This window comes from Lichenostomus cassidix, chromosome 3 (genome assembly GCF_008360975.1).
Source record: "Lichenostomus cassidix isolate B80296 chromosome 3, HeHo_3.0, whole genome shotgun sequence".
NCBI lineage: Eukaryota > Metazoa > Chordata > Aves > Passeriformes > Meliphagidae > Lichenostomus > Lichenostomus cassidix.
In genome coordinates, this window is record NC_139483.1 from 58,246,087 (window position 1) to 58,390,265 (window position 144,179).

A 144,179-nucleotide genomic window follows, 5' to 3' on the forward strand; every position below is an offset into this window, starting at 1 on the left:
CTACATACAGTGTTTTTCTTTGAAAATTAAATCAGGCATTTCCTGTGAGAGCTTTTCCTCTCCATGTCCTAGGAAAACTTTCTTATGTAAAATTAAATCTGAAGGATGTCCTTTTGAAGGGATGGGTAGATTCATTTCCTTCTCTTTTTCTCTTTGTGTGCCACCTTTCTCCATGGCAGACCTGCATGGACAGAACTGGAGTTCTGTACTTCTCACTATGCTCACCTGGATCACCAGGCTATTCCATCCCTGACCCCTGATACCTGCCCATCATTTGTCTGCTGTGCACCCAGTAGTCTGGGCACACCCAGATATTCCTGTGGGGTGGCTTCCCATTGTCCCCCCTCAGGGTGAGCAGAGCCCAGCTGTGTTGAGTGGGTGCTTGGTGCTTCCCCTGCACGTCTGCAAGCAGCAGCTGGCTGACGCAGATCAGAGCAGCTTTTGCTGGGTGGAGGTGTTGCTCACTTACCCACCGACTCTGAGCAGGCAGAAAAGTGTTAAAGACACACATCTGCTCATTTGCAATCTGCCTGTCTTCCTTAGAGCTTGGATGGATGTCCAGCTGTCTCAAGCAGACACAGCTAAATCTCACTTCACTCTCCATTCCTGTTGAAGGCGCTACATATATACTAGGAATATATACATATACGTATGCATAAATTTATCTCTTCCCAAATTACTGCTCCTTGGTCACTTTCTTTTTCTCTTTTGTCAACATATTATATTGTTTTTTCAAGATGGTGTTTGTCTGAACAGAAATTTGACCTCAGCTTGCATACCTCACAGCAAGCAAGTAGGTGTTTTCTGATAATTAACTTTCTTCTTGCTTGCTGAAGGACCCTCACTTCTGTTGCTCATCTCTCTGACCCATAATTGGCAGCCTCAGAGCAGAAACCAGCAAGTGCAGTGAACTGCCATGCAAAACTCACCAAGTCTCTTCAGTCTGGGCAGACTTTAAAATGAGGAGCAAGTACAAGTCTCAGCTTCTTTCTGTAGCTACATTATCTACCCAAATTCTTTTGGATTACTGTTTTGCATCAGCATATCCAGGCTTTCGCCTTTGTCAACTTTAATTAACATTTTGAAGAGCTTAGTGTAGCTCTCTTTGAGGTTGTAGTGCTGAAGTAGGAGGACTTAAGAGATGACTCCTGCTGCAACAGGCAGCTTTAGGAACAGTGCTGACTAGCTGTCCTGGCAAACTGACTGAAAAGAGAAGCTATTTGAGAGCAAAAGAAGAAGAGACAAAAAATTGTAAATGTCCTTCCTGTGTGCACATTGACCTTGTATTTCCCACCTAAGAGCAGAAGATTAGAAACATATACTTAACTTGTCTTTCTATGGATTTCATTTTCAAGTGTGACAGCAAACAGAAAACAAGTGATCATCTGGCTTCTGTAGTAGATACTTCAAAGCAGCTCTCTTTTTTTCTTTTCCTTGAAACACACTGAAACAAAGCTTCCAGAAGCAATATCAAGATATGAAGTTTGTGCACCATAATCAGTGTGCTGACAGAGTGATGTGAACTCCTCCTGTACTAGTGGAATTATTAAAAATGTATCACTTTAGATGGACAACAAAAGGGACATCAAAGGAGAAATGCAATTTGTGAAGTGTCCCACACTAGCTCTAAGATTTTTTTTATATTGCTAAGTCCAGACCTGTGTTTAATATCAAGCCTTTCAAACCATTTATATCTGGATTATGCACAAATCCTGAAACACTAGCTAGAGCATGATGGCTGTGGAGTTCCTGTATATGGCAAAAGTTGCTCATCTTCCTTGTGTGGGAAAGTCCATAATTAGTAAAAATGTATAGTTTACCAAGCCCACTGTTTCCTTTGGCCCTATGTGTAACTGGAAAACATGGGCAGCTCAGTTTATGATTTGCAGAATATATGAAAAAAATATTCATAATTGAAAGAAAAGTGATAATAAAAAATATTCAGCTCCAGCTCCCTCTCACTGACCCAGCCTTATATTTTTTTATGTAGGAAAACAGGATGCTATAACATGATTAGCTGTATTTTTAGCACCTAACATACTGTGTTCAGAGCATGGAGATGGAGAACTCTTTTTCATACATTTCCCAATGTGCCATTTACTCTGTCAGTCCTGAAAGCTGAAAAGGCCAAGAGCAGCAATGACTTTAACAACATCAGTGTATAGAAATCAGTGAGCACTGACAAAAATAGACTTGAACGTTATCACATCTGAAAGTATCTCATGGCATTAGAAAGTTGGATTAACCACAGGACATATAGTCAATAGATAGGCAGGTGCATAACATTAGTTTTAAATCTTCAGTAACTTTCTTAAAAAATGCCTTGTTGTTTTGTTACTATTAGATTCTTCCAATTTCAGAAGTTTCCTCTTGCTCTCTTTACTAAGGCATGTAGTCTTTGAAGTCTTCAACAGGAGGAAAATATTTTTGGTTGTGAGACAGAGACAAAATTATATCTCTGTTCTTCTACCAGGATAATGGGAAGTAGCATCCTTCAAAGCCAACTCAGTTTAAAGGAGGATATGACTTTGGGTTTGATTTTAGTGCAAAACATACTCCAGAAGAACCTATAGGTAGGGGGTAATGATTATCCTCACACTTTTGTCATGAATTAGCAGAGAGTTAATAAAGCTTTAAAGAGGCATATCTAACGATCTTTAACAACAGGTGGTAAAACTCACTTACCCAGTTTACCCAATACTAGCTATAAATGAGGGTCCCTTAGGAGAACCAGCCACAGAATGCCTCTCTTCTTTTAATAATACCAACCTCTGTTTCTATGGAAACAGCACATCGTGTTTGCTGCTAGCAAAGCATGCGTTTAGACACTTTTAAAATAAACTGTTTTCTCTTTGCATTGTTTTTATGTCTGAAAAAAAACACCCAGCTTCCAACACCCCAAATTATTAATGTCTCTCTTTCCCCTCTAATTAAAAAAAGAAAACAACTTTGGATGTATGGTCTGTAGCTCCTAATTATTTTGACAAGTAGTGGCCTTTTTCTAGCTCACCATTTCTATGAAGAATGGATATCTCACTGCTTTATGGCAGGGCATTGGAAATTTTGGAATTGTGGCTAAAAACAGATGTTATCTTCCTAAAGATGGTAACTGGTTGGCTCCATTAAGCACATACTCCCTGGCATGCTTTTCCATATGTTAGAGTTTGGTGATTTGCAGCAATGCACTTTGGAAGTGCTTGCTCTTCGTTTCTCTAGATACTTAAGGATGCTAAAAGGGCATCTGTCAAATACCCAGTGTGCCTCACACCAGTGTCTGCAATGACCTCTTCTTGTATTGGGCCAGCAGTTTTTCAGCTTGAGTCACTGCAGAAATTAATGGGGCTTTCCTCCCCAGTCGTAGATATGAAACAGCACTGGGTAATTAGATTGCAAATAAAACAAGATGTTAAAAGCTGCAACTTATCTGCTTCATTGATGGGTGCTTAGGTCATACTGAAACAATTTTATAAGCTGATGAGTTTACCGTGGAAGCTGGTTTTATAGCTTTCCATATCTTGAGCAATGAAAATAGACTGGTCCATTTCAAGCTGTGATGGAATGAAGATTTACAGAGCTTGGAGAGTCTAAAGGATGGCATTTATAGGGTTGTCAGAGTAACAGGCCTTGGGAATCTGCACTGTTTATGTTTAAAGGGAGAAGTCAGCTGGAGGCAGACATCTGAGACATGTTGGATTGATTTGCAGCTTAAAAGCAGATTGTGTTTGGGGAGAGAAGAATGGATCTCTGGTTTGCATCTGTCTTTCAGATTGTATAACAAAAAGATGTTTTCTTTAAAAATGGTGTGAACACAGCCCTGCTTCAGCAGTAGCAGCAGTTTGAAACACCTAGTGAAGCACTGCCCCACCTTTGCAGTAGGTCGTTAAGAGAGACGGTTGGTGTCATGAAAGAAATGAAAGGAATCCAGTCTAATCAAGTTAAAAATTTAAAAATAAAAGAGATATTTGAGGTCTAAAGCAAGCTATATTTTATACACCACTTCATATGATATCTGAATACCACTTCTTGAAAAATGGAAGAGATTCGTTCCTACATTTTTCACTCAGCAAGGTACTCTTGTTGACTGGGGCTTTCTTCAATGCTCATGAGCCAAGCATAAAAGGGTAATTTGTGTATTAAATGTCAAAAATAGCATTTTGGTCAATACAGGTTGGGATGAGAGAAAAAAACTTCAGATGCTACAGAGCATTGCCAAGACCAAATTAAGAATCTATAAATTAACTGTCTTGATTCACAACACAAAAATGGCTGATAGAAAACTAAATGTCTCTGTCTTTCCTTTGTGGAAAATAGAAGTTTTACTGTGCTAGGAAGCTTTTGATACTTCTGTTTCTCCAGTACTTCTCAGCTATTCTTTGTAATTCATTACTGCAATGGAATTCCTTGCCTGTTAGTTAAATAATACAGCTCTTTAGCCAATTTGTGAAGATCTGCAATTTCCTGTCCACCCCTATTGTATTAAATTGTACTTTGTCTCTTATTATTGTAGCATTTCCAATTGCCTGTTGATCAATACAGTGCACTGTCGTTTAAAGAGAATATTTCCACTGGAGTTGAAAAGGTTTTGTACAAGACACACAGTAATTTTCTTTTGAAGTGAATCATCTTTTCCTCTGCTATGTTCTACCTTATTTCTCTGGGTCTTCAGTTTATAAAGAACTTTCTTAATATCAGCATTTAAAGATATGTCAGACCTATCTCTATTACAGCTGAAACTGATTAAATGGTTAGAGATGCAACAAACTTTTTTAGTCAATTCCTTATTGCTATTTTAACCCTCAATTCCATATAATCCAAGATACTTCTAGAATAAATTTTTGTCTATAATAGCTTTTTAGTCTATAATAATAGGGTCTTTAGGGCTCTGCATTTTCAGTTTCTGTTTGAATAAAGTATTTTCTGTAATCATTTAGTCATTTGTATGTAATTCTGAACTGGGGACTACAGACCATCAAATACCTCTTTTGATCTGCCCTGCTCTCTTCTTATAATTTATGTCCCAGCTTTTTTTTGTCATAGAATGCTGAGAAAGTTGTGTGACTTTTCTGACATAGCTACAGCTGTCTAAATGTTGTTTCCAAATTTTAATGAACTGATGGTTTCTCTGCTGGCACCCAGGGTGTCAAAGAGCACTCTCCCTCTTGCTCTTCCCTCTCAGCATATGTTTAAAAAGTCAGGACTGGATGCTGAAGGGGAAAATGCAATTAAAAATGCTTTTCTTTTGTCAACAAGAGTTTGAGTAAAATTCTTGGCTCCAGTTGTTGAAAAATGTAAACTTCTGAATGAACGTTTTTTTTGGACAAAAGAGGAAATATGGTTTTAGGAATATCATGGAGAATTATTTTAGACTGTAGTTGTTAAGTTATTTCTTCCAGTTTGTTGATCCTTAACAAATTTTAAAAGGCTGTTATGTGGATTCTGATATACATTCAAAACTCCTTGAAGTTTCAAAAAGTCATTGCTTTTAATGCTAAGAAATACTATGATTATGTTGATTTTCTGTTTAGGTAAACCAGAAAGATGCATCTCTTAAATATAAATTCATGCTGAAACCATCAGGTCTGTCCATTTGACTTCCTCAATCTTTCTTCCATGATTAAAATCAGTATTACTTATTCACTGCCGAGCAGTGCAAGTATTTATTTTCATATTTAAGATCCTCTTTATTTTCTTAAATGTCTACAATTTGTATGATATGATACAATGGTGTTTGGTTATACTCAGACTTGTTTTTTTATTCATTTATTTTTGCACCAGTAATTGTAATAATAGATGTTTGTCCCATCCATAGCCTGTGGCACAGCTGAAAACCTGTAATGTGAGTTTAGGAACTGGAATCCTCAGTGATCAAATGTGATACAATACATAGTTTAGCAAGACAAAGGATGTTTCTCTGTCCATGTTGACCAAAGAAAATAGGGGAAAAGGGTCTTTTTATTACTTTCAGCATTAAAATGTGATGAATGATGCACCCCAAAATATAAAGGGCAATTTTATATCCCATGCACACTGGGGAATATGTCTATGGGTGTGTATCTACTAAACCTTCTTATCAGAGGCTCTGACACTTTGAGTTTCCATCCTCTGCATCCCTGTTTCCAGGGTAGATAGAATGGAAGCATAACTGTAGGTATTTGTGCAGGGAGGTGTAGAATTTTTTTACATTGAAATTCAACTGCTGACATTTTCCTGTGAATCAGTCTGAAATCTAAATTCACAAGCAAGAAATTGTAGATGATGTGCTCTTACTGCTTATTCAAACACTCACTCATTATATTTGTCCTCTGATTTGTCTAGCTTACCTCTTTCAAATCTCTGGTTTCATCCTGACAAGATTTTAAAATGTATTTTCTTCTTCTACTGACCTGTGCAAATACTCGTAAAAGTACAATGACTCCAGAATGCCAATTCTGTCAGAACACCCTCTTAGGAAGAGACTGAAACAAACCATTCTGGTTTTCTTTTAAGCTGTTTCACTGATGTTAGCAACCAGATCTCTGTTGTGACCCTAATTATTATTCTCTACCAGTGTTCATCAGCATAATTGCATCAATCTTCCTTTCTCAGCCTATGCAAAAAGAATATTGGAAAATAAGAAATTTTTATCATCACGTCCACATCCCAGGCTTGCCAGAGACTAGACTTTGCAGTAAGGGGTTGAGACTATGCTTGTTAAGTGATTGCTAGGATAAATTGGCAGAATCTCTGTTTTTAAAGACAGGATACTCATATTCTAGTACCAGAGACTGGTAATACCCGGGGATAAGTGAGAACCAAGGTATGCTCCCCGATGCACAGAAAATACTGCTTTGCAGAGTTGGCTCTGCTGTGCCTTTTGACATCCCAAAAGAACTGCAGAAAATGCTCCTTTTACAGGGAGGATTTCATCCTTGCAGCTTTCTCTAAATGCATAATTTCAAAACTGTGGATTTATTCCAGAGTAGATTTCCTGTGGGAATACAAAGCTGGAACAGACCTGATTCATTGAGGTCATCCTCTGCTTTGTCTGCCATCTCAGGCAGTCACATCACACACTCTTTTAACAACTGTTTTAATGCCACTTTAAAGCTACATACACTTAGATATTTTGTGCATTAAGAGAATCTCCCAAAATGGCTCTCGCGATAAAACCTCAGAATTTCTTAGTCTAACAAAGCAGAAGCATTTGTAACTGGATAATTGCTTTCATTACCCTGTAGGCTGCAGACTTTAGGAGTTCCCTGAGACTTAAAATTTTTCAGTCCTTTTTCCACCTCAGGCTGGGACATTCTCATTCTTCTTATTCATCCAGCCTTTCTCCTGGTGTCCCAGTTTTCATATTGGTTCTTTCCTCTGTCCCATAATCTCTTTCTCTGTTCTCAGATGTTCTTATGTGAGATGAGTTAAATATTTTCTGTAAATATTTTTCCTTTTTGATGTGACTGAACTTTCAGATAGGCAATGGCTAAATCTCTCACTACAAACATTTGCTTTCAAACCCTCAACACTCCAGACTCTTTCAAAAACTTGGATTCACCACCACTGGCTTTGCCTCCATTCCACTCTCATGATTGCTCCCAGGACTTGTAGTTCAGTCAGACAGGGCAAGAGTGTTTGAGCACATCAGGGCATAAGGTGTGAAGATGTTTAATATGAGGTGGAATAAAAATGCCCTAGATAAACACACAGAAATCGTCAGCAACAAGAACAATAGAGAGTGGGCCAGAAGACTGGGCCAGATTTTTCTCTTTGTGTCCTTGTGACTCAGTTTTTACATTGGTTTACTCCAGGGAAGTGAATAAGGAGGGCTGGCAAGAGGTCACACAAGAGTCTGCTCAGTACAACCCACATCTGCTTTCAAAACCAGAAATATTCTGACTGAGGTGATGGCAGCTGGTGAGGAAGTAGCTGGGAAAAGGTAGAAGACGTAAATCCAAAGCACATCAAATGGTGCACAAATCCAACACAAGTTCTGAAATGCTCCTGCTGTTGGTCCCACAGTGCCTGCAGAGCCTCACACAGCCTGCAGACCTCCAGCATGGAGTCACTTCTTCACCACCTTCTCTTATAATAGCCTCTTTCTCTTAACCACAGCAGCAGCAACTGTGTTTGGCATACACTTGGAGCTGCGTGAGACAATTGTGTAACTAAAGAAATTGAAAATATATTTTTCTTTCAAATAAGCTGTGAAAAGACAGAGCTGTGTAGGAGATGAATGAATGCTAGGGAGGCTTTGCCTTTTTGCATACTTAATAGCATAGCAATCTGTGGGGGTCATGTTTTTCATCAGCTGAAGGAAATTGTGTACATCTAACGCACACCATCTAGCTGAAGGCATAGTTACAATAGATGATCCTTTGTAAGGCATCTATGTATTCTTTAAATGTTCAATTATTTTGAATGTTTATGGTAATTGCATGTCTCGGGCTCAGTTCTGCAAGATGAAATACACTACAGTGCATGATTCAGTTTCTTAGAGTACATTGCTCTAATATTTGAACACAGGGAAATGAGTTGCTGATTACTTTTCAGTCATTATGATTGATTTTTTGGTTTTCTATGTTTAATCATATTCCATTTATTTAAATACTCAAAATTACCTTGTGATTTAAAACATGCAGCCTGTTATGCTGGTTAGTGTTTAATACAGTGAACAAATCACTGTTTTTACATGTTACAGTTTTTGTGATGCTTTACATCATGGGTAATATAAATAACATAATTTTCCCTCAGTACTTTTCATTTTGAAGAGCTGTAAAACCTTATCAAAAGAACAATAATAATTTTATATCACCTTCATTTTACAATAGTAAAACAATGTGAAATCTCTTGCATCATTCCAAGTTATTTTTCCAGTATATGCATGCCAATGAATATTTTATTCTTCCAACATTGATTTTTTCTGCCTTTAATTACTGTAGGAATGACACTATAAGTAGAAAACATATCCCACCCATATAATTGTTTCTCTATTATTATTAGATATCTACTATCTAATGTCAGTTAAACTACAGAAATCTTCTGTTAGAGTCCTAAATTCTCCTAAACAAGTGTTCTGCTGAGAACTACCAATACAGATTTAAGTTCGAGAGATTCTTCTAGTATTGAGCCTTCCATACAAATGTAGTAGTTATAGGTTATAGTAGTTCCAACTGGGACAGATTGAGTTTGGAATTTTTTTTTATCATGTGTTTCATAAAATGAGGAAGAAAGCAATAACTCTGTATGTGCCTTATTATGTTGTGCCCTGTTAATTCTTTTAAATTTTGTTTGTTTGTTTGTTTTCAGCTGAGCACAGTAAAATCATGGAATCATAGAATGGTTTGGGTAGGAAGGGACCTTAAAGATAATCTAATTCCAATCCCTCTGCCACGTGCAGGGATGCCATTGACTAGATTGGGTTATTCAAGGCTCCATCCAACCTGGCTTTGAACACTTCAAGGGCTGGGGCATCCACAATTTCTCTGGGTGACATGTTCCAGCTCCTCACCATCCTCACAGTAAAGAATTTCTTCCTAATATCTGGGAAGAGCAGATGACCTGAAGTTCTCAAGCTGTGAGCCACCACTACTGACATACTCTGCTGCCAACCGTCATTGAAAAGTTCTGTTCAAGAGGCAGCTCTATTGCAGTATAATGCACAGATTCCTGCAGCCACTGGAAAGATCGGGTGACCACAAAAACCTCTGCTTGGTACATAGCATGTATACATTTTCTCTGTGTTTTGAAGAGGAAGGATGGTGACTTGGTGAGTGCCACCCACACGAAGACTTTGGGGAAGGACCCTGTTTTTAAATCATTGGAAATGGAACAAGCAAGTAGCACCACCAGTTACCCTGGATTCTTAGGGAGGGCCCATATTTTGCTAAGTGGCAGTATGGATGATATCTTCAGGAACAGCAGCAGGGATTTGTCTGCTTGCAGCCCATGGGAATAGTCAGGCTTACCTGAACTGAGGGAGTGAACAGCAATTTCATGAAATGATTGTGTTAGCAATGTGCTTCTGCTGTATACCTTGTATATCTTGTCCATTGATTCTAAAAGTGATTCACTTCAGAAAATGAGTGAAATTACAGCATTAAACTATTTGACTGCTCCATGCTGTAATTACATGACACCAAGGCATGCTGAACATTGCATGTAATGACTGCCACATTAGTGCTGTAATTCTCTTTTGAAGCCTGGTGCTGTGACATCCTACTGCATCAATGTCTATTTCTTCTGCAGGAAAGAGAGCCCCCAGCAAGTGACCTGTGGTTTTTATCATGAGACAAGCTAACCTCACCAATAAGCAATCTGTGTCTCAAGATACTTACCAACAGGACACACTGCACTGTACCTGCTCCACAGGTGAGCAGTACAAGTGGCTGCTCAGATGGTAAACTCTTCCACCCCCAAATACTCCCAGTCTTGGAGTATGGCAATGGGACTGAAATCAGCAAAACATAATCTGAGCCCTGCCTGATCCATGTGAAACCTGGACATCCTTGCAGCCAGGTGACTTTCCTGTGGGGATACAAAGGACATACTTGCAGCACTGCTAGCATCTCATCATTCAAAGAACTGGGCAATCCATGGAAAAGGCAGTCCATGCAATAACTCAGTCTCAAATTAAATGCCTGCCAATGAATATAAATGACAACCTACACAGGAAATCTGTCCAGCTCTTCACACTCCTTTCTCTCTTTATCATCTGCTGTTTTTCAGAAGGCCAACCTGTCTCTGTGACAAAAACCGCTTTGGATCACCATGCTTCATTAATATTACTGTTCTCAACAAAGTTACACCATTTCCTTTTGATGAGTTTCTAAACAGATTCACCAGGAAGTTCCCCACCTAAAATGACTTGGGAGGCTTGTAGCTCCTGCCTGTAGGGATCCCAGCTGTCTGATGAGCCCCTCAGAGGGAGCACTCCTCCAGGAGTCATCAATATTTGCCAACAAAACGCTACTGGGGAAATATGAGACCACATAACACAAATTTCTGATAGAGAACATATGGTAAAGTATGATCAACACAGCGAACCTGGAAGAATCTGGTCTTCTCCACTGCAATAGTTAACAGAGATAGCAGAGAGCTGTGCTGCAGACAGAGGTGAGCCTACCCTGTTATGAGGAAATGAGACAGAGGAACACTGGACTTGTCTTGCCAGTATCTGATGAGACTGAGAAAGAAGAATGAGAATGAGAATGAGAAGATGTGAAGACTAAAACACTTATGTCAATGTAAGAAACTGTTTCCAGGTATTATGGCAGAAAACGTTTTGAAAAATGTAGTTGTTACAGCCTGGCAAAATATGAAACAAACAGATGCAAATGTTTCAAAGCAAAATAGAAGTGTAAAAGTTGATATCTCAATCAAAAATTAAACTTCACTTCATGAAGCAGAATTTTTTATTGTAGGTCCTGAAGTAAATATATGGCTCTATGATTTTGTGCATAAGTAAAATAGAAAGGTATACTTGATGTATTCTTTTGAACTAGAAATTTTCTGGGAATAGGCTTTTCAAAATAATGCTGTGTTGCTTTTTCCTACCTCTTCTGCAGAGTATCTGTAGTTGTGGATTTATTGCTAGCTACATACTGGGGAGCAGGCAGAGTCCCATAAGCATGAAATCCATTCCTATGTCCAGTCATAAATCTCAAAAGCACTATCTTTATCAGCAAGAAAAATAAGGGAAGACTCATTTTGACTTTGTGTATTTGTACATCATCTTGTTTTCTTCTTGTTTTTTTTTCTCCCCTACATATATTCTCATCAGAGGGTTAGAGCAATGTCTCTACCTATTTTTATTCTCTAAATGCCACCAAATGTTTAGAGGAAGGATGAAAGCTTTGTGCTTAGCACAGACTAAGATAAGTTTGTTAGCTAGTCAGCTAGTGACAGGTATTGACATGATTCCCAGTAAAATGCTGAGATGCAGGCACAGAAGATCAGGTGGGGAGTCTGGGGATTTCGTGGAGGAGAGCATAGCTTCCCACATGCTGTGTAGCTTGTGCCCCACATACACCCCCAGTGAGATACAGGAAAGGCTGCTGAGGGAAAATGGCAGTCAGGAGCAAGGTGCTACAGCTGCCAGAGGAATTCCTGCTGCCTGGAGCTGAATGTCTGAAGGAGGCAGTAGGACAGGGGGCCAGTGGGCCAGATGATTCATCTTCTCAAAGGCTGGACTGAATCACAGACTGTGGGCTGAGTGTTCCTCATCTTGGGGTGCTGGTTCGATTTCACCACAGGCCGCTGAAGGCTGGATCAGTTTCAGCTTAAAAGAGAGAGGCCAAAATGGATATTTATGAAGTCAAAAGCATTGGTGTTTTTGCATGAGTCACCTGCTTGGAGATGGCAAGGGTGATTTTGGTAATGCTTCCTCACTAATGTAGAGAGGATTCAAGCCAAGCTGGGCACATCCCTGAGGTCTGTTTATGTCTGCATTTTCAGTGCCTTTCTATACCTGCTCTGAACTCACATTTGCCATGTGTGTCTCCAAATTTTTACCTGAAATTGTTTATCACTCAGCATATTTCGCCTTTTTGTGTTAATTTAATAGAACACTACTCAATTAACATTTTTAGAAAGAATAAACTTTTCAATTGTTAACTGAGCCAAGTACAAAACACATTTCATATTAGAGTGACGGATAACGGAAGTGAACAGGCCAGGAGTGAGCACTGCAGTGGGCAACTCTCTACACTGTACTTGTAGATTTTTTTTCTTGCTGTCTTTCTGTTGACCTTATGCTTTTCTAAATTCATTGCCCACTGATCTTTGTTAATGTACAAATCATGATATCATAAAATAATTTACATTGGAAATTATCATTGCAGGTATATCATATTGCATTCTCCTTGAACTAAAAAATATAGTGACATTCTCAAATGTCATGAGTATAATTAGAGTGTTTGTTTTCCCTTCCTCTATGCACAGGGAAAGGTTTCATCAGAACAAACTGTTTCTTAATGATTGCAATTGAGGTCAGTAAATCACATCACATGCTTACTAGGACGATCCCATTAATTGCCGGCACAACAACGCCTAACATTAGTATCAGTTGCACTATATTTGCTTGACTGCATTTGGAACAAGAATCCAGCTTTTGTGCCACTTTACAAGACTGGCTAAATAAAACTAAGTTCTATACGGTAACACAAAGAAGAAATACCTGGTCTTGCTAAAGCAGCTCTTTGCCCTCGTACATAACACTGTGAAATCTGCAACAGAAGTTATGTAAATACTTTGATTCACAGTAGTTGTACATCAGAGTTTGAAATCATAGTTTTAGTTCAAGGCTTCACCAAAGCCACGGTGTTTTCCTGAAGATGTTGCCCTCATAACTCGCTAGGCCTCAAAACACCCACACCACCAACAGCTGTGGCAGAGACAGAAGGAGACTTTCCTCAAAGAGATGTCCCAGTGACCCTCTGGTTGGTGTGTTTGCCTGCTGCTTTATCCAGAGATGAATGCTTCACCAAGAGCTGGAGGGTGTGCACGTGATCAAGGATTTTGAGAACACGGGGACTGTCAATAGGTTCATGATATGGGGCAGAGAGTTGAGCAGCCCCAAAATGATGATGATTAGGATGACATGCGGGAGTCACCAGAGGTGCAGTGAGCCCTGACACTTAACTTTCTTATAAACAAGTGAGATACCAGAAGAATTGTATCTATTTGACTGCTTGCATAAAATCTTATCAGAGAAAATTTTCCTCAGATTTATCTAAAAGGTCTGTGGGAGAAAGTGGATGTAGTGTGACATTGGAAAATATGGTTTCAGCCCAATACCCAACCCACTTTGCATGTGGCTACTGCTCAAATAAGAAGAAAATGAGTGTCATGAGCCAGCTGGACACATCTTTTGCCCATCTGTTCCATATTTATTTATTTTTTCAACATTTGATTTACTGTTTAATGTTTATATTTCTCTTATTTGGTACTCAGTGGAGAACTACAAAAAGTCATCAATGACTCCTTCTGTTCCAGTCTTCCTGGAATTCCCACAGTCAAATATGGCTGAAAAAACAAGTGCAAGCTTTGTCACCAAGCAGACTCACATTTTATTTATGTTCTTATAACACCTTCAATAACTGTATATTTCCCAGCTATCTTTAGGCACTCATTACAACAGTAGCAGAATATTAGGATGTCTAATTTTACTTGGGAACATTCTCTTTTTCTTTCAAAGAATAAATAAATTTCTAAAAGATGAACAAATAGTCATACTTGTAAATCTAGCATGGGAGCAATCCTAAATCCTCAAACCCTTTCTTCATTTCCTGCTTCAAAAGACAAGAAACAAAATGTGTTTATTCTTGGAGAATTTAAAGAACTGGAGGGAAATGAATCCTAGTGCTGAATGTGTCTCATAGGATGTACCTTTCAGTTCCGATTTAAGTCAGTCATTGCGTCTCTGGGAATTTTCAAGGCAGCTAACCTGCTTTGGAAAACAATTTCACTGATACCGTTTCAATAAATTAGTTTAGTTTTGTTCTTAAAATACTGTCTCTTCATACTTGTTAGTATTTGTATTGTAGCTCTGCTGCTGGAGGGATACAAGAAAAGACAACTGGGAGGGGAAAAGAATTACCAAGTGGCCATAACCTTAGTAAGCATTTAATGAATCAAGACTACCCCTTACAACCACCACTCCTGGCAGCACAGAGATCAACTTGTTCTTACTTGGAACAGCTAAATCCTAAGCACTCCCAAACATTTCAGACCAAGCAGCCCTAGGAAGTCTACATGGAGGAACTGGAATTTGAAGGGGCTGCAGGCCATGATAAGGTGGTTTTTTATCAGTTTTACTGCAGCTCAGCAGTGAGCACTATCACAAGCTCTATGACTTTTGCTAGGTCAGGAATATGATCTGAAGTTACCAGTTTTACCAGCACTGCAGGGAAATATAAATTCTCCTGGAAGGACCAATCACTTGAAATGTTATCCTGCACATCTGAGTTTGGCCATGTCTCCCAAGCAAACATTTCATTAATTTCAGATACTATTTTTTTGAAGAACACAGCTACTCAGCTCTTACCTGCTGCCTCAATTCCTCATCTAGTATGGGTAAGAAACTGCCTATGCACAAAGCAGTAGGAAACAACCCACTTCTCACCTGCAGTCTTACTGTCACGCTCATGACACCAGCTCTGGTTTTGCAATTTTGCTTGGGACTGTAACATTTCTTGGGAAACTGCAACAATCATCCCAACAGGACAAGAATGACAATGGAATTCACACCAACCATGAACACAGAGCAGGAGGTAGCCAGAAAAGCAGGTGTTCCTGCTATCACCATATACTGCCTGAGTAGCATGAATTCATAACTACCAGTAGTATAGATTTCCTTTTAGTCATTTGGTTATTTTGTTATTTAAAGCATAGTTAGTGAAATCATAATATGCAGTTAATTTTGCTATGAAGAACATAGGGCTACAGAACAATCCAGGTTTCCTGTTTTTCATATTGTGCAAAACTAAGTATATATTGTACTGTATTCCTGCTGTTTGCCTGATTTCCAAAATTTAGATTCATGATCATGTTCAGTACCAGGGCTAAGTCACATGGCTGTAAACAGTGGTCACAGTATAATGAATTTTGGATTGAGCACCTCTCACTTAAAAACATCTGTTTCCCTGTGTTTCCCAAAAGTTTGTACAGTGTCTATTTAATTACCTCTCTTCTGTTTAGTGCTTTCTATTTTTTTGGACTTCAATATCTTTCTTTCAGAAAAAGAAGACAGAGAGTGGAACTGTCTAGGAAAAAAGTCGAGATAGCCTTTTTAGTAACAAACTCAGTGCTCCTGAGGTGCATGGGAGCAGCAGGATATGTACAGCCAGGAGAGAGGGCAGCCTGGAGAACTCCAGCAAGACTGAGCTGCCCTGCTGGATATGCCAGTATCAAGGAGCTGAAAATGCTCATGTCAGATAACTGGCTAGGAGGAGCAGAGCTAAGCCAATTCCTAACCACTGAATTGCTGCAGAGCCTGATGATAAGAGATTACAGCTGGAGGAGCTGAGCGGGACAGAAATGAATATAGGGCATGTGTATAGTCCTGAAGATCTTGAGAATACTCTGAAAAGGTTTAGATATTTTTGGCAAGTGCTTATAGCAGCGTCAGGCCCACTCTCATTTATGTCAGCTGCCTGGCAATTGCACACAACGTGTGGGCGACATAAGGTTGGGTTCTCTAGGACCCTACTGGTGCAGCCAGAGAGGTGAGCTCCACTGATGCAGCTTTCTGCAAGAGGAGAGGAAGTTTTCAAAGTTCTAGTTTTTCTCCATCTGATTTCATGACACAAAGTTACAAGTTATAGTCAAGGATCTGTTGGGAATAGATGAATTATTTTTGAAGTAAACATTGTTATTGGTACTGTGCCAACATTATCTTTATTTGTATATCTGTATGGCCCAGGAGTTAATAACATTATATTTAATCAGCAGAAAGCACTTTTGCAATTAACTTCATTTGGAACAGTGTCTGGCTTTATAACATTGATTTTACACTTCATTGGTTTGATTGTTACATTGCTATAAAAGGACCACAGCACTTTATGTACGGTTGTTGTTAAAGTCAAAGCAGAGTTAAAAGACTTATCCCCTGTTATAGCAGATAGAGGTAACTAAGAGGAACTACAAATAGCTGCAAGAAGGGACCTTTAAAGCTACCTAGACCAACCAGGGACCAAGATGTCCCTGCTCACTGTAGTGAGTAGGAACGTCTTCAAGTAGATCAGATTGCTCAGGGCCCCATAGAAGCTGACCTTGAACACTTCCAGGAATGGGGCATCCACAGCTTCTCTGGTCAATGCCTGTTCCAATGCCTCATTATAAAAGTTGTCTTCCTTATATCTAGTCAGAAATCCCCTTCTTCTTCTTAAATCACTTCCTCTATATCCACCCCAACTTTCCTGCTGATCTCTGTGACCCTTGTCATGAACACAAGCACAATTGATATGATTTGATGCAGAGGGTTGGTGTTTTCTTGACTCTGTATTTGGATAGAGCACCAGTGCCAAAGGATGAAAGAGATAAAACAAAACACCTGGGAAAACTGGCAAGAATAAATAGTTCTTTTGTACAAAGCCAGTGCCTTTGCTTTCCTCCCCAAATCTCCCTCACAGACCAGCCCAAGAAAGGCTAATGTATAGTATCAGTGAATCAGTGCTGCTTGCCCTGAGCACAGTGCTAGAGTTTAATGTATCTGATGATAGCTAAATCTCCTGCACCCACTTTAGCCAACTCCTGTAGGAGATATGAATGTAGGTGCAGGGAGAAAAAGCATCAGATTTTACTCCATGCATTGTTCTTTATATTGTTGAGGGGGAAATGTTCTGTGTTTTGTTTTAGCACATTTGTTAAAGTACACAAATACACCCATGGAAGAACAGAAACAGTGGTTAGAGAGGGTAAAATGACAGAATCACTATAACAAAAAAAAGCCTAATTTATTAATACCTTTAAAATATCCTAGCTAATGCTCTACCAGGCATTGTTACCAATTTAGTAATTTCCGTCCCAGGCTGTGTTTACTCATGTATAGGAGCATTTTTGGGATCAGATTCTTTTGGCAGCAATCTATGCTATGTGAGTACACAAATAAATAAGAGCCAGTCTGTCTCTTCAGTCAAAAATCAGTGTAATAGGATATGGGGGGAAATTGTGAACTTGGAGACACTATTGTTGAAGAGAGACAAGCCCCTGTCTTCTCCAGAAGGTGAGGATGCCACATCCTTGAGATTAGAACAGCAGGTTGTGTGGTGGCTGAGAACTCCAGGACTTAATCTCATGTCTCTCCTGCTTCCTTTTCTGTCTGCCAAGAGCTATTAGCCACACACACACAAACAAACCAGGAATAGTTGCACGTGCTTTTGAAAACTTTGTGCTTGAATTGCTGCTTAAAAAAGCATATTTATATAGTCAACAAAGCCAACTATATCCCCCAGCCAGTCAGTTGCACTCTATTTCTTGTAAAACACAGCCTAAACTCTCCCCAGCCAGCCCTCCCTCCCCACAGTGGAGAGTTGCTGGTGGCAGCTCCTTGTCCTTGCAGTCTCTGCTTTGGGCTCTATTCAGGCAATATTGGAAATGCCATGCTCCATCTTGTCACTGGGTTGATCTCTCAACACAAGTAATGGCATTCCTCTGTCATGCAGCACGAAGCCATGCTCAGTGCTGGGGGATGGGGAAAACAAAGTTTCAGGTACAATAATTTCCCGTATAAATCCACTTGCACACCCAGTGCAGTAGAGCTCACTGTGGCTGTATCCTGCAGAGTGCTTTGTGCTGAAGAGCATTCTTGTGGGGTCTCCTGTGCTTCTGAAACATCTGCTGCACTTTGATGTTTAAAATCCTTTGCTGGGAAGTAATTTAAAAGTAAAGAATTCATAGGCAGGAAAACACTGAGCAGTTTTCAGGACACAAGAGAATCACAGCAGGAATTGACTAAAAGTTTGATTAGGCTCATTAGTCTATAGATGTTGAAACTCACTAATTAATACTGAGGGGTGATATAGATTATTTAATTAGCAGTCTCCAATGAACAGCAGCTGTTGAATTTTGTACTGGAATTGTTTCCAACAAAAGAACATTGCCTTTCTTTCTTACCTTTTAGGAACAGAGTTAAGAAAAACTAGAGTTTAGTGCAAAGTTGCAGAATAGCAATTCCAGGGAAACAAGTCCTCTAATTATGGAAAGCACTACAGTGCAAACTATCTCAATTGCCATGACAATGTGTCTAACACTGCCATGGAGAAACCCAGCACAAGATGTTGAGTGGGTGTTTCATGCTCCTTGTTTATTAAAACCTTGGACTCTGCTCAAACTTCCACAAGGTGTCCCAATTAGTGCCAGTTGTGGTGATGGTTTTGACCATATGGATGCTTTTCCTCCAGGAAATGAAGTGGGGCCCCATTGCAGCTTTGAAAGAAGAACTTATAAAAAATGTATAATGAAGAAAACAATGATAAATAACAATGCCTAAATATATTCTGGTCTTTAGGACAGCAGTAAAAATTACTTTTCAGAAAATAGAGGCAAGCAGTGATAGGGAATAGTTAATATCAGTGGCAGGCTGCAAATGTGAGATAATTTTCCTCAAAGACACACCTATCACAAAGTATTACTTAAATTACTTGTCTGTGTTCTAGAAATCATTTGGACCCACCATAACTGACTCTTAAAGCATATCAGTATCTGTTATTATTAAAATAAATCAATCCTCCAAAGACGTTGTTGAAAGAACTTTTTGCATTTCAAAGAGGCTTTGAGCAGTGTTACTTTGGTTACTTCTGAAATTAAGACATGTAAGTGATGAGCATTTTCATGGAGACAGAATAACTTGGGGTCAATGCAATTTTGTCTCCATCAGGATTCATTAGACACGTTGGGAAGTGTAAAAAAAGGAAGACTGCGAACCTTCAGAGGATGTATAAAGGGTTAGAAGCTTTTGACATGGCATCATTAGCAAATTCTTACTCATACAAATTGAACAGAAGGAAAACACAGAAACAGACTGGAAGAAAACTCCTGCATACATGCATACTGATGTGAGTTGCAGAAAGCAGGAGTGGCAGCAGTGGAGACACAGCTCAGAGAAAGTCTGAGTGGTTCATAAGCAACCCCCAGGGTGAGAGTGAGACCAGACCAGAGAGTAGTGAAAAGTAAGTTTACTCCTGCTACCCAATTGTGCTGGTTTTGATGCTTCTTCCTTGAAGTTTCAGACCTCTAAGCGTCGACTGGGAGGTGGTATTCCTGGTGGACAAGGAGGGATTTTTTTCTTTTTAGGGCAAAATCTTTAGTGAAATATTATCAACATCTGGCCAGATGTTCTGAGAAAGGCAACAGGAAGGCTCAGCTATGCAAGTACAAATTGCTTGAAATACGATTCTCAAAACAAATTTATTCATCCCTGGATCTCCCTTGCCCTCTTAATCCAGGAGTCTCATAGCAAAATTATTCTTGTAAACCACAAATTTCATCCAAGAAGTAGCTACTCTGATTAAGAGTAGTCATCACTTGGATCTATAGGCCAAAGACAAAGGGCCTCCATATTTCCTACTTAAGCTTGAAAACAGGATGTCCTGTTTATTGAAGCAGTTGGAACATCAGTAATGGCAGGAGGAAGGTGTGACTTACGCCAACACAAAGGGAGAAATGCTAAACTTCTCCTCTTCTCTTGTCTTGCTCTCTTTTGAAACAGGAATTGCTCTGGAAACAGGGTAGTTTAATGAAACTGGATCTTCTCATGTTCACATCACATACTCCCTCTGCATTTGAACTAAATTTGGCTCAGGTAATTTTTCAGATTGTCTATGCAACTAGTCAAAAACAGCTGAAAGGGAAAAATGAGCAGACATTCGTTCTGCAATAGCTGGTACTATGGAAGGATGATTCAAAGCCCCTATAATACTTTTTTTTTAAAAGTATTGATGGATACCAGACATTTTCAGCTTTTGAAACATTTTCATTCAGTATTTTTCTGTTGGTTTCATGGTTTGTTTGATTTTTTCCTCACAGGTTGTTCTGAAAAAAGTTGTGTGATTTGCGCTGCTTTAGAAAATCTAAAATCTATCAGATAAAAGGAAAATTGACATTTCCACAAATCCATTAAATGAACTGGTTGGGTGGATTTATGCTCTGTTAGCAGAGAAATTGGAAGTTCTGTTTTCATTCATTGCATACAAACTTCTGCTCTACTAGGATGGCTGGTTCTTCACACAGACACAGGTTTACAGTTCAGTCTGTACCTGAGTAAAACATACATTTGTTTTTTGGGGGAGAGAAATACATGTTCAGTCCTTTTCCTATATTTTACCAACTTCTTTGGATCAAACTACCAAGCAGATTTTTGTCATTTTGTTTTTCTTCCAGGTACAGCCATCACATTGGGAAAATTCTGTCACATATCAGCACTCCTGCACTTCTGCCTACACTAGATGTTCACAAAGAGGCACGCTCAAGCTACTACTCCTAACCAGAAAGAGATCTCTTCCCATCTCACCACACAGAGACCTCATCTGGTTATTTATGCTTTTGTCCCCACCAGATCCCTTCATTGAACTAAGGCCTAAAAATCTCTGTCTTCAGATAAATGTGAGAAGCCAGGGCTGCTACTTGCTCTGGTATGTGGATTTTGATGGGATGGAGTCAAGTTCAGGATGTTAGGAAAAAGCTGGGAACATGCAATAGTGCTACATTTAGGCCTAGTATCCTTCTACTAATCAGTAAACAGAAGCTTTCTGAGGTGCCCTGAGTTGCCCTTCTGTAGATTGTACTGTTTCCTTTGCCCATGTGGGTATGTAGGGAGCTAAACTGGGTTTTGCACATGATTAAACAAATACATGGGAGTGAAATCATTGATTCTACTAGACTCAAAGACATCATCTCTGACTGAGCTGCAAATTATCAAACACTGGGAGAGGGTTTCAGGAAAGTAACTTTGGCCTGTTTTTTCACTCTTCTTGAGGCATTTCTGTTGGTTAATTCTGAGTACTCTACATTTACTTGTATCCATGGTGTGCAACAGCCTGAACGCAGAGAAGCTGAAAATCTTCACCTGCCCAAGAAGATAAATTATAGACATCAGTTTGGTTATAGTGTGCAGTTTGATTCTCCCAACACACCAGAATTTTCCACAGTGGTAAACCTTGCCTACAGAGCTTCTGAAGATCTGACTCACAGATACCTCTCCCTCCTTAATCGTTAAACAATCTGAGCACCAAACCTATGGCTTGAATTATGTCTAGGTGCTGACGTACTTTAGTGTTCACAGTGTTGAGACTGAAGATGCAGTTTTGTCTTCATCTCAGAAAGGCAGAGATCAGATCCCTGAAAAAGGGACATTGTAGGTATCTTGATCAACAAAATCTGAACTAAGCAGCCTGCAAGAAAAGAGACTGGAGGTCTAAGACTAAAAAGGATTCACACTCTGGAGCAGACAAGAACACATGGCATTTTACTATGTTTAGGACAAAGGATGTGCTGAGCATGTGTTTCAGATACTTAATACACAGTAACAAACTATTTTAAGGAAAAATATTGCAGCTATTTTCTATACTTAGAACCTAGTCAGAGTGCACTGAAGATAAAGAAAAAATGTTCATGAACTTTGGAGGCCTTTGGATCATGCTCTTTCAGGACAGCAAACATCAAAACCAACAGGTCATGTTGTGCTTTAACTGTTCCCAGTGCCAAGGACTGCTTCCTTTCTAAGACTTTTGGTTTTTTAACTTTGAAAACACCATTAAATTCAAATCTATTTTCTCTCCATTGTGACATAAATGCATACCCATGTATGAGAAAGTATATCCCATAGCAAGACATTTATAGGAAAGTCAACTAGACATATTGTGCTGCATCACCAATAATTCCAGTGAAAACAAAATAAAAATCAAGTTCACTTCTATGTTTTGCCTGTGTCCAGCTATTGCCTGAGTTGGACAGAATGACAGTTTGTAGCACTTATTAAATCCACACTTTACTTGATGTCAAAAAGAATTGCTTTATGCAACAAGAAAGTTTCAGGAAAATCTTGACAATTTTATTTAGGAAAAAAAATGAAGCCTCTTGCATCCATCCTCACCCTGAAAACACATATCTGTAGCTTGTTATGATGATAGTGACTAAAATAGAAAATTAAATATTAAATCAGAATAAATTTGGCCTGAAATGACTCAGTTATGCTTGCAGCAAGCAGCTTAGATCTCATACGGTTTCAGGTTTTGCTAGGTGACTGTATAGGCACTTTTTATGCTTTACATGCGCTGCATCTATTGTCTCTGGGAGTCAAAAATAATGTTTCAAGTCACTTGGTTACCTGTGGGAGACTTTTTCTTGAGAAGTTAGCCATGTACTTATGGTCAGTTTATAACAGTGAGGGAAAACATAGATATAATTTAGTTGGCAAATCAGGAAAGAAAAAGCCTTGGACAAAACAGTTCTGTCTACTCAGTGTAAATTAAGAAACATAGTTAATTTAGTATATGACATAACACAGCATGCATCACTTCTAGCTTGGTGCTGGTGAAACATTTTTACTAATTGGAAAAATCACACTTTCCAATTACAACTAACGCAAATAAAATGTACACATATCACTTTGCAAAAGCAAAACATCCTGGATAAAATTCTGAAGAATTCTGAACAGAAATTGTTCTTAGTGTGATTCTGTTTATGAAGCCTTGATTTACCAACTTAACTACATGAAGAGCACATTTGACCAGGAATTGAATTGTTTCTTCCATGAACATGACATTAAATCTGAAAGGTTTCACCTGGTTTAAAAAAAAATTCCAAGTAGGACACAATTACATTGCAAGATCTTGCTGTTCATCAGGCAGGAGAGGAAACAAGTCACTAAAGTCATCCCATGAGAAACAGGACATGGTTTGACACAAGTAATGCAACAGATCATTTGAATTGCAAAGATTTAATGTTTAAGTCTCTCAATTAAAAGCATACTGATACTGATAGCATTAGAGCTTCTTTTTAAGGATGGTGTAACTTTTTCTGTTAGTAACAGAATTAATATTAATATTAATATTATTAATATTACTATTAATAGAGTGTTTGTAAGTTCTTATTCAGGACCAGCGCTTTGTTACATCAGATGGTACAAACATACACACAGTGATAGTGGTCCCTCAGTTCAAATCAGACTTTTTCTACCCTTTATTTATATTATTTTTCTTGTAAGTCATCCTGCTCTTCAAGACGGAAATAATTTGATTTTTAAGAGATCAGGGTTGAATGCTTATCTGAAGATGTGTCTGTAAAAGTTTTTCTCACATTAATGCTGGTTAATATCTATTTAAGACCAGATCTACCACACCATAAAACCCACTAATGAGAATCTTTATTTTAGACTGGATTAATGCCAGAAATTGCATAATACTAGCTTATACTTAACATTTTTGCTAACTATACGTCTTAGTTGTTTCATTAGGTAAGTTATTAACCAAACTTCATAATTAGTTTTTATCATTCTTTTCCTGATTTCACTCTGTCTATAAGAATAAACCACTTGAATATTCGAAAAATATTACTGCAGTTTTGGTTAGTAAGTTTGTATAAAAGCAAGACCAAAGCATAATTGTTGCTGGGAAAGTAAATGCTGTGTCTTATTCCTAGTATAAACAGAGAAAATGAGCTAAGTTTTATATTCTTTAGAACTAAAAAGAAAAATGTATACTTCTTTCCATTCTTTTCCAAGAAATGTGAATATTTTCATTCCCCCACAGAGGCAAGTGCATGCATGGAGAAGCTGGTACTTGCAGCTGGAATACCTATGTGCCTAAAGATGTCACTGCCTGACCAACAGGCTTTTTTCTCAGATAGCCATAAGAAGATGGAGCAGATTTGATCCTTACACCCACTGCTGGCTAACTCCCAGCATAATTAAAAAGCTCAGATTAAAGCCTTTTACTTTTAAAATTAAATGGCTGCAGGATCAATAATTATGAAAATGGGACGAATCTGGCACGGTGTATGGAAAATGCAAATGAATCAGAAAGTGGCCTTCAGGTAGCTGAATTATTTTGGAATGCCTGTTGTAATAACCACTACAGCTGGGAGGAGGCTGCAAGCACTCAGGTCTGCCAGAACTGTTTTCTGAGCTTCATGGAACCAGTAAGGAGAACAGGAACAGAAGAAGGAACCAAGAGAGGAGGTAGAGCTGGAAGTTATGCAGGAAGGCTGTATATATCTGCCACCTTCTCAGATGCCCTTCAGACAGCAGTCCACAGGAGGCAGCTGCCTTCTAAGCCTTGCAAACCATTTAGAAACAGCTTTCACTGGAACCCTGCTTCTCTTTTCTTTGCGCACTTTAACTACACTCAGCTGAAAAAGTAAATGGCTTCAAATAATGGCCTGGAGTTGGCTAAAGTTCTAGAAAAAATGTTGGTAAAATATTACTGTGATAATCAGTGCTGAACAAATGTTTAAACACAGAAGCACAAAATCAGGAAATGCTGTTTGTAGTCAACATTTCAAAATCCACTTAGTATGGTTGTTGTGGTAAGGCAAACTTTGGTGTCTAAGAAGACAGTAATGAAAGCTAAAATTTTACATACTAACTAATTAGCCAACATGGGAGTAATAAATTTCAGAGTTTCATAGACTTTCATAATGAGCTAAGGCTTAGACACGTTTTGTTCTATTGTATGATCAATAGAAGCACAAGCACTGTTTCAGAAATCACACAGTGTTTAGTTACTCTGAATTCTCTTTGTCAAAATTTCAAAAGGAACTAATTCTGCAGTAATGAGCAAAAAACCTGAAAGGTTTCTTGTAAATTAGGTTTGGTTTAATCTGGAGGAGTTCAAAGAAAGCAGCTATGACTATTGAGGATGCAATGTAGTTAATGGTGGTTTAAGGATTTAAATGACAAAAATATTTGCTTACTTCCAGGTCCAGATTTTGGGAAACATTCCAGCAGCAACTTCCTACAACCATAAGAGAAAATCTCAAGGATGGAATCTGCCTCCCTAGGCCAAGTTAAGTAAAAAGCTAACACATTAATTCTGAGCACAGGCTGTGGTTCTGCAGTGTTCAAGAGCCCTCGTGAAGGGAAGAAGATGATACCATTGGGTCAAATGCTTTGAAAATGCATAAAAATTATTGTTCTTGACCTGTGACAACTAGGATTCAAGTATGGGGGAATATACAGATCATATGAGAAAATATTATTTACCATAGAAGAGAATGGTTTCAGTACACCAGCAATTGAAACACTGGTGATACCATCAGAGTTGTGAATGAAAACTGCTGTGTCCCACTCTGTTCAAGCAGATTTTTATAATATTTACTAAAAGAATCAAGGCATGGAAGCCAAAGGGAGACATATGAGGACCAGGACAGCAGTGCACAGGACAGCCAAGGAGTTGCTACATAAAATGGAGAAGAGCAGAAGTATCTGAGGGGAGAAACAGACTTAAGAGTCAGTTTTAGCAAGGTTTGACTTGTGAGCAAAAAGTGTTCAAAGAAAACCATTTAAAGGGGAGCTGAAAATAACTTGTTCATGTGAAGAAGAGCTGAGAAAAGGAAAGCAGCCCAGAAATCTCCATCCCTGTGTATGTCAGAAAGCGAGAGAACAGAGTTTTGGGAAGTCAGCAAAAGGATTAGACAAGGGGAAGGACAGGTACTCTGTCAACTTTCTCTTTGAGGAAAGCTACAAAATCCCATGCAGTCAGAGAGACGGAAATAGAAAAGAAGGATGTAAAAGAAGTGAAACAAACATAGGAAAAAACCAACAGTTTTCTGCTAAGATGGCTGAGACTGAGGCTGCCCACAGCTGCCCTCATCCTGCCCCTCTCCCTGACTGGGGGCCAAGCAGGGCACTGTCAGGGACAAATCCACCACTTCCTGCCCACCTGACCTGGTCACTAGACAGCCTTGGTTTTGCTAATCTTGCCAGAGGTGAGAGGGACTTAAGGACTTCCTGAAGTTCGTTCTCCTTCAAACTTCTCTGAAGTCTGCACTCTCTCCAGTGAGGAATGCAGTGACTCTGAGTCTCTCACACACTGCCTGACATAACATGTTCACCCCTGTGATCCTCCTGATGCTAATGAGGCCAAAGAGCCCTGAGGCCAAAAAAGGAAGGAGTTACTATTGCCATGATTTCAGTAGTGTGTCTCAATTTCATCAGCTTCTGGGTTTCATGGTCTAAGTACTTTAAAATATATCTGTTTAAAGCCCCAGATATGCCCTGCAGTGGCAGCCTAAACTAGTTGAAGTGCATCAAATAAAATCCCACTCCCTGAAGACATTCAGCCAAAGGTCCTATGCCACTAGTTATGAAAAATATAGCTGATTGACCATTATCAAATAATTTCAATTGGTCTTAGCTATATTTGGAGATTTAAAATGTGCCCTTTTATCAGAATCAGAATCAGAATATATGTTGATTTAAAAAAGTAGGAAAAGAGTATTAAAGTGTGTTCTGGAAGTCTGTTACAAAGTTTGGAAGCAGAATAGACTAACTCATGGGCACTGTATTGTATTACTACTTCCAGGATTATTATCCTAGAAAAAATTACATTTCTCCCATGAAAGAGTAAGACAAAATCCAGCACCTTTCCTTATCAAAACTGTAGGGGCCTCCATTACTCCTTGAGTAACCACTCCTTAGTCAAAGACCTGCAAATAAAAACAACAGTTACAATGGGGTGAGTGGAGATGAATTTTCACTTTACCCATTGCAGTTCTGAGGTGGGACTGTATGGAGAACATGAACCCAGACCTAGATTACCACTTTGTTTTACACTATTGATAAGCCCTTGGGTAAAGATGTGTCAAGTAACTTTTGCCTAAAAAATACTTAAAATGCAAAGTCAATCCAATTCTGATCAGGTATTTTTCTTAAACAGTTCTTAAAGGATACAATTCTTTAAGTGTGTCCTGTGAAGTACTGAGCACTGTTAGTTTTCACAGTCATCAATTATTTCTTGCAGTAAAGAAATTCAGGACACTTTCCTCTCTAAGGACCATTGAGGTCAATGAGCAGCAGGAGATGGGTGAAGAGAGAGACAAATACACACAAAAGTGCCACTGCTGATCTGGGGAGCCTAACTACTAAAGTAGTCATTGTTAAGAAACCTGCTGTATTATCCCTTTCTTATAACATCAGTGTCAAAGCTTTGGGAAAATATATGGATTTCACTTGACACTGCTAACCCTATGACTGCTGTGTAAAATATTTAACCATCTATTAGAGCCTCCAAGGCTTCCACAGTCAGCTGAGGACTTCAGTGCTTTCCATTCATAGTGTATGAATAATGCATATAGCTTTAACATCTCCAAAATATTTATTTATAGCCCCATCCTATAATGGGGCTTCTTGTTATCAGCACCAAAGTTTCCATGAGGTTTTATGTGTGATGGAAGTAGCAATGCAGTGTGAAGCACACACCTCCCTTCTAAATTGATAACCACTCAAACTTTTCAAGTGAGGTCTGTACATATAGAAGGAGAAGAATCTTCCAGCCAGTTTAGAGAATGCCTAGCTCAACAGCTGTGCAATTACAAGAAATGGCCATTTTTCTTCATCTTTTCACTTCTAAAAATGCTTTCACTGAAAAATTCATGTTAGTCCACACAATGATTATTGCAAATCTAGTGCTCAGAATGTGTTGTTGGGTTTTAAGCAGCAAAAGGTACCATCACGTGTCTCCAGAAGAAGGAATAAGGGATCACAGCCCTGGCCTGAAGCTGGATTGTATGTACATAGAAATGGATCAGTAAGATACCCAGTGTATTTTTATGTTCTGTCCTAAACTAGAGGTCAAATGTGAGCAAATCAGGATGCCAGAGAGAGGAGTACTGGGTTCTGCTTTCTGCTGTGGCACTGACTCACAGTGGAATACCATCAGATATGCCTGACACCATATCCAGCCATTTCTTCTGCAAAACAGGTCTTTAGCCCCTCAAACATATCCTTTTATTCTACACCTGGGCAGGTATTATAGGCATGACAATATTTTCTTACTTGACAGTGGCTTCATGAAGATTTGTTGAAGTTCAATGCTGGCATGGATGAAATTTACCCTAGGAAAATAAAATAGTGTTTAAATTTCAGCCAGTTGAATGCACACATTTAGACATGCTCAACTAATTACTTCTAGTCCTTGTCAGCTCTATCTGTGAATCAAAAATATTCTGTAAGACAGTGTCAGACCACAAAAGAATGAAAGGTACTGCAAGAAAAAAATTTCATCAAGAAAAGAAAATACAAACAAATTCTTTCTGCATCCAAGTGATATGTTGATAAAACATTATCGTGTAGAAACCATGGTTTGAGCACTGGCATCTGCCTAAGTACAGCTTACCTTTATTAAAGTCAATGAGGCTTCTCATGGGTGGAGCACAGAACCTATTTAGATCCCCTTGAAAGCAGCTGAGGACTGCTCTTTGGAGCATTCAAAGCATCTGCTGATGGTATTCTTGGAACAGAGAAGATTCATTCAACATTCAGTTTATAAATCATACTTACATGAAAAAAGTTTATCAGGCTTCAGAATACATTCTCATATTGACATATGGTTGTATTTCTTTGAGCAGTTTTCCTCCTATTTTTCAAAATAATGCACAGAATGCAACAAATTACTTCCTGTTATATATTTGTCACTGATATGAGTCTAGGATGGAATTAGGAAACACAGAACATTGCACAAAGCCTTGATTTATCTTTAATATATTATGTGTCCATTAGTTATATAATTTGAATTACTATCAATATAGTATTATACCATTACTCAACAAGGGAGCTGTCAGGAACATATGAGCAGATTGCTGAATTTTTCTATGGCATTTCCAGTATTTAGCATAATTATTCACAAAAATACTACAGAAGACAAGCAAATAGATTCATGTCACTTGAGGCAGGGAGAAAATAGAGAAAATTCTTCTCTAGTAATACATTCAAGGACAGATATATGAACACAAGCCTTCGAAGCATTGACACTATATATATATGCACCAACTTCCCCAAAATTGGTCTCTGTGGGAGATCAATGGCAGAGGTTCGTGATAGGAATTTTGTTGATATAATGTTTGGAGTACTCCAGTTTTGATCTGGTTTAATCTCCATTGAATAAACTATAAAATTGTTTGTGTTTCAACACTTTGCATGCAAATTATGACCAAAATTTTGTTATTTCTTGCTTTGCCAAAGTGAGTCATGTCACCGTTAGATGCTTAGAAAAGCCAGTGTTTGCTGTACAGGCACCATTGAGAAGAGCATTATTTGTAGCAAGCTTAGAAATGTTTATTCATGTGCTTAATTTTCTGCCACAAGTAGCCCCACTGAGGCCAATGAAACTATTCTCATCTGCAAAATTAAACATGCACAAAAATGTAAGCAGTAAGAGGTATCAAGGCTGCAGTTAGATTCAGACAAGAACTGGAGGGGGCTTGGGATGAGTTTAGGACACAGGTGTCTAAAGGTATTATGCTCTCTAGTCAGAAATAGTTTTGGAATTGCATTTCTGAATTTTGGCTCAGAAATGTATTTGCAACACTGAGCACTTCCTTTGTGCTGTCTCTACATCCTCAAGGAAAGCATTTAGCAAGGCTGTTATGGAGATAAATAACATGATTTTTAAAAACACAGAGGGGAATGTGAAGGGAGTGTTACTTCCATCATACAAAAGGGAAGAAGAATTTCTAAAGCATTCTCAGTGTTGGAGATAGACTTGGCCTGATTTGGATAGGGAGGAGAAGATGTTTTGGCTTTCATAAATCTAGAATATCTGTGACTTGCCCTAGTGAAAGCTGAAAGAAGAGCAGCCTCTTGTGTAAAAGACCTCTGACGCCACACCTACAACAAACCATTGTAGTGCATTCATGCCTCAGTGTGCCATCCTACCTATTACATAGCTAAGAAAATGTGAGGCACATGAAGAATAAATTGCAAGCTTTAATTATGCATAGAGTCCTTAAATTAACAAAACTTAAATATAACTCTAGATATGGAACACACAGCTGGTTCATCATTCCAGCTCACATTGGAACAAATCCACTAAAATAAATCAGTAAGACCAGTGCATATAAAAAGGCAATCAAAAGTGATCTTCCCCCCCCTTCTCCCATGCCCACCTGCAAAATTAGATCAAGAGTTGTATTAGTGGAAAATATCTAGGTAGATGCAACTGTTATTATTCATAATAATATGTAGGCATTCACCAAAAAATTCACAATAGATACTTTATTGTCTTGAAAAAAACCTGATCTTCATTCTTGCCATAAAATATTTTGGTAGTTGAAAGTCTTGGCAAAATCAAGGGTACCTGAATAAAATTGAATTTAAGAACTTGGAAAACTTTTTAGTACAGGAAGAAGCCAGTCTTATTCTCCTCCCAGGAATTCAGCATTTTCATATAGAATTACATTTTAAAATTGATGGGCAGAAGAAAGAGACAAATCAGGGACTTACAGCCCTTCCTAAGATAAGTGTTTACTTATTCATCGGTGAGCTTTCCAGTTTAATGGAGAACTAGATCCACCAGTTCATCTTGTTCACATGGAACTACAGAAAAATAGAGGTGGAAAAGATTTTTGGTGGCAATGTCATCTGTCCTCCTGCTCTGCAGTACAAACAGGTACACCATTCATGACATAAATTAAATATCCTTTTCTTAAAATCACCATCTGCTGAAAACCTTTGAGCAGTATCCCTTGGATAAAGTGGCAGGAAGGAAAGTGGCATGAAAAGACATCAAGACGACCACAAAGAAGTGAGCAGCAGCATTTTTTTCACCTGCAAGTGAGGGCAGGTTGTGACCCCTGGCTGTGACCTCTCATGAGAAGAAAGGAGCTAACAATGAACATTATGGTAATTCTTCATGGCAAGGAATGAACATTTTCAATGCAAAGCATCACAAGACAGAAAATGATCCAGAAAGAATTCAAATTTCCAAAAACTTGGAGGAGGACTGGTTTTGGATATCTATTTTCTATGTAGATTTCTAACCATTCTTTTCCTCTTAATTAAATAAAAATACAAAGCATACTTGCTTCAGTTTAACCTTGTTGCTTTTTATTCCATCCATGCATTCAGTCTTTTCTGATGAGGATTCTCACTGCTGGGTTCATTTTAATTGCTCTTCATGTTTCACAACCACAGACATGCAGCATACACTTGCTCCTGTTTTCTTGTATAACTGTCTATTAATTTCAGTGAGCATAAATTTTCTTGGATGGGTTGTATGAGCATGTAATGAAACCATTTCAGTACATACAAGACAAGACATCTATTACTTTTCTCCCACTCAGAAAGCATATTTTCTTGTCCTAGCAGTCCGATGTGATGTGTTCTTGAAAAATCTTCTTTTTGTCATTATCTGCTAATTCTCACATATGCTTTGCTTATTTATTCCAGAATTTTCAAGATCCAGATATTTCGTTGACCAGAGCAAAGACTCTGGCTCTTCTTTTTCCTCTTTTAATAGAGAATAGAATGCCTAGATTTCTCCCTCCTTTCACAAACTTACCCAAGATCCACAGTCCTTCATATCATCACTCTCTGTCCTGAAATAGCCTTCACTGGCTCTCAGGCTCATATAGCTCACCTGAGAACTGCTAAACAATTTTAAAACATCTTAGAGAAACTAACTCAAGGACCAGAATTTTTTATCCAGAATCTAGCCTGGCTTTGTACTCTTAACTATCACACTGTTTAGAGAAGTTGACTGTTTATAGTTAGTCTTTCAAAAAGATATCAACCACCTCAGACGTCTTTCCTTTACCCATTAATATAATTTGTCCATTGTTGAACAGCTACAAAAAGTATTTTGTTTTTCTGTTAAGACTTCAGATACTTTTAAATTAATTATTTTTAGCTTTTCTTAGCCTTTTTTATTTGCATACCCTTTCAAATAATTTCTTTTTTCCTCTATCTGCAACAACTACTTGCCTTTTAAATTCAACTTTCAAATCTGATGTTGCTTCTGATTCATCTGCACTTTCTCTTTTTCCCTGCGAGGCCATTGCAGAGCTGTTGGTACAGTTAGATTAGTTTTCTATTAGTTTGCCATTGCTACTCTCATTGGGACAGTTAACATTTGCAGTTCTGGTGTTACTACTTCCTGGAACAATCAGTTTCCCAGAATCTGGTCTATCCAGCAGCTTCACTCATGAAGAAGACAAGCTGAAAGCCATCATAGTTATTTTGATATTTTAATACTTTTCCATCCTCTTCTGACTTGACTTTATAAGACCACATCCAGAAGTGGAGGAAAACCAAGGCTGTTTTACTTCTGATTCTGGATGGGGAACTGTTCCCTAAGTGTATTCACAAATGGGGGGTAATATTTTAGTTCTTTTCAAGATGCTAAAAACGTGGCATATTTAATATGGCATATAACAGATAAGCACGGAAGCATTTTCAACATTAAAAGAATGAATAAATCACATTGTAAATATTTGCCTAAAACTATTGAAGTTTCAGGACTGAAAATTCATATTATTTCAACTAAATTGAGTATTCCTGTCATTAATAATGTTTTATGAAAATATGACATAAGAGCTCATTTTGGTAAACGTGCCATCTCTCACAAATCACTCTTAATTTTTAAACTTTTCATGTATCAGAAATGTGCATGAAAAATTGAACTTCAAGAACACATGGAAGGAAAACTGAATTTTATGCTAGTTCAATGATTATGGTAGAAGTTCTTCTTACAGATCTAGCACTTTTAGGAGATTTGTCTTTTAGAAAAACATGTTGACATACAAGATTTGATATTTACTTTTTATTCATTGAGAGACAGAGACTGAATGACACCACAAGTGTTAGATGTGGTGACTGAAGCACAAAGTTTCTACTTTATTCATAGAATACCTAGATTCTCTGATGACAATGCTAAAAAGATCTACTTTTTTTGACAATTTTTTTTCACAGACTCTTGTGAAATTAACATTTTATTTTTGCCTACACTGTAAAACTTCTGAATAGTATTCTATTCACAAAGCTCCATTTTTTTTATGGATTGTAAAAATTCTCCTAGCACCAGCTGATGTACTCCACTTAAGTATGAAAACTTTTGGTAGTTTCTATTTCTCAGAGTACAGCAGATATGAGCAATACATGATTTTACAAGATTACAAACAAACAAATGAAAACAAAAATAAAAGAAGTTTTTAAATGTTCCAAATAGTCTTCAGTACATCAGTTTATGTTCCAGTGTGACACGCATGACTCTGGAATGTGTGCTATATGGTTTTCTGTTTTCTCTTAATAGCAAAGAGACAAAATAAAATAGTATCCTTCTTAGACTTCCATTAAGGGGTAGGAGGAAGAATTTAAGAAATAGAGAGTTATTTTTCTTCAGAGATGCTCAGCTATATTACACCAGGTCATAATTAAATCAGCAGAGAGTGATATCTCTGGAACACCCATTTTAAGTCAGACTGGTATTAATCATCTCCAAGGTGATCCCAGTTTCTATGGGAACTATGATATTTGTTTGTGTTCCTAGCACTGGCTGGTCGCCCAACTTTGGCAGCCTTCTTATAGTAATCCAGCAGATTAGAATGTTAAGTCTCCATCATGAATTTTTCATTACTGCTGTCAGCATGACACTGTCCTTTATAGAAATAATTACTAATTAATGAATCCTGCTCTGTGTTCAGATGGGAAAGGTTGCCTATGCTAAACCTGCCCTTTTGTAACCAAGCTGTTTAAACCCTTTTTGATTTTGTCAAGCAAAGAAAGCATCGTTTTTTCACTCACTAGGGTCTTTCAAAAATGTGCAAACTCCTTGCCATTTGTTTTTTTTTCCTATGACTTTTGGAAATATTTTCCTGTTTCAGTTGGTATCTTTCCTATGTGCAGATGCCATGTTTTGATTCCCTTTTCATTTTGAGAGGAGGGAAGTGAACAGAACTTATAAAGTCAGTTCCACTTGATTCATGCAGAAAATCTGATATCCCTTCACTATGAAGCAATAGAAATTCTCAAAGACACCTTCACTGTCATGGCAAAGTACAGAGGTATCCCAGTAGCTGGTGTTCTTATACTTTTTTTCCTACAAAGACATGCTTATCATGAAGAAGATGCAGCTTCTCTTTTTATTGTTATTTCTCTTTTTTCCTTTAAAGGGCCTGTTTTAGCATGCATACCTAAAGCTTGCTCAAGCCTTTCTTTTGATCTAATACAAGAACAGAAGCTCTTCACTATGAAGACTTCTTGCAGAAATGGGCTCTTAGTGGTAATACTGGAGAGTAGTTCTGACCTCTAACAAGATGGCAAAAGGAATAAGAGAGCAATGTACAGACGCCAGGGAGGACAAGCTACAAGGCAGAGTTTGGGATGTTCTAGAAGAGAGCACTTCTAGGCTAAGTGGAAATTTTTATCTGAACTCTGTTGCTGATGTTTTGTTTTAGCCAAACAAGTTCCTCAGCAGCACTGACTTGTGCTAAGGAATTTGTGTCTCCACTTTAAATAGTGCTGGTCTTCCAAAATGTAGTCTGAACACAAGATGTGAGAATTCTTAGCAAGAACCAGTAAACTGTTTTGAGCCAACTGAAAGAAAATTTTGAAGTTTGAAAGTTTGAAAAGCTGTATTAGCCCACAGGAATCCAAGAAATACGGTTTTAGAAAGTGTGGATTAATTCCATTGTGCAGGAAATGCTTCAAAGTATGAGCATTACACTATGAATACAGGAATGTAGAAAGTTTGCCACAACATAATGAAAATGGATTTACTCTGTAAAAATGAAGACAATTTCATTCAAAAACAAGACACAAAAAACCCTAATTCCTATTTCACTATTTCTGTGAATACTTTTATAACGATTCTGTGAACAGTTTTATAACTATTCTGTAGAAATAATATAATAGAAATTAAAAACTAGAATCTTTTCATGCACAATGAACTTTTCAGGTTCTTAACAAAGGATAAATTTTACAAAGCATCAGATATTAAATATACAGGACAAAAAATCTCTCCATTCTGACACACCTTTCTGTATATTTTAATGCTAAAATATGTAAAGTGGCATTGTCATAATGGAGGGCTTTAAGACTGCTTAAAGAATCACCAGCAAAGTTATCGGTGATACAAGTCTAATACATAAGCAACAGCACAGCAAAACTTGTTGGCAAGGTTCACTCTAATACTTACTAGATGATTAAGGCACACCGAGGAAAAGTAACAAACAAAAATCCAGACTCAATCAATCCAAACTGAAGTAAACCCAAAACTACCTATGTGGAGTAAGGAGAGGATGGGAAGGGAGGGCGGAAGGGAGGAGAGGAGAAATGAAAAAGTAGGAAGGGCAAAGACAAAAATCAATATGGCCCAAGGGCCAGCAGCACTTAAACTTAACAGCATTTAACTTAACCTGTAACTTAAGTTTAAAAAATTAGCAAAGGATTCATATAGGATTTACTATACCACAACAGTAACTTATTTACAGGCCTAATTTACTTAAAAATTTAAAGCACTTACAAACCCAGAAGCACAGCATTTCTCCCACATTTGCTCTATCATATGCATGCACACAGACAAGAACAGTCTGCACAAGGTACCTGTGAAAAATTCCCCTTGAAGGTAGTGAAATACTCACTTCAGATACCTTTGCATCTTCTCAACGGGTAAAGGGTCAAGCCTTAAGGAGTGGGGGTATCAGCCCAGGATCCAGTGTCATTGTTCATCAATCCTCAAGTACAGAAAACTTCAGAGTTCACCAACTCTGAGGGGCTCCACTCAGAGAGAGGTTGCTGCTCACAGCCTGCTGTGGGCCAGGAGGGCTCCAAGGGTTTCATTTTGGACCACTGTTTATAAGGCCTCGAGAGAGGGAATTTAGTCATTACAGTGTTTCAAGCTGGCCGTACTTTGGGTTTCAGGCTTCCCTTGAAAATCTGAGAATGAAAATATCCTCCCACTTCTGCTGTTATTGAGGCAAAAAAAAGTTTCCAAGGCTGTTCAAAAAAAAAAAAAAATCAAACAACTAACCAGGAGCTTGATAGACAGCACAAGTTCCAGACATTCAGTAAGAATAGCTGCAAATGTTTACATCAACTTTGTTGCATCACAGGAAAAAGCCCGTGATAGTTTACAATTTCAGAGACACAAGGGAAGTAGCTGATTGAAATATTGGTCACAAAGTTTTTGCATCTTTTGTAAAACCCAATAAATGAACACAGATTTCTGAGAATATTGTTCCTTTGCATATCACAGGCAACCGACATAAATCATCATCAAAACCTCGGATTTATCAGCAAGGTTTCTTATCTAATCCAATAGCTAATCTAATGTTATGATGTACTGCACCTTCCTTAAATATAATAAGTTAGAATTTTTGACATTCTTAATTTGGAAAGGAAAGGCATCCTCATAGTCACAATTCACAGAACTCTGTGCTAGCAACAGCTCAGCCCTTAATTGCATGTACCAAAGAAATGCCAAAGGTTTATATCAAAGTCATCTCAACATCAGTACTTCAGTCCAGTCATAGCTGCTCTAAACTTAGATACAGAATGTGAGTCAGACATGTAGATATGACCAAGCTAGAATTAATTAAGATCTGTTGTGGTTTAACCCCAGACAGCAACTAAGTACCACTCAGCCGCTCTCTGTGTGATCCTTAGTAACACTGAGCATGCCATAAATCAAAGCCAATGTTAAAAAGAAAAACAAACTTGTTTTCCAGCTTCTCTCAGTGCGTGTCACACTATACAAATTAGGAATTTGGGTTACTCTCTGCTCAGCCTACCATATTTTATGCATGTGTTCAGTAAAATACTCACAGTTTCAAAACTCATTTAAGAGGATATCCTTCGTCATGAAAAATGGAAAAGCCTATTACATGAATAACGATGAGACTGAAATTAACTCTTGTTCCTTAGAGGAACACCAGCTCTGTCTAGTTTAGAGGGACTTAGGGAAAAAAGGCGATCCAGGTGTCACAACTGTTTTAAAATTCATGTTGTCCGTGGGCTGTGACCACTCTCTGCTCATCACTCATACAAAGCACCCTCATGAAAACAACTTTTTCCTGCCACCTCTTCAGGGAAAGAAGCAGCTGTGAAGGGGATGATACCTAAGCTGCTTAATCCTTTCATAATGAATTTACTTTGTGCAGAATGTATCAGATGAAAAGGTCTTCAGAATTCTCTACCAGCCTCATAGGTATGGCCAAACTCCTGTACAAGGACCTGGCAGTGTGCCTTTCTTCTCAGAACAAGCACCTTTAAAGACAACAGGGCAGTTCAGACTCTCCATGAAGCCCCACTTTTTTTCTTCTGCCATCAACAGAGGTTGTCAAACTGCCTTTGTGCAGCTCACAAAGTGGACACAGCAGCTTCCAGTTTCACATCCACAGCAAAACTAGGACTGTGTGAGAGCTATGAACTTTAGTATAGACATATGAAATCTGGTCTCATGGCTAATGTAGCAATACAAGGCAAAATATTTGTAAAAACTAGGTTTTGGATGCATAAATGCATAAATGTTTCAGAGTGACTCTTCTTCATAAATACCAGTATCTCCACATACAGAAAACCTCATGTGTATAAAACAGATTATTCAATATTTGTTTTTCATTGCTCTTCTGCTTGAAAGCTTCTATCACCTAGGCAGTCGACAAAGGAAATCTTATGAAATGTAGGGTTTCTAAAGGCATCTCAGCAGTTAATGGTTTAACTGACATGGGAATCTGCAAACTCTCATGAACTCTATTAAGAATGCCAGCTCAGAAAAGCATTCAAATGTCAAAACTATTGCACAATAACCAGCGATGCAAAGGAAAGCCAGGTTTGAAACTCCCCTTTGGGGCTAAACACATAGGTACAAACAGAATTTAATTTGGATTAGCCTACTTTTAGATTAATAATGGCTAACCAGGTGAATATCTGCCTTCCATAAGATTGAGTATTTCTTCGTGTATTTCTTTTCCAAATCAATGTTTTAGAGTTAAATCATACATTATGAAACAGCTAATATACCTCATTGTAGTAAAGAGATTTTAAAGATAAAAACTGAAAAATAGGGAAAAGAAGGTGGAATTTTATTTTAAAACTAGCAGGAAGCCTGTAAGAAGTGTTTGTTTGAGTACAGGACTTTTGGCAGGAGGAGAAGGAGGAGTTAAGGTTTAGTTATGATTTATTTCTGTTCATGACAGAAAACTAATTTAAGATTTACTTTTTTTATGGTACTTTTATCACCCAGGAACTGAAAAGATAGATGGATATGTCATTTCACTTCTTTAAGGGGTACTGTGCCAAAAAAGTACTAGATGGAAAATTAAACTCACCATAAGCAGCCATGCTGGCAATAAAAATAAAAACATTAAATGCTCTGCATATGCAGTAAGACAGCTCAGATATCAGTCTTCTGTTTTCTTTCCTCCACAGGGATCATTTATTGTTCTCAGCAAAGACCAGCATTACATTACAATGAATGTCAGTTTGATAAAGCAGAAGAATTAAACTGAAGACAGCCTGGTGAATTCAGCTGCCTGCTTCACCTGAGGCAAGGTGCTCACCCTGGGATGTGCCTAACAGGGCCCCAGCTCTTCATGCAACCTCCTAGACAGCCATGTTTACATTAATTAATAAATATACACATTACATAACAATATGAAGCTGCAAGAGATTTGCAATCTGTGAAGTTCCTCTGCAGGTGAACGGGTCATGTTTTAACAGCAGCAAGTTTAAAGATTTACTTGAACTAAGGCAAAATATGAAGTTGTATCTATGTTCTACATCCTTGCCTTTTGCGAGAAGGGGGCTGATCAAATTCCTCGTGGAAAACCTTGTGCAAGGCTTACCTTCCAGAACTGATTTTTAGAACAGTAATATGCTGCAGTTGGAGGAAAGAACTCCAAGAATTGGCCACATAAAGTTGTCAAAATGAATTGCATTACGGAATTTAGTGTACAGTTTTAAGGCAAATGTTGGCCTTACAGATACTGGCATATAGCTTAAGGTTGTACCCTAATAATCAAACACACATAGCTAATTGATTTTGCACTTCTTTTTCAGTAAAGGTGTAAATAGATGTGGCAATGGAAGACGCAGGTCACAGCTGAAGAAAGTGCTTCCACTGTCACCATAGCAGTGTAGGTCACTCTAAGTTCTAGTAAAATAATGCAGTGCTATGACCTATATGAAGTATATCACTGCTCTTATAGACGGATAAAGCCAATGTGCTAGGTGGGCAGAACTCTTGCCCCAAGTGCTATTCTCAATGGTTAGATTATCACATTTGTTCTGGCTTGTAATTAGTTTTAAATTTCTGCACTGCCTAATTAAGGAGAGTAATTTCCCATGGTTCCCTTCCTTATCAGCAGAGAGAAATAGGCTCCCCGAGAAGGTTAGATGTGTTTTAGGTGTGCTGGTTTCCTTACTATAGAGATTCCTTTTTCATTGAATTATTACATGTGAAGAGGCATTGGGAAACTTAAATCTCACTTTCAAGTTTGTTTCAAGCATAGCTAATATATATCTGTATGTTTATGTGGAAGGGAAAGGAAAAGGTTTCACACTCTATTGCACAACTAAATCCAAGTAGTTTTGTACGAGCATGTGCTAACCAAGTTCTGCAACCATCAGTAGAAGCTATTGATTCAAGAGGAAATGACAAATTTGTGAATGTTTGCCAAGAAAAGTAACCCCCAAATCTGTCTTTTCTTAACCCCTTTGAATCATTTGCAAAAAGATGAACAGAAATATTGGTCGTTTGGGATCCAAGTATTACTTTCATCATTATAGTATGACTTATTCCCACATTTCAGCATTCTTATGACAGTTATGATAGAATAAAAAAAATCAGGCTGAATGCTGCTAATAAGGGAATGCTGTCAGTGTTAACAAAACAGTAATGGCACAGATCTTTGAGAGAAATAAATAATACAATGGTTTGCTTTTTCTTTTAATTGTTTTTCCTTTTACTGAAAGATTGAGGGTCTGCTTTCCATTCAAATCTTTTCCCAAATAATTAGTGAGTGCACATTTCTGTCAGAAGTTAATATTTTCCTATAGCCCCCAAACCAAAGTAGGCAACAGAACATTAGGTCTGGCATCTCTAATTAGAACTCTAATTATATAAAACCTTTTTTCCCAAAACAGCAAGAAACAGTTCCTACTGCTTAATGGCAGTGGCATTCCCACCAATCAACATTCTGGTACAGTGTTCATTTATGTGAAAAGCCAATTGCTGCACACTACCCACCACCTACTGTTACCCACATGTAACCTGAGTGGCAAAAATCCATCCAGCACTTTATGATCCTTCCAGCTTTCTTTAAAATTCTGCCTCAGCATGGTGCTTTTCATTTTTTAATAAGTATGTTATCAACAATAAACTAATATTGGAAGCAATAGGGAACCTCAGCTGCAAGCCAGCAAATTTCAGTGTTCTTTGTACTACCAAATAGACTCATAGAATCATTTAGGTTGGAAAAGGCCTTTAAGGTCATCAAGCCAAACCATTAAACCAGCACTGCCAATTCCATCCCTGAACCATGTCCCCAAGTGCCCCATCTTTTAAATTCCTTCAGGACTGGGGACTCCACCAGTTCCCTGGGTAGCCTGTTCCAATTCTTGACAAGCCTCTCAGTGAAGAAATTTTTCTTAGTATTCAGTCTAAACTTTCTCTGGCACAGCTTGAAACCATTTCCTCTTGTCCGAGAATCATGGAACAACAGAATATGCTGAGTTGGAAGGGACCCACCAGGATCATAAAGCCCAACTCCTGGACCTGCACAGGACACCCCAAGAGTCACACCATGTTCCTGAGAGCATTGTCCAAATGCTTCTTGAACTCTGCCAGGCTTGGTGTTGTCACCACTTCCCTGTGGAGTCTGTTCCAGTACTTGACCACCCTCTGGGTGAAAAATCTTTTCCTGATATCCAACATAAACCTCCCCTGGCTCATCTTCATGCTGTTTCCTTGAGTCCTGTTGCTTTTCACCAGAGAGAAGAGATCAGTTCTTCCTCTGTTACACCTTTAGTGTGTTCATTTTCCTTGCCTCTTTATACTTCTTATTTCCCTAGTAAACTCATTTAAAAAGTTGTCTTTACCTCACTCTCTCAGTTTGGTATTATTTCATTACTATTTGTGGATTTTATAGCCTGAGATGCCACTGGCAGCTGATATTACTCACAGGTAAATAATATATAGTTTTACTCACCAATGTAAAATATTTCACCCAGAAGAAAGAAAGAGGAATGGAACAAAATTAAACAAATACCCAAAACACAAAACCAGAATGCCCTAAAAAGGAATAGCTTGTGCTGTATGGGCCAGAGGCAGAGTAAGGGAGGTGTCTCATGATGCTTCCTTCTGCACATTGAATTTTGCCTCCTCTAATGACCAGAAGAAACAACATAGCCCTACATGGAAGAAAGACATTGGCAAACAGCAACAGAAACAGTGTTTTCTCCACTTTCTCTGTTTCTTTAATCAGACATAAGAGAATTTTTTTAATTCATATGTATAAAAGACAAAAAGAGAAAAAAAACTTTTCTTAGCAAAAGGCAGCCTTCTGCCTTTGGGAAATTTCACAGAGCTGGGCAGGAAAGAAACATATCTTCCCAGCACAGTAGGCCCTGTAGCAACCAGCAAAGATGTGTGACAATTTTCTGTTCTTCATGCACAATGGTTGAATGTATCTGAACTGCACCAAGTTCATGCTACCTCTTAAGTGAGCATAAAGACATAAGACCACACTCTTGTTTAGGTGGCTGCACGCACCTGTAATTTTGGTCAGGAATAGACCTAACAAATTCTTGCAGAATTTGAGAGCAGAAGTATCATTAATTCTGCTTTACTATTCACAGGTACCCTGGCTAAAGAGTCAATCTTCCCAACTGCTCTTGCAGAGCTTATGTTCAAATTCCACAGCACAGTTTAAAAAGTAAAATTTGACCAAGACCTAATTTTTTAAAGGTATTTAGGTGACTGTCTCTCCTTGCTGCCTTAAAAAAACTAGAGTGAACCATGCAAATTTGGCTTCACCCATATACAGGCAATTTTGTTTATATGACATCAGATCTGTAAGCACATTTCCAGTGGTATGTCTGTAAATTCCAGCTATGTTCCCAGAGGTTCAGTAATGTAGAAAAACTTCTGATAAATAGTGCTGATAAAATGGAAAATATGCCATTGCAGTTTTGCTGTAGCACTTGCACATCAAACATCCTTCCAAGGGCTAAGAAGAGATCTCTGGCCACTGCTGTGAATAACAAAACTATAGCCCCAAGTCTTTGTCTTATCAGCATAAATCTTAGTGCCTGAGTCACTTAAAATCTCATGTTCAAAGAGATTGCAGAAGTGGTACAAAATACTAATTTGTTTGAGAAAACACAGAGCAAGACAGGAATAACAGATCTTTTCTTGTTGCTTTATATCAGCGCATAGAGTGCTATGGATGTTGCCTAGTCAGAATTAGGAAAATTGGCAAACAGGGCCATCAATTAGAGAGCAGATCAGCATGTACGTCCAGTTGAGCTATAAGGAGACTGGTTGAGAAGAAAATACAAACACTGAAGGACAGCAGTGAGAGAGTGCAGCAGTGCAGAACCTGAAGGCAGCTCTCCCCTGCTGCGGGGGAGGGCTGCCCCAGAACCGGAACACGCAGGATGGTCATTCCATGGCCACGAGCTGTGGGGCTGGTCAGACGCGGTCCTTGTAGAAGCGTCGCAGGTTTAGAAAGGCAGCTGTTTGGTTCCTGGTCTCCATGGTGTTTTTATTGAGGAAAACAGGGGAGGAATGGGGAGACGGAGGAGGGGGAAGGGAAGGCGAGGGAGGGTACAGGTTCCATACGAGCCCAGAACCAAAGAGGCCCGTTCCAGATCTGGCTGGGGTTTTTATCTCTAGGGATGGGGGGCGGTCCTGACTCACATCCAGTCAGAAGGGGTCAGGGGGGCGGGGTCAGGGACAGGAAGGACACACATTACAACAAGAGAGAGTCTTTGACAAAGGAATCCAGTGGCTCCATTCCCAAAAGACAGAAAGGCAGTTCACCATGGGCACAGCTGATCAATACACTATCAAGTCAGCTATTTGTATTGCTCCTTACCCAGATCACTGATATGGCATTTTAAAGAGACTTCTGCCTTGACTAAGTGACTGAAGCTGGTTTCTCCCCTAAAGTTTTTAGGATCTTACCAGAATTCCTCACTTGCCTTAGTCATGAGAACAAGATGTCAAAGGTATGCACATGCTTAGCAGAAAACAACTGTCCTTTTTAATTGGTGGAAGCATTCTTCCTCTTGATCTTTTAATCTTCCATTCATTTACAAATAATAATTAGGCTTCACTCTCTTTCTTATGTCTTTTCTTCTTCAACCTGCAGGAAAATCAGCCTCAACTGGGTGACTGCAGGGATCACCACTCTGAGGTGGGGTGTTATCTCTGGGTCCTGCAAGAGTCTGAGCCCCACAGGGGTGTGCCACACAGGAAAGCAGTCTCCATTCTGTGCCTCACTTTGGGCTGTGTTTGCTGTTACACCCCCAAATGAGGAAAGTGTACTCCTTCTGTAAATGGTGCTTTCTTGCATTCTGTATTTGCAGGGGAAATCAAAATACAAACATACTTATCCTGTATCTTCTTACATAAGAACCATCCTTTCCAGTGATGGTTGCCCCAATATCCAGCATGTACATTATCCTCTCTGCCCCAGGGTCTCTCAACTATTTATATAATCTATGTGATGTCTCTGTGTGGTGTTGTTTTCTCTGCCCATGGGGGATTTAAAGGCTCTGCTGCAGCCTGCAAGGGGGGACAGCAATCTCTGTGGGTAAAAATGTATATTTAGCCATCAAACAGCAGTTGCCTAGGAGCCTTCCTATCTGTCAAGTGCAAAGGACAGCCAGATTTCAGGGCAGTGCAGACAAAAATGCCAGTGAGTGCATCTATTTAGGAGTTCTTAGTTCATTTGCTTCAGCCTCCAGCCACCAGCACCAGACAATGCAGACATTTGTCTTGAGCTAGGAGAGAAACAGAACAGAGACCCTTGTTTCCTCGGATGGGGCCCTTTGCAGGCTGGCATGCTTGTATAGAGATGGTGTGTGCATCAAGGATGCATTATGGCAGCCTCCAAGGGTCACACATCTGGTCCCAGGCAGAATATACCCCATAAAATATCATAAGCATATGAGTCTATATGGTCCCTGCACTTTCCTGCATACCTGGCAGTGTTAAATCAAATGCTGAGACACCTTGTTTGAAAGCCTGGTGAGGCAAGGTCTGTAGCTATTTAAATGTTTCTGCTGATCATTGGAGTTATGCAGACAAACCTACACCCATGGGAAAAATGCTTTTCCTATCTCACAAGTCAAATGTCCCCTTTAGACATTGCTCTGTTGCAAAAAGTGGTTCAATAAATAACAGATCAAGAAGACAAAGAAACAGAATGATAAAACCTTACACATCTAGGAACTTTCTTCTTTCACCCTCTTCTGTTCATCAGCTCCATGTTTTGATCTGACATCCACTGAATTAAATGCTTAGTACAGGTCTCCCTTCCTGCCAAATCCTGTCATCAGTCACTTCCGAGGAAGGAAGCATATCATTCTGAAATCCAATACTGAAATAAACATCACCTTTTTCCCATCTCTACACAAAAGCACAGAAGCTACATTTTGAAATTAAATTTCTCTTCTTTTCTGCTCTGTCTTCCACGTTCTCTTGTAACAACACTGAAGAAAAAAAGCCCCACAAACGGGGGGAAATTTATTATAGTAGCAATCTATCCACATACACTTACAATCCTATTGTTAATTCAGGTAGTATAAACTCATTCACCCAGATGGACATTACAAATCCCACTTGCCAGTTCCATATGCAGCCACAAGACAGATTCAGACTCACTGCTGGGATACCTATAAGCTGTTCCACATCAGATGAATATGTATGTTTTTTCCGGGTGCACATATCTCTACAAGGAGTTCCCTATTTCCACAATGAGCTAACCACGCACGAGCTCTTATAGTTAGCCCTAATTGTCTCCAGGCCCAAGTCATCAAAATGAAGCTCAAAAAAAATCAAGAGTCTCCCTTTAAAAAATTTCTGATATTTTACAAATAACTTCTTAAATTTAAAAAATTATGCCTTTTTCCCCACCATTTTCACTCTTGTGAGCATGCAGAACATGCCCAAGCAACACTCACAGGAGTTTTGGTAGGACAGAGGGTAAAGGACAAAGACATTATCTAGGGTTTGTTTTCCCCTCCAGTGAGAACATATATTCCCAATAAGAGTAAGCATAGTAGTCTCCAAATAGTGAAAGATTTACAACCAAACCATGACAATTGTCAATACGGATACAGCAGACAGTTCTTTGGCACCTACTTCTTTCCAGAACTCTTTCCAACAGCCCTCAACCCCCCACTTCCCAAAATACACAATTTCCAACTCTCTACTGGGTCACTGTCTTTGACAGAGCCCCTTAAGCTCTGTTCTGGGCCAGCTTGTACCCCTCCTGTGGAGAGTCACTCCTCTGACAGCCTACTTGTTTGCTCAGCAATCTGTCCAGTTTCTTGTCACCAGACTCCTACCTGGTTCATAATCTAGGGCGGCAGAGACCTCAGGCACTTCTGCTATCTCTAGAATTGAAATCCTCTCCTGATGATGATATTTCTCAGGCTAAGCTTCTGCAATAGTCTCTCATATATTTGCTGATTATATGGTGGGTGGGAGAAATGTAGTTCTTTACAGAGCAGTGACCCCTGATGTTTGTCACCAACCTTTTGCTTACAAGGACCAGGAGGACAACTGTCTTACCTTCCTTTTTGTCTCAGTTGCCTGTTTTCCCTCTTGAGGGATGCTGCTTTACTTTAAGCAAAATAAATGGACATTATCTACAGTTGGTCAGTCTGTTCATTTTTCCATATACATCTGCTCCTTTCTGGCAATTTTCCCTGGCAGTATCCCCATACAACAAGCTTCTCACTCCTTGGTTGGCTGCTGCAGAACTTCATGTCCCGTTCCATTTGTTACCTGCTGTGGCATTTATAGAAAAATGTGTTTTGAACCTGGCTGAATTAAGAGGATATGAGAAACCAGAGGAGCACAGCTCCTGTGCCCCAGCAAAAAGGTAAAGAAAAGCAAAGTATCCTTTTATTTAATAGCTTTGCATGGAACCAAAACCAGAAATTCCCCTCCCCTCTTTTCGCTTTCAAAATAAGCATTTCACAGAAACTTCTACTTTTCAGTTACTCTATTTTCACAATTTATCACTTATTTCTCTTTCTTTCACTCTTATACAATATTTTACTATTGTCTTATTTTCATCAAAGGCGTGAAGGGAAATAAACATATTGCATATGGGGGAAGCAAGGAATGATTCCACCAAATAGAAAACCCACTACTGAAGGGACCAGCTTCCTTCTGCATCCCAGTGCCAGTATATCCAGAGCTGTGGTCACACTCCAAACAATCCCATAATTTTTTTTTCTTTTCTTTTTTTCTGTTTGATATATTTTATATTTATAATCAAGCCTTGATGATCAAATTGAGGTCAGATTCCAGAACCTGCCCTGCACTGCCAAGGCTTTCCATGGAGGAGAGAAAGCTGTTCTGTGGCCACCTTCCTCATAACTATTACTGAGTTTTGATTTGGGTTTTTCTCTCAGGAAATCAGACAGTGACAAGCAGGTGTCTGTAAGGGACCTAAACACTAAGGAAATCACTTTCCATCCAACATGCAACATTTAAACCAAGGAAAACAGGAGAAAATTAATTGAAGGGACCTCTGCCTTTTTCATACAAAAAGTGAGCAATGCCCTGTTGCTTACACACAAGATGTTTTGGGGATTTTTGACATTCCTTTAGAAATATTGCCAATAGCCTCAGCTCTTAAGTTTATGAGTGCTCATAGTAATAGAGTTCTGTGAACCCTACAGAAACAATTCAGTTTAACTTTCTAGAGGTGCTATTTCTTCCTATGCTCATTCCTCTAAGTGCAAAATGAACTTATATTTGGGATTCTACAAAGATATCTTTAACAGGAATTAGTATGTTTTCAAGGATGCATTGTCTTTCATGGTACCTTTACAAGGGTATCTGTAGCCTGAGGCTTGTGATATCACCATTATAAGGTGCAGGCTGTGAAGGATAAACAGAGATTCTGTAACAGAGGTAGAATGACATGGAAAATAAATTAACTCTGCCATTCTTGCAATGGAAAGGCTTTACTGTGAGAAGGAGTGTGCCAGACATACTGTTCTGACTGAGTTTTATGCCATGCCCCTGATGTTGCTGCATTGCCTTAAGCACCTGTTAAATCCTTCCTTCCTCACATGCAACTAAAGATGCTGCTGTTCCTACTGAAAACATCCACGGCTTGAAAAGGATGGACAAAGTCAGAAGGAAAATACAGTTAATTTAAGCATAAAAATTGGAATGGCAAGTGTCTGAAACAGGAAGGATTTAGACAATCTGCTGGGCAAATGTTTCCCTCTCATTTTCTTATCTGTTAAAGCCAATCTTCACTGTGACAGGAAACACAGAAAGGTGACAGGGCTGAGAAGATGAAATATAAACCTCAATTCCTACCAATAGAGCATTGAAATTTTGTTACCTTAACTAATTAAACTCTGCTATATCCAACCACATATATGCTGTGGATGTTCATATACTTTTCAATATGTTATTTATGTTCCTAGGAGAAAGCAAATGTTGTTTTCCTTTGAGATAACATTGCAGCAGTTATATATGTCCTTTGTCAGTATTACTTGAGTAGGAGAAAAACAGATGGTTGCTTCACACTGAAAAAGGCATGTACTACATTCTGAGCTTTAGGATGATGCCCACAGGCTCGAGTAACAAAAGAATCCTGAAATAATTTATTGTAAATTGAACTATGCTGATTCAGACAGAGGGAAAAGATTAAATAGAAACTTACTGATAATTTCAGGGTCTGCATTCTGCTAGTCCTGTTGGCATTGCCTTTTTTGATACTGTTCAGCTTTTCACATGTTAGTAGGAAGAAGTCCAGAAACTGACATTCTCTGCAATTCTACTGGAAACTAAATGTCATTTTAAGATAGATGAATCAGTTGTAGTATCAGCTACTGGATTTGCAGGAGATAACAGATTATTACATGAAGAGCTCTACCCAATACTGATGTAAATCTTATTGTACACAGATACTGAATTTTCTTTCACCTTTGTAAAGTTCCCAATGTACCCAATGTTCCTAAGATAATAAAACATTTTTACCCCTTACAACTTGGCAGCATATATGAAATAACTAAAGAGTCTTCGTCAGTTTTACACTCTTTCTTATCACACTCACATTACCACTAACTTTAGTTATTAAGGTTTTTCCCACTATGAGGGAGGTATTAAAAGAAATAGGACACTTCATCTGGATTTGCATTCTGGGGATACTTTCTTTTAAATAGAGCAGATGCACAATGATGAACAGATATGGAGAAATCAACACATTCATGAAGAGATACTGCCATTTTAAGTCCTCTGGCCAGCTCAAAAAATTTAAAAAGAAATATGTTTCAAGCAGTTGTATGAACCGAGGAGGGAGCCAGGACACATTTCTGCAACAGCTTCTGTTCTATAAATAGAAAAAGGAGAAAAATCCTTGTCCATATAATTTATCCATTCCCTAAAATGGCATGCATCTAATTCTGTCAGATGGTGATATTTATGTCTTTCCATTATACCCAACTTATTCAAAATTCATTCAAGAGTGTGGCTTTTGACAAGAGGTGCAAGTCTTTCAAAACCATTTTCATTCAATTTCTACAAGTTCCGTGGCAGAGCTTCATCACAGAGACACCAGTTTTAAAAGTTATTTAATTTTTATTCCTGTGTGGCATCATTTGCTTCTACAACGTTGAAAATGTGAGACAAAAGACCACATTATATGAAGGGGAAAAATGAGAAAAGGCAATGACAACATGACCGTGTTTGTCCTCCAAATGTGTGCAGCTTTAAAGTGACTTATAACTTACATTTTTATCCTAGCAGACACTGTTAGGATTCAGAAAGAAAGCAATCTGTAGGCAATAAAAGCAAAGCACTTCACTAAACCACAGCTTGGTCTCCTTAGGAGGACATTCAGGTAAACATTTTTGCAGGTTATGGCTGAGCTTTCTGAACACCTAGAAACGATCCATCATCCTTGTCATAGTACTCAGCCTGGGTGATCTTAAGTAGCTACAGAGAATGTCAGCTTCAGCAAATTGAATTTTCCTTTTCAAGAAAGCCAGTACTCTCTTCACATCTCACTGTGCTCTGGTTTTAAATAACACAAATCCTTTCTGTCTCCCATTGCATGTGTTTCTTCATTCTGAATCTATATTTTATTAAATACAAAAGCTTTTCTTAGATAACATAATGAAATCTAAACTGAATGCAAGGCAGATTTTCTTTTCTGCAGGTACTAACTGGAAAATTAAGGTCAGCTGTACCGTGGTTCATGATCTCTGTATATATTTGCCAGAAGTACTTGTGTGTTGCTTATCTTAGCACTTGGGTGAAAGTAATTTTATGTGCTGATATCATCAAAAGCAAATGTGAATCATATCCATGCAAATAAGGTTATCTGTGGCTAATTAATTATTTGTTCAGTTCAGTGAAAACCAGTTTTCTTTTCCCCAAACCAAATTTATAATCATGATCCACGCTAGTGCATCACACAGATCTGGCCTGTCTCAGGTGAAGTTTATACCCTATCCCTACCTACCAGGTATTTTTCATCTGTATTTGAAAAAGCAAGGACTATGTCTGAGGCTTACTTGCTTATCTTTTAACTAAATTCCAGTTTTTATGTTGTAAAGCTTTGTTCTCTTACAATGGATTTAAATGCCTTTCAAGCTGCCAACACCTAAATATGCTTTCCAAGACTGGTGTCAACACATCTGAAAATATACAGTGTTTCTTTACTGTGATGTGCATTCCTGATGTCAAGGAAGGGAAGAAGGGAAACTAGTGTGATTGCGTGGAATTTACTGCTTATGTTGATAAATATTCACTCTGGAAGGAGTCTCAGCCATTGATCTTCTCAGAGACCTGACTCAAAGAAGCTGCAAAAGTGTGTTGGGAAGTCCAGTGGCCCTTTTCCCTTTCCAGCAAGTACACAGGTTTGAGTTCCAGGATGTCAAAAGGAAAGAGTGATTCCTTCTTTCATGGAGAATTTGGAAACATGTATCTTAATAATGTTTTATACCACATATTAAGGAAGTCATGTCTTCATAAGGGTGTTTTTGCATTTTGTTAATAATGTGATAGTTTGTTCCTTCCCTGCTTATGCCATAACCACCAGTGGGGGTGTGATGTCTTCATCCAGCTTACTCTGGACTTCAGGGTTGGATGGCAACACAGCAGACAGGGGCTGTCTTGAATAGTGACCCAGACACCTTGCTGGTATGCAAATATGACTGGAAGTCAATAATCTGAGTCCATAAATGGACATCCCAGGGCCTGCTGAGCTCCCCTGCATGGCTGCATGCCAAGATCTCCCTGTGAGAGGGATGCCTCTGCAGGTTACTTCTTGAGGTTGAGAGATTCCTTGCCACAACAGATTCATGGTAAGAGATGGCAATCTTCCTTGAAATATTAGCTAAGTGATATAAAGAACTGGTCGTGTGCATCTAATCCTTTAGGCATAAACTGTTGGCCAATTCTGGATCCAGCAGTACCTCAACTCCCCTCAGAGAAGTTTAGAACACAAAGGGGCCTTTCTTGAACCTCATGGCTCATCAGGAGGCTCTCCCTGACAGTTTTGCCTGACCCTGTCCTCTGTGTGGTAAATAATCAAATGTGCCTCACCATCAAATTTTGTTAAACCATGGTTCCATTTACTATGGAACAGTGATCACTGGCTTATATCAATAAACATATTGATATTGCCACTTACCTGTTCCCTCTACTTACATATTCCCTCTTATGAGGAAAGCACATTACTACATCTGCAGTAGTGTGTGATAACAGCAGAAATATCCAAGTCTGCTGCCAGCAACAGATCTCCCTCTGATTCAGTGCACTAACCTTTTAATTTTTCTGGGGTTCTCCAACAACAATAAAATCAGACATGTCACCTTGTTTTTAAAAGTCAGAATTTAATAACATAGTAGCCTGAATTCATTAAGACTCTGTTTGGTAATACTTTAGGCTGCACACTCCCAGACTCGGACTAGGGATGCTAGCCTCCTTTTATGGTTCTTTAATCTCATTAATAAATTTCACACTTCCATGAGTTCTTGCTTTAATGATTTATATTGTGCTCACTTCCACTGCAGCAGGAATGAATAAAGGCAGCCCATCATTTTGGACACATGTATCTTCCTCTCCCCACTTCCTTTGCACCATGCTGTTTATCTCTGCTGAGCAACAAAAGCAGAATGTTTGGGAGTAGATCAGCTTTCAGATCTAATAACAAATGCTGTGTGTATACACATATATGACTACGTCTGTAAATTCAGATGCATATATGATCTAGCACATTATTCAAATCAAATAATTTAATTGACAAAAATAAACCTTTCAATATGTTCTGGAAGTCAGTAAGATATAGAAGGGCTCAGGGATACACTTTTTTCCATCTGCCTTAGGTCTAGAAAGCTGCTTATAACACAAACTAATTAGGATCTGCAAACCTCTGAGGAGAAAGTAACTATTATAAACACACAGTCATTAAAAAGCACCCGAGCCTACCTTTAGCAACAGAACAGAAGCTGAATGAATGACTTACCAATAACACATATCAAGAAAACTTTCTCCTCTCTTCGCTTTTCAGGAATAGATTTTGATTTCTGCAAATGGTGTGCTCATTCACAGACAATCACCAAGAAACTGGATGCTTGAAGGATGACAAGTGTAAATAAAGACAGGAAATCACAGACAGGTACTTCATAGATTCACAAGGGCTTCATTTACCAGAACAGATATTAGAAGCCACAGCCTGTTATGTTTCTCTAAAAGCCATTAAACTATTAGTGCTGTCCAAAACCACAACTCATCTGAGTCACTGTGATATTAGGAAGAGAGGGTGAGCTGCACAATCAGTTGAGGCCCATCTGACAGTCTGGCTCTCCCTCTGCCCATACACAGGAAAGCCTTGAAGCAGACCAGTGCTCTGATCCAAGACCTGTTTGCTGATGCTGCTTTGCTACACCAAGTTGTTGCTGCTGCAGCTGGTTCTGTTGATGGTTTTTTCCCAGGTCTTGATCCGATTGACCACCGCTGCTTAGGAAATAGGATCATGGAGGAAAGGGATGGAAGAAAGAAGGGAATGGGAATCTGTCCCTTATGTTGGCAGGGAAGATTTAGTCATCTCACACCAATTATGAAAGCAGAGACTAAAGCAAAGGGGTAAAGGGGTATAGGTGTAAATATGTTGTTAATGACTTCCAGAAATGCCCTAACCTGTCCTACCTGCAAAAGGAAAGTGCAGAGTAAAACGAGGTATTAAGATAAAGCATGAAAACCTTGCAAAACTGTCAGTCTAGATAACAGTGAGATAGGTAACAATGCCATAAGAATAAAAGCATTCATTCAAAAATTCAGTGGACAAGAAACAGGCGTATTTTCTTCTTTAGTAGGATGATCAGGACTGTTTTGTGACAATAAATGAGAGCCCTCCATTTCAGTGTTAGTTATAAGGCACATGGATTTAGAGACTTTAGTTTAATGAGAATCTAATGTCCATTTTATTAATTCCTAACCCCTCCTAATCTATTGTATTCACCTGACTCCTCTATGCAAGAATCAAAGGGTACTGTCATTTAATTAAGTTATAAATCTAATTCTCTTCCTAGTCCCCATAAAGAGATAACAAACAACACTTGTTTGCTGGAGATAATACAATATGCTCACATCATATATCAGAGTGCTTCCCTTCTGTTAAAATGATAATGAATTCTCTACAGTTGCCAGATGAGTTTAACTGTATTGTACCCTCTCTGTGATAGCAGGTGATCATATTTTTGATTCACATATTTTTATTTGGATCAATCAAGACTGTGGAAAATCTAGTGACTACAGTAAGACAGTACTGACAACAACTATTGGAGCAATATTCCTTTAAGGTAGAATAAAACATGACTAAATTCATAATTATTTCTGAAAAATGCTGAAAAAAGCACCCTGGAAAGTTAGATGAAGTGCTTCTGTACAGTGATTATCTCAAAATTGCATTTATGAAGGCGTTTCAGTGAAAATACATTTTTAACACTTCAAAAATGAACTTTCGTGACTATACTAAGGAAACTATAGAGGTTATTACTCAAAATATTGTATTCCATTAAATCCCCATAATAACGTTTTACTCTCATCTTGGATAACAGTTTTGGCTCACTGTTTTCAGAATTATATTGGACAAATATTTTAAACCTCCAGACAATCAAGATAAGCAGATAGAAGCACAGGAATATTTTTTCCTGTGATGACTGAATTAAAAAGCAGATAATTGCTAACCAAGTTAATATAGCCCTTACCTTGAATTTTTACCTTCACTTTGCATAAAACTTAATTTCCCAGAAAAAAAGACTGGGAGCATATGGTGGTTGTGAAAACTGACCAGAGATATCCCCAGGTACAAGAGCCAAAAATCTCTACCATAAACAGTCACTGTAGCAAATACCAACTGGCTCTTGTTAAGCACTGCCTGTGCTGTAGAGAAGATGCTCCTAGAAACTCAAGTGCTCATGAACCGATCAATTTACTTCAAACAAAAAAGGTAAATTAAAGTGGAACTTCAAGTAAAGTGTTCTTCTCTTTTGAACGAATTTTGACAGTTTCAGAAGAAAAGTAGTTATTGAAGTCAGCCAGGCTGGTGATTTGGCTCTCATGTAAGGCAGACCTTTTCTTAAACCAACAGCACTCAAATATACACATTGACTATATAAAGCTTCTGGAAATAATTTCAGACCCAGCTGGATTAATGACAGTGTCACCAAAATTAAATTAAAAGAAAGAAAAAATAAACAACCTAACATCACAAGTGAGGAAACATAGTGGGGAAATATATGTAACAGAGCAGTGAGCGTGGGAACACAGTGCAAAGCCTGAAGTGCCATGTTCAGCCACCCTTCAACTAATTTTAAAATTAAACAACCCCTGCCTCAAAACCACTAAAAGTGAGAGGTTTGTTCCAGATTAAGCCTATATGCTAAGTAAATGCTCTGCCTCATTTTTTCAGCTAGGTTACTTGTATTAGAAACAGCAAAGATAAGGTCACCAGTAGGAAAAAAATCTGGAAACGGGAGATAGAAAAGTGTGGAAGAAACTGTGAAAATGGAAGCTATGAAAATCTTCACCTATGGAAAAGCTAAATTCAAGCCCTGAATGCTCTTGCAGTGTGAGGGGACATAATCTCCAGTTCAGTAGACAGAAAAAATTGGCACATGAAACACATTGTAGCAAGGGATTTCAATAAATCAATTGAGCTGATCAGAGGGAAGGCAATGTATGCCAAAAGTAGTAGTTCTTTAAATTAATGTATTTATGGAACTGTAGAAAGAAGAAACTACCTGTCCACTTGCAAACCTGTCAGTAAAATACAGCTCTTATGGAAGGCTTCAGAAAAATAAAAAAATCAAGGCACCAAAGACAAGAAGGAAAATAGGAAACAGGGTAAGTTGCAGAGTAGATGTGCCACACTAAACCTATACCTCTTCTTGAAATAATAATTTTCTGGACAAAACATGCAGTAGATCTCATCTGCTCAGACTTAAGTATTTCATAGAGTAGCACAAGCAAAATCATTACCGAAGATGAAGAACAGAATTTGGAGCAAAAATATGCTGAGTATTAACCATCAAATAAGGAGGTGGCAAATTGGGTTAGTATGGGATGTATAAGGCTTCAGGGAGATAATCAGTGAGGTTTTTAAAGGATGACATGAAACTAATCTTACCAGATGGCATTTATTATCAGATCTACGAAAAACGTGCATTTGTGCTGAAGCAATTCTCAGAAGTCACTGAGGGTGCAGCTGAACAGAATTTTTACAGGTTGGTAGTGTTCCTTTGAAACAAATCTCCAAGTTGGCCTTGTGTATTCTTCAATTCAACCCAAAGAGCAATCCCACAGCACACACTGGACTCCCTTCAGAGGCAAACAAATGAGGAGATGTCCCCCAGAATAACATATTCCAGTCACCAAAGGGTGTTCAGTCCAACCAGCCCAGGTGTGAGCTAGTCAAGTAAAATCTCTAAAATGCAACCAGGATGGACAATGAGTCCTTGGCAACAAGCACAGATCTACTCCTGTTGGGCTGCATTGAGTAGATAAGCATCATCAATAGAAAAGAGATCAGAAGGAAACTGAATTGTTTAATGGGCTGGAATGAAATTGAATATAATAAAAGTGGAAAAAACATCTAATTAAGAGGTCAAAATCAGATACAGTGTTGCCTACAAAGTAGGAACCTATTCTGAGAACAAAAAGATACAAGTGCTAAACCAGCTCTACAGTGAGTCACAGAATAGCCCTGAGCAAATCAAGTGATTAATCTCTTTAAAAATATGAAAAACAATCCCCAAGAAATATCTATGTATTTACACTAGATATCAGGTTATTCCTGGAACAATTTTTTTAATATGGGAGCAGTTGGCTGTTGCAATGGAATTACAGTGCTGATAAGAATTATCAACTGATAAGGGAAATATATTTACTGGCAACTCATTATTAATCTATAGTAGTTTGCAAAAATTATATTAGTGAACCAAAAGGCTTAGTGGGATTCAGAAATGGATTAGATGTTTCTGTGGATGCTATCCTGAAAAATTACAGCAGCTGGAATTAAAACAGATAAGGGGAAACAATGGCTTTATGTTTCTTCCTACGGACAATTCACAGTGATTGTAAACCACACTCCTCTAAAGCATTATCTACCTAAATTAGAACAACACAATGGATTAGACATATAGTTTTTTGTTTAATATAGTGGTATGTATTAGTTCAATTTCAATACACTTTGTTGTTTGTTTTTTTTTTAAATTTGGGTTGGAGGAGAACCTTGAAGATCATCTAGTTCCAAACCCTCTGCTATGGGCAGGGACAACTTCAGCTACACCAGGCTGCTCAGAGCCCCATCCACCTGGCCTTGAACACCTCCAGGGATAAGGCATCCACAGCTTCTCTTGGCAACCCATTCCAGTCCCTCACCATCCTCACAGTAAGCATTTTTTCCCTAGTACCTAATTTAAACCTACTGTCAGTTTGAATCCATGTCTCCTTTTCTGTCACTACATGCTCCTGTAAATAGTCTTGCCCCATCTTTCTTGTAGGCTCCCTTCAGGTACTGGAAGGCCACAATTAGGTCATCCAGGCTGAACAATCTCTATTCTCTGAGCCTTTCCTCATAGGAGAGGTGATCCATCCCTCTAATCAACATGGCAGCCTCCTCTGGACTCCCTCCAAGAGGTTGATGTCCTTCCTGTGCTGGGACCCCAGAGCTGATGCAGCACTCCAGGTGGGAAGTCCCCTCCCTTCACCTACTGGCTTGTGCTGTTGTAAAATAAATGGATTCTAACTATCCCATTTCCATTCCTAATGAGATTTAGGGTTGTAATTCTGCCAACTGTTATTCAGACATGTAATACTGTTCAGAACTTGGCTTTACTGAATGTGTAAAATACTTCAGTGAGGTTAATTGCAAATATGGAATCCTAAAAGACACACCAACATGGCCATACATAGAGTATGGATGGAAGAATTAATAAATGTCACCTGAAAGTTAAACAGAACAGCTGTGATAACTGCAATTAATTTGCTCCTGAGTTTAATTTGAAAAGATTTAGACAAAGGGCATGAACTTGCTCTTGAGTAGCTAAATCATACTAATTGAAGCACTCCTACATTATAATAGGCTATTTATTCCACTTGTGCTCTCATATACACATGCAAAGTCTTGCTAAAAGATTTCTACTTGGTCATCCCAATACCATATTTGGTAGGAAAATTAACAAAAAAAAAAAAAAAAAGAGTGCTGGGAAGATGAAGGCAGAAGTTCCTGGAAAGGGTTAGAAAAAAGCTCATAAAAAGAAATAATTTAAGGTTATAAGACTAAAGCAAACCAGGAACTCTACAAGCAGCAAAACTGCTGCTGTAGGTTAATCCTATTTCCCAAATTTCATTTAGCAGAAACTAAAGGACCAGCAATTCTGCACTTTAAGGATAAATAAAATCCACTTAAGGTCTGAGAAAGGCACTATGATATGGTTGCAAAAAAAATTATTTAGGTAATGTAAGAGGCAGGATAGTTGTTGTAGATGTCTACCTCCAAAACTGGCAAACTCAAGAATTCTGCTCAGTTAATAATATAAAATTCCCTTTTCTTTCAAAATCATTTTGGGGGTTCCAGCTCACCTTCTCATCCTTTACACAGCTCCAGCCTTAGGACAGCCATCAGGATGAGAAATGCCACACCAAAATCCTTCTGCTGCTGAGAAAACTCATGCCTTCCCATCCATTAAGCCATGTGCAATTGAGCAGCTGGAAGCATTTGCCAGTCCCTCCTGCTGAACTCGGCACTGCTCTGCAAGGAAGGGTTTGGTTCATTGCCTCCCAGGGAGAGTAAATTGGGATCACCAGGGAGTAGTTTAAGTATCAACCTGTCAAGAATCCAATCCCTGTTTCAAGGATTTTATCCAGCAACCATTTCATGTAAAATACAGAAGCAATTCTAGAAGAGAGAATGTAACCTAACATTTATGTTCTAAGTCTGCAGAATTTTGCTCTTTATTTCCTGATGAAATGTGCCCAAAAAATGTGCTTTGCTCAGGAGGGACAGACCTAACCATCAGTCTGATCCACACGTAGCGATTAAGAAACTTACCTAAGGAGTAGAATGTACATTTTTAATAGTCTTAGGAAGGAGACAACTCATTGTTTGCATGATCTAAATTATTTCTTTTTGGAATTATTACATACAAAGAATGCAGAACCACATTTGATCTGAATAAATGCAAGGCTTAGCTTCTTGTTCTAGGAAAAGGCTTGTGGTGTAGCTCCACAATTGTTTCCTCTGATGACAAAATTATCCTGACTTTAGCTTCTTTTTCACCCTGCAGTGTACCTGAGAAATTCATTGTGGGGCTGCACATCAATAACAGAAATCAAATTAAAAAATGGTCTGTGAACTGTATCAGAAACAGACTGAATATATTTATAGCCTAAAGATGCAATTCAAGACGTGCTCTTGTCTTTATCAGTTCCTGACTTGCCAACATCATGGCTCCCATTTTGGCCACTGTAAGGTTCCTTTCTACCCCTGTATATTGCGAAGGGTCCAGACATCTTTGCCCTACTGCAGTTTCTGACTTCTTGTCATGTTTAGGCCTCTTGAACATTGACAAGTTTTCCCAACCTGAACTTGAGTTGGAACTGCCTAAGGAACATGAAACTATGCAATGTCCCACTTTAACCTCATGAGGCCACATATGGAGTGCTGGGTCCAGTTCTGGACTCCTCATAACAAGGAAGACATGGACATACTGGAGCCAGTCATGTGAGAAGGGCCACAGAGGTGATGAAAGGACCTGTGAGGAATGGCTGAGCCAGCTGGGACTGTTTAGCCTACAGAGGGCTCAGGAGGATCTTATCATTGTGTATAAATACCTAAAAGAGGTACAAAAAAGAAGAAGCCAGGCTCTGGAAAGAGTCTGGTGCCCATTGACAGGACAAGGGACAATGGGCACAAAGTGAAACACAGGAGGGTGCTCTGACCATTAGATAACCTCTTTTACTGTGAGGGTGACCAAGAACTGGCACAGGTCACAAAGGCAGGTTGTGAAGTCTCCCTCCTTGGGGTTATGCAAAAACCATCTCGACACAGTTCTGGGCAACCAGCTCTGGGCAGTCCCGCTTGAGCAGAAATGGGGGTGGACAAGATGACCTCTACAGATCCCTTTCAACCTCAACAGTCCAGTGATTATCTGAATGAAACACTTCATTTTATGTTAATATCGGAATATTTTTGTAGTAGGTCTGTGAACCACAAAGTGTCTTTATATGGTGCTATTTAAATAGCTTTACCTTGGTAAATTTTTCTCAAGTGAGAACATTTTTCAGTACCTATTATCTGTGTTAAAATTAAAAGCTCATCCCCTGCTATACTTACAAAGGAAACCAGCATTCTCACATATGATAGTATGTGAAAAAGTCTTTTAAGCTGTGATTTAATGGAGCTATTAAGGAAATAAAAAGCTTACATCACTCATGTCTTTAATAGTGTTTTCCATTTTTATAATGATACTTACTGCCAAACTAAAAAGAGCAGGATGTTCTTTTTATACAAAAATTCCTTGTATCAAAATCACTTTGAATACATTTCACATTACATGGGTAAAAACGCATCAAGCCTTTCCACGTGTAGACATGTCACTGAAATCAAGTAGTCATGAAGAAATATCTAGTGGCAGGGTAATAATTTAAGCACAATGTTATATACAATGTTATGATACATAATTGTATGTTGATATGTAAGATTTGAGATCATAAAGGAAAAAAACAGGTCTTACAATGGATATGCGTAGAGAGACATTTTATTGCAAAAAATAGCAAATGTCTTAAGAACACAAACCAGAGAGTTATTAAAAGCTTCATAGCAAAATATTTAGCCAACTCTGTTACAATATATAGGCTTGAGGTTCTAACAGTTAGCACTATGCCTCAACTCACTGAGCAAATAATGCTCCTGGATACATAAACACTGTGCAGTTGAAATACGGAGCTGAATATTAAAAAAGGAAAAAAAAGAGAGTATTTTATCCTTGGTCTTTCATAATTGAAATAATTGAGGAATAATAACATTTTCACAAGCTTGATTCTTTTTGGGAAAAGCCATTAAAAATAATTCCTGAGTATTTAGGGTAAGTGAATATATCAAATCCGACCAATTAAGACCAACATCCTGTTGGGTGAGCCTTGCAGCTTGAAGTGACATTCTCTAGCGTGGCTGTCGTGGCAGGATCATGGCCTAAACATCTTAATGAAATACATGAAAAACTTCTGATATTTTCCTTTTCTTTAGCCATAGCCTACAACTGTCAACTGTGAAGCTTGCTTTGCTGAGAAAAACATTGTTTTAAATGTCAATTCCTTTTGCAAAATCTTGTAATGCAAATTGAGAGAGCTAAGCCTTTGGTGAACCATCACACCAATAACTATGTGAAATATCTAAATCAAAATTTAGGCAAGGGGCTTTCTTACTATGTTAGTATACATATTGAATTATATGCTTTGTATCACTATTTTGAACACAGAGACCTAGTCATTTAGCATCTTGCTACTGCAATGAGAGGCAATATATTCATTTTCCATTATTGTCTTCAGATGCATGTCATAATATCATCTCATTATACACCATGTTTCTAAAATCCTGTTGGCATTCATCATGTTCCTATGATTTTAACTGAATCTTTCTAATTTGATTTTAAAACTGCTGCCAATCAAAGTTGTTTAGAGAATTAATCCCAGAAAAAACTTCAGATTTCTTACTGTATATATGCTTTTCCAGAATTACAGGGTTAAATTACAGTGGATGTAGAAAGATTATTGTACAAAGCATAGTTAATAATTCACAACACTGGTATTCAGCTTGATCAATTACAATGAATTCACAAAAATGGTTTTAATTATATCCACTCTTTTCTATCCACCCACCCCAGTATGTAAACAAGTTTCTCACAATGACAATGGCAAGACTGCAGTTACTGAGATGTACTGCATGTGAAAGTTAACAACCCATAATAAGTGCCTGGATCTGACAATTCCAGTATGTACTCCTGCTCATTTCCCATTCTAAACCACAAGACCACTTCTTTCAGTCTCCTGCAGTCTTTAAATCAAGAGAACTTACAGGTAAGTTCAGCTTTTTTCCTAATGCAGTCTCCTGGAGTCAAATTGATGAAAAGTAACATGCTTATATAGAACAAAAGAAAAAATGACTTGGGAATAATTGGAATCCGTTGTAACAAAACTGTCCCAGCAATGATAATGTACAGTATTGCAGCTGTATGTTACTAAGACAAGAAACTCCTGGTATTACAAAGATGAAGATCTCTATTTGCACAAGCCAATTTTAATGGGCTATTAAGCATTTGGTTAAGAACAGGCTTGTACAGTCTCACTGAAAAGGAAACACTTGTCAAAATGCTTTTTTAAAAAATACCATATGACATCTTCTAAATTGCAATTCAAATATTAAAATCTTGTTTCAGAAGTTCCTCGCTTCAGGTTGTTACTCAAGAACTCATCATGTTCAAAACTCAAATTATTATGAGATCTTGATATCATAAGAAGCTTTTCCTTATTAGTGAAGTCTTTCTTGACTGCTGTTTGTGGCACAAGTAACCTATCCATCGGGTCCTCCTTGTTTTCTAGCTTCATGTATCCTTTACTGTTGCTCCGATCCAGCCTGGGCCAGCTGGGGTGTTTCCTTTGTTCAGCTTGGACAGTGAGCGTAGATGGACCCCTGTCCAAGTCCAGGGACTTAGAATGGGAGGACAGCACATGCAAAGACGTGTTGGAACCAAACTGCTTCCTGGCAGCACCAGGAGATAAAAGCTTTCCTGTGCTTGGTCCGAGAGTCATAGAGGCTTTGAATGGATCAGATGGAGTGTCCACAAATGAATTGTGTCGTGGCAGCATGGCAGCAGCTGGTCTGTAGGATTCATTGGTATCCGCCAGTGGAATGGCCAGAGAATCCATTGACAGATTTCTAGACTGACTCCGACTGACCTCTGAGTCCTCAGTTATGTTGTCTATACTGGGTTCATCGATCACACAGTTATTCAGTTTAATTACTGGCAGTGTGAAAGCACTAATGGAAGAAGATACAATGGATTTTGTTTCACACCTTATAGAGTTAGTGTTTTTGTCATCTGAAGCCTTGCTGGAGAGAGGGTAAAGTCCAAAGACTGAACCAGATTGCTCAGCCAGTAGAGGTGGCAGGAGACTACTAGTGGTCCTATCTTCATTTAGGGTAATCTCATCTTCTTCAGCAGAACTATCCATTCTAAGATTACTCTTGAAGCCAGAGAAAGGCGCAACTGTGTTCGCAGCCAGCCGTGATGCACAGGAGCTCCCACTGTGATGGAGTTCTCCTTCCCCCAACAAGCCAGTGAAGGCACCACTCAGCTGCTTTTGTTCCCTGATCCTCAGGGTGTGGATGTCTATTACAGTGGAGTATATGTCTCTCATGTGTATTATTTTTGTTTCTTTGTCACGGTTTTCATGCAGAATGGCATTTGCACAAATAAAAATGAAGATTCCAATGCCCATGGTAAAAGGGCCAAGCATTTTCATCTTGTCCGAGTGCACGTGCTGCTCAAAGAAGCGAAGTAAAACACTTCCTTGGCTTCTCAGGATCCGGGTTTCATTTACAGACAGATTGTCTTCAGATCCTAAAAGCTGTTCCTTCTGGGGCCAGTATCCAAGGATGGCCATTGCAATTCCAAAGAATGCGATAAGCACTCCCAAAACAAGGAAGAATCCTGATGGAGAATAGAGACGGATTTTGCCCCTGACAATTACTACATCTGTCCTGGGCCGGCGTCGAACTGGTTTTTTCTCCTCAGAAGCTGGTGCTCCAGCAAGATTTACATGCTGCTGAGATCTGGCAGAGTCTTGCCTTTTTAAGGCAGCCAGTCCTGTTATGACTCCTCCAGTTGCTATCATAGTTCTATATGGTGCCCTGGAGAAAAAAAGAAAAAAAAAGCAGAAATGTTGAGGCAAGCAAAGGTTGTCTCTACGAATATAAATAGCATTTTGTTAATATGCAGATATTTCTTGATAATTAAAACACTCCTGACTATAAAAAAGGTTCTACTACAGCTTAATCCAGTTGTGCCATAGTAGCGGTTTTGACATTCACATGGTATCCTAAATAAATTTTTCAAGAAACCCTTTTCCCCTGTAAATATAATCAAGCTTCCATCAGTGATAGAGACAGTAAAGCTAGTGGTCTTAGTGCTAATATACCACGACTAAAGATAAAGTATTCAGAAGTGTTGATAGATAATTTATCTCTGGACTGGTTTGCAGCGAAGTCAATAATGTATTATTACCTTGTTGATAATTTTAGCACTTTAGCTACTAGTTCTTTTTAAAACTTCTGACACATGATGGCTGTGAATACAGTTTATTCTGCATTTTCCCTGTAAGAGATATTTCCTGATAGATTTCAACATATATTTATGCATATTTATTGCAGCATCTAAATAAGCTTTTATTAAGTCTATTCAGATTTCCTGAGTTTCAACTAGAGAATTATTTTTGCCTTTCTTAACAAAGCTGATCCTCACATATCTAGGTATTTTTCCCACCTTGATTGTTCCTCTTGGACTACAGGTCAAAAATCTCTGTTTCGTTTTACCAGAGAAGAAATTTTCATAAATTTCAAATTAATAATTTCAAATTGTCTTAGTTTTATGATAAAATTTTCTTTCATTTTAGACTTACTTTCATGCTTGGTTGCTTATTACACAAGAAAGTTTAACCAGCAAGGGTTTAAGAGAGAAACTCATGTTTGATAGTTTTTTATGAGCAAAGTAGCAAATGAAACAACACAGTTCAGGATAATTCTATTTTACAAGGTATCTTTGACTGAAAAATAGTTTCTGAGCTTAATTAATTTGTATTAGAATGAATGAGAGATAATATTATAGAGTAAAATTAAGATACTATAAGCTAGGTATGAAAAAATTATGTCCTCTTTGGTAGTGTTATTATGCTCAGAGATAAACAAAGGTCGACAGCACGTTGCAGAGGAAAAGGCTCTGTGTCAAAGCTGGGGATGGTGTAAGAGGCAGAACCAAAATGGGACTGGTGAATAAAGTGAGGCACTGAAAAGAGGAGGTAAAGCAAACCAACGACTGCTTGCAATTTACAGACAGGGATTTTCATCAGATCTCTTAAACTTGTTATTTTATTTTAAATTTTAGCAGTGTACCCATGGAAAAAAAATGTTAGATCTCTTGTGTTATGAGAAACAGACAGACTCTCTTTCTGAGAAACCTTTACTTTGCAAAGGAAAGACTTGAATAGGTCGAGGCTGCTAAATATACTGCATGTTCTGTATTTTTGCAAGAGAAATTCATAGCATTATTCCAAAAATCCCAGAAATTTCACTTGTACTCTCGGGTTTCATATTCATAATCTCTCTGGGAATTCTCAGGCTTTGTAATTAATTTCCCTTTTTGATGCTACCTAGACTATTTCCATACTTCAGTGCAAATTAATGTCTTGAATGCTTAATAAAAGCTTTTCTAAGATAACAATTTTAAAATACTCCAAAGAAAGTTATTTGATAGCCTTTCAGACTTTCTCGTGCTTACATGTTTGTGGGTTTTTGCCAAAACAAAAGTTCATTATTTTATAAAACAATATTTTTAATGTCTGGACAGAAATAAACAAGACTTAGTCATTATAAAAGCTATTGTTTTTTGTCATGACTAAATTAAATGTAATTAGCTTTCTCTATTAAATAAATTAAGATAATTATGGTGCATCTTTACAGAAATGAGAAATCATTTATCTATCATCTAGTTTGTTCCATTAATCTTTTCCAGTTCCCAGACCTTTGCGGGGGACAAGGATTTTCTGTATTCATATGATGTTTTACAGGTACACATGAACCCACTCTGTTCATTCTCAGGGCTGCCAAGGAACTGCACAGGTACAGCAGTTTAGTGCTAAATTCACACTGTGCCTGTTGGCAGGATTTGTTGTTTTGTGTACTGTTCTGTGCTTATCACAGCTCCCTGAGTTGCACCAAAGGGTGAACAGAATAAGCTTACATCTGCTTGCTAAATATTTTAAACATACCTCTAGCAAGAACTCCCCTTTAACTCTGAAAAGTAGAGAGAATGGAAACATGCTTAAAAATTACATCTTGGGGTGTCTTTCTGTAGAAAGTTCTCATTAGCAAATTTTGCGAAAACTGGGAAACCATATCTCAATTTCATTATTATCTGTTACTTGAAGGACAGAAATAGAGATTTCTGAAAGTGAGAGAGAAAACAAGATCTCTCAAGGCACACAGCTGGGTGCCAAACCATTCTATGATTCTGTGATTTCAGGGGAACGTGTTGCTCCTCTGTTCATTTTACCTGCGTCAGAAATTGGGCACAGGGGAGAAAAAGTCTCGCTGCCAAAAGATACAAGAATATTTTGTACATAAAAACAGTCTCTTTCTTATTTCTTGAGTTCATGTCAATATTATTATGCTTTCTTTCATGGAAAAAACCACAATTAGGTTTGTAAATATGAATCTGTAATAAGACAATTTTGATCTCTTCTGCATCGAATAAAATCAATAGTGATAACATATATTGTGGTATGAGATGGTTTTGCTTCAGGCTGATAGCTTTACTGAAACCAATTACAATGAAGTGCATATTAAGATTAAAACCATATTTTAGAAAATATTGTATTTAAATAGACATTGTAGGTACATATGCTTTATTCTGCAAATCTGTTTTGTTTTGTCATGTAACAGACATAATATGAGTGCTGCTCATTAAATGCTGCTTCTCTAATTTAATACAGTGATTATTTTTAGTTTTACACTGAAATCTGAATTCAAAGTTCTAAATAAGCAAAGACTTAGAAGATTTTTACTCAGAGGTAAAGATTATGCTAAGAGCTCAGACAGTATCTCTTTGATGTGAATGATAGGTGTTGGCTCTGCAAGGAAACAAGTAATGGTAAAATTGATGTGGAATACAGAACAAAAAGAAAGGGACAGGCCTGTAATTCATTTTATAAAACATAACCATCTCGCTGATAAAAAAGCATCAGAGCTGCCAAGCTCCTTTTGAAGAACAAGTGTTGAGCAGCTCTCTAACTTTGTCACTGCTCAGTTTGTTTCATCTTCAGTGAGAACATCAGGTCCAAAGTCCTGGACAGCTTGGGGGTTTAGTCCTGAAAGAAGCAGCGGCCCACATTTACCTCTACATTTAGCTTCACTTTGTTTTATGCTGTTGTTACAGAGCAGCTCTGACACTAGCCCTGCCAGCCACTCCAAGATCATCCAAGAAAAACCCATCTTGGCAGAGATCCTGTGAAGCAGCTCCTGATCACTCTCACTCTCTCAGCATTACTTGCACAGAGAATGATTCAGGCTCTTGACAATTCACTTGTAACCACTTCAGTGACCAATAGTAATATGTACTTGGCCTTTCATCCAGGACACATCCAGGCCTTTCATGCAGAGGACAGGCTAAACACAGTCCTCTGCATCTGGAAATGGCTCAAAAAAAGAAACCCAGCAGCAGATGGAGCAACAGGTTGCTATGTGCCCCTTTAGTATGAAGAGAGGATGGACAGCAGAAACTACTGGTAATGAGCCATGCAGCAAGGACAGAGAAATGAAGACAAAGGAAAAGACCTGGATAACGTGGTGGGGATGCCAGGTTATCCCCAAAGGTGCTCTGTCACTGCCCTCCTGAACTGGATGGGGGAGAGAAAATATAACAAAGGACCGTGGGTCCATCCATGGCCATCATGGGCAAAACAGACTCAACTTGGGGAAATTAGTTTGCTTTATTACCAATCAAATCTCTGTAGGACAGTCAAAAACAAAACAAAATCTTAAAAACACTTCCCCCCATACACTTCTCCCTTATTCCTGGGCTCAGCTTCTCTCCTTGTATACTCCACATCCTCCTCACAGCAATGCAGGGGGCAGGGGATGGGGGTTGCAGTCACTTCAACACACATTATCTCTGCTGCTGCTGTTTCCTCCTCAGGCAGAGGACTCCTCACACTCCTGCTCTGTTCCAGCATATGGTCCTCCCAAAGGATGCATTCTTTCAGGTACAGACTGCTCCAGCATGGGACCACCAAGAGGTCACAAGCATTGTCAGCAAAACTCCAGCCTCTAACACAAGTCCTCTCTCCATGGGTCCACAGGTCCTGCCAGGAGCCTGCTCCAGCACAGGCTTCCCACAGGGTCACAGCCTCCTTTGGGCATCCACCTGCTTCAGCATGGGGTCCTCCAGGGGCTGCAGGTGGATCTCTGCTCCCCCGTGGACCTCCATGGGCTGCAGGGGAACATCCTACCTAACCATGGTCTTCATGGGATGCAGGGGAATGTCTGCTCTGGCACGTTAAGCACCTCCTTCCCTTCCTTCTTCACTGGCCTTGGGATCTACAGGATTGTTCCTCTCATATATTCTCAATCTTCTGGTTGCAGTTGCCTTTTTTTTCCTTCCTAAATCTCTCATCCCAGAGATGCAGCCACCATTCCTGATGGGCTCAGCGTTGGCCAGTGGCGTGTCCATCCTGGAGCTGACTGGCATGCCTATTGGACAAAGGGGAAGCTTCCAGAAGCTTCCCACAGAAACCTGTAGCCCCCACCACCACCAAAATTTGCCACACAAACCCAATACAGTAACATCTGCAAAAGGATGTATAGGTAAGGAACCATGAGAGGGGCTGCAGCCCATCTAAGCAGAGAATAGCAGAGCCAGAGAAATAAATTCGTGCAGGAAGTTTGCAGACATGACACAAAATGGGCAATGATGTAAGAAGTGTCACACTGGGATGTGGAGTGACATTGGCTTTTTCCTCGTATTACACTGGCTATACAGGCTAAGGCTGCCAGAGATGCTGGAAGGGATTCTCCTTTATCACCTTTCCATATGGGAAAAGGTTGTTCAGATGCTCCAGGAAAAGCTGTCATAAAGGAAATTTAAGAAAGAGGGTAAGAAAAGCTGCCACAAAACAGTATGCTGTGAGTAACCATGAGACTTGTATTTGCCAAGGAAAATACGAGATATAGTCCTAAAAAGGCCAGAAGGTCAAACAGCTCAAATCAACAAAGAAATGGTAGATTCACCCTGCAACACAAAGGCAAGGCCTAGGTAAGTTATAATAGACAAACTGTAGTTTAGCACAGGTGGATGAGAATCCTTCTCTTCTACCAATACCTTGAGCTATCACTGATGATCAGACAGAAATAGGGTGTATTTATGCTGTTACCATTGCTCATATCCCACTTGACTTGACAGATGTGTGACAGACATACAGACAGACCTGCCAGCCTAGAGAAAGGAAGGGAGGCAGGTAACCTGGGGACTTGCTAGAGTAGCTGCAGAGCACAGAGCAACTGGAAGGAATGGATTTCCTAGCATGTTCTAGTAGCTCCAACTCACTTCTCCTCATTCTACTACTACTTATTACTCTCTTTGACCTAAGAGGCCACCACCTTAATACCTATCTTTCCTGCCTAAGAACTAGTTTCACCACAACTGTACTGCTGCCAAGTATCTTTTTTTCAGAGATGGTCTAACTATTAAAAATCTAATTAATCTCTCAGCAACTATTATCAACTCTTAACTTGCAGTAAGCTTTAAAGCTCAAAGCTTCTACTTTAAAGGCCTGAAAACTATTGCCTTATCTCATTTTTTCAACTATTTTGGTACTATGTAAGTTATTACTTCTACCTACAACTTAGACTTTTGAATATATGCATAATAATTTGAATTATACAGAGATCTTACACTTAACTTTAAATTCTTCCCAGCAAAGATAGGAAGCAAACTAAAGATTACCAGTATCTTTTATCCTTAATAATGTTTTACTCCAGACACATTTCAGTGTCCCTTACCACTTAAAATCTTTGCATGATAATCTTGCTTGCATAAGTATTTCCTTTTTTCTCATTTATTCTTTGAAAAATTATTGAAACTTAATTATGAGAAATTACCAGCACTTTACATGCTATATCCCTGTAGTTTATGTAAAACTTTCTAAAAATGTTAGTTCTTATGCTTTAGCAAAGAATTAAATGTTACTGCAGTAAGAAGTAGCATGTGACAGAATCTGATTCCTACTACTGTAGCATTTCCTATCTGATTATTTCAGCTTATTAGGAAATGTAATTCCCAACAGTATTTTGTTATCACCTAAGTGACTAAATTCCTAATTTTAATAAGAACACATTTGAATATCAGGAAAATTTTCTTTCACCTTTGACAAACCTAGAGTCCCAAAAATGAAGGAGGTGACAGACTTTTTACTCATAAAATATTTCTCAATATCAAGAATGCAAATGACAAAATGATAAGAGAAATTATGACATAACTGAGTAAACAAATCAATATTAAGCTGTATTTAACACATCTATGCTTTTTATTGATGGGTACATATCAATATGCTATCTGTGCATAGAGAGTGTCATCTGATAAAACCTGTTCTATTCCAAGGGTCAAAATATCCAACTTTATAGGACCAAAGGAATTAATCATTCTGGTAGAGATAATACAGCAATAGCCAAACAGAGAGTAGTTCCACAAGAAGCAGAAAAAACCATCTCAAATTACATTTTTATTTAGCAGAGTTTAACAAGCAGCCCCTTCCAAGTGCCCAGCACACCAACAGGACCACCTTATGATCCATCTCCTTCCTCCTATCCATTCATCAAAACATGACCTCGCTGAACAGATTAAAAAATAAAGCAAGCAAGCAAGCAACATCTCTTGCATTCATCATTATGGGGTATTTCAAGTGCACTTTAATTGCCAACAGGTGAGAAGAAAGCACGTAGAATGTGGTACTAAAAATCTTCATAGCTTCAGCTGGTATTTCATGTCATGCTAGCAAAAGCCAAGGATGTGACATTTAAACCATTAAAGCTTTGAAATTTCCATCTGAATCCAACCCGTTTGGGTTGAAATTCCCTTTAATGGTGCCTCTTCTAGGCTGTAAAGGGATAAGCTTAGGGACTAATGAAGCCCTTTTAACCTCCTAGCTGCCAATCAGCTTTCGGAAGCAGCCAAATCGTGCAAGCAGGTTCACAGCACAAAAAGGGAAAGGCAAGCTGCCCACAGGTCAGGCAAAGCAGAGCACCAGGGTGTTTGAGCAGCAGCAGTAGGCAGAAAGTCCACTGCAGACATTAAAAGATGAGGTTCCCTAGATGTTGGCAGACCATACAGCTGTATCACACACTCTGTATTTGCTTTACAATAGTACCATGTTAAATAGTAAAATCTTTGTAATCATAACTGAAAAATAAAAGCTTGCTATTAAGACACATCTGTTGGGAAATTTGAAGTCTGAGAGTGATCCAGTTATTTTAAAAAATTTAGATCTGGCAGTGGTTTTCCAATCTGCACCAGACTGGTTGAAGCAAGACCACAGTGGCCCAGCAGCTACCTCTGCAGAATCTGTGAAGGACAGCTAAGCATGGCATATCAGAACATTCTCATTGTTCTACTGTACAAATTTGGGAACTCTAACAAACTAAGAAGAGAAAATTAACTTTTTTTTAAAAGTCCATGCTTTAATAAGAGTTATGAGATCTCATTTTTATACATAGTTTTATAACCATACTGTATCATTTTGAAACATATGCAAAGAGGTACCTTTGCATTGTACAAAGGGGCACAGGCCTTTTTTATCACAGTGACTTCGATGCAAATTTCAACTGTGGCAGGTATTTGAAGGAGACACGTTGAATTCACCGTGGGTATACCAAATCTCTACTTGGAGTCAAATTCCTTCTATTTCATTAGCAAACCTGGACCATGGCACTCCCAATCATGATAATTTTGACAATCCACTGCCTTGTGCTAAAGAACAGCAAGGAAAGTCCAAGTATGCCTGTGAATAACCTAACTTCCTAACCTAGCTTTCCTCAAGCTGTTACACTAAGTGTCTGCATAATGACTCAGTGGAAAGGCTATAAAATTACACCAAATCACAGCAATTACAATAAAAAATCCTTGACCCTCCACTATTGTTTGGAGGGGGGGAAATAAAATGCCAATCAAAACTAAAAATACCCATACCAAACCACCAAACTAGTCTTAGAAAAGTATACTTTGTTACTATTACACAATTCCCTCAACTGGACAAGGAACAGACCTTACTTACAGATGATCAATTCCCAAACCTTCATGGTGATTCAGTTTGTGTTTGCAGTAATGCAAGCCTCTCTTTCCTTTTCTCTGCTCCAGGGGGAGAAAGCTCCTTCCCATTTCCTGTTTGCACCTCTTGCATGTATCTGCTGTCTCATATCCTAACACCACCTGGCAGAGTGAAGAGCCTGGCTCTGGCTTCTCCATCACCCCTCTGTAGGTTCTGTGGGGTTGTTGTTTTGTACTCCCAGAGCCACCTCTTCTCCAGGGCTGGATCACCTCCCTCTCAGCTCAGCCTCTTCTCAGGAGAAAGTTCAGCTCCTGGCCTCCCTAGGGCCCCCATGCTGAACTTGCTCTAGTCTGCTAACATATTTCTTCACACTTTATGAGTGTGAAACTCCTTTTTTTTTGAAGCCACCTGGGCTCTAAACTAACTTGAAATAATAAACCACTAACTAGGGAATTTAACTATTGCAAATTGCAAACTTGGAAATACTGATAAATATAGTTTTAGGGTAAGTGAGGATGCCTGTTACCCAGCTTTGGCAAATGCTGTGACTCCACACTTTAAATCACAGGGAAAAGATCCCTTTTGAATTACTTCATCATTTACAGTATCTGCCATATATATTAATTATTTCAGCTATTATGCCAAGGTCAAATATAAGGTGAGCACCCAGCAATACTGCATAAAGATGAATGCCTGAGCTGCTTATCCTCTTTGCTATTATTTCTCCTTCATCCTGATCCTTTCAGTGGGTCATATATTGTAATTCTGTGCAAAATCAGCAACATTCAATATTGGCAGCATTACACAGAGCTCGTTAGCTACTCACAAAAGCACAGAGCACACATCAAAGAGGGAAAGAAGGAACCTGAGTTTCTATATTTTGTTTTCAAGACGGTGCTCTATGACTTGGCCTAGATTTGGTCTGCCAGCTTTTGCCTGGCCCAGTTGAACTCACTTTTAAATTTGTTCCATCCTCAAATATGTCTACTGGCACACTGCAGTGAATTGGATGTGAGTTCATGCAGAAGTTCATGGATTTTACCAATGTAAAACTCACGCAATATGAAGTTGGTGCCAGGTCTCCTATGCCTAGAACAGCCTTCCAGTCATTATACAGTAAACCAAACGTTCTCAGGTCACAAAACACCTGTCTCACACAGCATAAACTCACCTGTCCCACCACTGCCATGTCTGATGTCCTGAATTCTCAGCTGTCTGTCTCTCTTTAGCTGTACAATCTTAGTTAAAGTCCTAGATGATGGACTAAAGAAATACAAGATCTCAGGCACTGGATGTACTTATTTGGGGAATGCTTACATAACCTCTGTATCCAGTGTATTAAATTATCAGTAAATTTAGAACTGTAACTTGGTTTCGGAAGTGTGCACCTATAACTTCTTTACTTACGCATAAAAATTTCCACTTCCTATGCACAGATACATCACATCTTGTTCCAAAATCTATTACAGAACTACAGCAAAAAGCAAGAGGGAGCTAAAAAAAGACTGGGGAAACAAAAATGGCAAGTAGCTATATAAGATTTGAAGAAAAGTTGTTTAAAAGGAGATTCGTTAATAAAGTTTTTCAATTTTCTTCCCAGAAGAAAAAAAATCCCCAGAATATGCACACAGGAAAATAAAAGCTAGGTAATGAGGCTTTACTGTTATTTTAATTTGCTTTCATTATCCAATTTGTCAAAGTTTTTCTACTAAAAAACAGCTAGGTTTTTTCAGCCTAAACTGAGCAAAGTGACAACTGCCCTTAATGACTGAAGTGACAAAATCTGTTTCCATGCTATTTTAGCACTTTAGTTTGGGTAAATCCTTTTTCTAGTGAAAATCAGCACTACAAATGGAAGCAGATATTGGCTATTTAGAAAAATATTCAAAATTATTTTAGATACTTTAGTCCATTCAGATTATTAGTATTCATATTCAGTAAATAGAAATGATTCTGGGTTATATATGTCTACAGGTGAGAGAAGTAGACTATTTTAAATATTTTATGCCATGCAATCTGTTGCTTTCAGCATCAACAGAAAGCAATGCATTTTATTGAAAATAATCACTTTATAAGCATAATCTAATTTAAAATGTGTAAAAGAAGCATGTGGATATTTACGCATTCATTTTAGTTTAGTTGGTTTTTTTCGCTTGTATCTTTTAGATATTACCAAGAATAAAAAGGACATTCTTTTATAAGTAAGAAAGTGAAAATTTTGAGGTAATACTATAGCACATCAACCCTACAACTGAAATCCCAAGTGCACACAACTAATCTAAATTCTGAAGCAAGCTCACGAAATGAAGATCAGAGTATTGAACAGTTATCAACCACACGTCATGAAATAAATTTTAAAAAGGTCTCTAGATGCTTCTGAAAGACTGAATATGTAAAAGCAGAGTAAAAGATATGTTCTCTGTCAACTACTGCAAAGGAAAGGCATGACCAAACACTCCAGGGTTCAGCATGCCAGACAAACTCAGTTTCCTAATAAAAAACCAAACATGAAACAAGATTGGGAATGTTAGGAAATACATAATTTTAGCACTAGGATTTCTGGTTCTTCAGTTCTTACACACAAAACTTTGAATAAGACAGTAAGAGACACTTGGTGTGGAGGCAAAAAGCACAGCAATGCTGGGTTGCTCTGGCTACCATTTACACTCACATATTATCTGCTTAACTAGCAATATATTACTCCATTTAATCCGAGGAAAAATCTCCAGCCTGGACACACATCTAATGGAGGAAGCACCCAGCTCTCAAGACCAAAGACCAAACAAATGTCCTTATCTGCACTACATACTCAGTTAATCGAGTTAATTAGCAGGTTCTAACAGCTGTAATTTCCCACTGCATACAAGTCCAACGACTGTAAGATCAAATAGTACCAGGAACAAAATGAAGTAGGTATTTCACAGAAGGCTTAAGTAATACACATATTACATATGAAATCAAGTCTATTTGCTCCACAACTAAGATGTCTGAGCACTGCTTTCCCCTTGACCTAGAAAATACTTCCTGTTCAATCAAATATGCAAATGCGAAGGAGCAGGAGTTAGCATGCCATGTTTACCTCTGAAGAGTACTTTGGTATCTACACTGTGTAGTTGTATTTGAAAATCTCAGTGCATGAGAGAGGTACAAAAATTATGTTAAGTGTTCAAGCTAACAGAACTTAAAGACCTAGGGCCAAAAAGTAACTGTGAAAGCCACAAATTTGGCTCTGCTACTTGTTCATTAAGCCTGGCAGCAGAGTTTTAAATTAGTGGCCAAGATACTTGTCTGGCAATTTGAGGTGCCCTGAGCACCAGGTCCCTCTAGCAGCAGGAGACCTTTTCCTTGTCATTAGTAAAGTGTGTTCAAGGGATCTTTAGAAGGAGAACAGGAATTTGGCACCCTGAGCACCCCAGCCACAACGTATGAGTGTTTATATGGCCAAGAGAAACGTTTGCCATGGCACAACGGTGGCCCTAAGCTATCATTACACTCATCTGCTCTGTCATTGCTTTCTGAAATCTCTTCTGAAAACATAGGGCAGCGTTAGGATGTCTTTTACTCTGAAGGCCTTCATGCAAGTTGATCTACTCTGCCAATTGGCAACATAAATCAGCTGCTTCTAATGTCTGTGTTGCCATAGTTAGCAAGGTCACAGTACCTGAGCTGTCATATTTAAAGACAGTTCCAGCTTTTTAACACTAATTTTTGGTGATTCAGAGGTACAGGTGGACTCTCAGTTACAACACCATTATATTCATTCACAGGGGCAGAAAAATCAGTGTATGAGGTTTAGGTAACTCTGTGTTAGCAAGCCAATTAGCCCATCATTACATCACAGCTATAATTAGGACATTAATAATGGAATGAAAATTTTCTTGGGTCTCAAGAATCCCACAAAAATAAGCAAACCGCTTAGTATGATGCTATTTCCAGTATGTCAACAATAGTTTCAAATGCTAGATACAAAAAAGGGATAGTCAAGCACTATTTCACAGAAAATGGAAAGCATAGTTCAAAAATACTTTTGGTATCCACATAGTCAAACTTTTTTGCCCATTTATGGATGACACAGAAATAAATTATTATTAAATTAACAGTAAACCCCAATTATGTCTTCAACTGCAGACTAGAATGATCTAGCCAGACATCCACATGGGGGCATCAGTAGAATCTGTAAGCATCCAAACTGTTACTCAGCCTGTTGATGGGTAAACACAACTTACCAAGTACATGTAAGAGCAGCAGTTTGAAGACACAGATTAATATTTTACCTGTGTAAAAACAGAAATGTCAATAGGAAGGCATTTCAGCTATGGAAATTATCCATCACAAACAATTTCTTCTGTACTTTTAATCAGCTCCATTATCACTTGCATTATAACCACTGTCTTTGCAGTACCCAAAACTAAGGGTACTACAAAGAGGAGGAACCCACTGGGAGCAAAGTAACCTATGAGTAGTGAGATGCTAAGAGAAAGACATGCTGAAATACTGTGGGCCAAATTTATGGAACTCTATCTTAAGCTTTGGTAGCACAATTCCCTTATACAGGATACATGACTTGCATAGTAAATCCTCTTTTGCTTTTATCATCAACAGTCTGCAAACATCATTGGGAGTTAAAGCCAAACAATTCCTTGGTAGCACATAAAGAAAGGCCAGCTAAATAGAGCAGAATAACTGCTTCCTCCTCACTTCTACTTGCTTCCAGAATGTCCAGGTGTTGTTCACACAGGGGACTGCACACACAGTACAAATCTTGTGACCCTTAATGGTCTGCCTCCCTCCCCTCAGACACCTACACTTCCTACTGCTGCCCGACATTTCAAATATACGCAATTTGACCACAGGACCAAGTCCTGTGAAATATGGCTGAGTTGTTCTTACTTCGTTTTACATCTAGGAATCAACATATGCCTGTCCTGCTATTTTGCAGAAAACCATCTCCCTCCAGTTGTTCCACTTACACTGAGTTCCTAATAGAGAGCTTGTGGAACAGTAGGTTGCCAGGCCTGAGGAAAATTAGAATATTTCTTGCAATGAGGAATGATAAATAGTAACGCTAGCTAAAGCATGATGCCCTAGTTAAAGACCTATTAATGGATGCATTGCTGATAGCACACTGGCTTATCTGATATGTTGTGCATTTTCAGTGCCCTCTATTTGTAAAGTCTACATATCTGTGTTTTAATATATTTGACCTACCCTGTAATTGCCCATGTAATTTAAAACATGTCAGTTGACTTGTGTGATCATGACAGATGTCAACACTGACTGATACCAGATAACATTTTAATTTAGGAGGAGATGCAAACTATTATTAGCATGTATTGTAGGTTGCAATTTCTTCACAAAGACTTGCAGTAATTTTTTCGTTCCCCAAGGTCCTCATTTACATTATTGTAACGTCACCTCATGCCATTAATATTTTACTTACTTTGCTTTAGCCTGGATATAAGTCATTGTTAATTAAAGAGATAAATATCAGTTTACTTCCATGAATATTCTCCTGACTTACACAAAGCCAGCATAATGCTCAGAATCAAGCACTTACAAATTAGGCACATTTAAACTAAAATGAATGCATAACCACAATTATTTGAGGCACCTTGTTAAAAACTGTCGATCTTGATGCAAATGTTGACAGCATAAACAACTAAGAGACGATTCCAACAAGAAGTTAGAAGTCCAAAAGACAGAAAATATAGTCAGTTTTTTTCCAGTTAGTGTAAAATTTATATTTCTGGCTTTAGAATGTTCTCAGATAATCACAGAGCATTTGTAGCTATCAGTCAGTCTGGTATGTCTAAACATTTAGTCCAATTTCTGAATGCATTGCTGAGGGAAAAAGAAAGTAACGATCAGTAAATCTCAGCAGACTACTGAATGACAACAGATGCAGTATGGGTTACGCTTTTTTCTTTTAAGAAACTACTGCAAAACTACCAGCTCTGTGTAAGAAAACAGGGTTGAAGAAATGGGGAAAGGGAGATTAAGCTGAAAATGTATTTACAGGAAGCTGTCAGCAGTTCACCATAAAGTTTTCAGTTCAGGGTGTCAGGGAAAGAGTGAAATACAATGTCACCAATTAATTACTTTTTCAGTAGAAGGCTAGCAATGTGTTGCCAGATTACTTCAAATAGATGTATTTAGACAGTTAAATCAACAAGCAAAAAAACCACCAAAATTATCTATGCATATCTGAAGGCATTCACTGAAATTCACAGAAAATATACAGAACACTTTCTAACAAATATGTATTTATGATTTCTCTTTTCTCACAGTTGTGTTCAAAGGTCACAATTCAACGCTTGTTCCTCCTAGAGGAAATACAGCAGCAATGCTAACGTAGGTATGGAGTAAGAGGCAGCATTAAAATACAACAGACATTATGGAACTGTTGGGACAGTCCAGGTTAGTCCAACCAGAGCATGCCTGAAGTGCAACCAGTCTCTAGTTTTGTGAGATGTTGCCATAATGTGCTGATTCTGAAGACAGGTACTCATCTCTTTCACTTCCTTATGAAAGCCTCAAGGGCTTTGATTCTGCAGGGAAGGCACTTCCTAGAAAACCATGGATACTGTAAATGGGTAAGACAGCTGGGTTAGTGTGTATATGTATATATTTATACAACAGATCAAGTTCATTATGTGACTAAAATGTGAATAATTACTACTTGTTCCCAGCAATGAAAGAAGTACAGTAATGCCACAGTAAGCCAGACACCTGATAAAGTAAAAGGACAACTGGTATTTTTTTTTTTTTAACTGTGTCCAAGAATTAGCAGAGCAAATATCAAAAGAAAAAGTTCTGTACAACTGAGCTCATGAACTGAGCTTGACATTTGAAATAGTGGCTGATAGAGCTGCAAACATTGAGGACCACACAAAGTGAATAAAGAGGTAGAGGAACATGCAGAAAGATGAACCAGATCGTGCAACTGTGCGCAAACAGTCTGGAATGTCAGATAGAATGTAATTTAACTAAGGCAAATGCCAAAAAAATTAAGATAACAAATGCAAACATACTAGGAAGCAAGGAAAAATCAAACCAACAAAGATACCTATGCAAGCAATGAAAAAACATGACAGATGACAATAAAATCAAAAGGGAAAGTAAAAAAAGCATCTGGCTTGAACTGTTTGATTTGTAGGAAATACGTAAGGTCTGTGGGAGTTAACTAGTCAGATACACTTGCAGCTTCTGGCAGATTTGGCAGCTGATCACATCCTCCAGGTTCAGCTGGAGGACAAGATTTTACAGAACAAGATTCTCCTTTTCCTTTCACATCACACTGCTGCTCTTCCTCTATAGGAAGGACCAACCATCACCTGCCCAGAGGCCAAAATGACCACTTCACAGGTGCTTCATTTAGACTTCTATTTCCTCTTTAGTTTTCCTTACCCTGGGGCATCACTAAGACAGCAGCAAGAAGCAAGAAGCCTTGCTGCAGTCTGAGAAGTCATGGACTGCTCTGTGCTCGTTCAGTATAGCCATCTAGCACAGCCACCATCAGAGTGGGTCATAAACCCCCAGCCTCGGACACTCACCAGCTGGCTCCCCGCAAATGTGCCTGCATTGCCCTGAAACACATGCATACAGTTTCTCAGGCTGCCTTGACATCCCAGGGTGTGGTTCTAAGGGAGGCACATCCCAACTGAGAGCATTCCGGACTCCTGCCAACTCTGATGCTTCTGCCTTTCAAATAGCTGTGAATTTGAGAAAAGGTTCAACTCAAGCCTTTGGCAATTTTTCACAGTTGAGTTGCTGAGTGGGTGAAAGAATGGGTCAGAAGAGAGGGCATTCACAACATCTCTGCTGTAGCCACTGAAAGCTAAATTCAGATGATGCCTACTACATAATTAGAAATATAATTTTTGTACTGTCAGAAAACAGGATAGATAATTTGGCATTTTTGTTATTGTTAATACTGGCAAATGTCTCTTTGTTGCAATGTTTTATTCAGGATCTTTGAAGGATCCTGCTGCAAACTGCAATCATGAACTTCAATCAGCACTTCATATTGGCTAAAAGTTGTGTTTAGATTTTTCACAGGGACAGTCCATCTCCAGTTGGAGATATAGTTCCAACATACAGTTCCAAGTCACCTTTTCCAAGCTACAGAGAGATGCTTGTATAGCATACCTCTATTACATGCTTACTGATAACATATAACAGCCTCGTGCCACTCAGAAGGAGCCTTCCCCATCCTAGGAATAATCAGTGACAAGACTGACCCTGATAGTTTCCCAAGGGCTATTACTACATGCCTTTGCCATAACAGGAGCACAACATTCAGCTCATCCCTTCCAGACACGCTGAAAAAAGGGAAACAATACTAGGAACTGCTTTATTTAGGCTGACTTAAATCTCCAAATACAAACCCAATGGCTGTGTACTCTACTAATATTTCAGTTCTTAATCGACATGTAGATACAGAAATCTAGCCTGAAAAATCCCCATCTGAGCAGCAAAAAAATTTACCCATTTTGCAGGAAGTTTGTGTGTGCACGTTATATGGAGCCAGGACCTTAGGAGACAAACCCAGATGTGTCAGCTTGCTTTGGGACTAGTGAGACAGACCCCTAAATTAGCCTGAAAGAAATCACTGCTTCACCAGGTCACAGGTCTTCCCAAAGAAGACTCCCTCGCATGAATAACCTTTCTTGATAAAATATTCTCACTTATATTGAAATCATTATAGAAATGTGAGTAAAGAGCACTTTTGTTATCATCAAAGATTCACAGAACAGTTTGAATTGAAGGGACCTTAAAGACCTTCTAGTTTCAATCCCCCTGCTGTGGACAGGGACACCTTCCAGTACATCAAGGTGCTCAAAGCCCCATCTAACCTGGCCTTGAACACTTCCAGAGATGGTGAATCCAGAACTTCTCTGAACAACCAGTTCCAATGCCTCACCGCTCTCATAGGGAATAATTTCTTCCTTGTACCTAATCTAAACCTACCCTCTTTCAGTTCAAAGCAATTTCCCCTTCCCTATCACTATATGTCCCTGTAAAAAAGTCCCTCTCCTGCTCTCCTGTAGCCCCCTCTAGGCACTGGAAGGTGCTATAAGGTCTCCCCAGAACCTTCTCTTCTCCAGGCTGAACAGCCCCGACTCTCTCAGCCTGCATTCATTGGAGAGGTGCTACAACCCTCTGACCATCTTTGCAGTCTCCTCTGGACTCACCCCAACAGGTCATTAATCATTAACAGATGTTAATGACATCATCATCCCCTGGTGCCATAAATACCCCATGTGATCCTGCTCACAGAGGATCAGTATCTGTAAGAAGATTCTAATTTTCTTTCCATCTGAGGTATGATATAGATCACACAACTCCTAAAGCAAGATCATGGTGCTGCTTTCAGAGCTGCTGGGACATCCCTGTCACCCTAAAAGTCCCAAGTCCTGCAAGGTCTGAGAGCTGGCCAGAAGTTGAGATACCAATGCACTATCTTTTTCTAGCTTGAAAATGTGCAATTCATGCATGATACAGCACCATACTCCTATTCTATTCTATTCTATTCTATTCTATTCTATTCTATTCTATTCTATTCTATTAATTCTGTTCTGTCCTATCCTATCCTATCCTATCCTATCCTATCCTATCCTATCCTATCCTATCCTAACCTACTGTTGTTACACTCGTAAATAAGCATAGTGACACCTGTCCTTGGTGAGTGTCAAACAGCTCTAATTGCAACACATCACCATGTACTGCTTGTTCTGAAAAACATTACTGAAGAACATTGATGAAGTGTAGTACAGCCCACAGAATATTTGTATGAAACCTTCAATTTTCCAGCACTTCCTGATTATCTTCTGATTTGAGCTGTGTGACCCAGCTGAGCATTAACATTGATTTTTTGATTTAATTACAGACACTCTGGCTTGGAGAGCTGTGACATGCTGAAATTCAAATGAATTGGGCTTGCCCTGGCCTCCTCCTAATACATGCTGTGCTGATTAATCCAATCCTGTTCTGATTTTCTGCAGTGCAGGATACATTTATCCATTCCCATTCCTTCACAATGAGTGCTGCTCACAATTTGCATCCCTGATTTACCACTGATTAACCATATGCCCCACATCAGCTTCGTGTACAACAGGAACTGTTATCACAGAAACCTATTGCTTTAAAAAAAACAGGGACAGTAAGAACAAGACAAAGGGAAGGCAGACAGGAACTCAACCTGTGTTTTGAGGAAGGATTTACAGATTTAAATTTGTATAGGCTGCAGTAGGCATATAGTCTTCACAACATCTTCATTCTTATCCTTTTCTTTGACAGCACATGTGGTTGTATTACAGCTCAGTTGTTAAGAACCTTTATTTCATGGATAAAGTAGATTACATCCATCCAGTGCCAACTCTACTGGCTCTTGAAAGGGGTAAGAAAGAGAGCTATTCTGACTTGTGCTTCTTACCTGTAAAATCATAACCAGACCCCACCACACCAAAACCTATTCTTAGTCAATATCGCAATAAAGTCATGTTCCAGAAATATAGCTATAAAAGTGACATCATCAGGAGATTATCACCAGTAGAATTTAAAACACTTTTGAAAGTTGAATATCCATTTCCTCTCTATGGAGAAGTTAATGCATAAAAAAGCTAAGGGTAAATTTTTGCAAAGTGATTCTGAACCTTTTTCAGAAGTTACCTGGGAGTCTTCATTCAAAATGGAAACTGAGTTCCCAAATTACTTACAAGTATTTGACACTTTAACCCTTAGGGTCTGAACTAACAATTACAAAAATGTTCATCTTTAAACATTTGCATATTAGAACTTCCCAGATTCCATATGTTAGCTGGGCCATGGCTCTTTTTCTCTGACCCTACAACACCTCTTCAAATTCCTAATTACCGATCACCAAGTAATTAAGTTATAACTGCTTCCCTAGGCAGCTGTTCCTTCCTCATTTCTGCCTTATTCTCCCCATATACCAACCTTATAAAGAATTGGGTTTTTAGATTTTCAGACAAGCTTTCAGCTGATGAATTCACATATTTGCTGTCTGTAGATCTATAGGGCTTTACTGCCTAACAGTCTTTGTTGATGCAAAAAGGAGGAAAAATATTTCAAAGAAGAATACACAGGTCACTTCCCCAATGTGATTACAGGGATCACCCTGTTATTATTTTGGGACAAAATCTTTCAATTTTTCACATTTTATTTCAGCAGTCCAGTCTGCTTGGGGTCATGACAAGTACATAAAAAGCAAATTTAAGATATGGCAAATGATGCATAAATTCAGTAGTTCCTCCTTTAAATTACAGTAGGCTTTATATAGGAAGGAGGCGTGTTTGTGTGTATAAAACACAAGCTTGTCAATTCAGAAGGTGTTAGCAAAGTTACTGTCAAAGATTTACCAGTCTTCTGCCGAAAGGATGTAATTATAAAGTCTTTCAATTCTGCTCTTTGAAAACATGCTTTCTTTGTAGTTCACAGGCCACCTGTGAACTTCTGAAGAGCTCTCCTCTAGAAAATCACAGTGGAGGGGGGAAAAATAATATATCATAAATCTACATGGAAAACAAAATTTATTATAACATATCATTTTATCACATATAGGCAGCAGCAATAGTTAATTCAAAAGCTCTCTCTTGTCAGCTGCGTATTTAATTTGTGGACTTTGCATCAAAAGATCATCAAATGATTACACAAGTGCTACATTACTGAATATACCACACGTTCAAAACTGATTTGCTTACACAAACAGAAAATAAACATATTAATAGTGTAAACAAATTATATAAGACTTTTTTCCCTAAACAGTCTGCCTTGCTGAAACATTGAAGCTGGCCCTTAGACACAGTCTTCTCCATAGGAATCACTTCACATTTTACATTTAATATTCAACTGCCCAGAAAACATTTTGTTCTTTCTCTATACAAAATTAAAAAGAAACCTATGCTTTGTATTGTGTCAACATCCAGAATAACTTCTACAAATAGAGAATCATAGCACATCCTGAGTTGAAAGAGACCAAAGAATCATTGAATCCAACTCCTGGCACAGGATTCCCCACGAGTCACACCATGTTTCTGAGAGTGCTGTCCAAACTCTTCTTGAACTCTGTCAGGCTTGGTGCTGTGACCACTTCCCTGGGGAGCCTGCTCCAGTGCCCAAACACCCTCTGAGTGAAGAATCTTTTCCTAACACCCAGCCTAAACCTCCTCTGGCACAACTTCAGGCCATTTCCTTGAGTCCTGTCACTGGTCATGAGTGTGAAGAGATCGGTGTCTGCCCCTCTACTTCCCTTCATATGAGGATTTTGAAGCCTACAGTGAGGTCTCACCTCAGTCTCCTCCAGTGACCTCAGCCACTCCTCATAAGCCTTCCCAATTAAGCTAAAATGTTTCTTTGATTATTTTTTAAATATTCTCTTTTTCATGCTGTTCTTAAAGCCAATCTAAAATCGAGGGATTAATCCAGTTCTTATGAAATGCTCTTACTGCTACTCCTGTTTCTCAGAGCCTTCCACTCCCAGCTGCGGTCAAGCAGCATGAAAGGAGTCCTGAAGAGCAAAAGTCAGTCTTATATGGAGCAGTTTAGGGAGCTGGGGATTTTAACCTGGAGAAAAAGAGGCTCAGGGCTGACCTCATCACTCTCCACAACTACCTGAAAGGAAGCTGTGCCGTGGTGGGGGTTAGTCTCTTCTCCCAGATAACAAGAGATAGAGAGATAACAACACAGAATGACAGGAAAAGGCCTCAAGTTCTGCCAGGGAAGGTTGACATTGGATATTAGGAAAAATTTCTTCACCAAGAGGGTTGTCAGGCATTGGAACAAGACTACTCAGGGAAGTGGCTGAGTCACCAAACCTGGAGGTATTTAAAAGATGTGAAGACGTGGCTCTTCAGGACATGGTTTACTGGTTGACTTGGCAGAATGAGGTTAATAGTTGGACTCTTGGTTGGATGATCTTAAAGGTCTTTTCTAACCTAAACAATTCTGATTGTATGTCAGCAGAGTATCTGAAGATGTATATGTCAGACTGTAACCTCTGTGGGGCAGACACGCTGACTGTGATCTGTTGCTCTTTTCCAAGCTGTGCAGGAGTTCACAGCTCCTGCACAGCAGCTTGTGTACATCACTACCACTCACCTACTTCACATTCTCTCAATTCAACAGCAAAAAAACTAAATCAATTGAATTCTGAATAATTTTTAGTTAACAGGTGATTTTTAAGTGTTTTCTGTTACTAGATACATTTCAGAAATTAAAGCAAATGCTCAGTGAATGCTTTGGCACTAATTAATAAAATTCCTTGAAAATATGTAAAGCAAAACTTTAATTTCAGTTCTAGTCATTGGACAAAAGTGGTTTTATTGGAACCATCTTGCAGGACAGTTGCAAAACTGTGAGATCAGATTGCATACTGTACTCCTCAGGGGAACATTATTAAAACAAAAGAAAAACTTGCAGCCAGTGAGATTTAGATGGACTGTTTGTACTAAGCATAAACACAGATGTCTTCCTGAGTCACTGCCTGAATCCAGGCACCCCAGATTAACAAAAATTAAATTCTCCTATCATCATAGGCAAAACACAGATAAAGAACCTACTGCGTACTCTTGTAAGCCAAATATCATATACTTAAGAGAATATCTATTGCATAACAGCAGTGAATTTAATTAGTTTGTTTCAACAGTGAATTTAATTATATTGTTTATCTGCAAACGTTTATGCAAAGATATGTATCTTCACATTTGCATCTTGACGTGACTAATGAAAGTACACTGTTTTGTCTGCAACTCATTCGTTCTCACTTAATATAGCAATGACTGATTAATTTCATTTTCTGATGTGGAGGCCATCCTGGAACACAGTCAATGTTCCTTCAGAACCTCTGAACTTAATTATCTCCAAATAGAAGGCGGAGAAATGGATACAATTTTTCTCTCTCTTTTTCTCTTTTCTTTATCTCTGAAAGTACCTGCTGTGTATCAGAAGATTTTTCAAAGATTTATGGCTAAGAAATTGCTACTCTTATTGGTGCCCATTTCTCAAAAAAAACTTTGCATTTGTAAGGCAAGTAAAATCTGTTCTGGAAATTTCTGTTAGGATTACATTTAGTGTTAATTTAGTTAAACTAGATTAGAAAAAAAATCACCTACATTTATCCTTCTGGTCCTACTGTTTTTAATTACATATAAAACTATGATTGGCTTCTATGGAAGTTTTAGATTTGCAAGGAACACAAAATCACACTAAAGGATATGGGCCATTTACCTAAGAGTTTGACTCGATGATCCTCACAGGTCCCTTCCAACTCAGAATACTCTGTGAATCTGTGATATTACGTTGCTCCTAATAGGTTGCATGAAATAGTATTATGAATACGAAATATCTACACTGGTGATGAGATCTCTTGAATTTTGAGCACACAAATTTACAGATGTGTCCTCCCAGTATGGAGCAAAAGTAGGTCTTTTCATTCAATTTCTAATTGCTTCAGCTTTCCAAGACTTCTCACAAAATTGCCAAATTGGTTTTCCATTCCACATTTATAGAATGTAATCTCAAATTCTGATACATTACTGAAAAATAAGTCAGGCATGATCTGAGGGTATGATCAGGGTGAGTCACAAAAATCAAGATGGTTGTGACACCACTACATGAAATCCCAATTACTGACATGGATTGCAAGATTTGCACTGACTTATACAAGGACAGACCTTCACTTGTGAATTAAAAGATTACTGTGTGGATATTCTGAAACACTCCTTTTACACACACTACCATAATTTGGAAGCTACACAAATATGACAAACATCACATAGAAAATGAAAAAATGTAATATGCAAGGAGAAAATTTTTCTAACAGTGCTAGCTTTCCAAAATAAAATATTATTGTTTCTAGAGGATATCTGGCAACCTATGCACCAACTCAGCATTCTGAATTTTTAGTTACCCACATGCTGGGCAATTGTAGGCCTCGTACCCCAGCAGTGATTACAAAAATGGATCAATATGGTGAATTGTTTAGATATGAACATAAATAACTTTTAGTTTTCTTACGAAAATCTCAAGCAAGCAAAACTAGTTCTGGGTCAAGCAACGGTTTGGGTTTTTTTCTGTATGTCATTACTAGTTTAAAATGACACAGATTTCAGATTTTGACTAAATACATCCATTTGTGAGGGGGGAAAAAGTTTCACTTTCCAAACACAGAAAAAATATTTTGGTTGTTTCAACTTTTGTTTTCAATTTTTACTTCCTTAGCCAAACCTGTCTGCTGGATGTAGTATGGATGTCTCTACAGGGATCATGGGTTTTTTAATCTGTGCTGCATCTTCTGCAAACAGATTTAATTAGCAAAACTGCTGTTCTGATATGCATGTAGTATATCCTCAATTTTAGCTCCATCCTATTTCAAATTTCTGACAATGACTAAATAAAAACATAATGAAAAGAAACTTTACAGCCACTCTTCCTTCGTATTATTGTCAACAGTGAGTCGGAATGAAATGTTTCACATGTAAAAGTGATTTCTTTAACCAAAATATTTCAGGTACAGAATGAGTCACATTATAAATCACAGAACTTCTGTTGAAACAAAGAAATATTTCACATAGAACTGAAATTCATCTGATTTGAAAAAAATCTGGTTTTATAAAATGTGATTCTGATCTCCACAATGTATGCTGCTTGTAAGAATCTTCTAAACAATACTCACACCATTTTTAGACTCATACATTACCAGCTGTCACAGACTGCAGCCAGGCTTGCCCCCTGAGGTTTTCCAAATTCTTCTCTTTGCTACAGAGCATCCTACAAGCTTGCCAAGAGCTAAAAAGCTGCTGCCCAAATAGAGTAGATTTATTAGAAAAGCTGAAGATGTTTATTGCAACGACCAGTTATTTTCCCTTAATGTATCCCATTGTTCTCTCACTGAAATGTACTCTTGGCTGCCAAAACTTTTACATATTCCTGCCTGCTGGGTTTTATGAAGAGCGGACGTTTAAACAGTAGCTCCAAAGCTATTTTAAATCAGGAAGCTCCACCAAATGGATATTCTCTAAGGGTGATGGAGATTCTGAACTTTATTTTCACTACAGTTGTTGTCAGACAACATAGTACTTATCCTGGATAGAAGCTCAGTCAGGAAAACTTCCTTGCAGGATATTAATCACATTTTTAGTATCCTGTTGCACCTTCCTCTCTGCCAGGCAAAAGACCACACATATCCTTCCAATTGCTGCCTGGGGACTTCTGAGCAGCATTCATTTTACTTTCATTGAAGTGACCTCGTTGTCCCCTTTTTAGGGCTCCCAGCTTCGTATCACACATGGGAAGATAAGCAGAGAAACAGAACAGATGGTGGCAACAGATGCCATTGCTCATCATAGGTGAAAGGCCATGGCTAAATTCACGATCTCACAACTCCCATGTTTCCCTCAGTCCTCCTGCCTCACATATTGTCACAAATACACCATCAGGACAGGAAGTTGGTTCCACTGCGTCCTCAGGCCAACACACGAATCTTCCAAATCACAGCAAGGCCAACACCATGATGAATCCTTGAATCCATGTTTAGAATTTAAACACAGCTAATTAAAATAAAACCAAACTTTCAAGTATTTTCTACTCCTTGTTTTACTTGTTTCAGGAACAGAAACTAAGAAAAGAACACATTATATCTTTTCTTAACTTTGTGTATTTGCCAATATTTTTGTACAGGAGGTTTCTCTTTTTAATGTGGTCATTTAGACTTTTATTTGTAAGAGGTTTATTATATAGTAATATAGAAAATAGAAATAAATGTGTTAACATATTCAGGAGCACTCAGAAGTCTAGCATTTGAAACTCACTTTAGCCACTGATTTCTAATCGATATTGTTTCCTTTAATACTCTTTAATACACAAATACATACTTAAGATAAAAGCACTTTAGAATGATTTGCACTGTCCTAACAGCCAGCTGTAAAACTGGCAATGAAAAATAAAATGTGTATGTCTCCTGGGAAAAGACTTCAAGATTACTGCATGATGCCACAAGCCAAAAGGCAAATACCAAATTCCAGTTTCCAGTCAAAATGCCTAGCTAAGACTAAAAGCAAAGAAGAGGACAAGCCTTAGCAGCTGTAGTTCAACTAGTAAAATATTCATATCCTAAATCAGGGATTTTAAAAGTTCTAAAAATTTTCAATGCAACCTCCTGTAGGACTTATACAAACTTTTTTCCTCAGTCATCTTCCATAAGTGTCTTAGAAAGTTGTTCACAGACCCATCCCCTTTAACTTTCCATGAATTCCAAAGATCACATGCTGAAAGCCACAATCAGAAATTCAGCAGCCAAATGAACCGTATTTTAAAGCTGAAAATAATTAGTTTCAGAACAAATTTCTGAAGAAAAATTGAAAGGGGGGAGGTGGGAAGGAAACAAACAAACCAAAAAAACCCACATATGTGAAATTTCTTTGCTGTATGTCAGAAAAATTTCATAGAGGTGTCCAGACATTGCAGCAAACTTCTTAAGTTTTCAAGGCCAAATCCAATTGTCCTCATCCCAGTAAGGTCAGACCTCCAAATCTCTTGCAGCCTTAATGAAATGCTCCTGGAAGTCAATGCCAAGTCTCACGTCAGCTCCAGAAGGCAGAACTGCGAGTGATTGAATCTCTCTCCATCACCATTATGCCTCCATCAAGTAACTCCTTAAATCTCCATGTCCAACTGTTAACAGCCAGATGTCTTAAACAGGCACACTTGAGCTATGAAGCAGATCTTCCACAGATGGGTCCAGGTCCTCTATGCTGACTCTGACTGAGTCCTGCGCTCCCTACACTCCCTGCTAGGAAACCTTTGGCAGCTCCCAAGATAGCTGATTTCCTTCAGCCAGAAGCTGTTTCATACACATGTAACTGTGGGAAGTGCTATGACAAATTAAGTAAGATCTCTGCAGTGTAACAATAAGTATACCTGCTCAGAAAAAACTAAAATAAGAAATTAGAAGAAATCAGAAGAAACAAAAAGCTTAGTATGAAGCTTTTACTCACAGGAAAAAAACATCTATACAATAACCTTGGATTAGCCCTAAAACTGAGAAATAAACAAGATGGCTGCCTCTGAAAACATTTGTTTTCCTGGTGTTCATTGAATTTTTGAAATATACTGTTACTTTTGCACAAATGTTCATATTTTTCACTTATTCAATTCATCTGTGTTGGTGATAAAACCATCATAACTTATCATTTTCTACAGTCTCAGAATTCAACATTCCACTCCACAAATGCCAAATTGGAAAACACTTAGGCAACAAAGTAAAAAGTCCCTGAATGCTATTTATCAAAATAGTAGCATCTGAAAATGAATTCAAATACAGAACATCTGCTGCCATGCTGTCATAAAAATTCACAGCTGCACTACAGACCTGTGGTCTACATTCTCTCGGAGTATCTGCTGAGATGGGGAAAAAGAACACCAGCCCAACAAAGGAAGACAGGTGAAAAAACCTCCCCCTACAATAAAGAAATTAAAACAGACACGGCATCAACCTCGAGCTGACATGCAGCCATATTCTTGAACATAGGACAGAGATTTGCTGCCTGCAGTTGCAGCCATTCTTGCCACAATCAGTACTTTGCTGGCTGGACTAGATGCTGTTGCTGTGACTCATCTGGGATATCACCACGCTGCAGGAAAAATCCTGCTGTGAACTACAGTCTGTTCAATGTAGGAGTATTACAGTAGCTCACAGAAATTGTTCTGGGGCACTTACAGATGCCAAGATGCATTACTTCTTCTATTACAAACAGTTCAAGTGGAACAGACTGGAGCTACTCATTTGAGTAAGATTTTATTTACTTTTGGTACACATGAAAGAGTTGGGTCTTAGCATCTCTTCAGAAAAATGCAATTTCTAACACATAGTATACTGCAGATTATAAAATCCTTTGCAGAGGCTTCAGAACAAGTCATCTACTACTGTAAGTCCCACTAACTCTCTCTGCACTTGGGTCTGTGTGCCTCTAGCTCTTCTGCATCCTATCTGCACTGCATGCTTTCTTCATACACTTTCCTCAACCTTTCTCACTTTTTTTCCTATTTAGGAAACAATTCAGGATTTCAGTTTTACTGGAAGGATTGTAAGATCTGAGATAGAGATCTGTTATGACAAAAATTCTAGGAGCTGGCACCAACCAGCTCTTCAATCTAGTGCAATGTTTCCCACGCTGATCTCTGTACAATAGGCAGCTGAAAATACAGGAAACAGAAAAAATACATTAAAAAACACCCCAAAATTTAGAAAGATACAACTTTAATGAAGATTAAGAAACATACAGATAAGTTATGTTTACAAATCTATTGAAACAATGACAGGAGTTCTTATCATTAAAATGTTCCAGATCCAGTTTAGCAGGGTTGAGTGCTGCTACCAAGGGAAGTGCTCTTTGCCCTTCTGCAGCCAACTCCAAAACTTCTCAGTTCAATCCTGCAGTGCCCTTGTGGAACAGCAGAATCAGATGTGCCAGGGCCAAAGTTACCACAAATTGCAATGAAACATGCAAACACTTTGTTAATCTTCACTAGTGATTTATGCTTATAAGCCTAAAATATCACCTGTAGCAACTGAGGAGCTGTTCAGCAATGGAGGGAAGCCTTTGGCAAGCACAGCGATGAACAGCTGCAGGACTAACATCTTAGTCCACCACTGCAAAACCTGCCACTGAGCTGGGGTCAGAGACCAGCAACACTGTCTAAATAGCCAGATGCCTGCCCAGCCTTTGGGTAGGAAGAGACCAGATTACAGACCTTAAGCTGTCACTCTCACCAACACCACCTGTTTGTGTAGGGCATGTGGAAAGTATCAACTTCATTAACTTTATCCAATCAAGGACGTCTTCAATACAAAAGCAGATAGTAAGCTAAGAGGGAAAGCGATAAAAAAAAGCACAGGGACACAAACTGATAAGACAAGGGATAAACAGAGCCAATGTCAAAAACATCCAGATACTAACTGATAGGTCATTAAGAAACTGAGGGGTGTGCATGAGGTGTGCCTGCATATTTACTCACAATTCTCAAGGTGAATGAACCAATGAGTGGCTCTGGCACCCCACAGGTGTATCAGGTGAGCAGAGTTCATGTTGGTATTCGGGGAGATCCACAAGAGTGGAGTACCTGTGGAATGAGTGTGAGTGCTGTCTGTGTGCAACAAGCACCTAGATGGAACAGCTGGTGAGTAGAGAACGATGGGGTGGGTAAGGGGATCCAGGCAGGAGCACTGGATGGACAGAGGGGCCACACCAGTGCTTGGGGGATCCACAAAAGTGCATGTACCTTCACTACTGAATGTCAGTCCTTCTGAGGTGAAGAGGAGGAAGAGAACCTGGCTGTAACATCACTCCTGAAAGCGTGGTGTCTGGATGCTGTTGAAGAAAGTAGCTTTCCCCTGGCAGCCCGAGTAGCCAGCCATGCACACATCTTGTGTGTGTGTTTCTGGGGTACCTGTTTAGCCTTTCTACTGGTTGCACCTGTAAATGGGAAAGCAGCAGCCATATCCATCATTGGGAAGGAGACCTCTAGGTTTAAGGGCACCTCAGGCTGGGCTCCAGCAGCCAGGAAAAGCTGTCAGACTCTGGAGCTGCTGGATGCAATGGCTGCTTGTAACATCCCCCAAATGTTTGCTTAAAGCTGATGTACAGATGGCCTGCAATACTACAGTCATATGAACATTTCTTAAGTAACAGCCCTTTTTTACAGGACCTGTACTACCAGCTTCCCATTAAGAAAAAAATTCAATTCACACTGATAGTCTTACCTCACTGCTCCTGGAAGACTGCTGAGGATTTTGGAATAGAATACAAAAGCAATCCATCTTATCCCTCCCAGCAGAATGAGAGCAGAAAGTAAAAGTGTGCCATAAAAATTAAGATAAGCCCATACTTTGTTCCGTCACTTAGTTATAGGAGTGTTATACGAACTAATCTTTAGTTGAGAAAAAAGGCTGGAAAGGGAGAGGTATGGAAGCCATCAAATTCTAGGGTTAACTTCCTTCTCCAGGTTTCCTGCCTATGCTTCACCTCCATTTCCCCATGTTCTGCATAATTTTCAAGTAATTTGTCTTATCAATTAGACATCTGAATACCTAAAGTGCTTTGAAAGCATGTAACAAGACAAAAGGTTAAATCTTAAGTTCAAGCAACAGGAAGTTGCCATCAGTTTAAATGGGACCAGAATGTTATATGGAATTCAGAATTTTTTTTTTTTCTCAGTAATTCTTGATGTGTGCCTTGCTGCTTTTCAAAATAATTGCTGTTATGGTTTATTATTTATATGCTTAGGAGTCTTTGGAGGTGTTCTCAAATCTTAAGAGAACAGATCTTCTTTTTTGTTCTTAAAACATTCATGCTTCAGCATAAATTGGTTTACTAAACAATATGATGATCATTGTTGTGGAACTTGAAAACGCTGATCTTTTTATAACCTTAAAAAGTAAAATACTCATTTTAATGTACCCACAGGAATTGTGGGACTTAAATTGTTATTTTTATAGTGACAAAAGTCTGCTTGATGTTTATAAATTTAGTACAAACTTCTACAGAGAGCCTGATTTGTACACATCTCTTTATCTGCACTTTCTTCTTAATTTTAGAATCACCATAATTTTATATCAAATTCATCAGAGTTATTGCATCTTGTATGCAAAATAACATTATAATCTTACAAGTTGAATGTAGAATTTGTTCAGAAATAAAAGCCTTTAATGCACCTAAATGCTGCAATTCCTTCCATTAAAATCAGTGTGATTTTCATGTGACGAACTAAAACTGGCAAAAATTCGCAGAGCTCAGGCCAGAGTACCATAGCTTTTCATTTTGCTGCTTGGCTGTTAGGGAAAAATTGTCATTCCACAGAAACTGGCAGATACAATCATAAATGTAATTTCATATAGTTTTGTTTGTCAAAGAAACACATAAGTTGTATGATTTTTCTAAGCTTGTATTTTACTTTCTTTTACTAGGATTGACACTTTGACTAGCCATAAGAATTAATAGGAGACATGTGGCCAAAAAGTTGAAAAATTATTTTTAAAGTAATCCTGCTGTGTAAAATTTCTTCCATTTTTAGTGTATGACAATAGTTCAGCTTTTAAGTTATTAGCAGCAGTAACACACACAGTAAAAACAGCACCTATGAGCTCCTTTCAGCATCACAGACTAAAAATAAAACACAGTAGTCCACATCTGAAAAAGAATCATAGAATACCTTAAGCTGGAAGAGACGCGCAAAGATCGTAGAGTTCAACTCCTTGCCCTGCACAGCACCATCCCCAGGAGTCACACCCTGTGCCTGAGAGCATTGTCCAAACACTTCTGGAACTCTTTCAGGCTGGTGCTGTGACCACTTCCCTGAGGAGCCTTTTCCAGTGCCCAGCCACCCTCTGGGTGAAAAATCTTTTTCTAATATCCAAACTAAACCTCCCCCAACACAGCTTCATGCCATTTCCTCAGGTCCTCTCACTGAGCACCAGAGAGAAGAGATCAGCACTTCCCCTGTTACACCTCTAGTGCGCTAATTTTCCTTGCCTCTTTATACTTATTTTCCTGGTAAGTTCAATGAAAAATTGCCTTTGCCTCACCCAAAGAACAAGCCTCTTCTTTCCTGCAGGCACATCTGTGTATATGCTTCCAGCAAATGTAATATTACTTTCACTCCCCTGAACTTCCCCCAGATTTTAATTTTCTATTATGGTGCATCAATTATCCTGAGGAGTTCTTCATATTAAAATTAATTGAAAGGTACATTCAGCAGTGTATTTTCATGCTCAGCAAGCTGACTGCAGTTAAGTGTGGTATGACCACAGAGAAAAATATTTTCTCTGAATATCTTTTTTATCCAGGCCCGTCATATGCTTCTGTACTCTAAAAGCCTTATTTTGGCTTGCTCCCAGTGTTCTCTTGAAACAAAGCCTGGTGTCTCTGTGGTAGATGAATTGTCAGTGTGTTACCATACGTGCTCACATCCGAGAAATAGGGTTGGTTACTTCCTCACTTCCGCAGAGGAACCAGGAAAACTCATGTTTTACCAAAGTCACTCTAAGGTGATGACCACCACAATGATATTCTGCCATTTATAAATAATGCCTACCATTGCCTCATCTTCCTTCAAAAACTGTTTCAGAGTGACAGTGAAGGCTTTATCCAAAGCAACCTTAAGAAAGCAAGCACTGAAGCTCACTATGCGTGTTCAGTATAAAGAAGACCACACGAAAAAAATATATATAACTAAGTAAAACATGACTACATTACAGGGAGAATGAGGATTGTATGAAAATACTAACTCACTTTGGATTCTTTTTGATTTCGTTAGATCTCTATACTTCTTTTCATCTTTCATTTCATAACACGTTCATTTGTCCCAAGACCTTAAGATTTTCACTCAGCACAGCACTGGACAGCTTTTTGGTAAAGATAAATCATAATAATTAGTACCCCTAAATCATTAAAAGTTGAACTGAATTTATGTATGGTGTAAGTGCACAGTGTATAGGTTTTACAGAAGTAGAAAGAAATTAAATGTATGTTTTGTTCAGTATACATGTACTAATGCATATTGTACATGTGCATTAGTACAATTGTACTAATATTCAGTGAATGTGGAGCTTTCAGCAAATAAAAAGTGACTAAGTTATTACTTTCAGATAAAACAAGGGGCTTTACAGATAAATCCAGCATGTATTATCAAATATTTGCTTTTACAACATTAACAGCACTCTTACAACAATCATTGGCTACTCCTTGCTGTCCAGCCTTTGAACAGACACTCAGGATCTTTTGTGCAGTCCATAAAGAGTCTTTTCCACTTTTCTGATTAGCCAGAATTGCAGCCACTGGGCACACTAGCACCATGCAACCAACTGCAGTAAACTGAACCCTGAGCTACAGACAACAAAAACCAAAACAAAGCACTGTGCAATGGTTCTTGCTTGGGCCTTGAAAGCAGAGATGCACATCCTGATGCCTTGGATGCAACATCACTTCTCTATTTCTTTTTGCAGAGCTGCTGTTTTCCCCAGATGGCCTGGTGCTGGTCAAGCAGGTAACAAAATCTCTGACACTGCAATGTGCAGACGCAATCAACTTTGTGTTGAGCAGCTCGTTATTAGCTGAAGGGCTCTCATGAAAACTAATAGCCCTGCCCTTCAGGCACTGGTACCAAGGATTGCTGTTTGTCTCAGCAAGCTGCATCCTAAAGAAAGTACAAAAGAAAATTAGTCCTTATGTCTGTCCTCACATTTTGAGAGCCAGTGCTTCTTTTTGTCCACATTCATCCAAATGGAGTTATCTTTTAGCATAACCGTGTGTGACTGACAGATCCCAATTCCTTATGAACACATATGATTAACTGGAATACGAGATGCACAGTTCTAGGGGAAGATCTTTATGAAAGGTCCACTGTAGACCACTGACTACTTTGTAATAATTTGACATCAAATAATCCCCATTAGATTTTGGGCAAGTGTATTAGTCAAAGTATCTCTGACTGCAAAGCCTTGTAATTCACTACCAGAAAAATGATGGACTAGAGTATACAAATGTCAAAATATTTAAATCATGTGCTATAATATAAATTCTTAGATTTTCAGGAAATCTACAGAAAAGTAGACCATGAATGCATATTATTTATTATGAAAAATTTGTATGTCTGTATATTATGGCTGCTTGATGTCCTCTCTATAAAATCTCCAGCTTTCTCTTCTATCAGCCTCTCAATTTAAAATGTAATCATTGTTAATGACCACTACAGTCAGATATACTCCCGATGAAGAGCTTTCTCTGTTTAAGTCAAACTGAGCATAATGAAACCTCCCAGCGTTCACTGAAAAAAAAATGCATCCGGAGTATGACTCACCTTTCTTCCCTAAGCATTATAATGAAGAAATAGTTATGAAAATCTGTTATTCTTTGATAATTCTTGATTCTTCTCGACTGATATTTTTCAAGATTATCCACCAAAGACACTGAGCTTCCTCAGTATTTTATTTGTACCTCACTCTGCACTGACACCTTCAGTGTGCAAGAAAGATGAAATTGAGAAATGGATAGCTGTAGATCTAAATTATTTCCAAATATTTTACTTTAAAAGATAATCTGAGCCTGCAATTTATAATGTGTAAAACTGCATACAAGAATGAAACACAATTGCAATTCCAGCTGATTCTGTCACAAACCACAAGAATTTGTGACTATTGTAAATGGTCCTACCTTTCTTCTTTCCAGTGATACACTGTATTCTGTATCATTGCAAGGAAATAATTTCCTTTTCCAAAGTCCATTTAAAATGCCAAGTCAACCAGTTACCTGTTTGGGTTTTTTTTTGTAAATTCTTATTTGTAATTTTGCCAGAATTTAATAGCTTAGGCCTTTTATGAAACTGCATCTGATGTTTTTTGTGAAAACTTCACTGAAAACTGGTTGCTTGACTGCTAAACAGGATTGGGGAAAAACATATAGCAACAGTGACATTCATATTTTAACTGCTTATTTGAAAATCTGAAATTTCTTACATACTTGTAAATCCTATGCTGATTGATGGTTTAACTGGGACATGAGTTCTGTGATCCATTCAGTCTCTACAATAACATGAAAGAACAGGATACACACACACACAAAGAATAATGATCTATTCTGTGCAAAATTGTAAAATACCATTTAAAGAATAATATATCACAAAACTTTTCTTTATGTGATACAATTTTGCAGACGAACACCCCAGTTCTCCATTATTAACCAAGAATGGGGATAACCCTGAATGTTTCACATAATATTCTGTCAATCGTTCTCATATAAATGATTTTTCTTGTAAAAAGGAGTAAGTCAGAAAGAACTGCACAATCATATTAAGTTATGAATATGGACAATAACAAAGTTCACTTAAGTTATGAATATCAAACTTTGAGCCCAGTTCTAGACTCTTCAAATACTAAAGATTTGTTGAAGTCCAGGAGTTTTGCGTAGCAAATGAGAATTTTAGAACAAACAAGGTATTTATGTTATTTAATTATGCATATGAAATTCTGGTTCCACTGAAATTAACAGACAAACTCTCAATGATTCTTTGAGACCACCACATCATGGGATGCTTTGTGACAGCAAAGAAGTGAGAAATCTTACCCACATTTTAGTCTAACCTTGCAAACACACAAGCAACACAGTAATCATCTACAGTATTCTCAGTGGGTGCTAGTGCAATTTTTTTCAACTTGTTAATTATCCCATAAACACAAACCAGTTTCTTCACAAACAGTGTGTTTGGTAATTTTTACCTTCTTTGTTAAAATAGCCAAAGCATTATGTTGCTCATGAAAATAAGGACTCCTGCTTATACTGTTTATTTGAGATAGCATTTGCATGAGATGGTAGAGGGATAATATCAGTTTAAAAATCATATTTCATTCATGGCTAGCCAGACCACGCTGTCATGTATTTTATTTCTGTTTGGGTAAAACTGGCATGTCTAACCTTCCTTCTCTCAGGTCTACCAATGGGGCAGTCCAATACCTCACCAAGAACAAAACACAAATGTCATAACGCCCTTTCAAAAATATGACTTATCCTTGCTAATTGTCCTGCATGTGGCATCCTCTCCTCCATGGCAAACTTCCCATCTAGCCCCACAGTAGACAGGGTGTCTTCCCTGTCTTCACAGTCACACTTGTCCCCAAAATCTCATGGAAATACAGGACCTTGTCACCCAAAAGCTCTGTCACTAAATACCATGATGATAAAATATACCTTTAAATATTTAATCACAGCTTTATTTCATTCAAAGATAGCCTGGCAATTAGTCATGCAATTGCTCCAGCAGTAGCAACCAACTGTTTTTCTGACCAGTACAGTTTTCTAAACAACACAAGCAGGTAATTATTGCCTCTTACTGACAGATGTCTCCAGTAGTCAGAAGTCAAGCCAGGACACAGAATTAATACAAAGATCACACATGATGCTCCATCTGTCAAAAATCTATTGGAAAGGTAACCCTGATGAACTTCTTGCAATATTAGGCAACACTGGTTAGAAAAAAATTATTCCACTAACAAGATGTTTTAAGACAAAAAATTGAATGTCAGCCTTTCAGCTATCGTTCCTTCAGTTCCCAGAAGTAAGGCTCAGGCTTTCCTGATGAATTGCTGAGCCAATGCACAACCAGGAATTCAGGCAGGGAATTTCACAGGGCAAAAGTCACAACCATCACAGACATGTTAGACAGAGAGTAAACCTCATGTCCACAGTCAGTAAAGATGTCTACACATCTGCTTCACATCTACAATGGCACAAACTCTATCTATCTATCTATCTATCTATCTATCTATCATCTATCTATCTATCTATCATCTCTGTCCAACTACCTGACACCCAAGTGTGCAGACTCATTCTTACAGGCATACAAACCAAAATCATACATTCTCAAATCACAGAGCTATGGATTAATGTAGGCTGACAAAAACCTCCACCACTAACTCCAAAGTTAGATCACATATGCAATTCACATTGATTTTCCTCTAAACTGCAAAGGAAGACAAAAGAAAGACTGTTATTTTAACTGAGAAACAGTTCAGAAAATGCTGAAATTATTTACCAATGTATGTCACATAAGACACATGATTCAAGTCTTTGTCCAAACAATGAAGAATATTACCAAATTGCTTGTGTTGCACATTAAACCTGGCGCCTTACAACTCACAGCATGACAGCTGCCCCTGGACTTACAGGGTTTGTGTCAATTATCCCATCCTGCATGGAAATATCTGAAACACACATCCAATAGACATCCCATGTCCAGTGCCTTATTAGGTCAGGCATCACCAAAGGCATTGAATTTTGTTTGACAGGCTTACCAACACAAACCCTACTTCTGCCAATCACAAATAATGCATTAAAGGCATGATGTGTCTGCAGAATTTCGCATCTACTTAGACATATTTGTTTCACTCACTACGTTGAGCATGTGCACTATTAACTTTATCTAAGGAGGTGCATGCTGGAGAACCACAGTTCTCCAAGATGTGTTTATCCATACAGTTGGAGAGAGTTGCCTAAAATAAACAGCTGGGCCATTATGTTTGTCTACATAACAAGCTTACATTATACAGTTCAAAATAATAGCTTTGATGGAATTTAAATCCCTCTAGAGAAAAGCACTATTTAGCCACAAACTTACGACTGACTGTTCAGCCAAAAAAAATAGAAAAAAGTATATGCATGGATATTTTAGGCCAGAAAATATAAATTTTGTCTCCATGCATAAGCAAGGAAATTCAGTTCTGATTTCTGTATCAAGCCTATAACTCCTCCATGAATTACTTATTTCAGAAAGATAGTCTTGATATTAGTAAAGACAAATCAGCTCTTAGAAGATACTTTAATTAATTCTTCTCACTGTTAGAAATGTTTTCAATTTCAATTGTTATTTTACTTGCACTTTCAATATTTTGATTTCCAATACATTTTGTTGTATGATGTCTTCTAGGATTAATGACTCTGCTCAGGTACCAACATTCACAGAGCTCTTTTCTCTCATGCTGTATAATACTGATTTGATTTTGGATAGCACCCTTCATTCAAATGTCTCAAAAAATTCTCATTTTTTGAGTGTATAATTCCTATAGAAATATCCCCATTTTGCAGCCAGGCAAACTGAAGGAAAAGACACTAAAGATCATGTTTTCCAAAAGGATGGAAATAACATGGCAACACAGTATCTATGCATTTCTGGGAAGGCAGGGTCAGACAAGCTCTCCAAAGTCACAACTCTGGAAAAGCCAGGAACAAATCCCGCATCGTCAAAATTCTTATGCCTGTGCTTCCACAACAGGATCATTACAATTTGAACATATGATTTCTAGATACTGTTGTATAAAGCTCAGGTGTACAACTCTGCATTTGAAACAGCTCAGAAATACACTACAGATTTAATACTGATGTTTCAATTACAGCAACAGTACAAACTGTCCAGCTTTTACGCCACTTAAGCAAGTGGCTGCTCTTACCCCTTTTCATACAATGAGACTCTTCAAGCCTAATGAATCACAAACACCAATATTCACAGCAAGCCCAAATATGCCTTGGCAGCTGCTGAAACTCTGACCTATGGCAGAGAAAATGAAGACCTCAGCCTGGCAGTTCAGTCCCCAGTGACTTTGGGTCAATGGAAGCGTGCACACTCAGTTGCTTCTTTTCACATCTGAACCTGGGAGGAAGGTTTTTTTCTGGATCAGTGAATACTGCTGAGTAGATGAAAGAACTTAATAGGTTTTCTCCAAAATGCAGCCAGAGTGTATTCTGAGAGGAGCTTTATTAGGCATAGACCTCTTACTCTCATAGCCTTATGTCATATGAAGCAGCAGGTCAGATCCCAGAAAATTAGTGTTTCCAACCCCAACAAATGTGGTTGTAAAACCCTAAGGAAGAAAGTAAATTCTTGACACATCTACATAACCTTTTCTACAACTCCAATCTTAACTGCTCAAGCACACTGGGATGTAAAGGTTACTGAAATTCTACTACTATTTTTGAAATTAGGTATATGGGCTTTCATGAATGGGTTTTTGGGTTTTTTGGGGGTTTTTTTGGTTTTTCTGGGGGGGGGATTTTTTCTGTTTGTTTTTTTCTTTTTTGTTTTTTTTTTTTTTTTTTTCAGAAGGAACATGTGACCTCCTGAAACTTATTGGCCACAGAAAGTATTCCATACCTGTATAAGGCATTTCTAAAAGTTCTCTTAAAAGTGATTCTCCTGGACTAGGAGAGATATCTTCCTCACTATGTTTCCATTAAGAGTTTGAATATCACTAACAAGAAAACTAACATCTTCTCAATATCTTGATTAACTTAAGTAACCTATCATATGCTTTCATAATGTTCTATTATAATAAAAGAAATCAGATGGAAAAAAGTTCATTTTACTTCAGGCATGTTATGTATATCATTGAGAAATTTAGAACACAGACATTTTAAAATCCAGCTAACAAAAATATATGTTCAGGGACATTAAGACAACAACAACAAAAAAAATACCACCTTAACATGGCTTAGACAAACTAGAGTGTCTTCCTTGCAGAAAGCACATTCTGGAAGGGTTTGGGGATTTTCCAGGATGGCAGCTTATTAGCAGAAACTGATTGTCATGACTTTGAACTAAAACACTTCTAGCTGCTGAGAGCTGTTTCGGCTCGCTTGTGTAATAAAGGCATAATTCACAGAAAACATTTTTGACATTTTTGGGCCATGTAAGAACCAGCACTAGGCCCATGACTACCTAACATACTGACTGAAATCCTTACCTTGCTAAAATATGTAAGAATTTTGCCTTCGACTTCACATAGTCAGGATCTCAAGACACTACCAGAGCAAGAGTAACCAAACAAGAATAGTTCAATCTTTTCACAGTGCTCTTGAGCTCACAGCAGGAAAAGACAATTTTTGGCTGGCATCATCCAATACTCAATCTGTAAGATCTGACCTTCCACCAGTTTTGTGACATATATTAAAATTTCCATTAAAATCGAGGATTTATGCTGATGCAAAATGTAACAATAGCAGAGAATCCAAATTCTTATGCCTTTGCTGACTTGTTTAATTTATACAACTCTAAAAATTAGCTTCAAAGGAATCATTCAGTGGTCCAGTATGCAGTTGCTAGCTGTGTGCACCCTAGATATAAGCAAATCTAAATTACCATTTGATTCCTGAAGCATCTGCTGCTCTGATGTAGGAAAAAGCAAAACAGAAGTGAAGCAAAGGAGGAGAGGATGGATCTCCTACACTACAAACAAAGAGAGGAGAAAGCACTGCATGGACACAAAAAACCCAGAAGGATTTAAAGGACTATTTCATAGAGGAACCTAGTAAGCCAGCAATTATCACACCTTACATATAACAACACGTCCATGAGATTCTTACATGTTTTACTACACTCTGGTCTACATCCATAAAATACAGGAATGGCTTGGGTTCACATCATGAAGTAGGGGCTGCAGCATTAAGGTGCTTCTGCAGCTATTCCTTGAAGCAAACAACAAAGCAGAGCTTAAAAACCTCCATATGAAGCAAATCCACCACCTGATTTTACTTTTTTAATAAAAAGAGGAGCAACAGTCTCACAAACTCTCCACTCTTGTCCCAAGATTTTTATATATATACACACATATACATACACACTCATATATGGAAAAGGCAGGTTTGCTTGAGAAAAACAGAAATTACTGTCATATCAGCCAGAAGAGCCACATTAGATTCAGACAAATGTTCAAATAATGCAATACTAGCTTGTCTACACAGACATGCTTTTTCCATGTTCCTTCTTCAAGAGCTATCCAGACAGAATGTGGAGAGTTGCTGTGCTATAAATATGAAGTCTGTCTCCATAAAAACAAACAAAAGCCATACCAAGAATGAGCAATAAAAAAAGTTTTACAATAAAGTATCCTGAAAACTAAAACACAAGCCAAATATAAAATTATTTACAGAAGCTATTCATCAACTTTAATTTTATCATTCTCCCAAAGCTGTAACATGAAGTTGTATAATCTTTTGGGTTTTGATGAAATCCAGGATCATTTCTTTGTCTGTTTTTCAGATCTCTGCTGCAGCTCATATTTTCTGTTTTTACAGTTTGATCATGATGACTGATAATCCTTCTGAAAAATCTGTTTAAAGCAAGTTACGCTCAGCAACAGTCATCCTCTAGCTTTTGGACACAATAAGCTTGTTTAATCACAGCCACATGGTTTTACATGTGATGTGCACGAAAGTGATCTTCAATGCTTTTCCAACCATTTATATTGTTTTGACCAAATCTCAAATTCTATTTTTTAAGGAAAACCTCACTACATCTAAACCAGCAAGAAATGTATAAAGTGGGATCTATAGACATTTTCTGTCTCATCCTCTCATTTATGTTTCTGTTTGAGAAGGCAATTTCCTATCAAGATGGGATTTTAGGCACAGGAATAGTCAAAATGCCCAGGACCTTAACTTCAAGGTCTATGTGATTACATGCTCAAAATCTCAGCTTTTGAAAAAAACTGCCTCAAGATCTAGATAAAAAAATCTTGAGAACTTGAAAACTTCATGCTTAATCTTAGCAACCTCTGTCAATATCTGTTCCTGTAGACCTTCTGTCTACCTTCCATATTGTGAACCAGCATATGTGGGCTGGAGTGTGGCTGGAACGTCCCCCCAGGATACACTACCCACAGCACATCACTCAGTACATCACAGTCTAAAAGGCAGAAATACAGTGAAAAGGGAGACAAGAAGCAGTATGAACATGCATATGACCATGCTAAGGACAATCTTTCAGGGCAATGCAGTTGTTGAACAGAAGCTTTTGAATTGAGTGTTTGCAAAGAGTTCTAAAGCTACAAACCTCTGGAGAACAGCAGGCACAACAGATCAGACCCCTTTTCTAGGGCCCTTTAACTGCTCTATGTCAAAGCCTCTGCTGTCACTGCTAAAGACCTGAATGTTATTCCTACCATGTTTTTCTCTTCCAAATTGCTAACCTTGGCAAATGTCAATGCCTGGCCTCATCATCCCTTGTGGATTTACTGAAAGACAAGAAGGAAAACAGTGTTATGATATTAATGCTACACATACTTTTAGCCACACCACATAAGACCCACTTCTTCCAGTTAGTCAGATAAGAACCTCCCTACTACTTGACTAAGATATTATTTGCAAAAATTACAGTCTTGCCGCTGCAGAATAATTGATGTTTGTGGTTGTTGCTGTACTACTGACCTATCTATCTATCTACATTCTGACTTCATAGTATCATTATAGTCACAGTCCTGCAATCGTCAAGGAGTGAGAATTTACCTACAGTTTGTACCTGTAATTTTTTACAAAAGTATAATAATTTGTGTCAGTTTGTGTGAGTTTTCTGCTACAGCACAGAGCTACTGAATGGCTGTAACTGATTCAAATGTGGGTGATAAAGCACAATGAGACTATTAATATAAGCAAAGAACCCACATAATAAACATTACCCAGACCTCCAAGTTTCAGGCCCAACCTGAGAAGCCACAAGCTTCTGAATCCTAGAAGAATTTCAGCCACATACTTTTGAAAATATGGGTATTCCCAAGCACAGTCTCACTGCTGGAAGGGCAACATTCACAACTAATTTCAGAGCGCATGACTCATCAGAAAAATCTTCCAATCCAAATTTCCATAACATCAGCACCCTCTCCAAGGGCCTTCTTGATTCCAGACTGGTTTAACTAGACTCTCTCACTTTCCCCATCAAAATTCATGGTCTGCTGTAGCAGACCTTCTGTATTTTCCTTCTTTTTTTTCCTCCCCATTTCCCCAGTAAATGCTCCTACAACTGTGAGAATAGCTTGACTAGGAAAGAAGGCTCTGAATTGAATTCTGAAGCCCATCTCCTCAGTCACAAGGTTTAACAAAGGTATATTTAACCTGAGGGTGATGCTGATATTGGCTTCTTAAGGAGTTTTAAGCAATGTGTTAGGCCTATTTCCAAAGCACTCAATATTCTCAGCTAAAAATTACCTCCTAAGCGTAAACCTGAAAACCAAAATTGACAAATCTTACTCAGAATTAAATTTTGTCTAGTAACAATCAGAATATTCTATAAAAGAGATAAAGAGTTTTCCCTGCATCTAGATCTAAACTCTGGAAGGAAGTGATGCCTGATGGGTTTTTGTATTTTTTATTTTACTTTTATACTCTCTTTATATATATATCCTTTATATATAACCTTTTACCCTTCCCCGTTCCTGTACTTTTCCCTGTATCTTAACCCTACATTCTATCACCCTAGTACCCCTTGCTCTGCTCAGAATCCTTTGGGAAGACGAAACAAACCCTCAATCTCAAAAGCATGACGCACAACCTTGAACAGAGCCCCCATCACTGAGACATGTTTTTTGTAAACTAAGTAGCAATCTTTTTGAGGGGGGGCAATTTTAATAAGGGGGCAGTTACTTCATTTGTTAGACTTCTTATTGGAGACTTTTAGATAGGTATTCTAATCTAGGCTGTCCATAAATTGTATATCGTCGGGGCTTTTTGGGCTTTTGGCTTTGGGCTGGCCTTTGGGCTTGCTTGTTCGTCGGTGCACATCTGAGATCCTATTAAACCAAGGTAAAACCCCTATCCCATACTGTGTGTCTGCGTCTAAAAATTTTTCTAGCAATTTAAGGCATCAGAAGGACTGCAGAAACTAAGGATCACACAGACCATTTTCTGCTCCACATTCTCCTTTGGAGTTTGCCTTCCCTAACGTAGGGTAAATACTTGGTAACATGCACACAGACAAAAATGGTTGTAAAAGCAAAGATTAAGTACTCTCAAAATTCTTTGGAGAAAGTAGGAAAAACCACCACCATCACATGTCATGAAGTCATAGAATTGTTTAGATTGGAAAAGACTGCAGACATCATGAGTCCATCCATTACCTTAGTACCCATGTCCGAGTCCACTACTAAACCATGTCTCTACATGCCACATCTACATGCTTTTTAAGTACCTCCAGGGATGGTGACTCAACCACTTCCCTTGGCAGCCTGCTACAACACTTGACAACCCTTTCAGCAGAGAATTTTTTCCTAACCTATAATCACACACTTGCATGCCATAAAAGCTGCACGAAAACACATTAACAGAAAGTTATACTACTGCATCTGGGCTCAGCCTCTCATAGTCTAATTCTGTGATAATCTTTTTTACCTCTTTTACCAGAATTATATCATGTATGTAATGCCATCTAGTCATAATCTCTGAATTTCACAGGGAAAAAATCAACCAACCAAGCACCAATCTAACCGAATTTAAAAGGTCACAAGATTTAAGAACTTAAAAAATAACTACAGTCTCAACTATAACCTCTTTTCATTTCCGTTTCAACTGTACAGCCAGTAAGATAATAAAAAAATTTCAAACTGTAATGCTGCAAAACACAACATTGCTTGTCCTTAACCAATAAACACTTCTGTGAGTAATTTAATTAGCTTGCATACTGGTTGCAAGCTTAGATTAGACTTGTGTCTTTCCAATATAATATAGTCTATTGAACTACATTCCAGCAATGTATGCAGCTATTCCACTGTGGGCACCAGTGAATGAGGCCATGCCCTAGGAGAATAATATTGAATTAGCAAAATAATGGCAATAAATTCAGAATAGGCATCTGCAAAGTAATTTGAGAAGAAATGTCTTCCTGGCAAAGAGCAAAGCAAATACTCTGTAGGGGTCATAGGAAGGGTTTGGGGAAAGCACTTTGGCACTGAGTTAATGCAAAGTGATTCTACTGCTCTAAAGCCTGTAAACTGTATTAATAGGCAAGACAGTACTGCCCAAGAAGAGTGTGTTAGGCCTCTGGATGTTTATTATTAATATCTGCTAGCCATTTTTGTACAGGCTATTATTACCAAGTAAATAATTGTGACATTAAGGAACTGCCAGCTAGAGGTTTATTTTTGTGCAAGTTTTGTGCTTGTTTGGTAAGTCTCTTGTAATCCATTTGAGTATGAGTATCAGTCAGGCTGGAAGGAACCACAGAGCATCATCTGGTCCAACCTCCTTTCTCATGCAGAGTTATGCTAGAGAACATGGGAAAGGATTGTGTCCAGACAGTTCTTCAGTATCTCCAGTGGGGGAGACTCCACACTCTCTCTGGTCAACCTGTTCCAGTGCACAGTCACTGCACAGTAAAGAAGTTCTGTCTCATGTTCAGGTGGAACTTCCTGTGCATCAGTTTCTGCCCAGTGTCTCTTGTCCGAGTGGTTTACACCACCAAGCAGGGCACAGCTCCACACTCTTGGCACCCCCCTTTAGATATTCATACACATGGATGAAGCCCCCTCCCAGTCATCTCTTCTCGAGGCTGAACAGGCCCATCTCTCTCAGCCTTTCCTCCTAAGAGAGATGTTCCAGTCCCCCAGCTCTCCACTGGTCCCACTCCAGGGGCTCCATGTCTCTCTTGTACTGAGGAGCCCAGAGCTGGACACAGCACTCCAGGTGTGCCCCACAAGGGCTGAGTAGAGGGGCAGGATCACCTCCCTTGTCCTGCTGGCAATGCTCTTCCTAATGCACCCCAGGATTCTGTTGGCCTTCTTTGCCACAGGGTGGCCACTTTCTTAGTGTCCCAGTATGTTCCACCAATTACACAAATTTTGTGTACCCAAACATAAAGTTCCAAATTCCATTTTCCGTGTTACTGAGGTTACTACTCTGATAGCAAACTGACATCAGATTTCTTTTAACATAATTAGAGTAGACAATGTCTTCCAAATATAGTTCTTAACATACTACTTCTGTTTAAAATCTGTGTATATTAGGATCATTGCAGCAAAAATGTTTTTCCATCTCAGCCAAAGCATTCTAACAAATCATGGATGGTCACCTAACAAGTCACCAACTGGTGACACAGGCACAGGTAGTGGGAACCACCATGTCTCTTTGACACTACCACAAGAATGCCAGGGACATTTGTGGTTGAGGCCAGCTAGCACCCTCTCAGGCACTTAGATGGTTCAGTCTTTCCAAGCAGTTAGTTCGGATATGATCGTCTGAAAGACAGTTTAACACCCACACTGAGCCAGACCACTCTGGCTGAGCTCATGGCCAGAAAACAGGTCTTGACTTCAATAGTTTCTTAACACAGATAGAGCAAAAACATATCAGAAAGAAAAATCTGTGTAAGTATGGTAGCTAAGTATTCGCAATAAATACCAGTTAATTATCCACTATTTGAAGGATATCCTCGTTGTGCTTATTGTGCTCACTGGTCTTCTGTGAGACAATGAGAAATTATAAGAATCAACACAGTGATAACTTTTGGGTTCAGAGTATTAGACTGCTTGCAAATGAAAACAATTCACCTAACTTTCAAGTACTTCAAAATGCAGTTTCTATCTTTGTAAGCAAACTATCCTTCATGGCTCCCTTTGCTTTCATATGTCTGCTAGAAATGATTTACTTACAGTGTATCTTCTGGAAGAAGTGTTTAACATCATTTTTGCAGAACATTTTACTTCAACACACAACAAAGACAGTTCGTTTAAAATGCATCTCAGGGAGACAGGAATTAATCTCTTCATTTTCCAGTCTGGTTTTTCATGTGATGCTTCAAAAAAGAAACACCAGCGCATATTTTATTCTTACTATTATCTTCATTATTCGAGTTTCTTTTCATTAATAACACTGCATGTACATAATTTTTCTTTGGAAATGCAACTTACTGTATCTCATCCTTTTTCTGCCTTCACATTTTTTCTGTCTTCAATATTTCTGTTTTTTTCTTTTGCTCTTTTTTCCACTTTCCTTTCTCCCTCCCCTGCTTTCTTCCTGTTTGTTTTTTTGGGTTTTTTTTTTTTTTGGTCTGTTTTCTGTCTTTTTTAACTGCTCATTCTGACACAAATAATAGTCACACCTCTGGTGAAACAAGCCAACTGTTAAATACACAATAATTTACAGCAAGAAGCATACTTCTGCCAAGTCTCAGACACTGTATCAGGCTTATTCAGTTGACCCCACCATGACACCCATGTCTCTAGAAAGCACAGTTGCAGGGTGCATCCCTTTTTCCAAGCAGCAGGCTGCCTCACACCTTATGCACCAAGTTTGTCTAGCACAAGATCATGCAAAAGACAGAAGCTATAGCAGCTGTTAAGTACACCCTGTGTGCTCCCAGAAACAGTCCTTGGAAAAGCTTTTTTTGCTGCAACAAAATGCTGCCCCAACACACTAGGCTGCTTTCATCCCTCTTTATGAAGAAATACATCAATTGGACATCTCACATGTACATTACATATCTGATGAGCCTTTGTTACTTTGATTATCCAAAGGAGAGAGGAAACTCCAGAATCTTGAACAACAATTTTACACTAGATGCATGGCCAAGTAATAGCACTTTTTTTCATTAAATAAATAGCAAAATGGAAGTGATAAAATTAACTAGATACAAACTCATCCTTCAATGTGCAACTGATTACAGACAAGCAGAGCAAATTATTCAGACACGTTCAGATGGTGGAAGTGAAAAAAAACCCTCTGTTTTTTTCACTATGACACCAAATTCAACATAAGTGACATTATAACAGGCTTCTAATTAATGTGCTTTGATGGAGGTTTAAATTGACAGAAATTAAAATTACTTTTGGAAAAAAATAGTGTGACTACTATTGAAAACTCTAAAACACTTGGTTTGATATCATATCCACTCTCTCAGCTAATGCTACAGACTCACAGGTATCAAAGCACAAATCTCTACTACTTAAAGAATTAAGTGAAACTGACCAATTGCCAGAACTGTAGGCTATTAGCACCCAACTGTATCAATGCTTCATTGAAAATGTTTTTCCCATTTCACAGCCAGCATGAGCTAAAGTATATAGTTTCAACGGACTCAAATTTTAGCACCTTTTATCAATGGGTTTTAAAACCATAATGCTGGGATGCTCAGTCCAACTGTACCTGTGAAACAGCAACTAGAAAAAACAAGTTCATATAAAAGGGCATTTTTCCTCTTCCCTTCTACTTCTTTGTCTTTAAACTAGTTCCTATGAAAAGTAATCTATGCTAATTTTACATCTCTTGTGATTTTTAAAATCTGATTTATTATTGTGTGTATCTGAAGCATTCTTCTTTGAAGTGATAAAATCCTGGTTTTTCTGATTCAGTAAGAGTTTTATCATTCAGCTTAGTGGGGAAAAATTAAAAGACAATGTAGAGAAATATCTCCTTTGTTTCCACTTATTTTAATTGGAGGAAAATGGTCACACTTCCAACAAAATGAACAACTGACTAAAATTCCAGTAGTATATAAATAACACGATGTTAATATAGACAGACACAAAAGAGTAAAGTGAAAACCATTTACAATTCACATAAGACTTTTCAGAATCTTTATACACAGAAAAAGTAGTTTATTGCTTTATTTTCCACAAACCTGTTTTTCCTGAAAATCTCTGCTATATCATAGCATCTCATTTGCAGCCCCTTAGATGCCTAGTTTTGGTTAGGTGGCCTTGCCACCACCCTGTCACACTTTTTTAGGTAATAAAACATGCGGAAAAAAGAACAATAACTTTCCCCAACTAGAAACACGTATGGACAGAGGAAAGGACTGAGGATAAACATCCTTCTTTCCCAGGTCTTCTGGACATAGAATCCTTTAAAAACCATCAGGTGCTCTTGTTAATATTTGTCATCAAAAGACTAAAGAAAACTGAGTGACACAAACATGTTCTGCTACTGCTGCAGATAAAAGGCTTCATGTAGCTCTGTACTACAGGTTATCTGTCCATCCTACTTGGCTAGCTGTGCAAAAAAAGCAAAACTTGATTTTTAAGAGAAAGCATCTATGAATCATGTAGTTTAAAAATCACTGATCCTATAAGAAAGCTCAGGAAGGAAAATGTAATTTCATTTATACTAAGAGGCCAATAAAATGTCAGTATTCCAGTACTAAGGTCTGTCATCAGGTCACTTGGGCAGCCTCTGGCAAGACTCACCTATTTGAAGAGCAGTTACATATAAGTACATACACCTGGTACTGAACTGCCTGATGTGGAAATGGTTAATGATGGAACAGAGTAACAACATCTTGCTTTAGAGTCAGGCTGAAGCCTCAGCATGAATGTTCAGAACAGTGCTAATTTTCACACACTCCACAAATGGTGGATGGATGCTGAGGAGCTAGTAAAACTAGTGGGCAGAATAACAACAGCTGTGTAAAACATCTGCTCAGTAGGTTAATTCACTGATGTTGTCACCATTTCACTCCTCCATTCAACCAACCGTCCACTCAACCCACACAGTCTCTGGGTAAGCAAGCTCTTATGTTTTACCCAGTAAAGAGGGAAACCAGAAACTTTTCCCTACAGTATTTTTATTGTACAACTAAAGTACTAACTAAAACTAGAGCACTAACTCAAGTGCTGCCTGCAATTTCCAGTTCCTTCTAGTGGGCTTGGAGAGTGTACACAACTGTGTCTTAAAATATATATCAAACTTCTCTAAGATTTTTAACTCCTCAACTATTTATTAGTACCTTTGAGTTACTCAAAGGCAGTTAGCAGCACAGGAAGCAATACAAAGATTCTGCTGATAAATGGGCATTGAGAATGGACCTCCCTAAATCCTGACAGTAAGGGATTTCTTCCCACATCCATCATAACATAGCATCAGAATTTTTAACAGGGTTTCAGATAGTAGATTGAAGTCTTCTTAAAGATGTAAAGCTTTTACCTAGACCTCTAGTATAAACATTATCTAATAGAGTATTTTACCTGGTTTTTAGCTGCCTTTCCAGAAGTATTCTCCTTAGACTCTGTTTACCAGCCCCCTATAGAAGTCTGAAGCATCTTAAGATATTTAAAGTGGCACAACATGCCTGTGTTTTCATTTTTCCCATGTCTTCCTACATTACTCTCCTATCTTGCACACTAGAAAATTATTTGCAACTGCCCCTTTGTTCCAGTATCATGAGATCAAACATTAGATTAAAAGTAACTCATCTGTTTATAAAGCACAATGGCATCAAATCATCACTAGCTAGGACAAAAAGTTCCCCTTCTACTACATTCTCTACCACTATGACAGACAAGACTGTCAGGACTCTATTGTTAATTTTAAAAAAAGGAAACTTTTCATGACAACAGGTTTCATATATTTTATATCATAACTTTGTCTGGTTTCAGTAATTTTAGTAGGAGTTTTCACTGATTCTCAGCATTTCAGATTTCTGTCTCCTAAAATATACTGAACAAAACACAAGAAGTAGCAGTCTCCTCCTGCTGTTCCATTGAGGTACTTTACGCCTTAACCAATTTTCACTTTGCATTTTCCCCTTTTGCCCCTGGGAGGCGAGAGCCAACAGAGAAGATACAGCCCATGAGATGAGGCTGAGGTGAGCACCTGCACTTGGCACAGGTATTTTGTGTTACAGGCCCAGCATTCAAGGAACTGGAGGCAGAACACACAGAGAGGGCTTGGTCCAGGGAAGGTCCAGTAGTACAGTTAAGACAGTGAAGAGTTTCACTGAAGTTACCAGGACCTATTGCCCTGTGCAATGAACACAGTCCTCGGGTGATCATGAGGGCTGGAAGCTGGAATTACGTACCTGCTTGAGAGCATACATTTCAGTCCTTTGTCAGAGCAGGGCTTGATCAGACCATACTTCACAGGATTAGATTCAAACAGCCCACTTTTTATAATCTGATTACAGGGCTTCCATAAAAATGAATTCCAGCAAGGTTATATTGGGCAAAACCATTTTCGTACATAGAATAAAATAATTCTAACCACTTGCACCAGTAGCCCAACTTTCATTTGGATCATTGTTGCAATCCAACCAAGGAGCAACAAATAAAATGTTTCTATGCCAACAAAATATAAATTATACACGGTTTTGTTTTCCAAATTACTAGTTCAGTACTTCATATCTTTTTCTATGAGGGTGTTTTTCGGTTCTCAGAACAAAAAAATCTAATTACAACTCATGTTTTGAATTACTAAAAATTATCTTACAATTACCTTCTAACAAGTATTTAGCTAGAAGTACATTTCCTGACAACACAAGCACACTAAATCATTCCAAACTTGAATGACCCTTTAGAGTCATCATTAAGGAACTTAAGTTACATTCAATGGAAATATAATTTTCTGATTTAAATGTTGGGTTTGTTGTTTTTTTTCACACTTTCTACAAAGCAGCACCAAAACTACTAAAGAAAAAAAGTGCACTGTTTCTTCCTACCTGGACACTTAATAACAAATAGTTGCTAGTGCATTGATCTAGCAGCATGGTAAGCCAGAGAAGAGAAAACCTTTGCTGAGAGAATTTTATTGAACAATATAGTCCTCACGTCCTAAAAGCATTATGAAGTGCAAGTCCACTACATCGCTACAGGTTATTTTGCAGTTCAATGTTACACAGAACGCTACACTAAAGAATACTTTTGTCTGGATACTTTTGCCTTTGAACAATAAAATCCGTTACATTTTTCATAATCACTGCATACAATAGACTATTAAGTGTCAAGTAGATACGGCGACTGCAATTCCAGATCTGCACAACAGCTGCACGCGTATTGAATTCAAGCGCAAACACTGACAATATTTATGTTAGTAGGATATCAGGAGTATCTGCCATGCACCCGAGCTGCTCGCAGTACTTTTGTTTCAAAGTCTGCCTCACTAGTAAGCTTGTGTCTACCCGGTAAGCGTTTTATTTAGCACTGAGTTATGTTCGCACGCAAGGGAATAGGGCAACCCCCTTGTCATCCCCATCTGTCTCTCATCCTTCCCGATAACCAGCAAACCACCATTTTCCCCGCAAACAAAGGTTAAGGAAAGCCCAACTCCTGCGCCAATAAAGGCGAAGGGGCACTCTCCGGGTCGGGAGCGGCACGGGGGACGCAGCCCAGGGTCAGCCCCCAGCAGGGCAGAGCCGAGCCGAGCCGGGATCCCGACCAGCGGGGCAGGCGACGGCAGCACCGAAGTATCTCGGACCCGAGCGCAGACAAAAGAGGGTGTGTAGCAGCTGCGCGGAGCGTGGCAGCCGCCCGCACGCCAGCCCGCTCCGCTCTGGAGGCAAAAAGTCCATTTCTGACAGGGAGATACCCAGCCAGCCGTGCCCGCTCCTCCCTGCCCCTAGCCGCCGCGGGCAGGGGTGCGTCTCCCGGTGCCCCCAGCCACCGCCGGCAGGAACGGGCACGGCGCAGCCCTCCGCTCCCGAGGAGGGGTGACGGCTGCGGGCGGGTTGAAGTTCGGGGGCGAAGGGTAGACCCGGACCACACGCAACCCGTCGCCTCGCCGCTTACCTGTGGGGAGGTGCGCGGTGCCCGCAGCCCTCCCGGCGCAGCGAGCTGCGGAGCTGCGCCGTGCCCGTCAGACACGGGGCTTCTCCGGTGAGGCGGCGGCTGGCTCAGGGAGTGACAGGGCGGCGGCTCCCCTCGCCCTTCCCCGGCACCGCGCTCGGCGACAGGCGGGCGGGGGCAGGCATGGCGAGCAGGCAGGAGCGGGGCCGGGGCGGTCACTGCCGGCCGGAGGAGGACGCCCGGCGCCCGGGGGCTGCGCGCCCCCCCGCCGCAGCCAGCGCACGGCCAGCCGGAGGCGGCCTCCCCCTGCTCGCCCCACGGCGACGGGCGGGTGCCATAGCAGCGATCCGCGGGAGCTGCCGGGGGGGAACGGCCGCCAAGCAGCCGCCCAGGGGGGCGTGGGCGGGCGGCGGCTCCGCGGCGCAAAACTTTCCCGGCTCCTCGGCGGGGTACCCGGGCGGCACTCGCACCCGGCGGCGCCGCGGGGGAGGTGGAAGGGGACGAACCCCGCTCTCGCAGCCGGCCAGACCGCCCCGCTCAGCGCCGCCGGAGCTCGGCCCCCGCCGCCCGCCCGCGGCAAAGTTTCACTCCGAAGCTTCGCGGCTGCGGCCCCATCTCCATGGAAACGACCCCTCGTTCCCCTCCGCTCCCCACGGGACGGGGCGGAGGCGGGCAGCAGTCCCCTCGCCAGCCGCGGCGGTGCGGGGCAGCTGGGACGAGCCCGGCGGGCGCTAGGCAGGTCTGGCCGCAGGCAGCGCCCAGGATGGGACGGGGCTGGGGAAAGGGGCAGGCTGAGCCGCGGGACCGGGACGCGGCTCTTTCGCTACCTCCCGCCCCCGGGGAAGTTTGCCGGGTCCCCTGGGCAGAGCGGCAGGAGTGCCGGCAGAACCAGCTGGCCGGAGCGCCTCCTCCGCGGGACTTCCCCGCGCTGCTCTGCCGGTAGCCCCGCCGGAGCCGCGCATTTGTAGCGCGGCCGGTTCCGCCCCGCCGGGCGCAGGGGCCGCGGCCGCGAGGGAGGAGTCACCGGCGGGGCGGGGGCGCGGGAGGAGAGCGGGGGCGCCGGTCACTGTGTTGCGCCTGGGGTCTCCCGGCGGGAATCAGCCTTTCCCGGCGGGATTCCGTCTTTCCTGACGGTGCAGAGGAGAGCGGGGGCCCTCGGGCTGTGGGGTCGGGTGCCCGCCCTCCTTGTCCCGTGTGAGAGCCGGACGGGAGCCGTGGGGGCGCCGAGTGATTCACTGCAATGTGGGGCTCTTTACCTCGGATGCAATTACATTTTATGATTCAGCTTTTCCTTTTTACGCTTATTTTGGGGTGTTTCTTTTGAGGCCGGCCGCCCACCCCTCCTGTCCAGCCAGGAACGGCAGAGTTGATCTACCTGGTGCTCGCACCTTCCAGTCTGGCGAGGTAATCCAGCAGATGGCTTTGGGAGAGGCGATGACTCCAGCCTGCATGGGAGCTCTCCACATTTGTCAGTTAAACATGTATTTTGAGGGGAAAATAAGAACAACCCTGCGCTTGGATTGCATTGGTAGCAGGTTTTATTTAATTTTTTAGAGTTGATTGGACTTCAATGTTGCCGTTTCCTTTTATTGAGCTTACCATAATTCTTCCTAACGCATCTCCCAAAAAAAGAAAAATACTGAACTTGGTATAAGAATATCTAAACTTTTTTCGGGAAGTGTTTTCCTCAAGATAGTGACTTAGGAGCTACCATCCATCCTGCAACAGTACTTCAAATACTAAGTGCGTACAATTTCTTTGTGGTTGTACAGTGTGTTGTCAGTTCTCAGTGCATACTTTATAATGATTATACTCCTGATGGGTGCAGTGGCTTCTGCATTAAATTCATCCTCCATTATCGCCTTATTATAGCAAGGAGACACACATGCCCGCAATTCCAGACTAGCAAAGAGAAGAGTATTATTACTCAGAAATCTGAAACATTGCATTTCCAGCTGTTTGGCATGTTTTGATTTAAGGAGTGAAGAATCACTCTGAAGTGTCAGATTTCTGTCTGTTCATTCAGCTGTTGCTGGATCTGTAACTTGGTTTGTTTGTGATGTAACAGGTATTTCATGTCAACTAGTGAGAGGACAGGTCTGCAGGCAGTTGTGTATTTCAGAGATGTCAAATTTTGAGACACCCAGCTGTGTGTCACAGAGGCAATGGATGAAAGGATGATACATGCCCACCAAATTGCAAGTAGATATAATATCTCTAGAAGTAAAAAATCAGAAATTTGCTTTAGAATTTATGGAAAATGGTGTGGAAGAGATAGGGAAACTTCACCCTCCTATGCTGTCAGTAGATGATGAAATGTTGACCAGGGGTGTGACATGAGCCACTGCTGGTTTCACCACTGCCTTTGTACTGTTTCTGGAAAGGCTGGGGCTTTTAAGTCTACAAGGCAAAAAAAAAAATTTCAGTTCTTGCAAGTGACCTTTGTTTTCCCTCCAGCAGTGGACTAGGTAGAGTATGACTGAACCTTTTTTTCCTGTCATGTTTTAACCCCAGCTGGCAAATAAACACCACAGAGCCACTCACTCGCTCTTCCCTGGTGGAATGGCAGAGCGAATCAGAAGAGTGAAAGTGAGAAAACTCATGGGCTGAGATAAAAACATTTTAATAGGTAAAGCAAAAGCCACATATCCAAGCAAAGCAAAACAAGAAATTAATTTACCACTTCCCATGGGCAGGCAGGTGTTCCGCCATCTCCAGGAGATCAGCGTTCCATTGTGCATAACAGTGACTTGGGAAGACAAACATCATCACTCCGGACATGCCCCTCTTCTGCCTTCCTCCTGCTCTATATGCTGAGCATTATACCATACACTAGAGAATATCCATGTAGTAGTTGGGGTCAGCTATCCCAGCTATCCAGTCCCCTCCCAGCTCCTTGTGCACTCCCAGCCTCCTCACTGGTGGATTGGAGTGAAATGCAGAAAAGGCCTTGGCTCTTGTGCAAGCACTGCTCAGCAGTAACTAGTGCATCCCTGTTTTACCAACAGCACAAAGCCCAGCAGCTAGCCTTATTCCAGCTGCTATGAAGAAACCATCCTCAAAAATCCTTGGATGAATTGTGGTCTCAAATAGTGCCTCTCCTGGAAAAAAACCCCAGGCAAGTGGCAGAACCAGTGTGGTTTTTTGGACAGAGTGAATAGGTTGGAGGATGATTTCAGTGTTGCTCCTACAGGAAAAGTACCTCTAGGGTAGACTTCCCGTTGCATTTGGTATATGTGCAAAACCCACATTGACAGCAAACCACAGGGTTGTTGGTTTTATACATGATCCATAAGTTATATGTAGAAAAATATGATAATTTAAGTTACTGTGGGCAACGCATTCTGTGGGAGATTGCTGTGGATTATAATACAAGGGCTGTCCATCCTAGTGACTTTTGGGAGATGTGTCTTGCAAGCAGATGACATTCACTTTTGCTACTTACCTGTGTTGCCTGGAGCCTTCTAAAATTCTGGCAGTGCATTCTTAAAGATGGGTAGTGCCTGCTCCTTTTCCTAAATACAACAGCTTTATACTGATCTTAAAACCATTGATTTAAGGAATTTGCTCCTGATCTGCAGTAGAAAAGAAAGAAGAGAATAAGGCCCCAAGGCTCTTCAGATCTCAGTCATCTGCACATCTCTGGAGAGTCAAAAAATGTCAAGATCAATATTTCAGGCATTAAATGTCAACACTGATATTGCTAATGTTCAGTAAAACAAAATTTTAGTACATTCATTATGAAAGTGGTTTCTTCTGAGATTATAGCAAGAATCAGTAATTTTAACTTCATGAGTGAGATTCTCCCTTTGAAAGGCATGGAATACTTTTATTTGAAATTTGGGATGTCAACAGTATTATACTAATTTCCTTTCCAACCTACACCTTTCAGTTCATGCTATGAAAAGCCATTCATTTACTGTAATAAGCAAGGCAGTGGGTGGATTAAACTGTGTGTCTTCCATAAATTTAATCCAATTAAAGAGAAAGCTGGCATTCTTTCAGTTTTGGACGGGATATTTTTCTAAGATCCAGATTCATTTCTACTTTGAATTTGGTGAAAAATTGTGACATTTGACTGTCCTGTGTAATAATGAGTTAAATGTGAAAAATCCTGAATTTGAAACATGAATGAAACTGAAGATCGAAAGGATCTCCACTAGATGTGAAGAACCATAATCAGATCCAGACCATTACAGTGAAAATAAAGGACACCATTAATTTTTATTTTTGCTAAGACTTACTGTGAATTGTACTGTGATACTATTATCATACATGCATTATTTTCCATTTTGCATTAAATTTTTAAAAATTAGTCTAAATTTGCTATCCCTTTAATTCTGATTAAGACATAAATATTCAAACCATCATTTGTTCATACTGATTTGTTCATATTCAATTTTTTTAGAGTGTAATTGGTGAGAATATGGTCTCTATAAGCAGTGAATGAATGTCAAGAATTTCTTGGTGATAATAAATTATTTGTTAGTCAATAAATAATAAACACATAACTGCAAAAACAACTCTGTCTTTGTGACTGATTTCTGCCTCTAAAAGAACAAAATCTAAGTTCTTTGATTGGTACATGAGAAAATGCTTAAGCAATCAAGGACTGAAATACTGTCTAAGTATTATATAAAAAGCCTGTTGCATGTACTCAGGACATACAAGCTAGTAACCAAAATTATGTATCTATAATACAATATGTAGTCATAAATGATCTGAATAATCCCACTGTCTCTGTTCAAACAAAATCCACCTTCCCTCACTATGAGAGGTCTAGAAGAGGTGTCTTTACCTCTTTTTCTTGGGCCGTGCTACACTGACAGGTTAGCTCCTTGCCCCTTAGGCCAGTATATATTACCAAATGAAAAGATGTTTAACAGGTAATTAATTTTTTTTCCTATGGTGCCACTAGTCCTATCAGGAGCTCATCATCAATACCAGCAGAGCTACTTCACTGGTGTCCTTATAACACCGGTGTGAAAATCGTTTCTGTATTGCCTAGAAAAATCTTGAAAAGTACTTGGCTGCTGCAAAGCCAACACCACTGATCCTCAAGCTGACCAGCTCGGTTCCTGGTACCTGTCTGTTACATACCATCTTCACTCAGCTGGAAGCTTGTCATGGCAGATAGCATCTCCTCAGTTTGCAGCTGGGAGCCACCGAGGGAAATCAGTGAGATCCTGTTTAGCAGAAGTATGGTGCAGATATTTGATAACAGCAAAGAAAGCCAAGGAACACAGAAAGCCAAGAAAATGTCAGAATCATACAGAAGAATCTTGGCATGTGTCACTATTTATGTTAACAATAGTTACACAGCATGGAATGCTGTGTAATTTGCCATTTATTGGCTTGAGCTTTACCTCAACCAGTTTCTGAAACTAGTGAGAATATAGACAGAAATGTCTGCTTCCAAATGATTTGTGAGCTGTCAACAGCACTTAAAATGCTGATTTAACTGAATCCTTTCATACTTTCCTACAGTCTAACTTTTTTAAAAAGCACAAAAACACAGCACTCCAAATATGACAAAAACATATATATAAATTTAAAAAACCCTTTGGAAATTGTGTTGGTAGTTTCTTTAAGAAGAAAGTCAAGTTTTTCTTTCTGCTAGAATTGAGAATGTATATGGCTTTTTGTATATAATAAAGAATTTGCTATTGCTAAAGAATGTCTATTCTCATTAATAGCTGAAGTATGAAACAAGTGCTTGAGTTGAGTGGGTTTTAATTTGTCTCGAAGTAGTTTAAGAAATCAGGTTTACTCAAACGTGTTCCTCTGCCATAATAAAAATTTATTTTGCCTTTATTTGAAATGTTCATCTGAAGAATGTGTTATTATATATTATGAATAACTGGATATGTTAGAATATATCATCTTGGTGTCTAAAAAAACCACAGAAATAGAACCATTATTTATTATGCACATGTAGGTGAAAAGACACTGAGCAATACACTGAAGAAAGGAATTTAAATACCTATGAAGTGGAAATCTAATGCATAAGATAGTGAGGGAAAAAATTTTTTCCAAAAGGTGTTTCTTTCTTTTCAGTTCATTATTAAAGTCAGTGCAGTTTAAGAACTTTGGCCTATGCCTGGGAGATTTTCTCTATCTGGCATCTTTAAATAACAGCACCATCTTGAAAGAAAGTTGGAAAGTAGCATACAGATTTTATGTCCATTATAGCAGAAGCACTCAATAAATAAAGTACCAATGGAATATTTTTTTTTTAAAGAGCAAATACGCGGAAAATATAATCTTTTCTCAGATTACTGAATTGTTTGAAGCAGACACTTCGTCTCTACATGTAAGGTTTCCTCATACTGAATCAAGAAACACAGCTCTTCTGTTCAGGCTGTTTCAAGTCATGGCAAGAAGATGGGATGCTAGGACTGAAGGTAGAGTATTTCCTTGTTTGTGTAAGGATTTGTCTCTGCATTTTAAATGCCAGAAGGAGTGCCAGCAAAAGACAAGGTGGGTTACAGAATTGCCATCTTTTCATCATTTATTTCTGGAAAGAAATAGCAACATGCTGTGAGACTTAACTTACTAGTTTGATAAGAAACTTTCCATGCAAGTGCTGTCATGAGCATGAGTCATACTATCTCCAGATAAAATTCCACTGGGGAGTTAGAGGAAATTAGGAGCAAGTGAAGCAGGACCATCTTTGAGAATACTGTTGTTGCTTTTCTGAATGAAAATATAAATAATGGAGAAAGTATAACTGCTTCACGATTTTGAATGATGTCACTGAAATGTTTTGTATGTCATATAGTAATTATCTGTGATCATTTCAGTTGTGGTGACAGTGAGTTCAGTCTTCGTGCCATTCCATGACATCTCAATTTTTTCTCACTAATGTTGTGGGGAAGAGAACTATGAAGCACTGTGAGAAGTGAAAAGATTACTTTCATTTGAAAACATATATCCCTAACAGAATGCATAATTAAGGGAAGTATCAGTTATTCCTCTGTCACATACCTCCATAGAGGAAAAGACATATCTATGTAATAAATTCAATCTTTTTATGTAAAATGTGTAAATAATTACCTACACCTGCTACCAATGAAGTTCCTAAATATTATTCTTTCTAGACAAAATAGAAGCTGGTACTGAGCAATATCTTGCTTTGTTAAGAAAGCATGAAGTTGTTAAAAGCTTTCTGTTGTGAGAGTCTTCTCCTGTGATACGATTATGCAAGTCTCCCGAAAAAATTAGTCCCATTGAGAGTCTAGACAGAAGTTGGCTTTTATTTAAAATGTTTGAGAAAGTGCACAAAACCTTAAAGATCAAATCTGCATGGACACAAACTGTAAAATATCCATCATCATTTCCAAGCTTCATGAAAAGGAGACTGTAGTTTGTTGTCCTCTTTTTATGCTTGTTTTTGAAAGACAAAAGCTGAATAATTCTGTAATAAAGGCTACAAAATACGGCAGTTAAAGCAGACTAATTAATGGCATCAGGAAATTAGCATTTACTATGAGAATAATTATGAAACTTGTGTTTGTGCTCAATCCAAGATTTTGGTTCCAACAAAATACAAATCTGTATTCTGTGTTCCCTGGCATTTCAAGGACTTTACCCTGTGTAAAAGTTTATTCCCTGTAAATTTTTTTTCACCAGTCCTCTCAGCATCTGTTTATAGCCACTCTTCTTTTAATTCTAATGAAGATTTAAGGAGGGACTGATAGTTTACTGCTCAAATCCTGCGGTAGGTTTTTGGAGAAGGATTGCTCTGGTTTTGGTTTTTACATTTCAGTGGTGTTGGAAGCTAGAGTATGGACTCAGAGAGCAATGTTCTCTGACTAAAACTGAGGGAATAGGGTAAAACTAAGGGTAAATACAGTAGAACTAAGGGAAATAACCAACTTTTGTTGACATCACTCCCTTTAAATTCAGTACCAAAAATATTTCTCTTAATGAAGTGTGGCTTGAGCCTCCTCAAGATGTAGAGTATTCTGAAACCATAAAATAAACATTTCAAGACATACTTAACTTTAAACATGAATAAACAATTGAAAATCCCATGGGTTTAGACAGTGTTCTGAGTGTCCTCCTAAACTGATGTTTAGTCAGTGATGACTTTGGGGTCTTTGTGCTATAAAAATAATAAGATTGGAGTCTTAATTCTTATTAGAGTTTTTCTAAAATATGAGTATTAGATAAAACTTACTATTTTGTGATTTTCAGAATACAGTTCATCCCAGCAGTAAGATCTTCAGATACTCTGCTTGTCCTCCTCAGGAGGTGTTCTGAAACAGTGGAGAAATATTCTAAGTCCTGAAGGAAAGAAGACAGAGTGACTTCATGCTTTTTTGATTTGGGTCTGCATGAGAGCTATTTCTGTAGTCATATGCCCCATCAAGATATGCATGATAATATAATTTTCATTTCTTTCCTATCTCCTTAGGAAATATCTTGGTTGTTTTTTCTGGCATGGAACTTGTACTTATAAATAGTGGATTTTTAATACATACATACATACAAAAAATATTATAATTAGTGCTTGAAAATATGCACATTTCCCTCCTTCCTCAGAAATACTGCATTGCTTTGGATTTAAGTTTTCCCACAAGAATCAAGCAAGACATACTGAAAGGTACATTACTTTTAGAGGATTGTATGCTAAAGCAATCAAGCTGAAAGATATGTCCCAGCTACAAAAAACAACTGGAAAAAAAATCAATGCAATTTTTAGCCCAGTTTAACAGGCATTCTGCTGTTTATCATTTATGTAGACGTGAGTTAGAAGTCTGTAAACAACACTTTCATTTATGAACAAGTAAGCCAGAACACAGCAGATTCTCAGCAGAGTTTTTATCAGGGTATTGCCATAGAAGAGAATGTGGAGGTACCTACTATGCTAAAAGTTAAAAAGGAAAATTGCGGGATAGGGAAGACCTCTGTACAAAGATACCTTTGAAGGCTTTTATTTATGTTTTTTATGTTCTCTGTTCTGCTTTAAGGATTCTAAATGCCTGTAAGGGATGATTTAGATATGAACATGTAATCTGTTGCCTATTTCCAGTAAATTATTGACATAAAATGCTTAAGAGAGCAAGAAAATAACAGTGGAACCATCCATTAATGTGTTAAATTTCCATAATTAATAATTCTATCACAATCATATCAATCTACCATTCAGCCTGTGTTATCACAATATTGTCTCAAATCTCATTTATGAATGGGTTATAACTGAATAGTTATTCGTGAAAATTAGATCTGCTTAAATGGTAATTAACATAGAAGCTTGATAAAGGGAAGCCTGTTAATCATTATTTCCTTACATCTCCCAGGATTTATTATATCAAAATCCTAAGTAAAGCACTATTCTCTTCAGAGCAATAGTGGTTCCTTCACAGAATTGCAAAAGATGGAAAGGGATCATGTCAAAACATATTAACCTGATAACAGAAGTACTTTCTTTTAAAGGTATTTTTAAGCTGTTTTCCAAATGTATTTAAATTAAAGGAGGTACTCTGGAACAAAATGCTCTACTTGACTACCTGAGCATATTGCTAATTGTTTCAGCACATCTGCTGATGAGCACATAGCAGGCTGGCTGAAGCCTCTGTTAATGAAGTTTTCCAAAATATCAATTCATTCTTTGTGTTGAAATGAAGCACATGGAACTTTGTCAGAGTCTAGCTTATTTATTTTACTTTCTCTTCTGAAGATATCTTTTTTCTTCACAGCTTGACCCAAGCTGGATAACGTCTTCCTCAGGAGAGCAGTTCTGTTACAGTTATTTATGCACAAGCAAAGAGTTTGTTATGTGTCCATCTGCTCTCAAATTGTCATTGATTTAATGTGAATTTAGTGCCCTGGATGGCAGAGGAAGGTACTGCCTTGCTTCCACTTTATCTGTTAATTAAAGCCATCATGTAGATGACAGGGTAACGATGTTAACCTTGGTCTCCCAATTATACTCCAATGTGAATATTTACCTTTTTTTAAAGTAAAATTCCCTCTGTAGTTTCCAATTGTCACAGCACTCCTGTTCTACCTGAGCTATTATATAGCATGTCTCCACACTACTGACTGAAACATAAAAGCTTCCATTTTTCATTTAGTCATCAGCTGTGTTTCAACTCTACTCTTTATTTACCATGGGACCTGAAGCATCTTAATATTCCCATAGAGGGAATCTTAAATCCATATCTTTAGGGGGAAAAAATATTTCTGATTTGCAGTACATTTTAAAATATATTTTATTCGAACTTTGCTGCTAACCAGTTTAATTCAACTAAAATCCTGTGATTTGTCTGTGATGTTGATGCCTTTCAAAGCCCTTGACAAGCTGACATTAATGCCAGGCATGCTGACCAGGCAGGTTTCATGTTGTTTCCTACAACAGTGTTTTTCCCTCTGGAGTCAGGGACTGCCATGGATGGAAGAACATGACAGAGTGGGATTTCATGAGCATGCTTTCATGTTTATTGCCAGAGCCTTTCTTTCCCTACCTTAGCATATTCAGACTCATGGCAGAGGAATTGGTCAAGAATGCTGCCTCAGGACCATGTGGAGTAATGAACTTTCATTACCAAAGTGTGGAAGTATGTTAGTCCAAGTGTAAGTTCTTCACACATACTATTTAGTATAGGGGTTTGGGTTGAAAATTAGCTTTCTAGAATAAAAATAATGAAAAGGCAATGCTCAAAAATGAAGGTGTGAAACATAAAAACATTACAATTGCAATGGCACCAGGTGCAGCAGAGTGATATTTGCCCTCAGTTGTACAGAGAACCCATCTGTTGCATGCCAAACAGCAACAAAACTTGTTAGAAGTTGGACAGCATAGGAAATATCCCAATTTTATGAAGTGTTTTGAAAGTGTATTGGAGTAAAAAATTACTATGTAAATATAGGAACTCATTTGTTTAAGGACAATGAGCATCCCATGACATTCTCAGTGCAAATTTTAGATAAGAAATGGCTGTGCAGTACAGAAAAGGGATTAATGGGAGCACAAGCGCCACAGAAGAGTAACTCAGCAGTCTGTACAGCCTAGTGTCACAGGCAACAGAAGTTTGATGCCATTCCAGTTTGACCCTGCTCTTATAGCACATGTTTCTGACAAAAAAATTTAGGGAAAATGACAAAACTATTCCTTACAGATGGCCTTTTCAGGCCATGATGGGTCAAAAGGGGATGTTACAAATATTGACAAAATACCTACCCTTAGTCTTGTGATGATGTCTATGAAGTCTACAGATATATGACTTCTGGAAATCAGAAAGCCTTGCAGTGAAAAACATTCTGAAAGACTTTTAAAACACTGGGCTCATTTCAAATGGCATAGAAAAGTGAGGCAAGGTAGAGCATAAATTTAAACTTCATTTGCCATTTTTCATAGTCTCCACACAGATCATTCATTTGGATATAGGTCCTCTATAGCATTCAGCTCAGTCCTCTTCTAAAGGCCGGATATTCTGACTTCACTGGAGTGTGTCAACATGTAGAGTTACTGCAAAAATATATTTAGATTGCAGTGTCCCATATATTGATCTCAGTGGTGCTCGGGGACAGGACAGCAGGCAATGGGCACAAAGTGAAACACAGGAGAGTCCCTCTGAACATCAGGAAACACTGTTTTACTGTGAGTACTGGTACAGGTTGCCCAGGGAGTCTCCATCCTTGGAGAGTCTCCATCCTTGGAGAAGCTCAAAAGCTATTGCCTTGGGCAAATGGCTTGAGGTAGCCCTACTCGAGCAAGGAGCAGATGATCTCTGGAGGTCACTTCAAACCTCAGCTATTCTGTGACTCTGTAGCTATGACTTTTACAAAACTTAAGTCTACTTGTTTCAGGAGGATTTATCAGACGAGGGAGGATAGAACTGAATTTTGTCCAAGTTACATAATAAGTCTGATGCTTTTCTTGTCTTAGATATTAGCTAACACCTTTCATCTCAAGTTAGCAAGCCAGGGTTTATCCTTTGCAATAGCTACAAAAAAAACAGTGACGGTAAACTGAACTTAATCTTGATCTGTTCTCAAACAGTCTGGCCCACACATGTTTTTATATTAATTGAAGTTAATTGCAACTACTCAGCGTGGATCCACCATGCTCCCTAAGTGAACTTTATTAATATATAATGCATTTACAACAATGCAGCTGCAGGCACCTTACTCATACACCCATTTGCCTCTCCACTGGGTTCTCAACTTAAATATCATATTCCTCTTGAATTATCTCTGCCCTTATTGTTTGCTCAGGTTCCTTCAAAACCCGTGAACCACTTTCACTGTGTGGCAGACAGGTTTATTGAAGTATTGTTCAGCACCTTCCACACCACTGACAATTTTGCAGAAATTTCTACAGAAAAATTCTACATTCCTTTAAATATACCTTTCAAAGATTTAAATACAGCATGCAATCCCAATGGCTTAGCATATAACAATAGAGAACCTTACACATGATCAAGTACCTTTATTTATGCAGACAATTCCCTTGACTTCAGAAATATTACTAGAATAGGGACATATTGCCAGGATCAAAATGCTGTGTTTGAAGTATATGTCAAATATGAACATGTGTTTATACTGTTAAATGCCTCATTGATTTTCTACCACGTTCATTGTTTTCTAAAGATACACCTGATAATTTCCTCATGTGAATGTATGAATTCATTACTCATGAAGGTTTTTCCTAATCTTCAGGACTTTTAAATTACAGGTTGATTCAAATCAAGCCTGAAATACCTTACCTGTAACTGAATATCTTATAAAATCAAATCTCATATCACATACTCTTGTTCAGTGGATTGTTCTTCATTGGTCTCTAAATCATGGAAGTAATTTAAACAAGTATTTGTCTGTCATTCACATTTTGAGTTTGACTGCTTTCCAATGAAACTCAAAGTTTCATATATTTAATAATAAGCCAGAATAATGCATTTTCCAGCCTTCAATACATGGGAGCAGACTGTTTCTGATTTCCAGTTTGTTTGTATTTTAAAGCTCAGTGATTGTATGTAGAATTATTTGAAAAACCTTCAGCTTATAGGCCAAAAAGAGAAGGCAGAGAAGTCTGGCTGTTGTCCAGTGGTAATCAATGATGTGTATTTCAAATAATAGGGCGATAAATGGGTAAAGGCAACAGGAAAGTCAAGAGAACAAAAATAATTTTATCATTTCCAAGCAGATGTTTACTGAAAGAAAAAGATCTGCTTTTCTTCAAATAGATGACATTTTTCAGAGCTACAGATTCAGAACCTGAAAGCAGATGTGAATGTATTTAATGTCACATAAGCCAAATTGTTTATACAACTTTAGAGCTGTTCCTTTTGCAAGCCTTTTGCAAGGCAGGGTTCAATCTGCTTTTTCAACAGCTGAGCGAGAAATCATGTTTCTTTGCCTCTCCCTTCTCCAAAGGCAAAGGTTTATCCAATGGCTTGTGAGATGCAGAAGGCAAGGCAGTGTCTGAGTCCTGGTGACTGAGAAGAAACTCAAAGAAACTGGAGAAACCTGATGTTAGTGCAGCAGCAGCAGCAAGATTTTCATGCTCTGCAATGATTTTATCATCTTGTGATATCTGAAATTTTGATAGCTGATCCTCTAGCCCATACTCAGGTAAAAATAGGTTGAAGATAGTATCAATTTTCCTTGAGAAAATGGATTTGAACAAATAAACAGAGGTTTGTATTTTACACACCAACATGTACATTTTCTAAAAATAAATACACATATTTGTATGTTATATTTTATCTTTGTTCTACTGGTCTTCAGAAATAATGATTCTAGTTAGTTGGCTGTGTTATGCTTAATTTGAATTCAAGTTGCCAGAGTTTTGCTAAATACACTTTTTTTTCTGTTATTCCTATTCTCTGAAATGTTTACAAGCACTACAAAAATGCAAACTCTGCTCCATTTCATCATAAGCAGCAACATCTACAACATAGGATATGTAATTTCAGAGATAAAGGTCATCTGCTTGCCAGTCTAAAAGCATGCTTCAGTCCAGATTGAGCACAACTGTAAATTCATCAGGGGATGGTGCTGGGATCCTAAACCACAAGTGTATGGTTCAAGCAGTTTGTGAATGACAGCCAATCCTTGTGATTAAATACCAGAACTGGGATTTAGTTCAGGACTGTGTCACTATCTGTCATCCACCAGCCTTCTCCCTAGGAGAAAGTAGATTGTCAAAGGCACAAGAAACAGCCCCAAACTGCACTGCAAAGTAACTTTGGAGAAACTGGTAAAAAAGATGCTTGACTTAGCAGGGCAGGGATTAGTCCTAAAGGCCGTGATATAAAGTGATCTCACAGTCATTAATGAGGGGAAATTAGACAAAGAAAAGGTTGCCTGACTAAGTGCTGCATGGCTGGTTTGCCCATGAGCTCACAGTGGCACTGCAGTCACACGTTTAGTGTAAGTGGCTGAGAGCAGCATTGCAGAACAGAGATTATTGGATAATTAGGCTGATCTGTATCAGGAAAGAGCTTCCTTGCAGAATATTTTAGTAAAACATCATTATCCATTCTGATTTTATGAATGTTGATTGTAAGGTGTGTACAGAGGTGAGAGGGGTCAATTGGTTCATCTGAATCTTTGATGCTGAGAAGACTGAATTATTTCAGTCCAATTAAAAATGTATTTTCCTATCCATTTCCCTGATGAGAAGGTTTCAAGCTATTTTTTTCTCTAAAGAGAAAGGAAAAGAGCTATTATATATAATATAACCAGGAAATCAGGAAGAATCTTGCAGCATGGTAGGATCCATTTTCAGTCTCATACAAAACGGGGCGACTTGGACTACAAGTCCACAGCATCAATATCGCTTGGAAAATGGTCAGGCACAGCGGCAAGCTTCCTTCTCTGCTCACTTTGGTCTTCCCTGTGACACCACACTGTTTGTCCTATACCTGTTGGTTCTGGAGAGCACAGGCAGTGCTTATACTATGGTTATACTTCTGCAATTTTTACTAAGTTTCTCCCTTGCTTAGGACAAACTTAAATGACTTCTAATACCTTTTAACAGCTGCATATTACCTTTTTTTTTTTTTTTTAAGCATTCTGAAGCTGCAAGTCATAGTTAATCTGCTATAGACCTGACTAAAAGCTATGGCTGAACCTGTTTTTAGGAATTTCTTTTTTTCCTGTTTTATTCTAGATTTTTACCACATCATAATTCATGTATGTCATTTATCACCAATACATAGCATAGCCTTAAATGTTCTGAAATAATGACTTATTATAATAAGTTTATGTTATTAATATTGGCTTCCTAATAGGCTATTTTTCTATCTGTTTTTATATCCAGCTTGGACAAAAAACAACTAAAACATACATGAAATATGAGGTAGATTTTTCAGAAAATTGCTGGCTGTGCTGCCACCTAGTGAATCTGTACTATCTCGGGTAATACTTTTGCTCATAAAGAGATTTAACTCCTTTTTCTTGAAGGCATAATAATCTTTTTTTAAAGAAAAGTTTCAACAAAACAACAGGCTAGAAATTTATAGAAAGCATTACAATTTTGTTTTAAATTTGGGTTGAAATAGCCAGATACAACTATTGTAAAATGCTAGCAATTTGATCTTGAGCATTGTAGTTAATAATTAAATATCTTTTACTTGTAGCATTGTCCTACAGAAATGAAAAAATCGTAATCCTGAAGTCTAAAGCCACTGTACGTGCCAGCATCTGTTTCCAGTCTTTGGGTTCTCTCTAATGGTTAAAACATCACCATTTTACCAACCATCCTGGGTTTGTTCCTTCTCAGCTAAAATCAATGCACTTGCTATTTTCTTTAAGCAAACTGGGTTCTGCTGTAGCTGCAAGACTTAATCCATATTGTTTGCCAAACAGTTTTATCTAGAAATCACCTGCCCAAATGAGCATATCAGTCCCTGTTTGCAAGCACTCTTAAGGAAGAAAGACTTCTTGGATTTCATCTAAGAAAATGACAAGTTCAGTGAGATTGATTTTCTTTTTTGGTTTTTTTTGTCTGCTGCGTGCACCTTAGTGAAGGAAAATGCTGAGTAAAATTATTATTTCTGAGAAAAAACAATAGATGAACCACAATTAAATCAATTCTTGCTAACAGTAGTTAACATTCCATAAGAACAACGATGACATAACCCTTTCCATCTAACATTTAGAATCTTTTCCATATCAGTGAATGATTATATAACACCTGTGCAATCTTAATGCTCTGTTCAAATCCTAGAAAAATGTCCTGAAAATCCTCATCCTGTACACTTAATATCTCTATAATATATAAAAATAATACTTGAAAAATAAAGATGATTGATCATAGCACTGTATAATATATATTTATTTCAGGGCCAATTTTGTTGTTTGCAGCCTGCATTTAGGGTTGCCTCTTGTTTGTTCTTTGTCTCCATAAAATTGTGTTCCACTTCTTAAAAGAGAAGTCTGCTCTGTCTGCTGAGGCTGGAGCTGATGTGCCCTGAAAGAGTCTCACATCAGGCTGTTCTGCAGTCTGGTAGTCCCACCACCCTCAGATTAAATATGGTTTGAATCCAGACAATCTCTTTCCTAGATGAGTCATTGTGAGCTGTCAGTCTGTGGTTTCCCTTCAATAAAGAACAATCAGAATAAATAAGGAATAGGCTGAGCAGATTTAGAATGCTGGGATTTTTAGAATTTTAGAATGCTAGGAGGTCAATCCAAATTTGGATATCATCAATTCTTTTCATAATCCTCTACTGTACAGAGGATATAAATATATATAATGCCTCTGTATCTCCCCAGACCAAGTTTCATTAAAGTGTGCATCAGTACAGACACATCTGTGGCTCACAATAAAAGAGTTTCATATTGGAGATAAATTTATCATCTGTAAGTATTTTAAGGCTGATTTTAAGCATGTCTACAATAAGTTAGCACTCAGGAGCCAGGGAGTGTAAGCCATCATGAGATTTAACAGTCTAAGTCCTGAGTAGGATTGGAGTTTATGTGAAATTTAGATTGAGAGAAACAGAACCAATACTTTTCAATCATTGTGTTTTATTTCCTTAGTAAGTTATCATCATACTAATGTATGTGCTTCTACATAACCAGAGAAGTTTGTTTTGTCTTAGGGCTGCATTATATACAGGTAGCCCTACTGGACTCTGAGTGCTTAAAGGTTTCTCAAGGGCCAGATTTTTAGGGAAGCAGATTGTTTTGAGTGCTGAAGTTTCTGGAATATTTGGCTGGCAGTGGTCATAGCTGGAATTAAGCTAAATGGTCAGCCTTGCTTTGAGTTGATCATAGCAGTCATGCGGCGCAGTGAAAAGTGTCATCAGCTGCAAAAGCACATGTTCATGGTCACCAAATCCAGCAGCCCAACAGCAGCAAGGCTTCTACAGCTCCATGTCCCCAGGGCTGACCATAGCATGTTTCCAGTAGGCACAGGAATACACGTGACCCCCTAGGTGAACACACATGTGCAGGGCACAGATACACACACACTGCCAGCCACACAGAGCAACACAGAAACTACAGCACTCACACCCTGTTCCCCTCTCTGGCTCATCTCTGTGCAGTTCTGCCAGTGGGAAATGCAAATGTGTATATGCAGTGGGATTCCCTCTGCTTGCTGGACTTAGTTCGACACAGTCCTCCCAGCATGCAGCCTTGGATCCTCAGTCTCCCCAGCTACTGGCTCCTGGGGCTCCCTTAAACAAACACCCCTCAGCCAGCAGCACACACAGACCATCTCATACACACCTTGTGGATCCCTCCAACAATAGAGCTTAGTTGGTGAGTCATGCACCCAGCTCTTTGCTCTCCCTGTTTGTCTCATGGACACCAACAGCCACATCCTCTCCTTGGCCCCCAAGGCACTTGCTCTGCTCCCATGCAGATAGACAGCCCTGTGACCCATGGTCCTGCTCCAGCTGCTGCTGCTTGGAGCCATTCACCCACACACACACACACACACAGTCAAAAATAACCCAAATTGAAACAGACTGAGAAGTCAGTTCAGACTGATGAGGCACAGGACATGGGCAGACAACATACCTCTGTCTCACTAAGCCTGAAGAGCATTTGATTTTCCAGATCAGATCTAAAATTAAGATCTTGAGCACTTGCAGTCTTTAAAATACTTTGCAGTTCAGGTTTTGTCAGAGTTGCTACTAATCATTCTGTCCTAGAATTTATCCTAACAAAAGTATCAACTACTAGAATTATTTTTCATCTTATCCTCATTTAAAAGTGTCTGTGGTATTAAGAAATGTTGAAGAAAGCTCTTGTGAGCAAAGGCTGCTCTTTTCTATTCAAGGTAACTAAAAGTAGAAATAGGAGAATGACAAATTCTTATGTAGTTTGTCAAACATTTGGGAACTTTCAATATATAATGCTCTGCTAGTTTTAGCTCTTCTAGACCTGCCACTTTCCAATAGGTAATTATCTGCTTTTATTTCTGGTAAATCAGTGCAGAATGCAGGATGTAATCCTAAATGCAAGATTATGTGACATCCTGTGAACCAAAGACATGGTACACAATAATTTCATGCAGTATGACATTTATTTCTCACTTTTCAGAGAGAGTTTATAATTACGTTTTTTTTCTTTGAAAAGCTACTAATTAGCAGCAGTAGGCAAGCAAGATACATAACATTGACCAATATCTCAATCGACTGCTATTTGCTTCATAGTGCATTCACAGTAATGTTATCAACAGTAACGTCCTACACAGATGTTATCCCTGAGTTGCAGTTCTGCAGGTGATTAACTCCTGAGGATAGTGTGCACTTGGACACATTATTACTGTTTCCTTGGAATACAATGTTATATATATTAATTTTGGTCGAACAGGATCAGGCCACATTGCTGCATAAAGCTGGTGTCATTTTCAGCCTTCCAAAAATAGGATCAAAAGCACTTCCAGAATCGATAACAACATTTGGGCAACATTTGGCAGCCCAACAGCAGGAGCAGGTGATTTTTATCTCAGTGGGATGTCTGAATCTTGCCTGGGTGGGATGTTTGGCTTGATGGTGGTAAAGTTTCAGTGAGGATTGGATGAAGATTCTTGTGCAGTACAGTGGTATGCTTGTCACCCTGAAGCTGCCAGTCCTACAATTACCAAGTGGTTGAATTCAGGTGATATTTCTGCAGATTTCTCTAAAGAAATGGAAAGATAGGATGGTCAATCATGTGAGACCACAGAACCAGACCTTGCAGAGTCAGTTCTGCACTGAAAATACACAGAGGAGGCTGAAGTGCAGATAAACTGAGGCAGAAAGAAGGCTACTACTTTGCTAGTGAAAGCATGTAATCTGAACCCAAGCCAAACTATTATTACTGCTAGCTCTGCCAGGGTCCCTAAAAACTGCCTGGTAATATAGTCTGATGCTATTATTCAGAGAGGAAAGATGGAGAAGGTCTTTGGGCCGTACTGCTCAGGGAGGTATTTCAAATTTTATCCTGATTACACTTGAGAGATGGAAAGACATGTCAGAAATCAGTGTTGGTGCAGCAGCTTAGAATGTGGCATCGTCTCAGTGAAAATTCCAGGTAGGAGGATCTGTGGTTACGTCTGCATGAGTAAGAGATGTTCAGTGCCACAGCAGATGAAGACTCATAAGGCAGGGGAGCAGTTTCAGAGAAAAACCATGGGAGAGAATCACAGGCTTTCCAGAACATTCTCAGATTCTTCACACTTTCCACAACATTACGTTTTTTCATTACCTAACTGTGAACTTTTCTGTCCAGTCTCCTTGAACTTTGCAGACTGCCAGCAACATTGTCCTGTTTGCCCTTCAGCCTTGAGAATTCTCAGCCACATCTGTGCTATGCAGTCTTTTAGTAGCTCACTAAATATTATTCTTTTTTGCACTCTGCTCTTGTCATTTACCAGATGCTGAATGCCCAATAAGAGTCATTTATCATCATAAAAGATAGGCAGCAAGGTGGGAGAGAGAAGCATTTGGCAGTCACAGTTTTGTACCTTTTGTGAGAAGAGACTTCGCTGATGAGCAAGTGCCTATTTCAAAAGTTCTAAATGGTGCACAACAAGATATACACTGACATCATTCACCAAAATGCTCCCACTTGACATTCTTCATGTTTGAAAGGTCAGAACTACCTATTCTGAAATGAAAAACATAGTGACTCTGATGCTGGAGCTAAAACAGAGTGCTTGCCTGTGCAAAAGTTGCATTTTGTACCCCCTGCAGATGTGCACAAAACCTGCATCAACATGAGCAGAGTCAAAACAGGTTTTGAAATTCGAAGGTGCGGTGACCCAAGCCTGTCACCTTTTCAGTGCCTTGTTATTTGTGTATGCTTAGGCATTTGATAAGCAGAACACCAGCTGGAATGGCTGGGTTTTGTGCCAGAGACACCCACACACACACAGACACATACAGAAAGCAATCCAGTTGTCCTGCTGAAATGCAAAGCTTTTGTGCTGTGAAACCCAAAGGGCTCCTCACCACACTACTCCACAGAGCTTTACAAGATACTCTATAAATTCTGTGCACTTTTAAAAGAGCATGGACCAAGTTTTCATATTTTTTAAAATATAATAATGATCGTAATTTAAAGTCTGCACTCTACAAAAGGCAGACAGGAAAAAGAGGCCACTGTTGTGAATCCACAGTAACCATACATCCGGCTCCTCATAACCAAGACTTAGTGTAGAACAAGAAGGAAATGGATTCTGTCTAGTGGCTTGGTTAGGTACAGAAAATCTTTATGCACAGGCATGAATGACCATTCCATGACATAAGCAATATGCTAGCTAAGAGTGAAAAAGACTCAAATGTCTATCAAGAAAGTTAAACAAAATATTTATACCAAAACCCAAATCTGACCAGATTCCCATTCCAAAGCAGGAGTATTATCCAGAAATCTGAAAGATGAAGGAGTCTTGTCTGTATTCTTCTCAGAGAGCTTTGTGTGACAAGGAGACATTGGTTTTTAGGTGACTGTTCGGGGCTCCATTCTGATCTCCACTATGTCCATGCTTCAGTGTCTCTGTAGCCTTTTCCAAACCACAGGCAGGAGTGTCACACAAATAAAGCCTTTTCCAGCCCCACATAATAATAAACAAAGAGCTAGAGTGCTACTTTTTCTCTTTTCATTCTTGGGAGACTGTGCTAAATTCTTTCCAGTGATCCCACTTTGCAGGGCAGACATGTCTTTGCAAAGCAAACACTGTATTGAGCGTTTTGTAAAGACCATTGTTATGAAGTCTGTTCAAAAGAACAAATCCTCCCTTCCCAAAAGACAAGGACAAATGTGGCTTATTTCTGTACATAAAACACATTTTGAGGGTGAGTAACCTGGCCTAGTAATAGGTGTCCCTGCAAATGGCAGGGAGTTGAAACTAGATGATCTTGAACATCTCTTTCAACCCAAATCATTCTATGATTTTATGATTCTATTAAATTTAGATACTTTCAACTGCAGAGAAAACTTACCATCAGAAGATGGTATCTAGTCAGGCCCAGAACTGTGGAGGCCACGTGAATGAACTACCCAGACAGTCAGGCCAGTGCCAGTCTGCCAAAATGCAGGCAATGCAAATGAACATGAGTGTGTATGAACTTAGTGCGCTGTGGAGTTTGTATTCCTTCAGAGGAAGCTCACAAAGCTCTGTACTTTCTGACCAGGTGATCAGCAGTGGGTCATACACATGAGCAGAACCAGCACTCAGTGCAAGCAAGGAGACTTCCAGATCCATTTAAACTGATCTAATCCCAGTCTATCATGTCCTCCCTTGCCTGCATCAGTGCTACCAGCTCCTCCTGTCATATCCAGTGGTAAACTCAATTGTACACTATGAGATCAAAAGAAGACATCACTAACTTCTGCTCTGCCAATTTAACTTTGTGGATTAAAACACATTTAAACCATGAAAACTGATTAAAAAAAAAAGAAAAACAAACAAATACTTAGACTCTTCTGATCTTTCCTCATCTGTTTTTAGAAAACAGATATTAAAGCTAATATGTTAAATAGCAGAAATTGCTTCCATGATGCAAGACTAGAGGATAATTTCACTGCTTAATATTTTGTAATAATTTTTGAGAATTTGAACTAGAGTTTTGTAATAAATGCAGATAGCAAAACCTGATCATAAAGCTTAGAAGACTAGTGGTGTATTTAGAAACATTTTGTGGTAAAGTGACTGTAAAAGTGACATAGTTATGGTTGCCATCAGAGAAATAAAATGTTTTATAAAGATAAAGTAAATAAGATAGGTGCTTTTCATTTACCTACCTTTGATAGTCTTCATATCAACTGGGTTTGGATTAAAAGAGTACACTACATGCAAACTGAGACATTGAGGCTTAAAACAACTTATCATTTGACCATTTTTTCTTTAAATTCAGTAATTAATTTTAAATTAATATTTTTTTAAAAAGCGGTTTAGGCAGTTTATAACTTTTAATGCATTTTATTAGCGAGACAGAAAAGGCTGGCCTTAAATACCAAGACTACCACCCTGCCAAATTTCAGATCATCTTATTTTAATGTCTTCTATGAAAGCACTAAAACAAGCCCTCTAGGGAAATTAATTTGGCCCTAAGTTTTCAGTGTCCAAAAAGCATTTGTGCAACACTGGTTTAACATTTAGGTTCTCCATTTTGGAGTCAGTATTTGGACTTGATGATCCTCGTGTGTCCCTTCCAACTGAGGGACAGTGACTCTGTGATCTACGTCAATTTTCTGAAATAGACTTAAGGATTTTACAAATTCAGGGGCTTTTCTTCTTTTTAACTTGAAATAGACATAATCCCTCTGCTGATTTTAACATACAGAATATTTGGGGGTAGGCATTATATGTGTAAATTTTTTCCAGATATAGAATTATTGGAAAAGTTTTGTGAAAAGCCAATTAAATATTATATCCTTGGACTAAAGGTGAATCACATTTTCTGATAAAACTAGTAACTTGAGTCTGCAAAACCCCAGGAGCATTAGGAAGTCTGTGCTAATAATAAATTGTTTTGACTGCAGTTGATGTCTCAGTATGCATATAAATAAATTAATTAAAAAGTAAGCCCACTGAGATTATAGCAAAACCAATTAATGCATCACTTTGCATGTGATTAGGAAAATGCCAGTCAATGAAAGAATAACTGTCAAGCATCCTACATCAGAGATTTAGCAGTTAACTCATGGCTTAGTTAGCATTTACTTCTACCAGTCTACTGGACTGGTCTCCATGACCCCCATATATGTTAAGAATAAGTGTAACTAGAATGATAGCTTTAGCTATCACTGCTGATAAAACCATAGCACTTATCTCCATTCTTTCAAGCAACAGCTAGTGTTCATTTTATTGGAGAAGCAGAACTTAAAAGAAAGATCTATTTTGGGAATATTTAAGGTATCTGTATTTTAGAAGTTAGATCTCTCTTTCTTTACTTTACCAGTACAGTAATTATTAGGGCATCAGATACTGTTTATGCCACTGAAATACTAGATTTATTCTGATGCAGATTATTTTAGTGTGGGTTGAATTTTTCAATAAAATAAGGGAGAAAATCTATCCTGACTGAAATGCTGTTACCAACTGTCAAGATTTCTTGCCAAGGTAAATCAATTCACCACCTCTTGAAGGTGTTACAACTTAACTAACAATCACAGGGATTTGCTGAGCACAGCAATGTGGACATATTTATCTGTGCCCTGGGGACTACACAGCTTCACTTCAGTGTTGCCACTCTAGAGCCCAAAGTCTCAGGTGCAATCCAAAGCAGCTTCCGTTTGTTGTACTTCTTGAAGTACAAACCATCAACTGCATGCAGTGCAGGGGCTGACGTGATGCTGCCAGGCCTTTGCTCCCTTCCCTCACACACCTTTGTCTGAAACTAGCACAGCAGAGCATGGCTTCATCCCTTGCTTCAACACGAGCTCAATAGGAAATATTTTTGCTAATTGACAGTGTCAGTGACATGGGAAACGTCAGCAGAACAATTACACACTGTGTTTTGAACAATGTTTATAAAGTAAAGCCTGCTTTTCTGCAGGAGAGGATCCAACAGATAAGTACGAGAACATAGGGGTTTCTGAGGTTTTTTTTTGCTTCGAAGTCCATGAAACCCAACAGTTTATAATTTTTGACTCTTTCAAAAGACATAAAGGCACCCTTCAACTATACAATATCAGAACTAGAGGAAGATAGCTAGGAAGAATTCATTGTCAATAAAACCTTTAGTAAAACCCCTGTTTTGTTACCACTTGCTTATGACGAATAAGGCTGTTAACTCCAACAGTGTTCTATGATGCTTTTTTACTGTGCTAGAATTCTATACAGTTTAGTCACTCTTTGATTTAATCAAAACCAGCAATATAATTCTTTTACTTTATCCTTTCAAATAGGGAATAATAGCCAGTAATTTCCAAAAACTCCTACTGTAAATAAGATGCTATAACAACATTGCACACACACACAGAGGCAGCTGGAGGGATATTCAGGGGTCTATTTTCTGAAATTTGTTATTCGTACAGCAAACAGGTGTTTGTGAATCAGTTCTTAAACTAACCCACTTTAATAGCTCAGTATTTTAAAGTAATGAAGAAGTAGCTGTGACTTCTTTCCTAATTCACTATCGTAGCAGGGACATGCATTATAGAAATATTGGTGGAAAGCTGTTAACCTCTTTGGAGCAGTTTGGTGTAATTCTTTAATGTCAAGAGATCCTAAAAGTAAAAACTTGAAATACAGCTGATTATTTCCTCTCAGTAAAACTGGATTTCCAAACAGCCTTGTTACAAAAAATTGACAATATAGTTGATAATATTTATCTCTACAATGACTTCATAAAATGATAGAATATGTGTGATAGAAGTATTGTTGTGTGGTAGCATTTGAAACATCTTTTAGTAGTCACCATCCTACCCTTTGATTGCCTTGATTAAATTTTTAATTATGCAAGTAATAACAGGCCACATTGATTATTTTTAGCCCTTTAAGATACAGCTGAGTTTTAGATACTTCGTAGACTTTAAGACTGTAAAGATACATTCAGCCATCTAATCTTAATATCTGCGTATCCCTGGCAATTGAAATCACAAACAACCTTTAGTTGATGTAGGATGAGGCAACATGAAGGACAAAGCAACCCTGACGTGGTCAGATTTTTCAGTAGTAAAAAACCTCTAAACTTGTCCTGTGCTGTGCTCTAGACATAGCCTTGCATGTTACTGGACTGGCATGAGCTCTGACAGGGCATCTGAGCTCCAGCACTGCAGCAGCCCAGCCCTGGCATGGTTGAGGAGGACTAGAGATTCTGAGGATGTTGTTAAAAATTCCAAACTCCCAAATATGCATGGGCAAGAAGATATGAAAAAAGAAACATCTGGCTGCACTTGTAAGGAAGACAAGATTTGCAAGTGTAATGTGAGAATTTCCAAATGCCAGAGACTTAAATAATTCAGGTTGCCTAGTAATGCTGATTTCCCCCTTCACCCCTTACCTGTTGCTAAAGACTGTCTCATCCACATTAAAATGGTAATCAAACCTGCCTGCTCACCAGAGTCCAACAACTTAAGACAAATCCTGTAAGAGGATTTCAGCCCTGACTTTATATTAAAGTGACCATGAATACATTCTCTTCCACTGACTGTTTGAGACCAGGGAGTGACAAGCTGGCAAGCAGCAGTAAGGTGTGGCTGAAGCACTGACTGCCTAAGTGACTGTGCCAGCCATTTCCACTGCAAACATGTAAATAGAGCCCCATGGAGCTCATATAGGCTGAATTTGTTCTGCACTGAATTTGGATCTGATGGACACTCAGTTTCCAGAAGACTGAGCATGAGTGAACAGCAGCAGCAGCAGCAATATCACCCTCAGAAGAGCAGAGAAACCTCAGTATCAGCCATTGTCCAGGACTCTGGGATCAGTAAGACATGGATGAAACGAAATATCTGGAGGATCCCAGAGGCAAGTCTAATGTGCAGAAAATCCTACTTTCCCTCATTCGGCACTTATCAGACATTCCTGTTGATATGATTTGTAGGAACTGCTGCAAATACAGTGATCAGTGCATCTCTAACAATGACAAAGACTCACTCGCTCGGCATCTGAAGTTTCAGTCAGGCTCATTGTGAAGAACAGCCCTGGTGATTGAAGGTATCCTGCCTGCAGTGCCAGTGATTGCCTACTGTGTAGCTAAACTGGTGTACAGCAGTACACAAACAATTGAGGTTTGACAGCTTTCCAGAGGAGAAACAGTAAGGACCTGGCGATCATGCTTCACACCAGGGCAGCTCTTTCCAAAATGACTGTTTGTCTACATCCTTATTTAAGCTGGTCACTAGTTCAATAGATATTTTAAGCCAACTTTTTACCATGTGAGTAAAAATGCTAAGTCACATGCAGAGATAAAATCCTAAAGCAGCTCTGTAGATACTTTGATGCTTCGCAATTGTGCATTCTGTAAGGCCAAAGCCTGTAACCCTGTGTGTTTCTAGCTGAACCTGTTTTTATTATAACCCTTTAGACCTGCTTGTCTTATTTACTGCATTGGCAATATTTAGTTACTGTAGCAGCAATAAATCTTGTCATAATCATCCACATAATCAGTGTCCTACTTCTCACACCTGACTGAGTCTTGTCTCTACTACTCTGCCACACCCTGCCTGATGAACCATGTATACCAAAGCATGTTTTCTCGTGTTCAGCCAGTGCATAACTAAATACAAATAACTTACAATGTACATAGCTCTTTGGGGTATGCATTTGGTTAAAATAATTGGCATTTTAACAGAGAAATTATAACACTCTACTTTATACACCTGCAGAATTTCTCACCTCTTTTGATGTTGTATGGCTTCAGTCTGACTGCTGGCAATGTAAACAAGACCTACAGTCAGAAAAGATTTATTTATAAAATGCGTAGGTTTAGGAGCCACAGAATGAGTGAAACAAAGCTAAATTAATGAACCCTTACATTTTCCCACATATATTGTAACTGCTTAGACTGAATCACAAAGCTGCTTTCTTTTAGCTATTGTGGAAAAGAAGTTTAACTTCATTAAAGGACTATATGAGCATAGCACAGCCATGATGTGGCTGGTTTGATGCACAGTATCTACCCATCTTCAGCCTGTAGAAAGGTGTTTAGTTGCCCTTGAGATCTTCCCTTTGGCCCCTGTGCTGGAGAAGATGTTTAAGCTGAAATCAGTCCTTATCTTACATATCACTACTGACACGTCCTCCCCTCCAAACAAAAATCCCACTCCATTTCACAATGGTTGGCAGTCTGAAGGTTTAAGGCATAGCCCCATATCTCTTACCTGCCTAATATGAAGCAGGGATTTGAGAGCAGTTTTTTGTGTTCTGTGTGCTAACCAAGAGGCTCTGAGGCTACCCACAGTAAAACTTGGATGTTCCTCTTCACATAAGTAATTCAGAAGTCCTGAAAAGCACAGATTACAACAATCAACCAGAATGTAGGCCCACTAATTGATACACTGTGTCACAATACAATCTCAGTAGATCCTTAGACCAGAAATCTTACACCCTTGTCACTAGAGAACAAATGTTTATGCATGTAGAGGTCCTTTGGGGTGGAGTTTTCTTCATGGCATCATAAATTTTCATAGCTGGAGAAGAGGCAAAAAGCAGGAGGAAGCAGTCCTCTGAAGTGGGCTTGTGAATCCTTTTGGTTTTGCCATAATTATACTATCCCTAAGAAAACAGGAATTTACAGATATTCAAACTTTCCAGTTTCCTATCTCCATTGTGTAGGTAGAGATTATTATCTTTCCATTCATGGTTTCAACTAACATTCTGTATCAGATGTGGAGTGGTTACATGATTTCTTCATCTGGATATGATGAGGAGACAGCTGCACATAGGCAGTGGGCAGAAATTACTGATTTAGTGTGGTAATGTAAAAAATGGGCTGTGCATGCCCTAAATATCAATCTAAAAAAATGCAATTACCCTGTGGGGACATCTATTTTGAATTAATACTGTACTACTTAGTTAATCCTAAAGAACAGCTTGTACATAAAGAGATTGAACCAAAGGATGCCAAATTAGTTAAACTGTTGCTTCTAGTGTATAAAATAGGTCTATGAGACAGCCTGTTTTGGTTTTACCATCTAGCTCAATTACACCCACCTCACCTGGCTTCATATGCCAACATAATTCCTTAACACAAAAATCTGTGACTGACTGGAGCTGTCATTACTTAATGAATAATACAAACCAAAAGATGTGCATTGTGAAATGTGATAAAACTTAATTATTCATCATCATATTCCTATTTGTGTGATGAATAAACTGGAGGAGTACTGTCAGTGGTTAGTAACACATGATTCAGCAGTTCTCAATCTGCTAAAATAGCAATCCAGAAGCTTTTGGTGACAGTAGGCAGAGCTTAGCAGTGGTTCTCCACTCTACAACTCATTGATTCCTAAAATAGTTCAGTATCTCACTCATGGGAAAAACATGTAAATGCCATGTATTCACATGGTTCCAAATGGGAGCCCAAACTTTTGTCATAGGTCAGCTAAACAGACTCCGTTAAGGATATACATCATTTTCTAGAGGTTGCCCAAGCCAAGAAAACCCCTTGGGAGCAGCAAAAACCAGCTTTGTTAAACATTAGCACCTTTGAGGATCTGCTAACTGAACCACTTATAAAATGTCACCAAGCATTTTCCATCAGAATAGACTTGGTAAGTTGCTATTCTCAGTTAGCATTAACCATTTTTTTAAGGTCACTACAACTGACTGCTGGTTTGGCTCTCTGAACTGGTCAAGAGCAGAGCAAGCAAATAATAGAACCTTGTCTCCAGACTCCTCAGCAATTAGTGGATCAGCCTCAGTTTTTTGATTATTCCACATCTTACTAGTCTTATTTACCAGAAAAGCTTGAAGAGTAACCTTTCAAGAAGCAAAGCCAGTATAATCCAAGTAAAATTATTTGAGGGAAAGGAGATAGGTACATCTCCCAGGTTTTTTTTGTTGGTGGAATAGTCACTACCCACAGTTTGGGTTTCTGGCCTAACTTTACAAACCAATGCTCCATTAAGATAGAAATCTTCATTGTTACCATGCATTGAAACAAGGATCAGTGTACACCTTGATGAATTTAGAGATATGATTCCACCATCTATTTTCACACAATTGGCCAGGGAGTTGGTTAAAGTTACTCATCCATCCAAAACTCACTATATGAAAACTTGATGTTTTCAGCTTAGCCTGCACTGCTGATTGCACTATCCCATGGATGGCTGCAAAGAAGAGGGCTGGATTATGACTGCCTATTTAGGCTAGTGTGGAATTGCAGGGCAGAGCTACAGTGCTGAGTTCTCTGTATTGCCCAGTGACAGGAGCTGGAGTCCTCTACTAAGCCAGCAGTGACATGATCAGCAGAACTCATGGTCCTGGTGAGAATTTGTACTTTGGGGGAGAAAAGAAAATCAGCATATCACTTACAAGATGAAATTATTTTTTTCTTTAGTTTTCTGAAGCAGTGTCTTTGTCATTCTCAACATCTTCAGTCTGATTACTTTCTTTCTGGTACATGAAATCTCATTCCTGTGATTCATTAATTTTTAACCTTTACTTGATTCTTTTCCTGTTCTTGCTATCCAGTAACATTGTATTTTGATTTGACACAATTTTAAAGGATAATATTAAAAGGTTTGATTTTATAGGCCATTCATTTCCAGAAGGCTTTCTAAAAAAAGAAAGAAGGCATTTACAGCTAAGACTATTATTTCATGGCTTGTGAACTGTTGCCAGTGATAGCAAGAATGGAGTCTCATTTGCATTACTATTAAAACACAGTGAAATTAATTTTCTTTTCTTCCTTTCAATTTGCTAAATAACTTGCACATCTGTAATAGAGAGAACTTGGTACTGGTGTTGAATCTTGCTATTGAAGCAAGGCAACTCATTTTTCCAGTAGTACTTTAGAGAGTACAGATAAAAATAAAGTTTGTATAGTAAACACTTGAGTATTAAAAATGGTATATTTAATCAGAAGCACATGTATTAAGGAAAGAGTTGATTTTTTTATAATATTCTTCAGAGTTAATTCACACAGCAGAGGGATTTGTCTGCTTGATAAGCTCAATAGATGGGCATGCTCAGAACCCTTGAACCTTCCCTGAACTCTGATCAAAATCTAGGTTTGTCTGGCTTGTTT

General features: G+C 38.8%; 1 protein-coding gene across 2 annotated transcripts; it reads right to left on the bottom strand.

The window, feature by feature from the left end:
- Positions 1-59,923: 59,923 nt before the first annotated feature.
- TMEM200A (transmembrane protein 200A) lies at positions 59,924-114,312 on the bottom strand. 2 transcript variants are annotated; one of them, XM_085055964.1, is made up of 2 exons: positions 114,088-114,312; positions 59,924-63,093 (listed from the first exon to the last, which is right to left on the bottom strand). In XM_085055964.1, the coding sequence occupies exon 2, from the start codon at positions 63,075-63,077 to the stop codon at positions 61,602-61,604; it is 1,476 nt and encodes a 491-aa protein (XP_084912090.1). In that variant the 5' UTR covers positions 63,078-63,093; positions 114,088-114,312; the 3' UTR covers positions 59,924-61,601. The 2 variants fall into 2 exon arrangements, with proteins under 2 accessions (XP_084912090.1, XP_084912091.1); XM_085055965.1 differs by lacking the exon at positions 114,088-114,312 and adding an exon at positions 66,248-66,555.
- Positions 114,313-144,179: the final 29,867 nt, after the last annotated feature.

Excerpts from the sequence above, each read along its gene's own strand:
- TMEM200A (XM_085055964.1), bottom strand. The coding sequence starts at position 63,077 with ATGATAGCAACTGGAGGAGTCATAACAGGACTGGCTGCCTTAAAAAGG.